We start from the raw sequence: 144,179 nt of genomic DNA on the forward strand, positions 1-144,179 counted from the left end.
CTGCTGTGGTTTTACATTTGCCAATTTGGTTTTGGTGACCTGTGTGTCTTGTCCAGTGGCACTATACTCACTTCAACCAACAATGAGCTGTTTGGCTTTCCTCATTTTTTTTTTTAAAAAGACTATTCTTTACATATGTTATATCCTGACTGCAGTTTCCCCTCCCTCCACTCCTCCCACCCCCACCTCCTCTCTCTCCTCCAGTTCCACTCCTCCATTTTCCAAGAGAGAAAGAGAGAGAGATGGCATAGCAAATTACAATAAGTCTAGGAACAAATGCTCATATCAAGGCTGGTTGAGGTGACCCAGTAAAAGGAAAAGGGTCCCAAAGGCAGGCAAAAGTATAAAGGATAACCATGCTACAATCCACAGACCCAGAGAGGCTAAATAACAAGGGGAGCTCAAGTGGGGAACACATGGCTCTCCCTGGGAATAAGAAATAAAATAGATTTTACAGGTAGGCTGGGGGTGGGTGGGAATGGGAACAGGAGTGTCTCAGGCTGGTTGGAGTGGGGGTGAAGGGAGAGAGATGACTGGAACTAGGGGGCATCTGAGGCTTTCCTCAGCTTAAGTCCCAGTCCCCAGCACTATGCAGGAAAGGGAGAATCAGCCTTCTAACAAGATAGGGAAGATGGAAGGAAGAAGGACAGAGGAGATGGAAGGGAAGAAGGAAGGAGGAAGGGAGAGAGGAAGGGAAGAAATAAGGAAAGAAAAGAGGAATACTGTTGCCACATTTCAGTTTTATATTTAAATCCCATCCCACCAGCAACAACCAGACTTTACCAAGAGTCCTTTTCGTTTTTGGAGAGCCTTAGCCTGCCAGATGGTAGCAGGGTGGTCTCTGAAATGGTAGTTGTCTTTGCTGACAGAAAACAGGAAGCCTCCAGCTCCACATTGTCTGCATACAGACTTGACTGCTAGTTTGATCAACTTATAATTAGAGTGAGTCTTCAATTTTCTGCTAACATATTGAAATATGTAACGTTCTCCTTCTGAAGGGTTACATCATTACTAACATTCATAAATAGTGACATAAAAAGTATTTATTTCCCAGGAGCTTCTTTTAAAAAGCTGTAATGATTCATTATTTTAGAGGCTTTGTGCATGTGTGTTCATGACCATGTATGTGTGTGTGTGTATATGTGAAGGTCAAAAGTCAACACCTTAGGGGCTGTCTAGCTTGGTTTTCAACACACATCTCTCACTAGGAGAAAAAGAGCAGCAAGCCTCAGAAATCCACCTGTCCCCATTCTAATACAACAAGCCCTTTACCAACTAAGTTACCACGTGAGCCCTGTAACAGAGCACTGAATTTTTAAAATGTGTCATCCTAATGGAAATTTCTAAAATAAAGTATTTTCATATTAGTGTTTTTGTTAATATGCAAAACCAGAAAATAAATAGAACACCTGCCTGCCTCTTTGATGTCTTCCTGGTGTTGTCTGACAGACACATCCAGGAAGTCTTTAGTTCTTTGGGACTATACTTTTGTTGTACTTACTATCGATTAGAACACTGCTCTGAGAATGTGTTAAACTATACAGTTTTTGTTAATTAGAGATGCAAATGTTTACCTCGGGAAAAAGAGAAAATCGAGATGATGCTTCATTGTCTATGCAATATTAAACAATTCTGTCTCAAATTATGCTAAACTACTTCAATATACTTTCCAAACTGAAAATACAAACTATTGTCTATTTAGAAAGCTCTTATCGAAATCAGCTTTAACATTTTGCCAGTGTACACTTAAATGCTGTGGATCTCAACCTTCCTAATGCGGAGACCCTTTAATATAGTTCCTCGTGTCGTGGTGACTCCCAACCACAAGATTACTTTGTTGCTACTTTGTAACTGTAATTTTTCTACTGTTGTGAATCATAATGTAAATATCTGACATAAAGGATATCTGATATGTGACAACCAAAAGGGTCATGATCCCCAGATTGAGAAACACTGCATGAACGGGTTAAAATACAATTGATGTGTTCATTTCATATTTACATGAGACTCATGTTTTTCAGTTTTCAAAAATTATATTTTGGAATTTTAAAATCTTTCAGCTTTTGTGTGTGTGTGATTAATGAGATCATTCATGCAGAGGGAATCTGTGTGCATTTTAATTCTAGAAGTGCTTCTATACAATCATGTATCTCTCTATGCATATACACATGTCAAAAATATTAAAGCATATTATAAAAATGTTACACAATACCTACCATCTAAAACTTAGTTGTTTAAAAACATCAAACATAGTCAATTATAAAGCAATGTATGTTATTTCTCATTCTGAAGTAAAATGATTTATAAAAATAAGCTTTTAAAATAGCAAAGTGTTGACTCTAGATTTTGAGTTTAGATCAGAAAAAAAGTACTTTTGCTTTTTTTAATCCCTAAGATAAAGTGCATATAATGATTTTTCATCAAAATTTAATTCATTATTGAAATAGTGAGCAACAAAGAGGTAACATAAAAGGTTTTATATGAAGTCACAGTTGCCATGTAAAAAGGTGGCTTCTTATTATTTCTAGCTTTTAAGTGTTCGTGTAGTTTATTGTTATCTGATCTCAGAGAAGTTTAAAAACTTCATTAAAAGACATGTACCTCACTTAAGTATCCAAATTAAATAGAAATTACTACATTTCAAGCATCAGAGAACTATGAGGGTTCTCAGCTCCATAGCGTAGATCTTCTGAATAAGTTTTACGTGTAGTCACTAATGAGAAATATTACTTAGGGATTCTTTTAAATTAATGAAAATAAATGCTCTGAAAATGAACAGTCTATATTTATTTCATTATTTTGCTGCCACCAAATATTAAAATAAGCAAAATTCTGTTGACATGAAAACTGGTAGGAATCTATTGGTCAAGCTCACTAGCTCTTTACCAGCTCTCTCTACATAGAATAGAATTCTTCATCATTCACTTTGCTTAGAATCTTTCTAGTCTGAGGCAATATGCTAGAGGAAAGGCTAATTGAGCCATCCACATAAAACATTAACCAAACCAGTTTTAACAATGGATATTTAAATTATCAAATATTCTCATTTTATAGAAGCAAGGATTATTGGAAAACCTGAGATTTTAACTATGTGCTGTCAAATATTGTAACATTTGTTACATATATTTAAGATTAAAAATTTCAAATTTAAATAAAAATATTTCCAGTGATCACTATTCTTGTGCCATTGCCAGCTTCTGTACTGGACAGATACAGGTGATCATAACTGCAGAAAGTTCTACTGAACAGCCTACCTATAGGTTTTGTGTGCTTATTTTTTTTTTCAAAAAGAAATTAGAACTTTCATTAAAAAATACCTAATTAGTATCAGTTAATAGCAAGAGAAATACAAATTAATAATGTAAGGAAGTCCTAATTTACATCTATTATATTGGCATAAAAGTCTAAGTTAAAAATACATGTGTTGACAAAAAACATGGAGAAACAGGAACCAGGAAAAAATACTACATAATCTATCCAGCCCATATGGAGCATCCATCTTGACAGAGTAAATCCAGACTCATTATCATGATGTGCAAGGCCAGCATCTCCTGGTCTAGTTACTGTTCCAGCATCATCTCCAGCCACTATCTCTCTCTCTCTCTCTCTCTCTCTCTCTCTCTCTCTCTCTCTCTCTCTCCCTCTGGCACAGGCCACCAGCTTCCACACTGCTCCCCTAACAACAGGCCCAGAACACTTGTACCCAAAGCTCTGGCCGCTGCTGTTTTGTCTGCCTGCAACACGTACACTGTTTATCTGAATGGCGGAGTCCCTCTTTTCAATGGCATCTCTATTTGGCTGCCCCCTTTTGGAGGAGGTTTTCTCCATCACTCCAGTACTGTAGGACAGAACTTGCCCCCTCTCTCTGTTTATTTTCCCATCATATGTACAGCACTATGACCAGATTTCTACTCTGCTTGTCTAGTTGTCATCTGTGCCCCTCTACTAGAATGCATAATCAGTTATCCCAGAGAAGCTACCCTGGTGCAGCTTTGTCTTAGGAAACCCATCAGTCTAGCCAACACTTTCTTAGATCTACATGGAATGGAAGAGCCTTTCTATCTTACCTCCCTCCCTCCCTGCTTTGTTAGGGACAGAAAGAAGCACTGAAGCCTCCTTCTGATCATCTTTCCCCAGTGGTGATTGTGTACCTCCCTGTTAGCTAGTTAATCCTCACTATAACAAAATGACTAAGCAAAACAAGCTTTGGGAGGGAAGATTCATTTGGGCTTATAGTTTCAAAGAGTTAGCCCACGGTGGTGGAGAAAGCATGGAGATCATAGCAGTTCACATCATGGCTTCCAGGACACAGCATGCTTGTGTCAGCCAGATACTTCCATTGGAACCTTTTAGTTCACCCAGGCCTGATACGATAAGATGGTCAATTCTAGACATCTTACAGATTGATCATGCTTTTTCCTCTTTTCCAATTCTAGGTAAGTCTGTCTTATCTGACCCTTAGGTAGTATGAGCTTTGATAGATGTTACAGCAGATAGCAAGTACCTATACCTAGTTTATCGAGCAGGGAGTTTCAGTTGGCTTCATATTTACTAATATGATAATACGTATACTATTCTGTACTTACCCTTTAATGTATAGAATGGGCTTAATTGACATTTAAGTTTTCTTAAAAGTATTTTAATTCTGAGTGAAAGTCACTTATAATCTTAGTGAAATTTTTATAACTTTCCTATAAAAATCGAGAGATGTCTACAGACAACCAATGTTAGATTGCCATTTCATAATTCACCAAAGCAAAGTAAAACTTAGAATATGGACAATTTATATCATGATGGCTTTTTCAGGCTGCCAACATTTTTAATCACTTCCTTTAACATACTATTGGCTTTTGTTTCTTGAACTAAGTGTAGTATTCCTCACTTGAATAATAATTAAATATACTACCACCAGGAATTTAACTCAACAAAAACAAACATTTATCATTCCGTTTTAATATTTTGTGTGCATGTGTGTGCCTGTGATGGGAGGGTACATATGCCATGATGCTTGTGTGGGGGTCATAGAACTTATGGGAGTTAGTTCTCTCCTTCCAACATGTGGGTTACAAGAATGGAACTCAAATTATCATATGTGGCCACAAGTGCCTATACCCACTGAATCATCTTGCCTGCCAAAGAATGAAAGTATTATCCTACATATTTATTTCCTCTCTCCATCATAGTAATAACCAGGTGAATAATACAGTGGTACTGACATTGTCTTGAAATAATTTAATTAAAAATTTTCTGATATAAAACAAAGGAAAAGACAAATTTCTATTATCTTCTGCCTATGACCTTCACATGAAACTCATCCCTTTAATTGAATCCTACATTTTAATTCTTTTGTTGATCAAACTTAATAATAATAATTTTTGTCAAAATTAATATAATTTGATAACTCTGGAAACCATATATCTGTTTGTACCAAGAGAAGTAGCTACCACTTGACTAAGAAAATTTAGTGAAATGGAGGATGCCTTTAGTTCTCCGTCCTTCCAGGAAACAGGCAACCCAGAATTGCATGTGAATAAAAAGATAATGTGGTGCTGAGCTATAGATTCTGACCATGTAACTTCTTGTAGGAGACATGTGGCAAAACAACAATAAAGTTTATTTTAACAATTTGCTCATTTCCTGTATATATGTCTTCATGCAGTCTTTCATGAAAAGAGAGCCTAATTGAATAATTTTAAGAGAAAATATTAGCAAATGGAGGAAAATACCATGTAGCCCCAAATTAAGATTTCATTTATTAAATTATATTGATTTAAATAAAATTGTTCTATACCAAAATAACACTTTCTAGAAGAATGAAAGTTCAGTTACCTTGTCTAATTACTACAGTCAGAAGGTAGAGTCAGATATGACAAAATGATTATTCCTCATGAACAATACCTTTAATAGATATGACCTTAAGTTAGATGCAAACTAATTTTTAACAATGTATTTTTAAATAAAACAAAGTACATGGCCGAGAAAGATTTGGTACTATAATTAGCTACATGAGCAGACTGAAAACATGCTATTTTATGAGTTATAGAAAAATAATTTTACATAATATATAATAAACTGTAATTTAAAATTAAAATATTGATAAACAAAAATTGGGAGGATGTTGATCTAACCTTATAAATTTGTTTAGCAAAAGTTTGCTGTCAATGCCATAGCAAGAGATGATATTTTAAAAGTAGTGCTACCAATATCAAGAGAAGATTGCTGGAGGTCCTTGCAGTAAAATAAAATAAAGAATAAAGGCTTAAGAATCAGAACAAAAAGGTGTAAAAAATAATTTTTCTAGGCAGTGCTCTTGGATGAGAAGAAAGTACTGAAGAAATTCTAAAATAATTTTACTAAAAAGAAAGGAGAGTAAGTTTCATGGATACAAAACTAATATTCAAAAATTAATCACTTTCTAGTATACAAATATAAACCAATTAGAAAATATAATAGTAGCAACAATCAAAAGGGACCCAGAAAATATAAGTAATACTTTGTTTGAGAAAATTGCAGTCATTTTTGAAGATTATAAAATATGTGACTAAATGTCAAGATGCTCTATGTTCTCTAATGGAGTGATGAAGTTGGGACGAAGTCAGTTCTTCCCTAACTAAGATGGAAACGGTGTGCAGTTTAACTGAGACTCCCACAGGATTTAACTGAGAATTCCACAGGACTTAAATGCAACCACCGAGTTTCAGAGTTTACAACTCACAGAGAAAAATGGAATTGCAACAACTGACGTAGTAATTTTGTAGAGAATAAATGAAAATTTCTTTTGCCAAACACCAAGAAATGTAACAAAAGAGTAGTAGAGAAAACAACATCTATTAATCAATTAGAAAAGAAAGGAGCATACATAATTTATTAGTGTAAGACAGATTAATAATCTAATGAACAGAATTCACAATTTTCAATGAAGTATTCATAGCAAAAACTGGGCATATGGCCAAAATGGCTGACTATCATATAAAAGATATCCACTTCAAAAATATATTGTCAACGTTTTCTAAAGTTTAAAAAAATAACGCTTTTAAAAACCATAGCAGAATAAGGAAGAATTTCCCAAGCTAAATCCAAAGATCAAAATCAAAGCAGAAATATGGCTGCAGTTACCTACATTCAAGTTTTAGTAAATTCAAGGAACATTAAGTGGTTTCTTAAGAGGGATATTATGATCCATATGTTTAGTAAAGAATGTCGGGCAAGAATTCATACCAATTCATCTAAATTGGTGGTTAGTACCAAATGGTTGATTGGCCTATAGATACATGATCAGATACTCAGCCTCATTGAGGTTCCACATAATGTACATTAATTCAATGATGTATGGAAACACTTTAAACATTTTGGGAGAACATAGTGTAAGACTTTACAATACCAGGAATTAGTCAACTATACAAAAATAAAGGAAAATAGTCAACTTCTATCCCCTCTTGGAAATATAAATTAAGTTAAACAATATTAGTGAGCAATTTTAAAATACCTAACAAATGTGAAGACGCTCACATACTGAAATCCAACTATTCTATGACTAAACATATTTTCAGCACAAAGAAACTCACACATACAGATGAGGAAAAACATATATGGATTATCATTGGGATGTTATTTAGATATTGAAATATAGAAACTGTGTGAATGTCCAATAACAGAAAAAATAAACAAGTAAACATAAGCTTATACATGGGAATACCACTCATCAGAGAAAATAATAAACTAGAAATACTTGCCTGGAATATTTAAGTAAGGCTTCTCAATATTTCAAGCTTTCCCTAGAAGGGTTCTTGGACATATTAAAAAGAAATGAAAGAGAAAAGGAAGAGAAGGAGGGAAGGAGAGAGGAGGAACGAAGGAAGGGAGGCAGGGACAGATGGAGGATTTGCATTTCCCCCAAGAGGCGGGTAAAGTAGGCTGGTGCTCAGCAATGACTCTTTCATTTGAAGCACATCTTCGCCACTTAGATTTCCACTCCACCCCTCTCCCCAGAATGAAAGCCAGGTGTCAGTTCACTTTCCATATCATACTGGCAGTTTGTCTCGTGGTGTACAAATGTGTTTGTGTCTCCATCAAGATACATGGAGAGGCTTTTAGTATAAAGTTTCAGTCACAAAGAAATGATGCAACTTACCATTTATAAGTACTCATAGAAATTGTACTTCACAAATTATAAATCTGCAAGAACATTATAGAAAGGATGTATATCTTATAAAAGTTACTTCTTTCTGAAGAATAGAGCAAATTTGTTTAGAGTGTAATAAAACTTGCCCTGAACACTTGACTAAAGGTAAAATATCAACAAATCTAATAAATATTGACTTTATTTATATCCAAGTGCTAGAATTATAGCCCTTACTATATTATTCTTGTTTGCACATTTTGAGTTTTTGCACAATGATTTTTGAAAGCATCCTAACAGCATCCTAAACAAGCAGAAAAGCAATGAAAAAAAATCAATGAAATGAGTTGTTTTTAGTTTTTAAAGATCAATAAAATGAACAAAACTCCCATAAAGTCGAGAAAGAGAAACTAAAATTCACAGTCACTATATTCAAATAAATGTATGACCTCACTGTTAGTGGAGCTTCTGGACATAGGCCAAGCTGTGTGTTAGAACACTTGCCTGGATTAAGAGAAAATTACTCTATATAATAATATCCAAATATATATGGAAAAATTGAGGAAAGAAATTCTTTACCAGTTTTCCCTTACAGATTTACTGTTAAAATTATAGAAAAGATAAAACAGAAGTCAGGAAATATATCTATATAGACTCAGCTACGGGATCCAATTAGAGCTCCTAGGGTAGACCATTATCATTTGTAGAACGTTATTTATTTCATGCATTCTAATTCCTCAGGCTCATTGTGTTGTGACAAACACCTGATCTAGTCACAAAATAAACAGAGAGTACTACAAATAGCTCTGCATACATATTTTTGACAATTTAGACAAAATTGACTAATTCTTTGAAAACTGCAAACAGACATAGCCTACCCAATAAAAATATAGCATATAAATAATTACATAATTATTACTGATAATGAGTTTATAATTTTAAAATTGGTTCCCATACTCAAGGAAATCAAAGCAGGGCAAAAATCAAGGGAAACTAAGGACTATGGGCAGAAAGGATCCCCTTACCATGGAGTCTGATAGGAGCCTTTCTCTAGAGGATAGTTAAAAATTTCTGCACAATTACAGTTAAGAAAAGTGGCATTGAAAGGCTTTTACATAGAGACAGTATTCCTTTTATATGGAATTATTTCAAATAAGAATATTAAAATAGTAATAAGCCACACCTAGGGACTGATAAAAATGACCAAGTATGGTTTTTATTCTTGCCCAGATGTGAACCTGAAAATTTCTAGGGACTCCACAAGAAATATTATAAAGTTCATTTACAATAAAAACATATTTTAGATCCCTTATGCAGCCCTTTAACCTATGGTTTTCTCTTATTAGCTATAAACCTGTCCAATATATCCCAGTATCCACCCTACTTTCTCATTTACAGAAAACAAAGCAAAAACATAACAAAAATCTTGAGAAACCCATTGAACAAAAAACTTTGAAGCCACCAAGATCATATAGATAGCTATGGACAAGTAAGGCTCTCTTGAGAAGGTCATGCCTGCTTTTGGGTATATACTACCCTTTCCCCAAGCACCTCTCTATGTATTAAGTCTTACTTAAGACCAGCTAAAATCCCCTGATGATGAGTTGCTCTGCTTCAAAAATCTGTAACTTGCCCCCAATGTTCAGGCACCAATGGCTTCTCTGGGACATTCTATCAAACATGGAAAAAAAGTTCTAGCAATTCTACCTAATATAGAAGAGGAAAGAACATTTCTTAATTCAATTTATGAAATTTGTTTTATCTTGAAAATAAGCCAGAAAAAAAGAACAAAACAAAAAAGTACAAAAAATGAAACAAACAACATAAACAATTTAGGCCAATATACTTTATGAGTATAGATGCAAAAATACTTTAAAAAGTTTTAGCTGGTAAAATTCATAAATAACTGACAATTCTTCCAAATTACATAATCTAAATCAAGTAATCAGATTTGTTGCAAGTTACAATATTTTTATCAGTAATCAAAAATCAATCCATGTGGTCCACAATTTTAATGGGCTAAAGAAGAGAAATCTATTTCACAGTCATATCAACTGTAAGGCATGTAATTAAAAATAATCTACAAAATCCTACAGCTCTGTAGTTGAGGTTTTTTGTAGTCTCGCCCAGGCCCACAACCGCTCAGATCCAAATAAACACACAGAGGCTAATATTATTTAAAACTGCTCGGGCATTAGCTCAGGCTAACTATTGACTAGCTCTTACACTTAAATTAACTTATAATTCTTATTTATGTTTAGCCACGTGGCTTGGTACCTTTTCTCAGTTCTGCCTTCACATCTTGCTTCCTCTGTGTCTGGCTGGCAACTCCTGACTCAGCCTTCCTGTTCCCAGAATTCTCCTCTCTGCTTGTCCCACCTATACTTCCTGCCTGGCTACTGGCCAATCAGCATTTTATTTATTAACCAATTAGAGCAACACATTCACAGCACACAGAGTGATAGCCACAACACAGCTCACATTATATTTAATGGTGAAAAAAAAAAATGATTCTCCATGCAACCAGAAATGAATTTATTTTCACCACGTTTAGAAAATTGTTAGAAATTCTACCTGATTCAGAGATACAAAGAAACAAATTTCCTAAGTATAAAGATCAGAAAGAGAAAAGTAAAACTCTTTCTCTTTGCTTATTCAAACAATTCCTTAATAGAAAATCCAAAATAAAAAACCTACAAAAACATCCTCACAAAATTCAACAAGTTACAAAATATATGAAAAACATACAAGAAAAAAAGCACAATTGTACTTACATATAAACTAGCAGTGAATGAACACATAACAACAAAATTTGAACTATAATAACATTTATAGTGGCTTGACCAAGGAGAAATACTTAGCTAGACATGTAACCAAACTTGAAAAGGATGTGTGTGTGGAAATCTGTGCATGCTAATGAGATAATTAAAAATATGTAAATTAATGGGAAGACACACCGTGTTCATGGATCGAAAGACACGCAGTAGACTCAAGGTAGTAATTATGTCCATTCTTCACTAATGTCATAGAGATTTAGAAGAGATCTTATTAAAAAAGATTTATTAAATATATAAACAAGATGGTTTACAAAATTCAAATGAAAAAGCAAAAGAAGTCAGACACTAAAACATTTCTGAAAACAAGTACAAAAATGAGAAGAATCAGTCTGCCAGCTTTCAACACATTCTGTGCAGCTCCGGTAATCAATGCTGGTTGCCACTGAAGGAGGAATTGACACACAGATCAATGGACTAGAGCCCAGAATCCAGAAATAAACCCAGACAAATAAGACTGACTGAGCTTTGACAAAGGTGCAATAGAAGAAAGACTTTTCAACAAATGGCCCTGAACAATTTAGACTTTGTAAGAAAAAGAAAAAAAAAAGACATCAGCTACTACATCTCACACTTTTCACACTCCAAAAATAAATTCCAAGGCTTACATATAAAACTATAAAATGTGAAGTATGGACATCAAATTCTGATAAAAATGCAAAGATCACTTACAAACATTAGAGGTTATGTCAAACAACTTTGCCGTACAGGAAGACATTTGTTAATATTTAAAAAAAATTCATCCTACCTTGCAATTGTACCCTGAGCCTTTTACCTATGAGAAATAAAGAACCTGTATACAAAGGCTATTGAACCTTTATCCATTGTAGTTCTAGAATGACCCAGATGTCCTTAAGTGAGGAAACTGTGAAGCACATCAGTAGTGTGGTAAAATATTCAAAAACAAACAGAGCAACTGTTGATTCATGCAGCCACCCAGATGAGTGTCTTGAGAATCATACTACATGAAAAAAGACGACATCCAAAATTGTACTGATATAGTAATCCATCTATACACTTTTTGAGATAGAATTGTAGAAACAGAGAACAGATTGGGGATTTAGCGCTGACCAAATATGGAAGGGAAAGTCATGTGTCTACACAAAAAAAGCATCAGGGAGGATCTTAAGGGAGATGGAAATATGTCAAAGTTGCCATCCTGGCTGTGAAATTGCACGTTAGTTCTACAGTTTGTTTCCACAGATAAAAACTAGGCAAAGGGTAGGTAGACCAGAAAGCATTTCTCTATATTTTTTCTTAAAACTGTATATGCCACTATGATTACTGTGGTGATATATTGTATACCCTAATATAATTTGCCTGAAGATCAGAGAGATAAAGGAAAAAGCCACTGCCACCTCTTACCTCTAGGACTCCTTAGCCTGGGAAAGCTCTAGTTCCTATCTCCTCACAATGTATATTTCTCTGCCCAACCATCACTTCCTTCCTAATACTGGGATTAATAGCATGTGTGCTTCCCAAACACTGGGATTAAAGGTGTGAGATCTCAAGTGCTGGGATTAAAGATGTGTGCCACCACTGTCAGGCTCTGTTTCTCTCCTAGACTGAGTCAATCTCATGTAGTCCAAGGTGGCTTTGAACTCACAGAGATCCAGATGGATCTCTGCCTCCCAAGTACTAGGATTAAAGGCATGTGCCACCACTGCCTGGCCTCTATATTTAATCTAGTGGCTTTTTCTGTTCTGATTTTCAGGCAAATCTTATTAGAGTACACAATATAACACCACAAATTGCCTCAATTTTGTTTAATTTTAAAGACGGTGTCCCTGTACTCTTCAAGTGCACCTACTTTTCTCCCATTATTTCCTCAGCTTTCCTTTCTTAGCTGGACACAGAAGTTTCTGGGACCTTGAAAATCCAAGTGTGTTGTTCTAAAATACAGTTTCCAGACTCAACTGCCTTGGGCTCCTTCTAATTCCCTTCCAAATCCCTCTAATTGTTCTGTATATATCTCTCTGCTGAGCCTAGTACTGGCTCTTTTAATCTATATGTCAAAGGTCCATTTCAAATTACCTAAAGTTCTTGATGATACCTCCTCTAGAATAAGGTATGATGTTCCCACACCACCCTATGGTAGAACCAGGCATCAAGTAAATCAATTAATAGGGCCTAACAAGTGACCTGCCATTGATGCCCCTAATGACACAAGAACAACAAAGGAAGATTTTATCTCCATAAAAAAGAAGATTTTGTTCTTATTATTGTTAAAGTAAATATTAACAAACCCTAGATGCATTTCCAAAATGAACGATGACTTCTGCTGTTCTGTCAATTTTTTAAAACAGGCAGAAAAATGGATTTTGCTTTGTTAAGTATAACTAAAGCATATTGCCACTTACGAATAAGGATAGTTCTCATTTTCATCTCACTTACACATTCTTTTCCCATCCTTTATCTTATGCCTGGCTCCTTCCTTTTTTCTATTTCTCATTACTCATACCCCTTTCTTTCTTCTTTACTTTCTTCTTTTTTTCTTTCAATTTTTCTTCTTATTTTTGCCTACCTAAAACTATGTCTTGTGATGCATAGACTAATTAATAAAGACAAAAAATGACATAAAATCACACTTGGGTATGAAGCTTAGAAACCTGGGGATGCATTGGAATATCAACCAGATAGTATATATCAAGGTATGAGTGATTTTAAAAATATCATTCTCTCACTAACATTGGTTATCTCAGACAGCAGCGTCCAGAGTTTAAGAGAGAACACAGTTTAGATAATTCAACACGGTCAAGAAACCAGCTTCTTTTGCATTTCCTCCCCCATGTTCGTGCTGTACACACTGCCTGCAGACTGCTTCCATCTCAGTTATGGGAGGCTAAAGCCCTTACATCAATTCTATCCTGACATAATCATTCAGACTGACTGTCTCTTTTGGCATCTGCTTCAGACAATTTAGAAAAAGAATTTGAAAAGCACCCCTAGCCAAGTGCCTGCCACCTCTCATCGACTAGTATTGAATCAAAACCTTTCATTGAGGCATTCAATAAAGTATAATTAAATGAATTTGTAAACCTGATAAATTAAGTTTACAAAAAGATTATCTACCAGAACCCAAGAACAATGCTGTATGACCAGAACAGATCTGAACAAAAGGAGCGAGACAAGGAAGGGAAGTTCCAGGAAGATAGGGAGGGTCTGTCCTGCTACACACATGAGTTTCTTGGTGTTTGGGAATCTGGGAGCTATCTTTATTTCCATCTCTTTCCTCTAGTTTATGTAGGTATACAATACAAAAGCAATGAAATATGAAAATAAAGGAGAGGAACAAACACAATAAATTTGCTCTCTTCTTCAGGAGTTGTAAATAATGGCTTTAAATTATTAAAGTTGAAAAAATTATATTTGAGTATGCTTTTATACCACAATGGCAACTATAATAGGAAAATTTAAACATTAGAAATTATTAATGGAACATAAACTGTGTAGCAATGAACTCAAAAATTTAGTAAGAAACCTTAAGAAGCTAGAGAATAAAAACAGAAGGCAGATAAACAGAAGCAAGCCATATACATTAATTATGAAAAATGCATGTGGTCAAACATTAACACAGATTCTCAGATTTGGGCAAAGAATAATTTACTATGTGTGGCTCTGAATAATGTGGTTATAGTGTTTACCTGAAGTCAGTATCGTTCATCATGTTGGGGAACAAATACAAACAAGGGCACCAGGCTATCCAAAACAAGGGCATGTATGTTACTCCTCAAAGACACACTACATGAGCTTACCCACCAAAGAGAGTTGAACAAAATCAATTGATAAATATTTATCAAATAGAATTTAAAATGGAGAAAATAAGACTTTAATTCCAGACCCAAAAAAAATTAAAACAAAAAGCATGGATTGGTATCTCATGAAATTTGTATCAACAGCTGTGGAGCCTGCATGGGACTAGACTAGGCCCTCTGTATAGCAAGACATTGTGTAGCTTGATCTGCTTAAGAGGCCCCTGGCAGTAGGATCAGAATCCATCCCTGGTGCAGGAGTTAGCCTTTTGGAGCCCACTTCTATGATGGGTCACCTCACACAGCCTTGAGACAGTGGGAGGGGCTTGGACATGCCTCTACTAAATTGAACCTCCCCATGGAGGGCCTTACCTTCTTGTAGGAGGGAATGAGGGGGTTGAGTTGGGAGGGGGCAGGCTGGAGGGGCAGGAGAGGGAAGAGGGGCATATTTGGTATATAAAATGAATAAAAAATTTCCTTAATTAAAAAAAGCATGGATTGGAAAAATATTTATTAGGCATCTGCAACGTGTCAGATATCATTTCAAGGGCCAAAGTAATAGCAATAAACAGGACAGTCACTGTCCTCAGGGAGATTCTGTTTCAAATTCTAGTCAGCCACCAACCAAGGTTTAGAAACTAAAGGGCTCCACCTTAAAATTGTCAACCAAAAGAACCTCTCCTGAAACACAGTGGACATTCAAAATATTTAACAAGCAGTAACACTAGTTCCTGCCAAGAATGAAACAGGCTACAAACAACTTTGCAGTTACTGTATCACTGAGACTGTGACAGCATGGGGGGGGGGGCAGTCACAAGGCTCACTCTCATAATTTCACTCTGCTACTCAGTTTTGTAATAACAATAACAAAAAATAAAAACAAAAAACAGCTGTGTTGGGTTAGTCAAATTCTAAAAATTCTGTTTACCCTTCTGTAAAATAGGATTAAAATAATTCATAGCTAGAGCAAGGTCATAGGATACTGTATTTAGAAGGTGAGCACAGGATATAACAAGTAAGAAGCTTGGATGGATGCCAGTTGTTACTGTTACTCTTTCAAACTTGGATGTAGCTGATTACTCTTATGCAGGATGCACTGTTATATCAGGTGGGTAGATGGGACAGGGCAGGCACAGTATTAATAAACCCTTCCCTAGAAATCAGACTAGAAAGCAGGAAACTGAGGATACTGCATCTCCTGCACCTGAGGCTCAGGGATCGCTATGGAACAGTGGGCAGAAAGATTGAAGAGCCGTGAGATCGTTTCTTATAGAAAAGTCAGCGAAGCTATACCCATTAAGTCTTACCAACATGGCTGTCTAAACATGCCCTGAAGAAGGACAATACCAATAGACATACTAGCATGGAAGGAGGGAATCCTAAACAAGTAACTACCAGCACCTGAGGAATAAGAGAAGAGGAGAAATAGTCTTTCCCAGGGAAGAGCACACCAATTGGTTGGTTATCCAATACCAAATGGCCAGCCCTGAAATATGTGTGTGTGTGTTTGTGTGTGTGTGTGTGTGTGTGTGTGTGTGTGTGTGTGTGTGTATGTGTGTGTGTAATATATAGACTGAGCAGGTTGTATTTTATATTTATGAATGTGTGTGTATGTATGTGTGTGAGAGAGAGATAGGCAATGATTTGAAAGAGAACAAGGAGGGGTACAGGTGAGGATTGGAGGGAAAAGGAAGAGAGAAAATGTAATTATAACTGCAAAAAAACAAAAAAAGCAATAAAAGATAATAGTTAAGTAATAAATTTTTAACTATTATTTATTAAATCTCATGTTTCAATGATTGGGTCATGTTTATACTTATAGATCCATTCTTTATCAATAAATTGATGTCTCACTGTAAAACAAGAAAAGCTTATTCAATTCTCAATTTCTTTCCATTGTTTTTGCATTTGTGATGTTTCTGAAAGAAGCAAATACATACTTTTGGTAGTAAAAACTTCATGTTTTTGAACATCTAGCTTTGTATTGCATTGTATCATGTGGTATCACATTGTATTGCATTGTATCACATTGTATCAAGTTGTATCATGTTGTATTACATTGATACAGCTTAGAATCACCTGGGATAAGAGCCCATAAAGAAATATCTAAGTCAGGCTGGGAAAGGGCTTTGCTTATGAATTGGTACCAGAAGGCCCCTTGTAGGTGGCTTCATTTCCTGGGTCAACCCTAAACAGAACAAGAGAGGAGAAAGCTAGCAGGAAAAAGATAAATGAGTCAGCAAAGGAGAACACTCACATTAACCACTCTCTTTGCTTGTGACTATGGCTGTAGTGCTGTAAGTTCCCGCCTTCACTTATGATAAGTGTTGGATCCCCAGTTATTGGGTATCCTCTGCCGATGCAATAAGCCAATCAAGCTGAATTAATAAGTCCAAGTTTAATAAACAGAGCAAAGCAATTCCAGGTAACCCTCGGGAAGGCAAGAGAGGAATCATATGGCAGGTCTCTGGGGACCAGGTCTTAAATATCATGCAGGTGTGGTCTTGAGCAGCCCCAGGGGAGGGGCTGACCCTTGGTGGCCTTTCTGAAGGGCGGGGTCTGGAAAGGGCAGGTCCAGGACCACATTTCCTAGCATTGGAGCTACAGTATGACTCAACTCCAGAGACTATATATGAATATCTTTTTAAAATCTCTTCAAATGTTTTTGTATGAACATTAAATTTCAAAGACTATTGGTCCATAGTTTTAATTTTAAATTGGAAAACGAATAACCACTAAATATAATAGTGGGTGAATATGATTTACTACAGAATTGGGTGGTATATCCAGGCTGATTGACAAAATTATTCTCTGGCTTTATCTCTGTGCAGAGTGACTTAATGGAACTCCATCTTTTTTCCCTGGTCGTCTCTGCCCTGTGTCTAGCTGATTCATAGTTGGACAGTACCTACAAAACTCAAAGGAGAATAAGCAACTTGAGTGGTAAGCCCCTGGGTCTTTTCAGCTCTGGATTGGCTATTGGACTAATTGTGAATTTTACTTCTACTGAGTTCTTGGAGCTGACAATTTGCTTTCTTAGTTTCTTCTGCTAAAATCCTTTGGGTTCATTAAAAACTGTATGCCGGATGAGGGCATGTGTGTTGAATCTGCTGTCTGTAGCTTGAATTTTCTATGTGGCATCCACTGTCATCACTGTAATTTAAAAATGTTGTCTTTAGCTGTAGACTATCTGACACATCCTTGATTCAACGTGAGGATGGGCAGCCAGAGAGTAGTACAAAACTTTCTGAAGATAATAAAAAAAATATAGCCCTTCAATCGACAAAAGCCTAACACTTAAGACTGAAATACTGGAGGCTCAATATCAGTCTGAGTCAGAAAGGCAATAAATGCAATTCTGATCACAACCATGATTTAACAGCCTGAGAAGCACTGCCCAAACCAATGATAAAAAGTAACAGCATCATTATTGTCAATTTTTTTGTCAACTGAGAGTGCCCAGAAAATCAACTAAAATGCTATCAAAATTAAAAAGAGAAAAATTCAACTGAAGAGATAAAAATAAACTTGAAAAGCAGTATTTTATATATTAAAGCAATAATCAGAGAGAAAAATGAATAAAAAGCTTCAGAATAATTCAGAATAATTGCCAAGTGATAAAAGGTGTAGCATAGAAACTCATCAGGAAATATATGGCACTCATTAAAGAATACCATAGCTATTCAGAGATGAAAGTGGATTTAATAAATGGGAGACAGCCCATGTTATGAAACTAAAAATGAAAGCTCCAGTTATCTTCAAGTTATCAACAACTTCACTCAGTATTTGTATTGTTGTTTGTTTTATATTTTCTTTTTCGAGACAGGATCTCACTCTGTAGCCAAGGCTGGAACTGGAACTCATTATATAGCCTAGGCTGGTCTCAAATGTGCAGTCATTTCCCGTCTCAGGCCCCCTAATACTGGCCACTATGTAAAATCCAAGAGTCACTCTACCCAGCTTCATTCAATGCTCTTACAACAATGTTTTCACCTTGAGAAGCAGGAATAGCTTCAGTAACACATTAGAACAGAACACAGTTTCCATCTGCAGTTATTAACATTGCTGCTGTGAATATACCAATTGAAAGCAGACTCTAGTAAGTTTAAAAATTCCAGATTGGGAACATAGCTCAGTGGTAGAGCACTCACCTCACATGTGAGGCTCTAAGTTGAGTTCCGAGCACCACCAGAAAAAAAAAAAATCTCATGGATTCAAGGTATATGATGCACTGATGAGGCCTACAGACTGTTAAGTCTGGCAATATTGACATGAGAAATGATTCTGAGAGTCTTATCTCAAACTATATATCAAGATACAAAGGTCATATATGTTTTGAGATATCTCAATATGAAGCCATGCAAAAAATATGTAGATGAGTATGCATGTATCTTTAGCTGGGAAGTAATAACAGATTTTCATAGAACGTTGACTTTGAATACTTCAGTATTTCAAACACATGTATTTGGGCGCGCCACAAAACTTAGTGGTAAACAGCTTCATTTTAGTTACTTTTCCTGTTGCTATGGTGAAATAGTGGACATAGCAACCCAAGAAAGGGTTCACCCTCTTCCTTCCTCCTTTTGTATTTATCTCACTCCCCTCCTTAATTAGAGGGAAGAGGGTAAATATAAGTAAAGACGCCTGAAAAAGTCATAAGGAATCAAATTGTAAACTATCCACCTAAAAAGGAAAAAACCTATAATACACATCTGTGAATAAATACTTGCATAGACAGTTCAAAGAAAAATTTCTTATCTGAGTGGGTTATGCTCCTTCTAAGAGCCAAAGACCACCACCTAACAAAACCCCAACACCAAGCATGTGAAGCCTTCTTTTGAATTGTTGGTCTCCAAACATTATAAGCTATTGCTATTGCCCTTGGTTGCTCCCAAGAGGTGGAAGATAAGTCCCTATTGCTGAAGATACTATGCCCTTTGGACACAGGACCCAGAGAGCCCTGAGCTGGGCCTGAGATGAGTGCCCCCTCAGTGAGGACTAACTAGCTTTCATGGTACCAGAAGGTGCCATTCAAGCTGCCAAAGGAGTGAAGCAACCAATAGTCTTACTCAGCTGTGACACCTATGAACCACAGCAATGGCCTGTATGGCATAATAACTCTCAGAGTGCAGTAGTGGTGTGCACACCTTGGAGGTAACCAACAGCTCTCTAATTAAATTTAAGACCCACTTAACAAGAGAGAAATCATGTTCAGTACTGGAAATCTAGCTGACTACCCAGGGCTACTGAAATCATGGAACTTGGTGGAGAACTTACAGCCACCACTTTACTAAACCAGTGTAATCCCTAACTACATTCTAAATATTCGATCTTATATCCACAGATAAATGTGGCCCTCATTCCTCAACAAGAAAACTTTTTGCAACAGACAGAGACCATAACAAAAAAACACAACCAATCACAATGCAGAGTTGTAGAGCCTGCTCCAAATAAATCTGCCACGCAAATCCTGCACCTAAGGCTCCAGGAACATTGCCAGAGAAGAAAGATTATGAGAAGAGGAAGATCAGGGATCTCGCTGTGAGACTGAGTCTCCTAGTAATGTCAGAAGCTATATCCATAAAGTTCCAGCAACATGGTTGTCTAGACATGAGCTAGACAAGGATGACCTCAATAGGCATGACAAGGTTGATGGGAGTGGAGGGAGCCCATGAGTTCTCAGCCCTACACAAAGCACTACAGGCAGCTAAGGAATGCTGAGAGTGGAAAACACGAGCTTCTCCAGGGAAGAGCACACCAATTGGCCATCCAGTACCAAATGGTCAGCCCTGAAAACATACATACCAGCAACACTATATAAACTGTGAAGTTATATTTAGGAATATGTACGTAACATATATATGTGACAACAGTTAATGAACAAAGAAGCCATAAATTTGAAAGAAAGCAAAGAGAAGGTAGAAAATGGAATAATTACATTATAATCTCAAACGTAAAAGAAAAATTTAAGAAGATAGCTAAGACGAAAAAACAAAACAAGGAAAGAGTTTATTTTTGCTTACAGTTTGGGAATGATGCATTGTGGCAGAGAAGTCAGGTCAGTAGGCACTTGAAGCTCACTTGAATGCTGCTGTTGAACTTGCTTTCTCCTTTTTAGTTAGTCTAGAATCCAGCCCATGGAATGAATGGTGCCAGGCACAGGAAATGGGTCTTCCCACATCAGTTACCTAGACCAACCCTCCAAGATGTGTCTAGAGATTTACCTAACCTAAATAATCCTTCACAGGTACACACATAGGTTGTCTCCTAGGTAGTTCAAGATCCAGTCAAGTTGACAATATGAATTGTCACAAGCACATGAGTTAAGAATAAATAATTGACGAAGGTATGAAATATATGTATGGCATTCATATAGAAAATACATTTAAAAACTGAAAGGAGAAACAAGTAAATAAACAAAGAAAATAATTCCAGCTGCTCCCCTTTGAAAACACCCCACTCAGAGGCAAAAAAGTAAAAACCAAAAGCAGTGATTATATGCAGTTTTGTCTGTATTTCTATTTTCATATAAGAAGAGAGAGAGAGAGAGAGAGAGAGAGAGAGAGAGAGAGAGAGAGAGAGAGAGAGAGAGAGAGAGAGGTCACTGCCTAGGAGAAAACACACACAAACTGTACCGTTGAGTTTTAAAAACCCTAACATTCAGACTTGTTAAGGCCTTTTCAGATCTTTGCTTCCAGACTTCCCCCATCATGGGTCGCATGCATGTTACAGGGAAGAACCTGTCCCAGTTGGCTCTGCCCTACCTCCATAGTCTCCCCACGTAGCTGAAGCTGACGTCTCATGACGTGAAGGAACAGATTTACAAACTGGCCAAGAAAGGCCTAACTACCCTCCCAAATAGGTGTGATCCTGAGGGACTCACATGGTGTGGCACCAGTTCATTTTGTGACTGGTAATAAAATCCCAAGAATCCTTAAGTCCAAAGGCCTCACCCCAATCTCCCTGAGGATCTGTACCATTTGATTAAGAAAGCTGTCGCTGTCCCAAAGCATCTGGAGAGGAACAGAAAGGAAGAAGATGCAGAATTTTGCCTGATTCTGATAGAGCACAAAATTCACTGGCTGGCTCATTACTATAAGATCAAGCAGGTCCTCCCACTCAATCGGAAACGAGTCATCCACAGCCTCTGCTCTAGTGGCATAAATTCTCTTGTGTACACAAGCAATAAAATCACTTTGAATTAAAAAACAAAAGGCCTTTTCTAACTAAACTATCTTCTAATGGAAAAAAGATTTGATCATAGACTTCAATAAACCAGAATGGCAAAAGACAGGCAAATGTTCCCAATGTTATTAGCCATGAGGGAAATTCAAATTAAATTCGTGAGATACCAGTACATAGTAATTAGAATAACAAAATCCAAGGTGATCATAAATAAAAGTGGTGTTCGGAGCAAACTCTCCTGCATAGCTAGTGGAAGAGACTAGCCGTTCCTTTAAAGATAAAACACACTGCTGCCAATTAGCAACCAGTCACTGCATGCTAAGGGAAAGGGGTTGAGGGTAAGCTACAGTTTGAACTGTTTCCTATACATTTCCAGTGAAACTTAATTCCTGAGGCAGCTAGCAGGAGTGTGGCTTTCAAGACGTGGCTAGTATCTTTTCAAAGTAGCTCATGGTTGAAAAGTTTGCTCTTTTTTCCTTCCTTCATTTCTTCCATGTAAAGACAGAGTGTTTGTCCCCTCTAAATGATGGAGCCGCAAGATGCTGTACTGGAAGGGGAGTCTGGGCCCCTTATCAGATACCAAACCTGCTAGACTTTTGATCATGGATTTTCCAGCCTTCAGAGATCTGCAGAATAAATGTATCTTCTATAAAAATGACATCGTCCAACATATTATGTCATAGCACAAGTAAGCTAAAACAGCATATTTGCATAAAGACACACACACACACACACACACACACATGCATTCACAGTAGCTTCCTTTGTGATTGTCAAAATAGGAAAACAGTTTAAATGCTTTTTACAAAGTGAACGAGACCCAGATCACTCTCAGCACAGACACGGGACCAGCAAAGCAGAAGGGCTGAACTACTGATACACACAACAGGAAGGGTGGATCTCAAAATAAATGGACTGAAAGAAGTCAGACAGAAGAGTATTATTATGCCAACCTATTTATATAGAGATCTGGACTAAGGATGCTAATTGATAGAGATTTCAGATTAGTTATCTAGGGAGAGGGAGAAGCAGGAGAGATAAAGATGCAGGAAGAGGAATGAGGTTTCTGGGGCGATAGATACAATCATTGTTATAGGTAGAATGAACGTTTCACAGTTGTATACATAACAACTAATCAAATTTTACAGTTTGATCATGTGACATTTATTATTTAATAATTCCTCAATAAATAGATAAAGCCATTTTAAAAAAAACACTAGTAGATGCAAAGTCATTCTTTCAGAGTGACAGGTCTCCTTCATTCTCATACTTATGCACAGAGAGAGAGAGAGAGAGAGAGAGAGAGAGAGAGAGAGAGAGAGAGAGAGAGAGAGAAATGAAATTTAAAGCACACAGAGAAAGTATTAAAAAGTAGTCATCTAAGTGATGGAATTTCCATGAGCTCCTTAGGCTGGTCTTCAAGACTGTCAATGGCATGAACTTGGCTTATTTTCCACTGCCTCCTGGAAGACAGGTGCTTCCCAGCAAGCTCTTTCCACTGCGCCTTCCAGTGGAGCCCCCTTCACCTCAAGTCCTCAGCATCCTCTCTTCCTTGTCAAGGTTCTGCCACTTCTCTAACGCCCTACCTTGGATCCCTGCTCCCTAGCATGTTTCTCTTCTTTGTAAGCCAAGTGTTCTCATCTCTTGTACTAGTTACCTTTCCGCTGATACTGAGCTTCCAGAGTGTGAATAAGTGTGTGTGAGTGTGTGTGTGTGTGTGTGTGTGTGTGTGTAACTCATGTCTATTTTTTAGCTCTCACCAAATTGGCTAGCACACAGTGTGTGCAATAACTGTTACTAAACCAATTTTTAATTTTTAACAACTGTTTTTATGCATGGCTTCTTCAGGATCATAGTTCTCTACATAGAAATAACAGTTTCTGGGATTTACTTACAGGGCTTAAAATACTGCATTGCAAATGGTATGGAAATGATGCAGGGTAAAAATAGCTGCCCGTTCAATGTGACTGCAATGAACAGACCAAGGGGTGGTTGCACAACCTTACCACTGTGTCAGGTACTGACTTTCCATAATTGTTTTAATTAAGAAATAGTCATAGAGACTATTTATCCTAGGCAATTTTAGAAAAAATTTTCTTGTGTAGTATGAAGGACCTCTCAGAAAATCGCTAACGAGCAGGGATTGTATGTATTATGTAAAAGTGAGCAGACCGGCATGTCTATCTGCATCATCCTTGAACATCTGCCATCGTGCATGTATCTTTGCCCATTTATTTTGCTCTTCTCTGTACAGCAGACCAGTCAATACCTGGGTGTGTAATTGAAGCAATATGCTGAGCTCTGGGTGCTTTGCTTTTCATACAGCATAGGGCTAATTCAGAGTCAGCTTTGAAAGATTTACTTTTCATTAGGTAGTGCAACTACCAGTCACTCATAATATAACAACACTTCAATTTAAGGTTCTATATTATTGCCAGTAAGATAGTTAGGACAACTTTTCAGTGCCGGAAAAGTTCATTGTCTTATTTCTTTATTAGTTCAGTTCTCTGCTGACTTAAGTTGGTAGAAACATTGTAACAGTGTGGATCCCATTATTCAGGAACATTACAATATTCTATTTCTAGAAGAGTTCTTGGGGTTGCATAGAAAGCCCTAGAAGTGTGAGCATTTGAATGTTTACTAAAAATATATCCCCATCTCCAGAAGTGAAAGCCTCAGCAAACACAAAATAGCCTTAGTAGCCAGGATAATTGGCTTTACTTTAGTATTCGTTAAATGGCTTCGTTACTTTCAATGGTCTGTCTGAGTTAATGCTTGTTCTTCTGAAACTGACAGCAACTAAAGCCGACATAACATTAACTTCCTCTGCCTTATTGACTTCAGCAGAGTTAAGAGTTTTTCAGAACAATGCCGCCACAAAGAAATTTACCTTATTAGACTTGAATCCTTCTCCAATCAAACATCTTTATTCATCCCTGCAAGAGATACCTGTACCCAGTGGCTTCAAGTCACTGCTGCAACAGTGACAGAAATGCCCATATATCCAAGAATTTAGCTTTCATTGGTGAGATATATTAACAGAAAATTAAAATACAATATGGTATATGTGATTCATTAAACCATCCAAAAAGAAAATAAAAACCACTAAATATCCCAGTAAAAACGAGAAATAAGAGATAATGAGACATACACTTACAGAATTTTTTATTTAAAAGAATGATTTAAAATTGTAGCTATTGGTAATTTTCAGCAGTGGAGTGAGATGATAGAGGGACTTGATAAACATATTGACAGTTTCTTCAGGATCTTAGCACAGGTTTTGGACTTTGGGGTTCTTTATTATTTATTTATTCATTTATGTTTCACAGACACTGATAATTTACTACTGTTCTAAGCACCTTTTAATCTATTTAATTTCCAAGAACAATCCTAATCTTATGTATTCTGTCTGTGCAAATAAAAGAGCAAGGTCACAGTGCTATCGAGAGATAACCTTAGGACTCTAACCCAGGCCATCTGGTTTAAGAGTTACATTCCTAAACATTGGTCTAGGCAACCTCTCCCACATGACTGGTAGATCCGGCTGGGAAAAATGTAAAGAAACAGTGTCTCTGGCAAGAAAGGCGTCAATCTAAAGTGTGTAGAGGATGTCTTTCAGCAGGTAGCCTGCAAGGACGTAAGGGCTAAGTTTAAGAAAGAAGGCTGAGCTGACAGGAACACAGAAGTTATCAATTTACTGACACTAGTAAGAGGTTAATGATCCCCCTTCGTGGTTCCCAAACACTAATCCACAGATCATTTGGGGTCTGTGTTGAAACTTACAGCAGGCCCTTGAAAAATGAAATAATACAGATTTTCACGTGTTTGTGTCCATTTTTCTTTTCTCCTTTACATAATGACAGTGAACAGTGCACACAAAGAACCCAGCTAAGACCCCATGAATCACTCTGTGGATCTAACACTTGTAATCTACTGAAGAAATAACTCTTTGCATGAGAGTTCCAGCCTTACACACACAGTTAAAGCCAAGAACTGGCTAGTGGTGTTGCTCCCTCTTGAACAGAAGAGTGCACTAGATGTAGAGTGTGGCTGGCACACCAAAGAATGGCTTAAGGTGCAAATCAGATGTCTTTCTTACCTAACAGGCAAGCCTGCTGATTGACATTTGCATTTCTAGTAAAAGCTTGAAACTAATTAATTGACAAAGCATAGAAAATTAGAAAACAAACACTATTATTTGTCTAGAAAAAAAAAGATTTGTTGTAGCCAAAGCGGAGTGTATTATGTGACCTAGACACTACAGCCATATAATGTAAATAATGCATGTTTTATAACCAAAATTTAAATACCCATATTGCTTGGATGGCAATTGAGATAAAGGATAGTTGTGTTGAAGTGCAAAATTTTTATTTTCCAAAATAAGAAGTCAAGAGATAATGCTTGAAATTGGAAGAAGAATACTGCCACATTTTATTGTTTTGTTCATTGAGATAAACATCAAACAGACCAATAATAATTGGGAGTGCTGGTTTTCTATAATAAGAAAGGAAATGTTGGAGAATACTGCTGCTCATAATATAATCTGTGGTAAAATTAAACTGTACTCAACTGTGTGTACAGGTGATCTTTATTTGAAAGCCAAATGAAGTAAAATTTGTGGGGAGGGAATGAAATGAAAACCATAAATAGCGTTTGCATTGCAAAGCCCAAATGTGGGCTCCTAGAAGATGCCCTCAAAAGATCCCACCAGAGACAGAAAGTTGCAATAACCAGAAACAAACTGTTTCAAGAGAAAAGACAAAACCAAAACAATGGTTCTTCTTTAAGGATTGGATTATTAGCATAATAAAAATGATACATACACTCTAGCATTGCTCAATATAGTAAAAATTTAAATTATCAAAGATAAAGAAAAGTTTCTAGAAGTTTCCAAAGAGAAAGAGCAGATGTTCAAAGATGCATGATAATCAGACTGACATCTGACTTCAAAATAATGTCCTGGACATAAAAGACAATGAAGAAATACATTCGCAGTACATAAATTAAAAGGGTTCTGATTTTAGGATACCATGTCTTCTTGGGCTAACATCTACATGTAAGGGCGAAACTAAGACACCTTTTCAATTCAATAAAAGAATAAAGTAACAATATCTAGCTAGATTTCAGGTAGACACAACATGTCATTATAAAGCCAGAATAATAGGTAATAGATGCATAAATAAAACTGTTTCTTTTCATAAAATGAGAAAAAAAATTGTGGTTTGGGGATTTGGTTCAGCACTTCACCTACGAAACACACTGAAAGGCTTAAATGAGATGATAAAAAATACAATCTTTAAATCAAGGCTTAGAACTTGGTCTAACACTTGAGAGGCTGAGATAGGAGGATTGCTCTGAGTTCAGGGTCAGCCTGATTTACAGTATGTGTACATATATGTGCATAAGCGTGTATAGGGATATTTTCCATTAATAGAATAGAATGCATGAAGGCATACTCCTTAGTTCAAATAGGGGATCTCAGACAAAGGTAAAATAAATTACAATTTTAAAAGAGCCCATTTTTTCACATCTAAAACTGCTGAAAGAACTGTATATGGTGGAGGTTGGAAGGAAACAACTCCATAAATAAAATAGTAAGAAAAAAGAGATCTAAAGTTGATTATGGGGCATGTAAAAAAAAAAAAAAAAAAAAAAAAAAAAAAAAAAAAAAAAAAAAAAAAAAAAAAGGAGAAGCCAGATGTTAAGTAATTATGTGGTGAAAGACGAAAATAAAGGAAATCAACATAATGAGTACCACATTAAATTCTAAAAACCTAAAACAATTAGACTTTGGCAAGGATCTGCAGAAGAGAAACTGCCGTGGTTCCCGGCGTCCTGAACAGCTGTGTCGTCTTCTCTTCTGGAGCACAAGGTGGCAACTCTTGACAACATTAAGGAAATGGACACTTGACGTCTAAGAACACTTTATCAGAATTTCATCTCCAAATAAATTTCAGGGGACACACAAAACTACCAGACACACGAGCTGAGAGTTTGCATTCAGACGCCTTCCAGGTACCCCACAGTAGGGAACTGGACAGAATAAAGGTGGAGGATGCAGACGTCAAAACATCAGTCATCCCTGGAAGAATCAGGGTAGAACGTTGCCAATATCCCTACTATAGGAAGCTGCATTCCCTATTTTACTGCAGTAGGGTTAGAGGTTTAGGGTCCTGAGGACAGAGATGTGTCTTAAAAACCATGTAGAAATGGTAAAAATTATGAGGGAATCTATGGTAACTTTTACATAACTTTAAAATAGATAGAAAACTATTATCGTGTGGTTTACATAGTAAACCATTGTGCACACAGGAGAGAGCAAATGGAAGACAGCAGTGTAAAAAAAAAAATAAACTAACCAAAGACTTTTGAAGGCACTGATGATGACACTGTGTCATGAACTCCAACAGCTGACCCCCACATCTAGCTAGGAAGGGAGGGAGGAGAAGGGGGGAGGGCGGAGGCTAGGGTGGAGGAAAGAGAAGAGAGGGAAGGTGAAGTACAAACTTAAGAGAGCAGACCTGTGGACACCTATCATTCTCTACCAGTCTGTTGTTTCCAAGGTACAACCTAACTCACGTCTATTAATTTTCCCTCTCTCAAAGCTACAGAGTTCCTCAAATGCCCAAATATCTGCCTCAATAGCATCATTTTAGACCCTCATTTGTTGGGTCAAATTCGAAGTCAAGGGCCTTAACTAGAGACTGAAGACATCCCCTAGGGCTCAAGTGTTACTGTGCTAAAGAAACGTGGGAAGCAGCTGGACGGTGGTGCACGCCTTTAATCTCAGCTCTCGGGAGGCAGAGCCAGGTGGATCTCTGTGAGTTTGAGGCCAAGTCTAGTCTACAGAGCGAGATCCAGGATAGGCACCAAAACTGGAAAAACCCTGTCTTGAAAAACCAAAAACAACAACAACAAAAAAAAAAAAAAACATGGAAAGCTTGAAGCAAATATATTAGAACAGCCCCCCAAACAACTGGCTTATTGGCTAATTTCATTGGTAGGATACCTGATCATTCAGTGAATTACCATGGCTTGATTGTGCTACTAAATTTCCAAAGTTGACTTGATTTTGTTTCGAAGTTTGATTTTTCTTGCCTTATGAATTATGAACAGCTTCTGAATTAGGGCAGCATGCTGTCTCCCTTCTTGGGGTAGTAAATTACTTTCTATAATCACTGTTGCAGGTTATGATTTGATAGTAGACATTTTAGATTCCAAAAATAAGTGAAATGACTTCATGAAAGGATTTCTAGTTTCAAGCAAGAACAAGTGAATGAAAGACATATGTAGGAGGGAGAAGAAATTGAGACAGAATTTCAGAGCAGTGGAGTTTTCTGAACAGGACCATAAGCCATCAGAGGCTGTAAAGTCAACATTTACAGAGGTGTCAAGTGCAACAGGAAAACAGGACAAGCTAAGCATTAAGAAATGATAACATAAATAGAACAGAGAAATGAAAAATTAATAGAACATTTGCTCAGGTAAATGCCATGCTCATTTCATTCAACAGTATTTATTGATTGCCCTCGCCTCTGACTGGCTCTGTGGGAACACAATGGTGAATAAAACATTGCCTTGAAATGAAGAAGCTTGTAAGGAAGACAGGCCAAAACTAATGAAGATTCAATGTGTTAAATGTGGAGATAAGGGGGTGAAAATTCTCTGGGAAGACAATGGAGAGGTTAACTAATTCTCACTAAAGAGATCCCAGAAGAATTCACAGAATGGCATTTGAACCTCCTTCTCATCAGCAATTAAAGTGTACAGATTAGCTGAGGATAATTATTGAGAAAATAATATATTCTTACAATTTATTATTAACTTATAATTACTAAAGACTACACTTTAGCATGACCTCTAGCTAGTGTTATATTAAAATTATTTTCTAAGATTACTATGAGCTAATCTCATCTTATCCAATTTTTTTTGCTGATAATCCACATTTGAGATGACTTTCCAATGAATTCTAAACAAGGTGTTTAACCAAGTATCTTCCCTAAATTTTCCTAAAACCTCCTAATTGCATATGTCTCCTCTTGAGAATTAGAAAACTTATTTCTCTCGAAATACAGGATTGGTTCCATTTGAACTGAACAACTCCTAGATCGTTATTCCGACTAGCACAGTCAACATGGCAGGTTTTAATTAGTGTAACTGGAATATCACACAAGTAACATAACAGTGTTGGCTGAGTTTAGCTATAAGAAACCACACAAAATGATAAAATATAAAGAAGATAGGTTATGCTCATGCAGTCCTTGCCAAGCCACAAATACTTCCTGATTAAATAAATAAATCATAATACACTGACAGAAAAAAGTCTGATCTCTTCAACTGGACTGACTAAATTAATTTAGAATGAGATCAGTCAAACCATTTACCAAAATGAATTGATCATTTGCCTGAGTCACTCAAACATCTATCAGATCTTATAGCTAAAACAACTTTCCAAGTGGATGGAGATGTTGTGTTCATCATTATGTAGACAACAACCTGAGATAATTAACATTAATGAGTCATCGTGCCAGACTCCAGAACTTGTGGTGAGGAGCCAATCACCTGCACACCCACACACTCCCCAGCAGCATCTGGTTCTCTGGTCTTACCCACACTTTACTGGTTTCAAAGCTATTTTAATGCATTTTCATTAGCCAACTTAAGTGTAAATAACAGTAATAGACAATGTGATGGGCTTCATCACATGCGAGCAAAGAGAGAAAAGGTCACAGAAACTCTCATAAGCAGAAAGAAAAGACAGGACAAAAAGGAACATACATGTGAAGTTGTGAGGCCATACCCTCCCTGTGGACCATCTGACGCTAGCTTCCATTACAGAAGATTCTGTGGCAAATTCCGATCTCCCTTTGAAATCAAAGCCTAAATACACCAATTCCAACTTGAAAACATATGCTCAGAGTTTCTGCTAGAGCTAGAAAATTGAGTCCTGAGCTGTCGTTTGCTTCTAAATTGTATTTCTCAGAAAAACATAATTTAAAAGGGCAAAGAGCCATTTTACAGAAACCAAACAGTTTGCATAGTTTTGTTGCACCGTCCTTTAAAATGAGAAACTGTATAAAAGCCAACTGGAGTGGACATTGCAGGAAGGACTCTAAAGGCTGAAAGTTGCCTGGAGATGGATAATTCCTTTAAAATACAGAAACCCAGCCTAGAAATAAACATGTTTGCTGACAGGGACCACAGTTCCCTCTGAATGCAAGTAGCAGAGGCTTATTTCATCACACGTTTCAAAACAGCCTCAATGCTTTGATATTTCAAAAACATATTTATGATGCTGTTTATTATTTTGTTCAACCATTGTGTTAAGGATGCAGTAGGATTGTTGTTTTTTCCTTCTGCTGAGGATGAAACAGACGACCTACCCAAGGCAAGTCAGCCAAGTTTCCACAATGACACATTAGCACTTTCCCAAAGAGGCAGTCCAAGACCATTGGCTCCCGGTGTAAACTGCAGATCCAATGGCTTCCACAGGCACTGGGAATTATTGGAAGAATAGAAAGTACAAAATACAGGGAGGGAGTCCTGGAAGGGATTTTGGAAGTAAAATAGTATGAACAACAGTAGGATGTTCGCAGCCACTATGTGTTACTCCTCCAATCAGAGCCCTATCATGAGATAGATAGATAGATAGATAGATAGATAGATAGATAGATAGATAGAGAGAGAAATTACCAAGACTGACAAGCTAAGTTTGTTTTTCAGAACCAAAATGATAGGAGAAAACTTATTTCCTCAAGTTATCCTCTGACCTTCACATATGACATTGCATGTACTCAGGTGCACACACTCATGTGCACACATTCACATATAAGCACACACACACACACACACACACACACACACACCACATACAAAAGAAAGAAAAAGACAGAAATGATGAAAATGAAATTTAAGCATCAGTTAAGTCAACTTGAATTTTAGAAAAACCTTATACATAAAATATTTACACGTGTGTAAATATTTTATGTGACAACATGACATTAAATGCTTGATAGAACTTAAAGAATCAATAAGTCAACCAAGTATACTGTTTCATGGTATCTTCATATGTAGAAAAATAAATGATGACACCTTATTTTAAAAAAGTAATTGTCGTTAAGATATATCTCTGATTCAGAGGTGAAATATCAAAGAAACAGAAACATGAAAATATTAAAGTACTGGCCAAGGAGATGAGGCCATAGCTCTGTGAGTAAGCACATTTTCTGTGCAAGAATAAGGACCTGTGTGTGACCTCCCCCCCCCAATATTCATCTAAACAGTAAGACATGTTGCATATGCCTATAACCCCATCATTAGGAGACAGAGACTGCCAGATCATAGTAGCTTGCTAGTCAGCCAGCTTGGTCAACACAGTGATCTTTCAGTTCAGTGACAGGCTTTATCTCAAGTCAATAAGGCAGAGATCGATGGAGTAAGATATCTGATATCCTCCTCTGGCCTCTGTATAGGCATTCATATTCACACACTCACATGCATGTACCACACACATATGCACACACAAAGGACTAGCCAAGTACACAATTATAAACAACATGCAACTGATTCATAAAAGGTAAAATACGGCCAACAATGGGTTACATCTAGAGTGTTTCAGATTAAACGTAAAGGAAGTAAACACTAATAAATAATTTTTATAATTAATTTATTTGGAGCAGCTGAAGATGAATCCCGAGGTCTTGCACACACTAGACAAGTGTTCTAGACTGAGCTACATCCCCAACCCTGATTTCAAACATCCCTTTTTTTAATGCCTCCTCAAGATGTCTCCAAATCCCTGAGTCTGAAAACCCCAAACTAGAATTCAATCTTTTCACCTAAAACACAATGGGGAAGTTATCGACTAATTAGGTCAAGATGAGAATTAATAAATAAGACAGTCTTTTTTCTTTTCAGCATTTGAAGTAATGCTGGTCATATTGTAAGTGACAGACAAATGAAATTATTATGTTCAAGATCAATGGACTATAAATGTACTAAAAATCAAACCATTTTCTCAAGTGTTAGAATGCAAGTCTTCTTTTTAAGTTATTTCTTTTATGTTTTCAGATTATAATGTAATTATATCATTTCCTCCTTCCCTTTCTACGTTCCAACCCTTCCTAATTATCCTTCTTTACTCTCTTTCAAATTCATGGCCTCTTTTTTTCTCTACTGATTGTTGTTACTAAGATACATACAAAAGTATGTACATTCACACATATGCACATGAATACATTTGCTCTGTTTAATGTTACATATACATATATGCGTGTATATATACATATATGTATATATGTATATATATATTCTCAGGACTGGTCATTTATTATTGGTTAACTACTTGTTGTGCTCTGCCTTGGGAAGACTTTCCTGCTCTCAGTATTCCTTAGTTTTCTGTAATTCTCTGTCTAGAGTTAAGGCCTTGTGAGCTTTCTCTGGTCCATATTTTAGCTCTTATGGTACCAGAAGTTTCCAAGAAAGCTTCCAAAGGAGGTAGACAACCAGCAGTCCTTCCCATCTATGATGCTTATGAATCACAACAACCTACATGCCACAGGAACATTGAAGGTGCAGTAATGGCATGCATACATTGAGCTAAAAACCTGCTCAACTAGAGAAACATCACTCCTGGTACTGGAAATCCAGCTAACTCCCCAGTGCTAGTGAAGTCTAGGAGAAGTCTAAGTTCTCTGAGGAGAACCTACAACTGCCACTTTTCTAAGCCAGCATAGTCTCTAACTACATTCTAATATTTGTCCTTATATCCGCAGATAAGCGTAGTCTTCATCCCTCATCAAGGAAACCTCTCTTTTCAATAATGGATGGAGACCATTGGAGAAAGTCCTAACTAATCAATGCAAAGTTATGGAGACCAGTCCAAATAGATACATTTACAAACCACTCCCACATCTAAGGGATCAATGTGGAAGAGAGATAGAAAGTTTCTAAGAGTTGGAGGATCGGGAACTTTGCTGTGAGATGGTGTCTCCTAGTACTATAAAGCCTATACCCATAAAGTCTCATCAACACAATTGCCCAACCATGAACTGAACAAGGACTGCATCAAGGTTTCTTAATACCTCTCAAGATGTCCCAATGAATAACATCATTTAGTTGATGCTAAACTGTCATTCTTACCCCATGCCAAAAAGCACTGTAAATAGAGAGCTTCATGAGTTACCTCAACATGTCTCCTGCAGGTCACTATTCTGCCCTGTTTTCAAGTTTAACACAGTTTGGTTGCATGAAATGTTGAATTCAACATTCTTAAGAAGAAATTGGACCAGATTTATACCTGGCGGTGTTGATTATCCCAAGTGTTTGAAATTTTATCCAATTTTATACCCTTGTCTGTAAAACGTGCTGGCAAGAAAGGAAAAGGAACATAAAATTATTGCTTGTTATCATAAGAAACATTTTCCCACTGTGCCCCATGGCACAGCGTCAGTTTTACCTGGGGACACAGTACTAAACTAATGATTGCATAATCATCATTATTAAATAGTTTCCAGGAAAGAAAAGAAAACCTGACAACAGCGAGGCCAATGAAAGGAAACAGACCTAAGGATGCCGTCTTGTGAGGATGCTCTGCTAAGGAAATGACATGACTCATTACCTGAGCCCCCAACAGATGATTATGGATGCCAAAGTCAAATAGCAAATAAGTCTGTGAACCCTGACACCCTCTTGAGATCTTAGCCATGAAGTTCTCTGTGGTACCCTGCTCTCAAGGGAATCTGTAGCCTTACTCTTCAGGTTCAAATCACAGTATGAAAAGGAGCTAAGAAGCGATGTGCTGATATTGTTGTCTTATCAAAGACTATAAATCAGTTCCTCTACACTGGAATACACCTGTGAGTACCTTTTACTTACATTAGGAAAAGAAAATTACACAATCATGGAGCAAAATATGCTATGGGAACATCCAACCCAGAGCTGAGAAGTTGGACAAAGTCACAAGATAACTCACCCCAATTTAAAACATCTTTTCTGTTGGGGTTGCTGGGTTTAGTCTGCCTTACTGAAACTCCTGGATCTTCCCCTATGGTACTTCACAGAATAAATCCAATCCTTTTCCTGCTCAGCACCCCATTACAGTGTGAAGAGACCAATGGCTGAATCACCCTTCATCTCCAGAATGTTTTGGTTAAATGTACACGAAAATAATGAACTTAGGAGTCAGAGGGGTCAAGGACACCAGAAGAACACAGCCCACAGAATCAGCTAAGTAGGGCTCAAAGGGGCTCACAGAGGCTGAGGCAGCAATGGGTCAAGAAGCCTGCATGGGTCTGCGCTAGGTCCTTTGCATATATGCTGAAACTGTTTAGGTTGGTGCTCTCATGGAACTCATAATGATAGGAATGGGGGTATCCCTTACTCTTTTGCCTGATCCTGGGACCCTTTTCCTCCTACTGGGTTGGCTTGGCCAGCCTTGATAGGAGGGTTTGTGCCTAGTCTTATTGCATCTTGTTAGGCCATGTTTGGTTGATATCCCTAGGAGGCCTGCTCTTTTCTGAAGGGAAATGGAAGAGTGGATCTGGGGGTGGGGAGAGAAGTGGGATGGGGTTGGGAGAAGTGGAAGGAGGGGAAACTGTGGTCAGGATGTACTGTATGATACAATAAATAAAAAATATTAATAAAACATAGTTGGGGGGAGGCAATTAGAGTCAGTCGATGACCATTTGCACTTCCACAGCTTAGAAATTTTCATCTTATTTCACTGGTGGGTGCTTCTTCAGAAAGGAGAGACTATTCTTGACCCTTAACATTAGAAATGGATGTATGAGTGCTGGGAACACACTTTAGAAGTGGAGCCCTGCCTTAACATGGACAGGTGCCAAGTTCCATCTTTAGTTCAGGAAGAAAGAAGGAAATGGAGGAGAGACAGGTGGGGAGGAAAGGAAGAAGATGGGAAGGCAAGGGGAGGGACATATGGAACTCAGTCTAATTACAAATTAGGGGATATCTGGAACCATTAAAGCTTGGAAGAAGTAAGAAAATATTTTCCAGTCAAACCTTTAGAGGACATTTGGTTCTTACATCAGCTGTCCTGAATCCACCATTTTGAGGGAATAAATGCCTGTTGTTGCAGACCACTCTACTAGTGGTCTCCAACTAACAGCAGCCTGGGAAGTCATGGAGAGTGATGCCCACCTACACTCCCAGGCCCGTGCATCCAGGCCTTGTCCTCCCTGAACCTTGGGAATGTTGTTTTTTGGTGTAAGGGACTGAACCCAGGGTCATGCCTATGACAGATAAGCAATCTACCACTGAGCTACACAGCCAGCCTGCCTCAGACAACTCCATCCTCACCCTCCCAAGGTTTTCATGTATGCATTTTTTTTAAGGTATGGGTGCTCTGTCTGCACACATTCCTGCATTCCAGAAGAAGGCACCAGATTCCATTATAGATGGCTGTGAGCCACTATGTGGTTGCTGGGAATTGAACTCAGGACCTCTGGAAGAGCAGCCAGTACTCTTCACCACTGAACCATCTCTCCAGCCCCAGGTTTTCATTTAGGACTGGTCTTAGTTACTTTTTTGCTACTTTAGCAAACACTTGACTTCATTAAGTAAGAAAGACCGACTGTGAGTCATGGTTTCCAAGATTTTGATTATGTTTCTAGCCCTGTTACCATGGATGTGTAGTACACAGTACATCAGAAAAAGAACACTTGAAAAGAAGGCCTGTGCAAATCTAAGGGGCCTGAAAGCACTGAGAAAGGAAGGGTTTGTATTCCAATATCCCCACAAATAGCATGCCCCCAACAAGACTTCTGCATAGGACAGAGTTTTTAAAGGGTCTCCCTCATCCTGACATGCAATGAGCTGAGGACCAACCTTTTAATGCATAAATCTTTGGAGGACCTTCAAGAACAAAGCATAACAGGACTGGTATATTTGTAATTGTTAGTTTTATTTTAATTCTTACTATGGGAAAAGATACTGGAATTAGCCCCAAACTTAGGGTTCCAAGTGAAGCTCGCTCTGCTGAACAGCAAAATCACCCGGTACAAGCTTTTCTATTCCTATTCCTTTCATAGGATGCTAAACACCAGCTGACATGGGCAAAGTGAAGAACAGGAGTGGACATTACAGCAGAGCCTCATTTCTCCCATCTCTCTCAATCACACTCTGGCTATTAATGTGGAAAATGTATTCCCAAAGAAGAGTATAAAATTGTGCAATGGGGAAAAAATGCAAACACACAAATGCCCACACACATACAACCTTACATTCAAGTCTACAGGTGGGTCAGCAAACACTAACGTCCGGCATAGTGTTCTTGTTTGCTGGGACTACACAGAGAAAAATGCTGCAGATTTGGGAGCATAACCAGTGAAATTTATCGTGTCTTTATGCTAAGATCAAGGTGTCAGCAAGGACAGTTCCTTCAAAGGCTCTGGGGGTTAACCAGTCTTCATCTTTTTGCTAGCTTCTGATTGTTGGTTGGCGATTTTCAGTATTCCTTAGAAACAGCAGCATTCTCCCAACCTGTGCCTTCATCTTCACATAGCATTCTCTCTGTGTCAGCATCTCTCCAAGTTCCATTTTTCAGAAGGCCTTAGTCATATTGGACTACAAGGCCACCCTACTCCAGTATAGCTTAATTTTAACTGATCTTCAATGACCCTTTTACCAAATAAGGTCATGTTTTCAATCATTGAGAGCTACAATGGGGATGGGAGGAAGCACAGTTCAATCTACAATAACTCCAAAATTATCCTTGAGGTATATACTGTGTGTTCAGAATTGTGACCATGTAATATGAAGTTTAAAAAAAAATGTGCTTTGATTTCTACTCACAAAGAATTTTCTTGGATTGACATGTGAAGCAATATTTGAAAACGTAGTACTTAATGTTCATGACACTGAATCCAGATATTACATGTAATTTTGATAAGGAGTGAACGCGGAACTGATGTGAATATGGCATGGATGGACACTACCAAACTTGCTTTAAGTGAATACTAAGGAAACATCATCCTAAAGAGCTAATTGTATCCCCAGAATTCATAGAAGTACTATTTATAATAGTTGACAAGTAGAAACAACCTGAAGTTTACCAACAGATGAATGGATAAACAAAATGTAGTGTGTAAATTCAAAGGAATATTATCCAGGCTTAAAAAGGAGGAAGTCCTGGCAAATGCTATGGCATTGATGAAACTTGAGAATATTAGGCTAACAGAAAGAACCCACTCAGGAAAAGATAAATACTGTCTGGCTCTGCTGCCACAATTTCCCTGGTGTCAAATCCATACAATGATTATGAGGAGCAGGGGGGAGTAAAACAAATATTCTTTAACACACACACAGAGTTTTGATTTTGAAAGACAAACTCATTCTGGAGGCCCACTTCCGAGAAATATTAACACACTTAACAAAACCGAACTGTATTTAATGTCTAAAATGGTAAATTCCATTATGTGTTTTTCTTACCAAAATAATAGAATAATCAAAGAACTGAATCAGTGAGATTTGAGAACAGAGATTCAACTAAAGAAAAGCTACCCAATAGAAGCATAAGACTGCTGCCCTAAGCATGAGGAAAAATAACAGAAGGCAGGAAAAACAAACAGAAGCAAAAAATAGGAAATAATTACATCTGATACATGGAATTGGGATCTCAGAAATTTCAGGGCAGTATTTGGAGATTCCAAAACAAACAAGGACAAGCCATAGTTAAAACTTAAAAACTTAGAAACCAATGAATGCTCATGAAAAAGAAAGCTATAACTGAGTCTTTAAGAAAAAATAAAATCAAAGACAAAATTTTGATAAAACAAGGGTGACAGCAAGAAAGGACTTCTCAGTAAAAACAGTGAGGCTGGAGATTAAGCACCCGATAGGAAATAGACCGCACAGCTCAGCTAGAATCCTTTTTCACTCAAGCATGAATAGGAACACGCATAATAAAAATAGAAAATTTGCATTTAACAGAGAGGAACAGGGCTGAAGAGATGGCTCAGCAGTTAAGAGCACTCACTGCTCTTCCAGAGGACCCCGAATGTGATGTGTAGTACCCACATGGGACTGTTCACAATCACCAGTTCCAGGGCCTCTGATGCCTTCTTCTGGCTTTCCATTAGAACCTGTGCTCTTATGCACATACCACACACAGAGAAACACACGTGAATTAATAAAAGTAAATTTTAAAAGAACTGTTTTCAAAAAAGAAGACAAAACTGGATGTGGTGGTGTGTGCATACCTGTTCCAAACTACTCTGACAACTGACAGATTACAGGAGATCAAGATTCTGAGGTCAGCCGACATTGTCTCAAAAAAACAAAAAACAAAAACAAAAACATAAAAACACAGTACAGTTTCATTGTATACAAATCATTAAGCAATGTAATTTTGAAATCAAAAGTTATTTTTGTGCAGAACACATGTCAATTTCATGATACTCACATATATCTAATCATTATAAAATATGTTGATAAAAATTTATTGACGCCAAATAATTTTCTCTATTTAATTGAAAAATTAAATATTATCTTTGTAATAGTGGCAAAAAAAATTATTCAACAAGGTCATAAAAAACAAAGAAAGATTGAGGAATAACAAGAGCTGGAGGTAGTTAAGAAAAAAAAAATGCTTCCAAATTCAGGATGGATCCTACACATGATTGAAAGAATAGTAAAATAATTAAAACAATGAAAAATTTAAATACGTAAAAATGTCAAGAGTCCACAATTTAGTTTTAATGTCCCCAGTCACCTCCATGTTCAGCATTCTATGGTGAGGTAAGATGTTGACAACTAATACTTTGAGTTAGTTCAGTGAACAGAAATGGTGGGGCAGGAAATAAAGGAATTCAAGCTTGCAGTAGAAAAGGAAAGCCATGAAGGACATAGTGGACAGTCTTGAAAGATGAGCCAGGACTAGAGACCACAAATGGATAATGCCTCCAGACCTAATGATACTGTGATATCTCCAGTGGTCCTTAGTAACCTGAATGCGAGAGACAAGGCCAATCAACGGAGTTTATTGATAATAATTGACTGGTAGACTGAAATCAAGGAATTGAGGGGACCAACAAGAGAGAAAGATCTAAGGATGGAGGGGAATGATGACTGAGACATTACACGTTGAAGCTTATATGTAGAAGAGCCGTATAATTCATGAAATCAGGAGTTAGACTAGAATTGGAATATTTGTCCTCTAACTTTTCTTTTTTTTAATTATTATATTTTATTTTTCTGTGTGTATGGGCATTTTACCTGCATGTGTGTCTATGCACCACAAGCAAACAGTGCCCCCAGAGACCAGAAGAGGGCAGTGGACTGCTCTAGGACTGCAGTGACAGTTGATTGTGAGCCACCAGGTGGTTGCTGGGGATCAAAGGCAGATACTCTGCAAGAGCAGCCAGGGCTCTTAACCATGGAGCCAGTGCTCCAGTTCCCCTTCACTTTCCTTGAATGATTCTTTTAAGCTCTTTGCGCAACACTCTTCTTAGCTATGAACTAGAACAACAATCCCTGCCTCATGTGAAATGTTTCAAGTTGTGGTGGTTTGAATGAGAATGGCCCCATAGGCTCATATGTTTGAATACTTGGTCCTTCCATTGGTTGAGCCATTTTGGGAAAGTACTAGGAAGTGTGGCCCTGTTGGAGGAGATGTGTTACTGGTGATTGGCTTTGAGATTTCAAAAGCCCATGCCAGCCAGTGTCTCTCTGCCTCTGCCTTTCACACAATATATAAGCTCTATTGTAGTGCCATGCCTGCCTGCCTGCTGCCTTGCTCTGTGTCATGATAGTCATGGACCCACCCACTGAAACTGCAAGCAAGGCCACAATTAAATGCTTTCCTTTATAAGTTTTCTTGGTCATGGTGTTTCTTCATAGCAATAGAACAGTAGAACAAGACACATAAAATGGGTAGGATATTACAAATGCTTAATGAATTATAATGTAATTCTTACTGAATAAGAGAGTTGAGGAAAATTCAAATGGTTGAGAAGATCAAGACCTTCAAAGTCAAAGTGTGACTAGCAGAAGTGAGGGGATTGTGAGAATCTGAGAGCAAATATTAGAGTCTATGATCATAAGGAAGAAATCGTTAAGGGTGGGGCCCACAACTTAGAGTGACTTGCATGCAAAACCATGGTGTTCTCAGCCATCAAGGGAATCCCAGAGCTATGTGACTGCTGGAGAGAGCTCAGAGGTGGCAGTTGAACATTTGTAATTCTCACTGATGTGAGCATGCATAAACAACATGTCTCTATCACAGAAACCCTTAAGTAACATTTAAATTTCTGGTGAAATAGATTAATTTGACTCTTATTGTTTCCTAAACAATGAAAACATCGGTGGAGATTGACTGGTTTCTCTGCCCCTGTAAACCCCAGTGGATCAAGCTGTGCCATTTCCCATGCACAATACATTAACCAAGGTCCATTAAACAAGAAGCTAAGAAACACTACCTGATGCAAGAGCAGTTTTCATTTGAATTGTATTATAAACAATATTCCATTTGTCTCATTTACAAAATCAAAGCATAACTATTGTACCGTAGTTCCTGAAGAACAAATTAGTTGAAATCTCTGGCAGATTTACATAAAATAGTTGCACAACATCTTATTTCATCAGATAAATGACTTAGGCTGACGTGGTGCAGTGAAGTTAATAGTGATGCATTTGAAAGTAATCCACAGGTATGCTCAATCCAAAAAAACATAAAGATGGTAAGTAGGCAGGATTTAAAATGTACTAATATTAATGTGAATAAAACTAGCACTTTCCTGCTTTAGTGACATGACAGGTTCAGAAAAAATACCTAGAGAGCAGAGTGAGGAGCCTGAGCCACAACATCTAGAAAAGACATGATGATTACAGCATTCAGATCCCATAAAACACAACCAATGCTCAGATGCAATTACAGAAATATAAAGCTCTAATCCTAAAATAATATACAGATGACACCCACGTAATCTAAGTATTAAGAGTATGTTTAGAAGAATAATGTGACATATGTAAACATATTGAAGTATTGTTATCTTGACAAATATGATTTCTTTTTAAACAGCATATTTTACAAAATACCAACCATCTTAAAACTACTAAGAAGCTGAATGTTCATGGTTCTGGTTCTTGATTTTATGGATCTTTCTAGTTTTACTTGATATGTATTTTATTTGTATATTATACTTTATTGTCCATGTGTTTCATTAAAAGTGTAAATGCATGTATGCTGTGGGATGTTCTGTATGGCAAATGTGTTGCTGATTAGTCAATAAATAAAACACTGATTGGCCATTGGCTAGGCAGGAAGTGTAGGCGGGACAAGGAGGAGAATAAAGCTGGGAAGTGGAAGGCTGAGTCAGGGAGACACTGCCAGCCGCCACGATGAGAAACAGCATGTGAAGATGCCGGTAAGCCACGAGCCATGTGGCAAGGTATAGATTTATGGAAATGGATTAATTTAAGCTGTAAGAACAGTTAGCAAGAAGCCTGCCACGGCCATACAGTTTGTAAGCAATATAAGTCTCTGTGTTTACTTGGTCGGGTCTGAGCGGCTGTGGGACTGGCAGGTGAGAGAGATTTGTCCTGACTGTGGGCCAGGCAGAAAAACTCTAGCTACACATGTATGCTTACATTATAATATAACTAAATGTTACATTTTACATTTTATATAATTTTAGCTCATCAATTTTGCCATGAAATTTCATTTCACTTATACTTTTCAAGTAGAAAAATGAATGATTTAATAGACTTAACTGCTATTATACCCCAGTACCCAAAATCAATTTTGCAGTCCTACAAGTCCTAAAAAATCAAAATTTCATCAATTTGAAAAGAGGCAGGCTCTTCTGCACTTCTTCCTTTCTTACAGGGTAGCATCCACACATAATGAGGAGAAGTCATACTGACATCTGAGAGTTTGAATAGGAAGCACCATGAAGGAGACAAGAGCAGCAGGATACAGCATTTCTGTTGGGTCCACACCTCCGAACACAGTGCTATGCCAGGCCACTGGATGTCTTTTGTGGGGAGGAGATACAACTTCCCAGCCTGATGGAATATGTAATTTTGGAGTTTCCATCACTCAGTGACAAACCCAACCCCAACTGTGTGCTTCTCATCCATACATGACATTGATTAGCTTATTTCTTATGATCCAGTTAAAGTACTATCCTTTCAAAGAAGTTGAGAGTAAGAGTGAGGGGAGTGATGAGAACGGAATGCCAATGTGGCAGGGCCCACCATGAACCTTTTGCGAGCTATGGTGAGGATTTGGGGATGCTGTTGTATATGGTTTCAGGAGAGTGTGAAGGGATGAGAGGTCAGGTGCATATGGAAAATTTTCACTGATATTAACTCCCCAGGCCTCAAGTCTCTTGGCTTTAATGTTCTGTTTACTCCTTGGAATTCATTGAAAATGACATGTCCCTGGGGATTTGAAGCCTGATACTCCAGACTGAACTCTGCATTTCTCATTTACAGTAGTAAAATTACAATTGCTAATAATATTTTAAAGGTTGTGTAAAAACAAGCTGCTTTCAAACAAAATCAATTCATATACACAATATTTTTATTAAAGTATATCATGCATTAAAAAAGTCACCTCTTGATTGTATTTTAAGTTGAGTTCAAGTTTTATGAGGATTTAACTTCTATCAAATTAATTCTTACTATAAATGAGTTTATGTTAACATATGTGGATAGACATATATAGTATAATTTTAAGTATAAGTGACTTTATAATGAGTTTAGCATTTATTTTTAGTATATTAAGTACTAAAAGTATTCTATTTTTTACTAGAGGTATTTTTTTTTACTTGAAGCTGGGAACTGAATATACACATAAGTTACTTTAATAATCTGAATCTCAAATGTTACTAAGTTAATAAAGATATTTTAAGAATAAAAACAATTTAGTGGGGTTCACTTTCCTAAAATCACAATAGTTAGCCAGACTTAGTGATGCTTATCTATAAGCCCAACACTTGGGAGGCTAAGGTGGGAGGATTGTGAGTTGGAGGCCAACCTGAGTTAAACAGCAAGAGCTCACCTTAAAAAAACAAAATCCCACCGAAAGCAGAGCAGGCCATTGACGATAAAGTCCTTTTGATTTACCTCCACTGTTATCATACTATCTTTTCTTTCAGATATTAACAGATCTGTTGTGGACAATGCATTTTTCCATACATAAGAAAAACCATCCATGTCTGCAATAACCAAGGTTGGGTAGTTAGAGAAAGCAGGGTTCTGATACCGTAGTTGTACAAAGGCAAGACTGGTGAAAATGGGAAGTGGTGAGTTACGTAAACACAAGAGGATACATCCTGAAAGGTTAGCACAGTTGGATCACTCTCATTACAGAGACATTACTGTAGATGAGGCTAATCTGCATACTAGCCAACTCCAAAATGCACAACTGCACCCTAGGGAACTGAAATAGTCCAATAGTTTCCGTAAAAATGAAGCTAAACAATTGGAGTTAGAAAACGTTGTTAACTTATTTAGGAGAACTATTTAATCTTTAACAGTGAAATATTAAATCAAACAGAGTTTTCCACACTGTTACTTATTTCTAGAGAGCAATAAAAATTTTATTCACATGTTCTGAACGAGCTTGCATCAATCACGAAAAGACATTCTACCAAATTCATCTCGCAAAGTAAAATGCCAAATGCATTGAAATTCAAGAAAGTCAATTTGGGGCAATTGACTGTAATTAATAAAGTTCGCCAGAAAGAGGCCTACTAGATTCATGAATATATGAAAAAAGTGACCTTGAAAATACTACAGATTAAATGCCAGAGTTAGGATGTGAACATCTAACTGCAAAGAGTAAGACTGGAAGGAAGGTATCAGGGGAACCATGAGTGGAAGGTGAGTGAGTAACCGTGATTGGTATGCATGAGAGTGTGCAGGTGTGTGTGCACACATCTGTGATTAAAACAATAGTCAAGTTTATCAAAAAGAGCTATAATTCTTCCTTGTTTCCTCCTTCTTGCCCTTGACGATCCTCAGAAACAATTTTTCTATCTTTACTTTTTCCACGAAAGAAGGGTGTAGTATCTTATGGGATTCTATTTCAATTACTGAAAATTTACAGAAGTCCCCAGTTAGGAAGAATAAGCCCTAGAGATACAGTGTCATGCAAATTCATTGTCTGACCTCAAATGTTTACAAAGAAGTAGACCATTCCCTGCCACTGTCTCAAGTAGATAGGGACTGAACTGAGAGTTCAGTTACCATTCCTGAGTGCCCCTGATGGTCATATAAGCAGTCCCCACCCACCATTCCCTCAAAGCTCTACGGGACGATGTTTCTTAGGAGCAATTAAATTTGACACCCTGAGATGCAACAGTTCTTCTAACACCTTCAACCAGCTCCCACCCAAGGAACACTTATTAAAACTGCTCCCGGATGCTATTGCCACTTTAATTAATGTTTTTGACTGCACAATCTTCAGAGAAGTAGTTTTTTGGGTTTTTTTTTTTTTTCTAAATTTAGCAAAAGCATGCACCATAATTCCAAAAGTTAACACACTGGGTTGCTTCCACTCTTCCAACAGGACCAGTTGAAGCTCTCAAAGAGAAGCCTCAGTAACGGCACCTATGAATAAGAATATGGCAAACTCACACTCACACACAACAAATAAACAAACAAGCAACCCCTGAAACACAAGGCAGAGGGGAGTGAATGCAAAAGTTGGATTCGGAGACTATTGGTGCTCAGGGAAGACCCAGGGTATATTTCCACTTCTCTTCCATTTCATCACTGGAGTTTACCTCCAGGGTGCTCCTCCCTTCTTCCCATATCTCAGGGCTCATCTCTTTCCTGCCCAGCCTAGTTCCAGCACAGACTTTGGTTTCTCCAAACTTTGGACCTGTTTTCGTGTTTATGTACTTGTGGTGAAGTCCCGAGGTCAGCTTCCTGAGCTATCAGTGTGTTTGTTCCTAGAAGTGTGTGTTCTTATTGCACAACCAGAGAACTATGTTGCCATCTCCGATAAGCTATCTGGCCTCCAAAAGGCCTTCAAGACAGCAGGCTAACCTTTCAGCTTTCCTCAGCAATTCTTCCTCTCTTTCCCTGTATCCACAGCCCCAGTTTCTCACTATTCTCCAGGAACCCACCCATTTGACCCTATTTCTCCATCTTGGAAGCTGCTGCCTAAAAATACGGATTGAAAATCAGGGGCTGGAAGCAAGTACAACCTGAAGACTCAGTTTTCACATTTACTTCCTTCAACTGTTTCTCTTGTACTCGTCTATCCAAGCCTGGCTTCCTCCACATGCTTACCTGCCTCCAAGATTCCTTTCCCCAGCCATTTTTAATCTCTTTGATCTTCATTTGACTTGGCAATGTGTGCATCTTTGTCCTTGTAAACAATCAATCTGGAACTACATGCCCCTCTATCCCAGTACATCACTTCACTTACATAAGTAATTATTTGTTATGATTATAGGGACTCCCTGCATAATATATGAAAAAAATGAAGACACTTACAGTTAAATAAAATTGGCTTCAGCCTTATAGTCCATAAATGATCATTCTGGCCAACCTCCTAATAAATTAGCACACTATTTTTAGAACTTCATGCCATTTATTTGAGTGTCTTGTTGCTTGATTTTGTAATTAATTTTTAACATAGTTTAAATGTTACTCTATCAAGAGTGTTGTACTGGCACCAATATTTCTCAGAATCTTTTAATGGCTGTGTATCACCACATTTATTACTGTAGTGACGTGGTTTAATGCCAAAACTGTAGTATTAAAACAAATACTTCACAGTATTTGTCAGTTTAGTGGACAAATATCAGGATTTAAATCTGAGTTATTTTGATTATTGGGAAGCTGGATATCTTTACATGTGTTTTCATGGTGTTTTATTTATCCTTTATGAAGTATCATGCATCCATATTTCATACATATTCAAAAAACTGTCTCACTGTTAAGAACCCTTTAATTTGGGTGTTATTGTACATACAATTATTTTCGATTTAGATCACCAGCATTTCATTTAGATTCATTTGGTTGCTTTCATGCATTGTAAGTGCTTCTTCCAAAATTTTTCACATGATTTTGTTCTTCAGATATGCTTTGATTGACATTTAATTGTATCTTTGTTCTGTATTTTTTCTTAGAATGTAGTATGAAGTAAAAGCCAATTTAACATCATGTTTTCATAATAGTGGTACTGAAGCTGGAAGTGATTATGAAGCCCTTCTGTCTCCTCTGGTTGGGATGTCATCTTTATCAAATTCTCTCCTGGAACATCCCGGCCCCCAGTAGCCCTGTCCCTGTCTCCAGCAGCTTGTTTCCTGTCTGACAGGTTTCCAGCAATTGCAATGGGAGGCACCAGGAGAGGAGGAGGGGGGACGGTGTTGCTCCACGCTCTTCCCCACATGGACAGGTAGACCATGCTTTCTACTCCTTAGATATCTGAGCCTTGGGATCTGGGACTCCACCTCTCTATTCACGTGTAAGCCCAGAGGCAGCTGTCTGTGGTGACTCCTCAGCCTCTTCTCAACTGGGCAGCCCATGATCTGCACTGAGTTCCCTCTGCTTTAAATATACATTTAATTTCACCTCTGTTTGAAATAAAGTAGATCCTGTCCATTCATGTATGTTCCCTCTCTCTCTCTCTCTCTCTCTCTCTCTCTCTCTCTCTCTCTCTCTGGAATACAATTTAATGATTGTTACATCTATAAAGAACTTTAATTGTATTTTCTTTTTTAAAAAAAATGCTAGAGTCTATTTGGGGGGAAAATACACTCTAAGCAAAAATTAAAATTCTGTTTCATTATTATTTTATTTTAATAACATGATTGTTTACATAAGGAAACAAATAGAGATTTAAAGTGTTTATTAATTAGTTATGGTATATCAGTAGAAGGGGAAAATAACTGAAAAGTTTAAAACCCCTGGCTGTGTGTAACGCTGCTGATGTAGTCAGTCAGATCAGGCTGAAGTTGTAAACCCAAGTTTAATCTCAGCAGAGCATTCCTGGGTATTTCCAGGAGAAGAGGCAAAGCCATTATGGGGAACCATGAGGGGAAGTCTTGGGTCTGACTTTGAATACCCTCTGTGGGTACAGTCATGTTTGTCCAGCTTTGTAAGATGAGGCAGGATTTGGAGATAGAGGGGTGGGGGAGGGGCTTGAGGTGGAGCTTCTACCAGAACATTCCAGACTCTTTGGGTATATGAGTCCCCGGGGCTGAGGTGGAGCTTCCACCAAAACAAATAACCAATATTAAATAAATTATAATCTTTTATATAAAGAATATGCTGTGTCTTTAAATGCATACAGCACACACACTACTATAGAAGCATGAATTTCTATCATCCTGCTGAAAACCTCTGTGACAATATCTACTAAAATTAAATATGTGAATTCTCTTGCTACCCAGCAATTCTACTTCTGTGTAAATACCCAACAGAAATATGTGACTAAATTCTCAAAAAGGCATGCACAAGAACGCTCCCTGCAGCTATGTTTATAATATTCTCACTCAGATGCAACTCATGTATCTCCTAAAAGCAAAAAGCACAAATTGTTTTACAGTCACGTAACAACCTAACATCACAATGGAAAAGAAAGCCAGACAAGTAAATGACACAGATAAATGCTGAGTACAAGAAACCAAGCACAGAAAAAACACTGCATGATTGAATTTACATAAAATTAAAAAATGAGTAACAGTCCTTGATGCGCAAAGAAATCACAGTGACGATTTGGGGATTATGAATAGAAAGGGGAAGGAGCAGGGGGTGGCTTCGGTGTTCTGTCTATGACAGCAAGAATAGCTGGGCAGAAAGCTCTAGGGATCCTGCTGTCCTTACCTCCTCTGCAACAGGATCACAGGTGTGCATCTTCATGGCCAGTTCTTTACTGGGGATCCAACCCAGACCTTCCCGCTTGTATGGCAGGCGCTTCACCAACTGACCCATCTCCCCAGCCCCTGGATGACAGATCTTTGGTTTTTAAATGTTTAAGGTACAGCTGTAGCCAGAAGTTTCTCCAGGTCCTGCCTGGCCACAAGGTCCCACAGCTGCTTATAAAATAATCATTCAGAGGCTTATATTAATTATCAATTGTATGGCCTAATGGCTCAGGCTTCTCGCTAGCTAGCTCTTATACCTTAAATTAAGCCATTTCTATTAATCCATGTTTTGCCACATGTTCTGTGGCTTTACCGGTCTGCTGGCATTTTGCTCGTTGGGCAGCTGGCTGGCGTCTCTCTGCCTCTCCTTTCTCTTCCTGTCTATCTCCCTTGGATTTTTCCACCTGGCTTCATTCTTCCCTGCCATAGGCTAAACGGCTTTATTTATCCACCAATCAGAGCAACAATATTCACAGTGTACAGAAAGACATCCCACAGCATACAGTCAGGTATTGTAGTACAAGCTGGGTGTCGTGGTGTACACCTTTAACCCCAGCACTCCAGAGGTAGAGGTAGGTGGATTTTTGAGTTCATGGTCAGCCTGGTCTGCAAAGTGAGTTCCAGGATAGCTGGACTACACAGAAAAACCCTGTCTGAAAAACCAAAACTGGAAAAAAAAAAAAGTTTAAGGTATTTGCATATGTAATGTTACAAAATGATGTATGAATTATACTTCTAGGTTAAACAAAATAGTTGCTTAAGAGTACATAAGAGAGAGTCCATATGTGTAAAGCAAGTTATATATGCATATATTTATAAATACATATTCATGTACAAATGTATATATGCATGTACAGCAAAGAGAAAGAAGGCTTTTGCTACCCATTTCCCCACAAATGTGAATGCTTTTACAGTAAAAATTATTAATTAAACATTCAAGGGAGCATTTATGTTAACTTTCATTAAAACTATAATTTAAAAATTAATGACTTCTTACAGTTTTGCTTCTTAGCTGGAAATATGATCTTTCCAGCCACTTGTTTAAGTATTCTTTCACACATCTTCCCCCACCCCCATCAAGCTTTTTAACTTTTATGAGAACTGTGGCTCTCAAGGTTCTGTATTACTGCTTTTGTGAATAAAATTATTTAATATTTCATTTTCTCAACAGATAAATCTAACCTTTTCTCTGCCTCCTTATTCCCTGCTCATTTCTAACCTGTTCAACCTTAATGAAGTTGTTCTGGCAAAGATTATCAGTTGCTGAGCAAAACAGATGGCTGCCTTTTATCAGCATGACACTTCCAGACAGTTATTAATTCATTAATTCCACAAATATTTGTGGCTCCCTTGATAAATGCTACACACAGTGCCGAACACTAAAGGTTCAAAGGTAAACACAAGTCCTGCCCTCCCATCATTTGTACTTAATGCAGCAAACAGTCAATCATGCTGACAGCATGCTCTGATGTGCTGAAGCTGAGAAAATTGCCCTGTTTCGTGGATGTACAGCAGAGAGGCATCTGTCCAGACTTGGACTGTCAGAAACTACTTCCCAGAACAGATGCTGTAATTGAAACAAACTCATATAAGGTCAAGGTAAGAATGAAGACCATTCTAGACATGGATAAAACTCTCTCATCATCTTTTGAAGGTCAACAAGACAATGAACAGCCTGTTTAATGGATACTAGTCATCCAATCCAGCTGAGGCACAGAAAGTGAGGTAGATGAGTACAATCATAAGCAGAAGATAGACAGGAGGGACACGTGGATCAGGAGCAAGCCACTACTAGAAGAAAACATGGGGGAAACACTGCAAAATCTGGCCGTAGACAAGAATTTTCAGATAAAATTAAATAGCTCTGGAGATAAAACAAGAATTAATAAACTGGACTCTATCAAATTAAATAGCAGAGATCCGGGAAGGAAAAGAAAGCTTCAGACCCAGCAAGAGTGAGCAGTGGCCCTGTCTACTCAAATGAGGCACACAAGAGGGTGATTTTGAAAGAATAGAGATGCAGTGATGGTGAGTTCAGTTTGAGCTGTGCAAGCTGTGAGAGGCAGTGGAGGAAGTGGGATCTACATGACCGACTTTCAAGAGACCTGTCTGTGGAGGAGCTAGACTGGGCAAAAGAGCACATGGCAAGTGACCCATGGAAGTATTAGATGTAAAGAAGCAAGGCACACAGAGCCAGAACTTTGAACCAAAGAGAGACATCTCTAGAAATGGAAGGAGGTGAGTGAAGAGGCAGACGTGGAGAAATATGCACAAGAGTGGAAGGAATGACTGTACAGATAGTTCCACTTAACATATACCTGTGAATTGCCTTTACTGAGGCAAGTGTGGGACAGACATGTCAAAGACTGAACGAGAACATAAACACAGGGAAAACCCTGTGACAACAGAATCAACAGGAGATATGGAGAACACTTGCCGTGCACAATATCAGGACCAGCTGGCCAAGGATGGTTCATTTGTCAGACTTGAAGTACATTGGTTTCTGTTCATTCTCTCCAGCCACACTTAGAAGTACAGGAAGGAGGATGGAGGTGGGCATACAAATAAGCGGAAAATTGAATTTCTCTGGTGAATTCAAGGAAATGGGGAGTGGAAAGTGTGCAGGAAGGAGTTCAAATATCAGAGCATTGATGGTGAAGGAAGTGAGGAAAGGAAAGGCCCACAGATAGAAATAAAAGAACAGGGAACTGAGGGAGACTGAAGATCAGAGCAGGTGACCTCAGAGCAGCTTGTGAACGTTTCAAAAGAGGTTGACTTTCTGGTAGGAATATGGTTGGGATGGAGGTGTAGAAGTGGAAATGTGTAATGGTGAGCAAAATCGTCATGTGGCAGGACTTTTCACGGAGAGACATAACACACCTGCCTATTCACTCCAGATAGGAAGCCTATGACAAATCAAACTGCTGATACCACTCAAGTCCAACTCAGTGAACCCATGAGTTTCACTGGGATTACTTACAGAGGGTCACTTACAGGAGCATAAATGACTCAAAGATAGCTACATTACCCCGGCTCGGGTGACCACTCATAAAAGCTTCGAACCTGGAGCTTACTACACAGCCTGCAGGCAGCTCAACAGGTTGGAGAGAGTCCTATCCAAGTGCCTCGGTTGGTCTAAACCACTTTTAGGCATCTTGGCTGGTTTCTGTTTCCTCCAGGCAACTCCACTGGTCTCAGAGTCTCTTTACATCTTGACATGTCTGAGAGTGACTGTCTCAGTCTTTATTATTTACTCTTGAGAGGGAGGGGGGCCTCGTGAATCTGGTCCATTTGAGGGACATCCTGAAGCTATTTTGAGTTGTTTACCTTCTGTCTTAAGCCCTGCAGAATGGAATGTTTCAATCTCTAGGAAACATGCCAAAGAGAAGCTAGGGTTTTTTCTGGGAGTGTGAATGATGACTGGTGTGACCTCAGATAGTCACAGGCCTAGGAACAGAAAGAGAGATGCAGGAAGTGCTAAAGTACAAATGAACGTGAACAGCGACTGGAAAGTTCATGTAAGTGGGGACACTATACATGGTGATGCTGTCAGGGAGCCACCAGCCCCAGAGGAAGAAAGGGAAGATGAGCAGTTCTGTGTCTAGATGTGGCACGGAGGCATGAGGTGTTTGACCCTCCCAACTCAATGATAAAATAGGCGTTGCCAACGTAAGACAGCTGCCAGAGAATGCAGTTTTCAGTGAAGGCTGAGACATGAGATAGACTAGACAGAGTGTGAACATATTGGGGAAGCAGCTCAAACAAAACAGGCATGGTAGAGGATGGTGGGATGTGTTCAGACATGGTGGGAAGGGATGTGGTGAGGCAGAGGGAAACGCAGCGCATGGGAGGATGAGACTGGAAATCAATGCATGTGGCCTGTATTTTAATTTTAAGGAGTCACCACAAAGATGGGGAGTGTGAAGCATGGTGGAACTCACTGATCTAATTACAAAGTGTGCCTCAAGTATAGTAACAAACTCCTGCCTGGCCACCCTGTTTCTAGTTTGCTCTTCTAAGTTTATTTTCCGTGAGATAGCCTCCACTGTATTATATAAAATGAAATTCCAATCCTGCTGTTCATCTGCCCCATTGAAACCCTCCTTTGGTTCCATCAAATCTGAAATGCTAATTGCAAGCTTCTAAAATTAGCAGAGTAAAAAACTCTCTCCAATTATCTGGCTCCCATCCACCTTCGCACCTTTTCCCTCCTGTTACACCAAACTTCATGATGCAGTCCCCAAATTCAAACCATCTAAACCAGTGGTTCTCAACCTTCCCAGTGCTGTGACACTTGCATACAGTTCCTCGTGTTGTGGTGACCCCCAACCATAAAATTATTTTGTTGCTGCTTCATAGCTGTCATTTTGGTACTGTTATGAATTGGGATATAAATATCTGTGTTTTCTGATGGTCTTAGTGACACCTGTGAAAGGATCATTTGACCACCAAAGAGGTCTCAACCCACAGGTTAGGAATCCCCGATCTAAACAGAGATAAATGGGGGAAGAACATCCCAGGTAGAACAAACCCTTTGAAGAGAGCTGGGAGGATCCAGAAATGTGAAAAATGCACTTAGCCAGACTCCATTGACAACTGCATGACAAGACAGGAAAAGATGATCTCTCAGAGTTGCATTCTTCACAAAGCAATGCCTCTTGAGCGTGTTGGAGTGTCGATGCTGTTGAATTTTCTCAAGTTTAATTTTATGCACCCTATCAAGCTAAATATTTTTATTACCATACACTTGTCTGCTTCTGCTTTTAATAATTACTGTACACATGACCTTTTCCTCATCTTTCCATGTTTTGTAGAATCACATTTTTTTGATGCTAAGAAGCAGATTGGGTAAAAGGTACCCCTCACAGCATAGAATTTGTAATAGGCACCTTGAAAAAAAAAGTGTGTGAGTTTGTATATTTTTTCAAAGATAATGAGCAGAAAGATTTAAAATCTGTTCAAATGTTTTCTGGCAAAATGTACTTGAATCGTGCCAAGAGAAATTGCATGTTGCATGCCTTCAATCTGTTTTTGAAATATTTGTAGATACAGGCAACATCTGTTCCACTGGACAGAGATCTACTGTGAGTGCTAATAACTTTGGAAAGCCTTGACTTTAAAAGTTTATACTTGGGAATTAAATATTTTTAAACAGATACATGTTCAAGTTCTCTTCTACATAAACCTTAAAAATTCTAAGTCACAGAAAATTATAAGAAAGTATTTTTCTAAGTAAAGCAAAGCTTGGAATTTTTTTTTTCTACATGGATTGAATCATGTGTTAAATATGTCTACTAGGAGCAAATTACAGTATTTTGGCTTAGTTGTGTTATGAGTACACGCAGGGATGATAGGAAAGGATGAGCAAGCTACCTGTAAGTAGATAAAGAGAGAGCCCAATTTGGGGCCAAAGCAAACACTGTATAATTTTTGTAAAAAGGTGAACATGCGTAAAAGTAAAATCCCAGAGTAAAAAAAAAACTGACAAAAAAAAAAAAAGTATCCTTGGATTGCAAATAAAAGACAGAGATTCAATAGAGATCCCCAGAGCATGTTCAGACTGCACCTGGCCCTAGATTCACTCATTGGAACTGTTTTTGCCACAGTAGTAACCAGACAAATGAGCCCAAATAATGTTATTTCAAGCAAGCATAACTCTGAATTAAACTGTATGTTGGTGATCATGATTACATAAATAGAACAAAGTCTACTTCACAGCATCTCACTGTGCCGTGGCACAGCACATGGCATGCTAGCAATTTCTCTGAGGGACAGAAGGAGTGCCTTTGTCTTGTCCTCAGTGTTACTGGGCAGTGTTTTCTAATCTCAGGAAGCTATCGATTACTGGGTCATGAAATCCACCTAAGTGGGACATAGCATTTTAAAAATAAGAAGAAAGTATGAAATTCATCACACCCAGTCAGCTAACAATTTGTTCTGATCCAATGTTGTTTCAAGATGTAAAAAAAGATATAAAATAAATTTCTTTTTTTTTTTAAGACAGGGTTTCTCTATGTAGCCCTGGAACTGTAGACCAGACTAGCCTGGAACTCAGAGATCCACCTGGTTGATTGTAGAACCCAGAGAGGTCAAGGACACCACAAGAAAATCTACAGTATTAACTAACTTGGGCTCACAGAGACTGAACTGCCAACCAGAGAGCCTGCATGAGACTGACCCAGGCCTTCTGCATATATATGACAGTTATGTAGCTTGGTCTTCTTGTGGAACTCCTAACAGTGTAAGCAGGGGCTGTCTCTGACACTGTTGCCTGCTTTGGGGACCCTTTCCTCCTGCTGGTTTGCCTTGTCCAGCCTTCATAGAAGATAAGATGCCTAGTCTCACTGCAACTTGATATGCCATGGCTGGTTGATATCCATGGGATGTCTTCCCTTTTCTCAAGAGAAATGGAAGAGGAGGAGTAGATGAGGGTGGGCAAGGAGGATGAGGAGGAGAGGAAGGAGGAGAAACCTCGGTCAGGTTGTAAAAACAAAAATTTAAATAAATAAATAAAAGATATACCTTGTTAAAAATTACAGCAAGTAAGAAATCAGCATTCCAAAGGAACACAGGTATTGATCAATGTGAAACACACTGAACAATTCTGGGAAACAACATACCTAGTGAGATGAAAGACCACTCTTGTGTAATTAAATGACAAGTACCCTGCTTATCTACCTTGATTTAAAAACGAGAGATGAAGAGTTGGAACAGGACTGCTGACCTGAGAACTAGATAGCTGAAGGACAAGCTAGCAGGGAAGCTAAATGGTCAATGCACATTCTTCTGTGGCTTTTGAATATTAAGCCATGTAATTCTTCTGCTTGGAAAAAGAAATAACTGCATTTGGGAAAACTAGTGAAGTGAAATTCTATAAATCTTGTTCAATGGCCAATAGCCTCTCCCTGGATAGTTTTTGTTAAGGATTTTGATTTTTCTCCTGGGAGTGACCTGTCTAAGCCCCAGAAGAAGAACCAAGATTAGCCGGCACCAGGCTAGTAATGCTTCAGTGAACTTCAGTGTACTGAGGTTTCCAGCAAAGAAATTGTTCACTGAATGGAAGAGGCAGCTGTGAGGAGCTCCCAGGAGAGATTTTTCTGTGTGCCACCCATCTCTCCCTTCCTGCCTTTGACTTGTGTGAGATGACTGCAGAAAGCTGAGGTAGCAGTTTACTGTTCGGAAAGATGAGACCAGAGACATGAGCAACACAGGTCCCAACACTGGAATGCAGCTAGAACAACTCGATCATAAACCGTGTGTGGAAACATCACCTATTCTTCTGGCTTACGTCTCCTAAACCTTAAACTTGCATTGATTTCAGCTAAACTCTAATGCACTGCTGACTGAAACACACAGATGATTTCAAATATTTTCATGCAACCTGTACGTCTATACTAAATTAAATAGAATACAGAGACTTTTATTTGACTCAATGATTTGCAATTGTCATTGTGAATATAAATCACTAAACTTTAGTGGATGAAAAACAACATAGATATATGCCCTATAGGATTTTAATTTTTATAGACACACACTGTACCACATTCAGCTTCAGATTCTCAATAGTACCAGCATAATAATGTTTTGTACATAGTGGTGGCTGCCTATGGATTAAATACTTATTAATGAAGCATTGCTTTGCAAGGTTGAATGTGAAATCTACTTTATTTTCAACTCAAAATTACTAGAAAGCATAAATAAAAGTAAGTATATTCATATACACGTGTACCTATATATATTTACTTCATTGTATATACACAGTATATGTGTGTGTACACCACATATGCATTTAGGATAATCTACTGACCATGCTGTTATGCTAGGGGATAAAACAGAATCAAGCTTGTACAGAACCTTCAACCTTCAAAGCAGGAAAGACAGCTACAGAGTAGGAGCTCTTCCGTGCCCAAAAGCAGGAACAGAAAGCCCTAGAGGAACCCATAACAATTATTAAGATGCAAATATTCCTTTCAGATTAGCTCCTTCCACTTCCCCCTCCTACATTAAGTAATGAAGACAATAATGCTTATTCACAGTTAACGCAACAAATGTGTTGTATCCACACAAACTCTAAATACAGGTTACGACAATCAGAATCAGCTTTCACTGATCATTCATCCCAAATACATCATAATAACACTATCAAAAATCATAAAACATTTAATGGAAAGACATTATAAAAAGAAACAAGTAACAACCTCTGGAGGCAACCTCTGGAGGCATCACGATCCCTGACTTCAAGCTGTACTATAGAGCTACAGTAATAAAAACAGCTTGGTACTGGCATAAAAACCGACATGTGGACCAATGGAATCGAATTGAAGACCCTGACATTAATCCGCACACCTATGAACAAATAATTTTTGACAAAGAAGCCAAAAGTGCACAATGGAAAAAAGAAAGCATCTTCAACAAATGGTGCTGGCAAAACTGGATATCAACATGTAGAAGGCTGCAAATAGATCCATATCTATCACCATGCACAAAACTTAAGTCCAAGTGGATCAAGGACCTCAACATAAATCCAGCTACTCTGAACCGGCTAGAAGAGAAAGTAGGAAGTAGTCTTGAATGCATTGGCATAGGAGACCACTTTCTAAATAGAACACCAGTAGCACAGACACTGAGAGAAACAATCAATCAATGGGACCTCTTGAAACTGAGAAGCTTTTGTAGGGCAAAGGATACGGTCAACAAAGCAAAGCGACAGCCTACAGAATGGGAAAAGATCTTCACCAACCCCACATCTGACAGAGGACTGATATCCAGAATATATAAGGAACTCAAAAAATTAGACATCAAAATGCCCAACAGTCCAATTAAGAAATGGGCTATAGAACTAAACAGAGAATTCTCAACAGAGGAAACTCAAATGGCTGAAAGACATTTAAGGAATTGCTCAACATCCCTAATCATCAGGGAAATGCAAATCAAAACAACTCTGAGATACCACCTTATGCCTGTCAGAATGGCTAAGATCAAAAACACTGAAGACACCTTATGCTGGAGAGGATGTGGAGCTAGGGGAACTCTCCTCCACTGCTGGTGGGAATGCAAGCTTGTACAACCACTTTGGAAATCAATATGGCGCTTTCTTAGAAAATTGGGAATCCATCTCCCCCAAGATCCAGCTATACCACTCTTGGGCATATACCCAAGGAATGCTCAACCACACCACAAGAGCACTTGTTCAGCTCTGTTCATATCAGCATTGTTTGTAATAGCCAGAACATGGAAACAACCTAGATGCCCTTCAACTGAAGAATGGATAAACAAAATGTGGTAATATACACAATGGAATACTACTCAGCAGAGAAAAACAATGACATCATGAGGTTTGCAGACAAATGGATGGATCTAGAAAAAATCATCCTGAGTGAGGTATCCCAGACTCAGAAAGACAAACATGGTATATACTCACTCATAACAGGATACTAGATGTGGAACAAGGATGACTGGACTGCTACTCACATCACCAGGCAGGCTACCTGGAAAACAGGACCCCAAGAAAGACACAGGGATCGCCCAATGACAGAGAAATGGAATGAGATCTACATGAACAGCCTGGACATGAGTGGGGGTAGTGAAGGGCGAGGGTTGAGGGAAAGAGAGCTTGGGTGAGTGGGAGATCCCAGCTGGATCAACAACAGAGAGGAAGAACAAGGAATAGGAGACCATGGTAAATGAAGACCACATGAGAATAGGAAGAAACAAAGTGCTAGAGAGGCCCACAGAAATCCACAAAGATACCCCCACAACAGACTGCTGGCAATGGTCGAGAGACAGTCCGAACTGACCTACTCTGGTGATGGGATGGTCAAACACCCTAATTGTCATGCTAGAAATCTCATCCAACTACTGAGGGATCTGGATGCAGAGATCCATGACTAGGCCCCAGGTGGATCTCTGGGAGTCCAATTAGCGAGAATGAGGAGGGTTTATATGAGTGAGAATTGTTGAGACCAAGGTCGGATAAAGCACAGAGACAAATAACCAAACAAACGGAAACACATGAAATATGAACCAATGGCTGAGGGGTCACCAACTGGATCAGGCCCTCTGAGTGGGTGAGACAGTTGATTGGCCTGATCTGTTTGGGAGGCATCCAGGCAGTGGCACCGGGTCCTGTGCTCATTGCATGAGTTGGCTGTTTGAAACCTGGGGCCTATGCAGGGTCCCTTGGCTTGGCCTGGGAGGAGGGGACTGGACCTACCTGGACTGAGTCCACCAGGTTGATCTCAGTCTGTGGGGAAGGCTTTGCCCTGGAGGAGATTGGAATGGGGGGCGGGCTGGGGGGAAGGTGAAGGGGGCGGGAGGGGGGAGAACAAGGGAATCTGTGGCTGATATGTAGAACTGAATTGTATTGCAAAATAAAAATAAAAAAATAAAAATAAAAAAAAATCCTATTGAAACATTAAAAAAAAAAAAAGAAACAAGTAAATTTTAAAAAATCAGGGTTTTCAGATGGATGTGAGAAATTGTCTCAAGCATGAAAAACAACAGGATGAACTATAAATCTTGAAAATAAAAATATGTGGTCAATAATGCTTTTAAAAAAGGCAGATGGGCCGGGCGGTGGTGGCGCATGCCTTTAATCCCAGCACTCGGGAGGCAGAGCCAGGTGGATCTCCGTGAGTTCGAGGCCAGCCTGGGCTACCAAGTGAGTTCCAGGAAAGGTGCAAAGCTACACAGAGAAACCCTGTCTCGAAAAACAAAACAAACAAACAAACAAACAAAAAAAGCCAGATGGGCTAAAATAATGACTATATTTGAGAAGTAAACTGAAGTATTAAATGTTAAAGAAATAAGACCTGCAAGTTTCTGAAACGGTTGATAGGAGGAAAGTCAAAAGAAAAGGAAGATCTTAGAGAAGGTGCTCCAAGTGGTTTCAGTCTTAAACTCACCATCCCAGCTAAGTCCAAAAGACAGCTGCCCAGGCATGCCTGGAAACAAGCAGAGGGAAAAGGCAATGTGAAAATTTCAAGTTTTAATTATGAAGGAATGAGGAGGCTAAGATGCTCGATCTCTTCAGCAAAGGTAGATGTGAGGCCGATGGAAGACCTCAGAAAAAGTCCTGAAGATAATGTCCAAAAATCAAAACTAACACCAACAAAATAATTTATATTAAAGAAATTCTAAAAAATCAAAAGGTAAAAAAAAATGCAGATGAATTTTAAAAGGTTAATAAATGTAAGCCTTCCTTCAATTATGGCAAGAAAAGCCCAGGCACATCTGTAAGACAGCAAGTGTCAGCAAATTTCCCAAACTGGGTAAAAATGAAATGAAATCTATGTCTAAATTATAACATTAACAAAAGTTGCATCTCAAAGAATACAGCACAAAAATATTTGGAATGAAAAAAATGAGGCAAATTTATCAGAAAAATGATAACAGAAGGAAAGCAAGTGTAAGACTATCATTAATAGATGAAATAGAAATTTTAAGACAGAGGAATGAAAGGAAAAGCATGTCTGTAAGGGTGGAAGGCACAATACAATGCTTTACTCAGCTCTGAACAGAAAACAGAGAGAGCAAAATCTGAAAACCACACGGGAAATGAAAAACCACATACCATAGAGTTAACTTAACTGGCTCATAATTTGCTCATAAAAATAAATAAATCTTGGAACTGAAAAACACCTACAACTATCACATAATGACACTGTAAGAAACTTGATACCTGAGGGATAATTTATTAAAAATTCTTATTATTTTATTTTATGTTTTATTTTTACTAAAATATAATCACATATTTTCTCCCTTCCCTTTTCCCTTCCAGCCTCTCCCATGGCCTCCCTCACTCTTTCATACTGATAGCTTCTTTTACTTTGACTATTATTGTTACATATATATGTATAAATATACGAATACAGCCTACTAAGTCTGTTTAACATTACCTGTGTGTGCATAATTTCAAAGCTAGCTGACCATTTGGTATCAGATAACCAGTTAGGGGTCTCATCCCTGGGAAAGAAGGCTAACTGTCTCTCAGGAGTCATTAGTTGCCTGTAGTTCTTTGTCTACGGGTAGGTATGGCCCTTTGAAATTTGCTCTTTCCACATTAGCACATCTATTGATGCTGTCATTGTTCAGGTCTTGGTTAGGCAGCCATATTGTTGAGGTATTGTGGGACAGGGAAACTACTCCCATTCATTCATTCATTCATTCATTCATTCATTCATTTATTTTAAAGAAGGCATGGAGTTTCTGAAGTACAGTATGTTGATATGTGCCAGGCTTAGCTTGTTCTCTGCTTCTGTGGCTAGATTTAGAAAACCAGAGAGTAAGACACCTGATATAATTAGTACTTAAAATAAACAGTAACTATTCCTTTTGATTGATTTTAGAAATGCTTATTTATTTCTTTTTTTAGATAAATGATTCCTGAGCATTGAAAAATTCTTTAAATTCTTTAAATCATTCAAAGATAATTCTATAACTTCAATGGCTAAGCAAGACAAGGGGCGAAAATATGAACCCCTAGGCTAGACTGCTTTTTAAGTATAGCATATTTAAGGCCAGATACTCAGAATATGAGAAAAGCTCGATACTGCATAAGAATTTTTAGGATAATTTATTGTTTAAAAAATTAATAATCATTATGTCATCTCAACAAATGTAAAAATGCCCATGAACTCTCACCAACACGACTGCCTAAATCTGACCTGAACAAGGATGAACCAACCTGGACAGGGCAAGTTCATGAGGCCTCAACTCTAAACAAAGAACTACAGACAACTAAGGAATGCAGTAGAAATAATCTTGCCCAGCAAAGTCCACACCAATTGGTTATACAATATCAAATGGTCAGCTCTGAAAACACATGTACATTATATGGTCAGTAACATAACTATATGGATTGATGATGTTGTATTTATGTTTTAGGCATACATACACACAAAAAAAAGGAAAGAAGGAAAGAAAGAAAGAAAAGACATAAACAAAGAAAGAAGACCACAAATTTGAAAGAGTGTGGGGGTTGAGGAGTACATGGTAAAATTTGGAGGGAAGAAATGAAAGGAGGAATTATGTAATTATATTATAATCTCAAATAATTAAACACTTTTTAATTTTTTAATTTTTCATATATCTGAAATGCAAGCAGAATTTTGCTGTATTTTCTTAAATAAGTGAATAAGTAAATCTAGCCAAACATCATCAATTACAATTTGAAAAGCCATAAAATGCATATCATAAAATAAAATGATAAATTTGTCATCATATTTAAGGTGCATAACATGAAAAAAACATTCCTGTGTACAAGACCATTGTGGTTCAAATGTGAAATGTCCAGGACAAGCTCATGGATCCCAGCCCATGAGGCTGGAAGGTTGTGGAGTCTTTAGGAGGTGGAGTCTCGCGAAAGGAAGTGATTCCTTGAAGGGAGACCTTAAGGTTGGAAAGCACAGTCTCATTTCCTGTCTGCTGTGTGTTTCCTGACTGCAGATACAATGTGAGAGACAGCCTTCTCTGTTTAGACAGAACCCTCTCAACCGAAAACTAGAGTAAACCCTTCTCTCAAGCTCATTATTATCAGGTATCGGGTCCCCACAACTAGAAAAGTAACTGATAGACTGTTCAAGGGCTTAATACAGGCTGCGCCATTGTGTTTCAGAATCTTTGTTCAAAACCACAGCAAGTATGTCCCTCTCGTCATTTGCTGTAGAGACAACAACACACCTTTAAACATTTATCAAATAACCAGGTGAAGTGGGATGCAAACTAAATGCTTTTAACATCACTATCTTCCTACAAATTAGCAGAATGTAAGATGTCATAACCCCTCCTCAAATTGCAGGAGTATTAAAAGCACCAGCTTAAAAAAATTAAGCAACTGAAGATGAGTTGATTTTAAATAGAACTGGAATACACCCAAATCCAATGATGTGTGTGTGTGTGTGTGTGTGTGTGTGTGTGTGTGTGTGTGTGTGTGAAGCCAATGGACAGGAAAGAAACAGCAGGCTGTTAAAATGTTTTAACAACCCATTTAGATTCAGCCAGTCTTCCAGAGGAAACCTGCAAAATATTGTAAGATACTGAACTGAGCATGTAACAGACCAATGGAATCTATTTGCATAGTTCCAAGCCACCACTCCATGTGAACTAAGAGCACAAACACAGTGTGTGAAATTGACTAAGGCTGTCTCATGAAGCTCAGCCAATTGTCACTCCTCTGTACACTTAGATTTTAAAGGCCAGGTGCAGTCACATGTCCAGGAAGCACCTGCCCCACTGAGTAGATCTTTACCCGCAATCTTTACTAAAAGTTCTTTGAGAAAGATTTCATGTCTTTTGTGTTTCTCTGAGGTAAAAAGAATGACTTTCTTAAGGAAGATAACATCCAATTCAAGTGATCACAGGTAAAAGAAGGTATGTTTGGTGAGCTCTAGTATATTGCTTTCTCTTGACAGGACAATTCTCAATCATTTCTGTTATCATAAAGCACATTTTACAAATACTGTTACTAATTGAGAGCTGACATTCCTCAGTCTAGTAGGCTAACACCACTTCATCAAGTAAAAGTTCCTATCAGAGTCCTGCATTGACTTTTGGGCCCTGCTGAACTTTTTAAACAGTATGCTTTTGCAAAATATCAAATTAGGAGTCAAGGTGTCTCAGGTCTTGGCTCAACATTAAAGCCATAATAACAAATTTGCCTCATATTCTCAACTCCAATTTTCACATTTATGTTACTTGGTGTCTCTCAGATTTTGCTTTACTCACCTCCAATAGAATGTAGCACCTACACATCTGATCCCTGGTAAGCAATTGTGAACATTCTCCACCCAAAAATTAGACCATACAAAAAGAAAAAAATGAAATGCTAATGCCAGTATGGCACCTGTTTGTAGCTGGAGTTTTCTCTCCGAGTCCCGCCAAACCCCGGCAGTCCCTTAGCCCACTTATAAAATAAACACACAGACACTTATATTATTTAAACTGCTTGGCCATTAGCTCAGGCCTATCATTGTCTAGCTCTTACTCTTATATTTAGCCCATTTTTATTAATCTATACTTTGTCACGTGGCTTGTGGCTTACTGGTACCTTACATCTTCCTTGTCCTGGCGGCGGCTGCAGGCAGTCTCCTCCCTTTCTGTTCCCTCAATTCTCTTCTCTGTTAGTCCCGCCTATACTTCTTGTCTGGCTACTGGCCAATCAGTGTTTTATTTATTAACACATTTGCCATACAGAACATCCTACAGCACCTATTAGCACCAATATAAACATATACAATATTTATCTTAATGGGTGGTTTAAAATTTTCTTTTTAAAAATCATTTACATTGTCCACTAACGTTAACAGAATTAGACAAGCAAGTTAGGGATAAATGTCATTTTGTCCAGATGTTTCTTTGTATGAGCTGCTGTGGAGTTTTCCACTGGGGAAAATGGAAATGTTCAGCAATGTGCTTGTGTGTCTGTGAGATTGAGGTTATCTAGGATAAGGAGAAAAGAATGAGTCTAGGCTTTTCTCCTTCAGTAAAAGACCAATAACCTGGAGATTCCTCTTTCTCGTTTTTGAAAACACAGCCTAGTGCCTTAAGTGGTTTCTTTCTCAACATGTAATTGATTCCTGGGATGACTGAACGTGGACAGAGGTGCCTTTGGGACAAGCAGTTGTTTCTTTTCACTGTTGTCATTTTGTACAACAGCTACAGTAGGAGAACTGTTTTCCTCCAAAATTACCACTTGAGAGACCTAGAAAACCAAACAATGTCATTTTGTATGTTTACAAAAGGCAAAATAATCTTTCTAGTATAAACCAAGTAAAGAAAAAAAAAAGCAATTGAACTAGTGGTATTCTTATTTTGGGGGACTATACTACAAGTCACTAAAAATAGGTGCATTGTAGTGTTTTTAAGGATGCAGTTACATATGTCAAAAATTTTAAGATTCAAAACAAAGAATGATGTATGAGAGTCAGACAGAAATGTTAGAGGAAGATATTTTAAGACTATAAATACAAAACTTTCCCATCTCAATTGCTCAAAAGAGACTGTGTCATCCTAGAACATTATGTGCCTCACACGAGCAGGACAATCTAAGGAAGCTAATGTATGCATTAACTTATGTCTAAGAAAATCTTTTTTGTTTGGGCAATAACAGCTGCAATCATCCCTTAATTTTTATTGATTTTGAATTCTCATTAGCCAGATTGTTGAATCTATATACCTCCAGATAAAAATTCAAAATCATAGAACTTTGAATAAAACAAGTATGAGCTGTACAAACACCAAGGAACCAAGATTAGGTATGTGCAATTTAACTACAAAAGTAGTTAAAGGAGATACTTCAGAAGTATTTCCTTCTTTTTTTCTTCTAATGGTTATGTGTGGGTTGGGTGGTGTTCATGAATAAGATATGAACATGACCAACAGTAACTAAATGCAGTATGTATGTTTCAATGACATAGCAACAAGCAGTAAGCTGTTTCAGCTCACTGATGAGAACATATACTGCTTCAGACCAACCTTTCCATCAACGCCAAGTGTGAGGATGTTGCTTCATTAATCTACAAATGGCACTAATGTTTTATTTTATATTAATATCTTATCAAATATTTTGATAAGTTTTGAGCCTTGCCTCCAACTTAGAATTCTAATTAACATATTAAAATTAATTCTTAATTGTCCCTTAATTATTTTTCTCCACCTTCATAACAATATTTCAAATTATTTGAGGTTTTCTGAATTTTAACTTTTTAAACCTTAAATTTGTTTGCCTAAATACTTGAAACAATAACAAGAAGAAAAAGTAGATTATTGTGTTGGCCAATTAATTAATTGTTTATACAGTTTTGGAGTAGGAAATTTGCTTAGGACAATGAATTTTATAATAAAAGATAATATGCTAAACTTTTATGGATTTATTTCACATTTTCAGGGGCTTTTTACATGGCTAAATATGTGTCCTTCTAGGAAAATTATGTATTAATCCTTAATCTAAGGCTAAAAGGCATTAAGAATGATAATAGCATCCATAAAGTAATCACTATAAATTTGCCAAAAAAAATTTTTTTGTGCTTCATTTCTAATGCAGCTTGGCAAAAAGAAGTCAGTTGGCATACAATTTTAAAAGTTTCGATGTTCAACAATGTACCATGAAACTGTATTTTTCTCCTGTTATTTTCCCCAAATCAGTATGAGCCATGATATCCGCTATCTGCATAAGAGAAAACAGAAAGCCAATGAGGTCATGCCTTCGCTTCACCATTGAGATATAAAACAGATTCAATCTTCTCATTTCCCAGTTTGCTGATATTTCAGCTCACAACCATTTATGTATGACTTCCTACTTGAAATAACCCTCGTCTGTACAGAGAAATATAAATGAAAATGAAAATAACCTTGGTTTTACACTTCTGATGATGGCCAGAATCAAATAAACTATTATTTTTGTAGGGTTCATGACTATGTTACAAGCTGGAAAATATTTCTAGTTGAAAGAAACCTATTTAAAAAAAAACCTGAATCCAAAACCAGGGTGCTTTGTTTAAATTTTTTAATATTTCTAGGTTGTTGTTAGTAATAAACTTAAAATATAGCACTGGTCTTAGGTGACATTTGACACAGTAAAACTCTTGATATGTGAATCCACTAGTGATGGTTGTGTTTGTGTATCAAGCAAAAAGAAAAGACAAATTTACACCAACTTTGAGAACATGTGTGAAGATAAATGTTTGCAGTGGCCAAATGTATCCATGTGTTGGGACCTGTTCAACCCTAAGGTAGCTAGGGAGACTGGACAAGATAAAGAAAATGAATACAGATCCCATTTTAAAAGTATATAGGACCCCAAATTGTAATCTCATATTCATTCTTTGCTGCTACTGGAAACTGGATTTCTATGTCTCTCACAGTCCACATGGTAAATGTTTTTTTTTTTTTGTTTTGTTTTTTTTGTTTTTTTTTTTTTTTGTTTTTTTTTTTTTTGTTTTTCAAGACAGGGTTTCTCTGTGTAGCTTTGCGCCTTTTCCTGGGACTCACTCTGTAGCCCAGGCTGGCCTCGAACTCACAGAGATCCACCTGGCTCTGCCTCCCGAGTGCTGGGATTAAAGGCGTGCGCCACCACCGCCCGGCCCACATGGTAAATGTTTGATTCCTGGGTGCCCAAAACCTTTGAGAGGTGGGATATGCCGTTGAAGGGGATCTTGTAGCCCTGGCTTTTTTCCTCTCTGTTTCTTGCTTCACCACGTGTTCCAAATACATACAACCTTCTAACAGAGGAAGTGAAGGAGACTGTAACACTGAGAAGGTAGCTCAGCCAGTAAAGAGTTTATCTCACACACAAGAGAAAACCAGTGTGAGCCCAAGAAACCATGTGAAATCAGGCACAATGGTGCGTGCCTGTAATCTCCCTATTGGGGAGGTAGCATCATAAGGATCCCTAGGGCTCACTGGCCAATCAGGATAGCCTAATTGGTGATCTCTAAGCCAGTGAAAGACTCTGTCTCAAAGGAAGTTGATGGCATTCATGGGTCTGACCTCTGGCCTCCATACACACCCATACATATATGCACCTGCATGCAAATGCAAACACACACACACACACACACACACACACACACACACACACACACACACAAGAGTGCACAGGCATGTGAAATCATATGAGTTAAGCATAAAAAAGGAAGATTTTTTAAAAATCTGACTTATTTTCTGGTATCATTTGAATACTATCACTAAAATCCATGTTAGAATTTAAACTTGGGTCTAATGCTATGGCACAGTTGAGCATGCATGAAGCTTTGGGTTTAGTCTTCAATATGACAGAAAATCTGACACGGTGGTACATGCCTTCAATCTAAAAGGTTGAATCGGGAAGATCAGAAGTTCAAGGTCATCCTCGGCTATGTAACAAATTCAAGATCAATCTGACATACATTTGATCTTGTGTCAAAAAGAGTTTAATCATAATCTGACTATTATACTTGGAAGGCAACCTCTGGCAGGAAATCAAAGTTAAACAAAGACCCCAGAATCAGGCTCAAATCCCGTTGGACTGTAACTTTCTAAGAGAGGACAAGACCTTAATTAGGACATTATTTCTCATTGTATGGTGCCCTGTGCTGCTTGGGGCTCCACAGACAGTTCTCAACCACAAGCCAGACTATCTTGAGCTAAAAGCCAGACTAGCTTTTAGAACTATGAGCCATATAGACATGTATTCTTTAACCAACCAATTCTTATCAGTTAAAGAACCAGAGAAGAGACTATGACATTCTTTGTGCTCAGTACTTGAGTTACTCATAGTACAATTCATTGACCCCGAAGTAGACCCGAGGGCTGCAGGGGATTCTACTATAAAGGAGCTTGAAGACCAGGTTGGAGAAGTTCATGACTATGTGACTAAACTAGAACCCATTCAAGCCTATTTGCCTCATCATTGAGGCACCAGATACATGTTGTATTGATGAATCTGACTTTGACAAGCTATAGCCTGGATGATAAGTATGGCAGCCACTCAATGTTTCTACTGTACCAGATTTCATGAATGAATAGGGAATGATGATTCTTGTACGCAAAGGAACAAATGACAATAGCAACATTCACTGGTGGAAACAGACAAAAACTCCAAACTAAGGCCCTTCACATTGATCAGAATGACCCATGACTCACCACCTTATCTTTAGAAGAAGCACTGACTTCCTTGTTCATGAGCAAGCCTTAGGAATCAGTGCAACTGAACCTTGAAGGAGACTTTCCATGTCTTAGACAATGGGGATAGAGGAGGGGTCAATTTATGCCCTAAGAAATAGGAACGCTCTCATCCTCCTGTTGTTCTGGCTGGGGATATGGGTTGTTTTTGCTGTTATTCTTTTTTTGTTTGTTTGTTTTGATTTGGTTTTTTGTTTTGGTTTTTTGTTTTGTTTTGGTTTTTTGGTTTTTTTCAAAACAGGATTTCTCCTTGTAGTTTTTTTTTTTTTGTGTGTGCTTGTCCTGGTTCTCACTCTGTAGACCAGGCTGGCCTCGAACTCACAGAGATCTGCCTGGCTCTGTCTCCCGAATGCTGGGATTAAAGGCATGCACCACCACCACCCATCTGGTTATATTTTTATCATAAAACAAAGATTCATGAATACACTTATTCATGGTTGTTATGGTTTAAATGTAAAATGTTCCCAGATGACAACACTCTAGGAAGAGGCTATGTGTGGTGGTATTGTGTTCCCCAAAATATTATGTACCTTAATAAACTTATCTGGGGTCAGAGAACAGAAAAGCCACAAGATACTTAGGCTAGAAAATGTTAGCACACACCTTTAATCTTAGCATTCCAGAGACAGAAATTCCTCTGGATCTCTGTGAGTTCAAGGCCGCATTGGAAACAGCCAGGCATGGTGACTCATGCCTTTAATCCCAGAAAGCAGCCTTTAATCCCAGGGAGTGGTGGTAGAAAGCAGAAAGGTTTATAAGGCATGAGGACCAGAAACTAGAAGCATTTGGCTGGTTAAGCATTTGGCTGGTTAAGCTTTTAGGTTTCGAGCACAGTTCAGCTGAGAGCCATTGGGATGAGGACATAGAAGCTTCCAGTCTGAGGAAACAAGATCAGCTGAGAAGTTGGCCAGGTGAGGTTGGTGAGATAGCTGTGGCTTGTTCTGTCTCTCTGATCTACCAGCATTGACCCCAATAACTGGCCTCAGGTTTGATATTATTATAAGAACTTTTAAGACTCATGCTACAGCTATGGGACCTGTAAGAGGTGAGGCTGGGCTGGCATACACAGTCACTAGGGGCAGGCGTTTGGAGGACATAACCCAACTATGGTCCTGGTGTAGGCTCTGGTTCTTGATCCACCAAGATTTAACAAGCTCTACTACATGATGCTTCTGCCACACACTTGGCCACTGTGAACTCCACCATGCCTTCCCCTCCATGATGAACCAAAACTACAACCCAAAAGGGAACAATCACAAGGGTGAAGATTGAAATTCACAATCTCATTAAAACTTACAGTAATGTTTCCCTTTGTTCGGTACAGTTCAATGTAACAAAGGAATAAAAGCTGTCCATGTACAAAAAGAGATGCTCATCTTGAAAATACATTGTATTTACTAAATAAAATCTTATAATGAAGATATGGTTTTGCATTGTGCCACACTTCTATTTCTTGTGTTGTTCCATTTTCTGCCATTACTTCATATGTAGAAAACCAGCTTACAGGGTTTGGATTCATAATTTTGATCATGTTTGAACAGTATCCACAAAATAACAAAGAACCTCAAGCCAGTACTCAAACATACCTTAAATAATCTTTGGATTTATACTGTAAACACATTCATATTTCTCTCCCTGACTATGCTTGTGAATTCTCATTTCAACTTTTTTTTGAATTGTCAGAGCAAGAGAGAGAGAGAGAGAGAGAGAGAGAGAGAGAGAGAGAGAGAGAGAGAGAGAGAGAGAGGAAGATATGAAGTTAGTTTTTAAAAGAAAAATCCCTCTCATTCTCTTACCTCACCTTTCACAAAATGTGGTCTAAGAATCACAAGAGGACTTGTTACCAATGAAAAGCCCCAGGCTCCCCTCTAGACCTTGTAGCTGGGGTCTCCTGGGGTAAAGGACGGGATCTTCATATTAACAGCCTTCCAAAGTTACTTGTCTGCACATAACGAGAAGGAACCTCTGCCTGTGCCTTGTAGAGGCTGCCTCTAGCATGCTTTAGATCCTGTGGCATTAAAGTTACTTATTAACATAATTTGTTGATGAAGTCCTAATGAATAAGTCTGTGTTTAAGGTCCTGTGAATCATATATAACACACCCTTTGCATGTTTCCATTTTCTATAGATAATTTATCAAAAGTGTATTTGCTTTGGATTCAGCTTTTGACATAAATTACTTTGCTATTTAAAAATATTTCCCTTCTGTTTTCAGCTATTAATATTTCTTATGACCAGAGGAAAGTACACAGAGCATCAAAAGAGAGATCAACAGTGGAATTATGTTAAAATGATATGAAAATTGGAATATGTTTTGCCTAATCTAATTCTTTCAAAACCTGCTACTCGCTTTTAAGTCAGACACCCTGTAGTAGTAATTATATCTTACTGCTGATAGAATTCTGATTTTAAAAACTCTGGTTAAATAGGAGTATGAGACTTCAGGGAAATTTCTGGTATAGAAAAAATAGGGCTAAGAAGAGAAAAAGGAAATATGTTAGAAACTTTCTAATGTATTACTAAATATAAATGAAGCTAAGTGACTCATATACAATATCAAGTCCATTATTCTCTCTGAAAAACAACTTTTCTAATATCATTTATTTGCCAATAGCTTCATCCCCTACTGAATTCTAGTGACTTCTTTTTCATGCTCCAAACTCTCATAGATGCTTAACTGATGCCATATTATCTTAATTATTGCAAGTTCATACTAACAGGATATGCTAGGACATGGCACCTTTCTTGCTTTACTTTTTCAGAAATATTTTGTTTCTTTGGATTATGGTTCCTATATAGATTTGATAACCAATTTATCTTCTTCCATGTAAAAATACTATTAAGAATTTTATTTCAATTGTATTACATTTGGGGGTTAATATGGAGAAAAATAGATATCTCTCTAGTTTTGAGTCTCTTATCCATCACCACAGCAAATTCTCACATTTTTTATCTTCTTCAAATACATTGGGTAGATTCTTTCATAAAATTCTTATACATCTTTTTAAAGTTTATTCCATGTGTTTCCATTCCTGGTGCTATCTGCTAGCTATAAATTTCATATTTGGTTATTGCTGATGCATAGAATTATTTTCATTTTTTTGTATTCAGGAATTCTTTTATACTCTCTTATTTATCTGCCAGTTTCTTTAGCTTAATGGATATCCTATCGGCTACAAATGAAAATTACTTTGTCTTTTCTTTTCCATTCCTTATGCTATTTTGAAATGGTTCTTGATTTTGATGTACCAGCCTGGGTCTTCAGTAAAATGTTAAATAATAGTGCTGACAATATGCATTTTTTGTGTTGACTTCAATCAAAATGTCTCTACATCATTTTCCACTAAATATTCTTATAAGATTCTAAATTGTTTTCCATTAGATATTTCTATAAGATTTTGATAGCTGTCCCTTATTGAGCTCACCTGGCTTACATGGATTTGTATTGTTATATATAAACACATTAAATTATAACAACTGTTTCTTTGGAGACTAATGAGATACTGTATTGGTGTTTCCCTTTTATGATTTCTCTGATGCTCATCTGTCAAGTAGGCTCCTACATGAACACTCTTGGTTGTCAGGCGTTAATTTTTTTTATTTCTGGAAGAAATGATCTAGCAATTACTTAAGGTTTTCAGCATGACCATATTACTTTAGCCTTCTTTCTGTCCCCCCCCCCACGCCTCTTCAGTAGTTGTCTCCTTCCAAATCAGGGCACATTACTGGAGCCCAAACCTGAAGTCCCACACAGAGGCCCAGTTACCCTTCATCAGCTGCCATCCATAGATTCAGCAGATGAGTTCATCTTCTGCACCGCTTTCCTCTGCTTCCTCTTAACTAAGTCTTTGCTTCAGAACACACTGCCCAGCCACATCCTCTGCCCGGTGTGCTTTCTCCATAAATCTGTGGCTTGATCATTTCTTGTAGGGCTCTGCTTAAACATCAATTCTTGAGTGAAGCTCTCTCCAGCTACTCTACATAAAATAGCCTCCCTTATCTCGATGCTACTTGATTTTATTTTCATTCCACTTATTACATGTCTTATTTTGTGTCTATTATTTGTTTAGCTGTGATTGATCCTTAAATAATTGAAATATGAGTCCTGCTGGGGCAAGGATTTGATGAGGTGTCTCCTGCCCACGCCCTACCCAACACACTGTTTGCATCTTTATCCATAATCTAATCATGCCTGAACTATGGTAGCACAGAAACATGAGAGACAGCATTATGTTAGGTGCCAGACTACTGATCATCTCCCCATTTAGCATGTGATTATTCGATACAACATGCCTGGTTCACATGTGTCAGTGATATGCAAGACTGGTTTCCTGGGGTAGCTCTGCCTCCTCTTGTGGTCAGAGCCAACTGCTTAGTCCCACCAAGACCAAGGGGTAAAATGCTTCTGAGCACAGTGTGCAGGCTAGAGAGTCCCTTCCTAAATCTTTCTTCTGTGCTAGTATTTTATTTCTACTAGCTTAATACAAAGACTTTCCACACAGAATTCTTGGTCTTTCCCTCAATTATGAGACCAAAGGCACTCCATCCAGCCTCATACCCATTCCTAGACACTTTGTTCTGTTTTCTTCTAGCTGGCTGTTGAGCTTCAGTCCCCACTCACTTTAACTGTATGATTCCTCTTCACTTCTGGTCCCTAGAGATTTTTGTCCTAGACTCATGATTGACTGTTTACTCAATTCCCCTGTTAGCCTTTAGACAAAATGCCTTTACAGTGACAACAAGATGTAACCCCTTATATATGGTCTAAAAAATTTGTTAGCAGAATTGAAATGCCCTTAAATGTCTGGAAGACTATGGTGATAACTCTGTACATTACAGGTGGTTAATAACCATATGCATTCACTTCTGTGCCAATGTGCCCTTGGTACTCTGGTGAGAGATAAAGTCTTGGTTCACTCTACATTGATTTTTCACCTCCTTGTCCTTATGAATATTCTTTTAATGCCCCATTTCTGAATCTTGTGAAAGTATTTTATGACTGTTTTGTGAATCATTGGTATTTCATAGCGCTGTAAGTGTAAATTATTGTTCCAAAGATTTCAAAGGTGACATACTCATGCAGAAGTAGGCATAGGTTATGCTACTGCATCTCAGGGTGCCAATAAAATAATGCTCAAAAAAGCTCTCACTAAATAGTCCTTGCTAGAACCTCTTAACAGGAGCCAAGATAAAAATACCCAGAGGAAGAAGAGATGCGCAGGAGAGCCACAGCTCGGGGGGAGGATGTGTTTATAATCAGATGCCTGTTACAAAGCTCAATGGAAACTGACAGAAAGTGCTTCTGCCATTTGCCATGCGGGTCCTGCAGCGCCATGCTAAGCCTTTTCTTGGGAAATTTCAAAACAACCTTTTTCAGTAAACATTTGACTGAATGTTCAACATTTGTCAGATTAATTTAGCTATCTTTCTTTGAAAAGCAATGTTGGTTTTACTTTTTCTTTCTCTTCCCTGTATTTCTAACTTAATCAGGTTTCATTTTTGACTTGATCGCAAGAATACTAATTAGACAGGAAAAGATATCCAGGAATGTTTTTCTAAACAGTGCAGTATCTACTGAGGAAGCAGTACTTAGGCTCACACACTCAGATTCCACCCTACTGTCACAACCCATGCCTGCGTAACAAATACTAAGCATGACCCTGACTCAAAGCTGAGTCTTCTGAATAAATAAACCAAGTGAAATTAATTTTGCTGTCCTGTGCAGCCTGAAGAACTGGATAGTGTTTTAAGTCTTGCCTTAACAGAAATTCTAACGGTGGTCATTATATTTTTCATCATCCCTATGAAAGGCACTGTGCAGTATCCTCCTTGTTTCAGAAACAAAAAGATGATTGATATAGCTGTCATTCCTTTATATGCTATCACAGCCACTTAGTCAGTCAGAACAAAAGAATACAATTGTTAAAGTTTAGTAATGTGCAGCTCCCAGTACTTGGGATTAGCCCAAATCAGGCTGTGTAGGTTCTTTCTACTTCCAAGCTGGGTAACCTTGAGAAGGTCACCTCTTCTACAAAAGGTTTACTTTTAATCGTTATAATGTATATATATGTGTGTGTGTGTGTGTGTTATGGAATAATTTTATAGAGTGATTAAAGTAGGGCCTATTATATATGAGTGTTCTCAATAGTCAGCATTATATAATTCATGTATTATATAGATGTAAGGAATTATTTTCCTCTTTCTTACAGCACAGAACATCTCTCATTTTCACCTGTAGACATTTCAACTCTCTCCAGCCTGCTCTATGTCCCAGATGATCAACACAGGTGAATGTAATGCCTTCCTGTTGAACTAGGTGGGGTTAATGAAGAGCAGTGGCTAAAATCAAAAGGAAGAGAGAGAGAAAAGTCATCCTATTTACATCACAAATCTTTTGGTCCCACCATCTGAATTCATAGTTCCTAGCAGAAACCCTTTCCAACCGAGCTTCTGCATCCTGGTTTCTAGGAACTATACTTTTCTCACATTGTCTTCTCATCTGAGTAACACTCTATGCTTTCTCATATTATTACCTTTATGGATCCCTTTTTAAGTTTTTAACCATTATTTTATGGGGTTGAGTGAGTACCTTTTCTATATCACGTTTGATCTATATCTACTTATCTGCCTGGTACTGAGGAGGCCAGAATAGGGTATTAAATCCCCTGGAACTGGAGTTACAGATGGTTGTGAGCTACCATGTGGCTTCTGGGAATTAAACCCAGGTCCTCCTCTGAAAGGGCAGCCAGTGATCTTAACGACTGAACCAGCTCTCCAGCCTCAGTATTCTTTCTTGCCTTATCTGGTCACAGATGTTACTGGTACCAGAGAACTGTCTTATTTAGAATCTTTCTCTACACTTTTCCTGCAACAAATGCCCCCTTTATTTAACAATTTTCAAGTTAAGTATGCTAGCTAAGAACCTATCCAGAACCCTAACTGATTGCCCATCTCAACCACAAAGATATGCTTTATTTTATTGTAGGTAAAAGATTACAGTAAATTATATTTGGACTTTTATTGTTTTTTTTTTTTTTGTATTGCTTCTAAACATTTCACATTGCCATCTTTCTTTCCCTCAGTTCTACCAAGATACCTAATGTTCAGTCTCCCTACCTTTTGACTTAGTTGTGTTTCCTTGGGTATCTGCTTGCAGGTAAAACTATGTTAACATAACAGAGAATTATAGTAGAGTTTTGGAGAAAATGTTCCAATTCTTTTGCAAAAAAAGAAAGAAAGTAAATAATAATGCTTATGGATTAAAGGAGTGAAGTTAATCCAGAAACTAAATAAATTCAAGGCAAACCACTCCTGAAACATGGCAATCAGTATTCTAAGAAACACATAGAAGAAGAAAAGCTCAAGAGTAGCCAGAGATTAAAGGTTTGTGGGGAAAAGAAACAGTAAAAGTTTAAAGACAAAGAGCTTCCTGAGCATACCAAAAATAAAAAAAGGTTCTTAGCTCAGAAATCAGAATGACTCCCTGTCAAAATGAATAAATAAATAAACAGCAGCTACCACTGTAGATCTCAGAGGTGTTAGGGAAATGCTAGGAGAAGAGTGAAAATAATTTTGTGCCAACAAATATGAATTATTTTATGAAATTCACAAATGTCTTGGAAGAATAGCACAGAAACTGATAGAAGGATTAAATTATGAGTAGTTTTGACTCTTCTAAAGAAACTGAATCTGTAATCAAGCCTTCCCCTTAGAAGGAAAACATCAGCAAAAATATTCAGGTAACAGATTTCATAATGAAGTTTGAATCTTTTGCATAACCCTGAAGAGAAGGCAAGAGTGTCTGTTCTGAACATTTTTGTTTCATGTCATGCTGGATATTGCAACAGGTCAGTACAATAATGAAAAGCAACTTCTGCAGATTGGAAAGAAGAAAGGCTTCCTCTATTTTCAAATGATATAATCATTAAAAATAAGAAAACTATTGCTTGTCGATGAGATAATTTATCAAAGTTGCAAAATAGACTTGTGGGTTCAATCGGTAAAGTGCATGCCATGATCGCATGAAGATCTGAATGCGAGTTCCCCAGTGCCCAAGTAAAAGCCAGGCATAGAAAGACGTGTCTGTAATCCCATTACTAGTGAGCTAGAGTGGAAACAGGCTGGCTCCTGGAGCCCACTAACCAGCTGACAGAGCCAAATTGATGAGCTTCAGGTCCAGTGAAAGTCCCTATAAGAAAAGAGAGAGAGAGAGAAACTGCTGTCAATCTCTGCTCCAGATGCTCATGTGGACACTTTCTGACATCCCCATGAACATACACATGCACCACAAATGGCCTAGAAATTATCAAACTAATTTTGAAAATGCAATAAGTTAGAGAACTTACACTTACACTACCTGTTTACTTTGTACAAAAATGAACCAAACATACCACCTTTTGATGACCAGTGAATTGCCAAGTGAATTCAGTAAGGGAAGAAAAATATCACAAGGAAGACCCTTATGTATAAACAAATATTAAAAATGTATAAATCTAAATGTATAAATAAAACTGTAAATCATTTAGAGCAAAACCCTGGGGAACATGTTTACACACAGGGACTATTTCCTCAATGGAGTGTAGGGGAAAGAAAGCCAGAAAAGAAAAATTGATAAATTTGACACAATCAAAATTTAAGTCTTCTAGTTGAATGATACTATTAAAAAAAATGAAAGCTCAGTGCATCAACTAGGAGAAACTATTATATATACATATACCATGTATTGTGTATATGAGAAAAGGCTTATATCTGGAAAAAAGTGTTCTTAAGTTAAATAATAATTTGTTTCAAAAATAGGTCACAAGTCTGAGAACTTATGAATAGGCAATGAACAAGGTGCACAGATATTTAACATCATTAGTCATCAAGGAGATCACAGCACAACTCCATGCCCCATTCACCAGAGCAACCAAAATGTTAGAACAGTAACAGGATATGAAGGCAAAACTTACACATTGGTGATGAGTATATAAAGTGACACAACCCCTTCAAGGAATAATTTTGGCATCCTAAATGATGTAAATAAGATATATTGACCATAAAACTATCCATTTTGGTTTTCTCTCTTTTTAAGATTTGTTTGTTTTTACTTGATGTGTTTTTTACTTTACCTGCACGCTTGTCTGTGTGCCCTCTGTGTGCAGTGCCTGAAGAGACCAGAAAAGGGCGTTCTGTCTCCCTGGATCTGAAGTTACAGATGGTAGTTAGCTGCCATATGGGAGCTGGGAATTGAGCCTGGATCTTACGGAAGAGCAGGTAGTGCTCCTTTCTTTCCTTCTTTCTTTCTTTCTTTCTTTCTTTCTTTCTTTCTTTTCCCATACATTATATTTTGTTCATATTCTTTCCCTTTCCCCAACTCCTTCCAGATCTCCCCTCTCCCTAGCCACTCAACTTTATAATCTCTTTCTCTCTTAAAAAAAAAAGAAAGAAAGAAAGAAAGAAAGAAAGAAAAGACGAGACAAGACAAAAGCAAAAAGGCACAAACAAACCACGGAGTCTTCATGCTAGGCAGCTATTGCTGAATGTGCCCCTACCCTGGGGTGTGGTTGATAAGTGATACTCAGTTGAAGAAAACTGATGATTGCTTTCCCAGCAGCTCTCACCTTTAAAACCTTGGTTAGAGGAAGGATTCTGAGCCCACTTCCCCTTCTCTGTGCTGGGCTTGTGTCTGGTTTGAACCTGTGCAGGTCTTGCGCATGCTGTCATGATCTCTGTGACTTCCCACCTGCATCGGCCCTGCTGTATCTGGAAAATGTTTCCTTAGAGTCATCTGTCACCTCTGGCTCCTCCACTCTTCCTGCCTTCTCTTCTGCATAGCTCCCTGAGCCTTGTGGGGAGGGGGGTGATCCAGACATCCCAATGTAGTATTTTTCTAAGAAAACAGGAATACATGTTCTCAAAGACCTCATGGGAATCAGAGAAATGACTAAGTTGATAAAGTACTTGTTGAACCAGAGCTCAAGTCTAACAGTGCACAGTTGTGATCCCAGCACTGGAGAAGCAAAGACAGGCAGCTCCCTGGGGCTGGGTGCGGCTTTGAGCATTCTCTGTAGCCCTGGGCATTAATGAGAGATAACACTCTCCTCACTTCCCTCAGGCAGACAACCCTGCCCAACCATAGGCCATGCCTGCCAGAAGACCAGGTGGACTGGCCTCCTATGGACCTCCTCCACTCTCTTGGTGCCTCCAACACTATGCTCATCCCCTCCTCCCCTCCTTATCTCTATATCCCAACCCCATCTCCAATGAGACTCCCTTCCAGACCAGAAGTCACCTGCCACCAGAACTCCAGGTAGGCTGCCCACCTGCAGACGGCCTCTACTCTCTCAGTGATGCCTCCCCCCAACACTATCCCCAGATCCCTCTTCCCTCCTGGTCTCAGTGTACCAGCCTCCAACTCTGGTAGAGACTCCCTGCTGGATCAGGGACCATATAGGCCATCAGAAGTTCACCCCCCAACTCAGGTGGAGACCCTCTGCTCAAACACAGGCCAGAAGACCAGAGAGAAAAAAATAAACCAAGAAACTAAACACCCATCCAACAATGACAAACCCAGAAATTGGCACCTAGACCTATAATCACCCCAAACCTGGATGTCTAGATGTCAGCATGACAGCACAATCAACAGGACACAGGGCAATGTGTTACCACCAGAGCCCAGCTATCCTATTACAGCAAGCCCAGAATACTCCAACACAGCTGATGCACAAGAAAAACCTTAAAACCAACTTTATGAATATGATCAAGGTCCTTAAAGAAGTGACTAAATCCCTTAAAGAAATTGAAAGAAATGAGTAAATCCCTTAAAGCCAAGAAAAAACAGTTGAAGGAAATGAATAAAAGTATCCAAGCCCTAAAAAAGACTTGTATATTTATGCTTATAGCAACTAGAAATAATTCAGATACCTCTGAGCAAATTGTGGTGGACTCGTGCTTTTCCAACAATTATCAAAGGGAGGTTTAAATTACTGTCATACACAACACTTAGAATCCATCTTGAAAGAAGCCTAATAGGAGAAGGGGACCAGTTAATGGTAATAATTTTAAAATGTGTGTGTATTTATATGTGGATTATATACACATGTGTGTATACATTATATTGTGTTCATATATGTTATGTACATTTATATATGCATTATATGTGTTATACATTGTGTGTTCATGCATACATTATGTGTTTATATGTATTATATGTGTTTATATACATTATATGTGTGTTTAAATATACATTATATGTGTGTGTTTATGTGCATATTATATGTGTTTGTGTTTAGATATATATCATATATATGTGTGTATTTATATATACATTGTGTGTATATTGTAATACTCTTTCTTTTTTTTCTTTTTTTATTTTATAATTTAATTTAATTTTACATATCAGCCACGGATTCCCTTGTTCTCCCCCCTCCTGCCCCCCACCCCCGCCTTCCCCCCAGCCCACCCCCCATTCCCATCTCCTCCATGGCAAAGACTCCCCTGAGGATTGAGTTCAACTTGGTAGATTCAGTCCAGGCAGGTCCAGTCCCCTCCTCCCAGGCTGAGCCAAGTGTCCCTGTATAAGCCCCAGGTTCCAAACAGCCAGCACATGCACTAAGGACAGGTCCTGGTCCCACTGCCTGGATGCCTCCCAAACAGATCAAGTTAATCAACTATCTCACTTATCCAGAGGGCCTGATCCAGTTGGGGGCTCCTCAGCTGTTGGTTCATAGTTCATGTGTTTCCATCACAACTCCAGGGAGGCTACCTAGAAAACAGGACCCCAAGAAAGACACAGGGATCACCCAATGACAGAGAAATGGATGAGATCTACATGAACAACCTGGACGTGAGCAGGGTTAATGAAGGGCAAGGGTTGAAGGAAAGAGAGCTTAGGGGAGCGGGAGATCCCAGCTGGATCAAGAACAGAGAGGGAGAACAAGGAATAAGAGACCATGATAAATGAAGACCACATGAGAATAGGAAGAAGCAAAGTGCTAGAGAGGTCCACAGAAATCCACAAAGATACCTCCACAACAGACTACTGGCAAAGGTCGAGAGACAGCCCGAACTGACCTACTCTGGTGATAGGATGGCCAAACACCCTAACTGTTGTGCTAGAAATCTCATTCAATGACTGAGGGAACCGGTTGCAGAGATCCATGGCCAGGCCCCAGGTGGAGCTCCAGGAGTCCAATTGGCGAGAAAGAGGGGGGGTTTGTATGAGCAAGAATTGTTGAGACCAAGGTTGAAAAAAGCACAGGGACAAATAGCCAAACAAATATTGTAATACTCTTAATGGTATATTTTAAGGTGTATGCCTTTTGCTTTACATAAATGACTTTTCAGTAAAGTTGATTTTTTAAAAAAGTAGAATATTTGAATGAGAAAACAATGCATGCAAATCCATGTGTCTTAGGCAATAGCATAAGCAGGAAAAGAAATGCCTTGTGGAAACAGCTAATTCATCTATCATATTATAAAGAGAAACTGAAATTCATGCTGTTCGTTGGCACCATTATGGATCAAACACATGACGCCTTATAAACCTGAGGTAGCAGTTTACAAAAGTAAGTAATCCTTAGCTTATAGGCAATTAGCAATTAACATAAAGTATAATTGCCGTTGCTATATTTGTAGTCAAGTGAAATTGTAGTATGATTAGACTAATTGAAAAGTGTAAAAAAAAATCTGTCATGTAAATTCTATTTAAGGACAATTCTCCATTTGGAAGAAAGAGTTATTAGCAAAACTAAACAAAAACTACAAAATAGAGCCCAACAGTCTTGGAAATATGTGCTAATCACTACATTACTGTAATGGCCAAAGGTTCCACTTAGCATTCAGCTACTGTGTCTTATCTGGAAAGAAACCATAGACCAACGTTGAGATGCTAGTAGACCACACTAAGGATACTAACTAACTGGGGTCACTGGAAGCACCTGAAATATTCAGATAGGAGAGTCTGAGCTTTACTCAGAAGGATATGCAAGCTTACTTTTAGCAGACAATGTTACACAGACTGTCTTCACCTCTAAAGAATTCTTTTGGTAGTTCCCTTAATCAGCCTGGTTTCTGTACACTATCAAAGTTATCACCCTAGAACAATGGTTATCAACCTGTGGGTCAAAACCCCTGTGGTGGAATGACCCTTTCATGAGGTGTCACCTAAGATCATCAGAATGTCTTTACATTCATATTATGATTCATAACACTAGTATATTACAGTTATGAAGAAGCACAAAAATAATTTTTTGGTGGGTGGCCACCACAACCAAAGAAATTTATTAAAGGGTCACAGCATTAGGAAGGTTGGGAACCACTGCTCTAGATCACAAACGTGATTCTGATAACTTCAACTAACTTATCCACTGCACATAGCAGAGTCTCAAACTTTGTCATAACTAGTGTGGCTTTTCTTACTGCTGTGGTGGAAGCCCCATCTCTCTGCCCAGACCCTGCCCCTCAGAAAGTCCTGCCAAACATGGCTCCTCCCCCAGAGATGCTCAAGACCATTCTCACAGGGTATTTAAACTGCACCTCAGAAAGCAGATATGTGGGTTTTCAGTCTCTCTTTCCCATCTCCTCTTTCGGGGGGTGGGGAGAGGGTGGGCACAGAGAATCACCTAAGAATGCTTTGCCTATTAAACCAGGACTTTTTCTAATTCGGTCTGATTTGGTCTGATTTGGATTGCTGCATCAGCAGAGAGGTTTATTGGGGTGCAAAAACTGTTCACTTCCTTTTGCCCCAGCCATTCTGTTTCTTTTTCTCACTCCACTACTTCCAATCAATTCTCCAACCATTCTGAATTCCTGATCATTTGTCAGTCATGTCCTATTCACCCATATATCACTTACCATTCTTCAAACTCATCAAATATTTAGACATGTTTACTCATATGCCAGATCAAAGGTCACCTAAGTTAACATTTGACTTCAGGACAAGCAATCCTTCCTCTTGATTGCTACTTCAATTGGTGAGACACTCCAGTTGCATGTATACCAGCTTAATCAGATTTCACATGAACAGACATGACTAAAGTGTCAGGTTTTGATCAGCAAGGGCCAGGGATTATACCTTTCTTATCATTAACCTTTCCCCATCATTATACACAGTACTTTAAACTCAGGAGCTACTCAATAAATATTTGCTAAAGAATGAATGCCCAATCAGATAGGAATCTTTCATCTTGAGGGGCAGGAAGAATGTGCAGTCTCCCACTCTTTATATATCAAAGAATATTTTTTTCCAAAAAGTAGAAGCAACCTCCCTCTGGTTTCTGTATCTTCTGTGAATTTCTAGGGACCTTGGTCTCATACTTTGGAAAAAGCAATCAGGTCACCCCTAAGGCTATTACAATCGATGCCTATCTAAGTGATCTCATACCATAAAAATTATAAGAAGACTTATACTGCTTAACTATTATGATCAGGAAAAATAATTAAAAGGACACTTAGCTAGTATCCAAGCAGACAGTTTCTTAAGTGGCCATAGGTGCTTTGGATAATGAAGGTTGTGCAGGGAAGTTTGGGCTGCTGATAAAAGAACAGACCAAGAGGCCGTTTCTGTAAATCTCTAGTGAACTAAGAGATATGCCCGTACACAAACGCACGCACGCGCACACACACACATACACACACACACACACACACACACACACACACACACACACACACACAGAGAGAGAGAGAGAGAGAGAGAGAGAGAGAGAGAGAGAGAGAGAGAGAGAGAGAGAGAGCAGTAGCAGCAGAAGCAGAAGCAGCAAATTTGAAGCTTCTTAATTTAAAACTGAAAGCATCATCAATTTAAGCAGAGCCTGCCATTGCTCTGAAACTGGGGCTCTGCACACAACAAATGTACTGCCAAGGACAGCACATAGGCCGGTCCTGCTCAGAGAAAAGAAATAACATGGTTCTACCCATCCCTGCTTCCCTGCTGTGCCAAAGCAGCTTCAAACGTGAAGAAAAAGCTGCACCCAGGACACAGAGCTTCCTTCCCCACAGCCTGACATTGTTTCACTTCTGACTTGGGAACACATCCAAGGCCTGGAGCATCAGGATGTTCTGTACGTGAGTTAAAAATGAAACTCTTTGATTATAAAAATGGAAGAATGGCTGGAGGAGGGAAACCTATCCTCATTGGCACTTCTATAAATGCAGAAGCGACTGTACTGCACTGTACCGAGTAATTATTATTAAGCATTTATATAGAACTTTATATTTACAAAGTGCTTTGTAGTCCTTTATATTATTATTCCTCACAGTGGCCTTATGAGGTAGGTTGGTATTGTTAAATCTATTTTACCCCCCTGCAGGAGGTCTCTCTTTCAAGTGCTTTGAAATAAACCTTGAAGAATCAAAACCCTTCAGTGTCTGGAAGAACAAGGTGGAAAAAACCCCATGGTGAAAGTTTGTGCTAAAAAAGAAATCCCAAAGGGAGCCTGTGTGCTAGACAAGGAGATCAGAGCCCATAAAGGGAGCTAGAATTGCATCAATATGAGTTGAAAATAATGGGGAGCCTGACTGTAGTGAGATTCACGGAGTAGGATGAATACGGGGCCTGTCTTCCTCTTGGTTTCCTCACAGGCTGACAGACTGTCAATAAGTCCAGTGTTTTACATGGTGTACACATGGGGATGGTGAGTGCCATTTATCTTCATGTTTGGTTCTCATGGCCCCACCTGTAACCGTAATTAACACACTGAGAAAGAAAATACAGTGCCATTACTTTGGGGTTCCACTATACATCCAAGTTTTAATATTACACAGGAGGAAATTTTAAAATTATCCATAGTTTTGAGAAGATAAAATTTACCCTTTTATTTCTGCTGTAAACGTGATTTTCATAGCTGGTGTGGTAGCTCCATTTGTAACTCCAACATTCAGGAAGCTGAGGCAAGAGGATTGCTATCAGCCTGACTATACAGTGAGTACCAAGCAAGCCTGGGCTTCAGTGTAAGATCTTGTTTTTAAAAAGAACCTAACTAATTTATATTTGCATGAGAAAAAGATGGATAATAAGAAAAAGCCTGAATATTTGGAGAATTTTACCCATATTCCCCACACCTCAAGCAATCGCTATTAAAAACCTTGTGTTTCACTCACATCTTGCCAAATATAGTGACATGATTCTGAATATATGATGTAATAATTGTGCATTTCTTTGTATTTAACATTTGAACTTATACATTTCTCTATATTTTGTGTAAAATATATAACATTTATGAAGTCATAAACATTTATGACTTCAGTCTTTCTAAGTTTGGAAACTCTTACCAAGTCTTGCAAATTCTAAAGACTTTGGCCTTTGTAACTGGAGTTTTCTGCAGTCCTGCTCGGGCTCACAGCCACTCAGATCCAAGTAAACACACAGAGACTTATAATACTTATAAACTATATGGCCGTGGCAGGCATCTTACTATCTAGTTCTTATGTCTTAAATAAACCCATTTCTATTAATCTATAAGTTGCCACGAGGCTTGTGGCTTACCAGTACTTTTACATCTTGCTTCCTCTGTCTGTCTGGAGACTCCTGACTCAGCCTTCCTGTTCCCAGAATTCTCCTCTCTGCTTGTCCTGCCTATACTGTACTTCCTGCCTGGCTACTAACCAATTCGCATTTTATTTATCAACCAAATCAGAGCAACACATTCACAGCATACAGAGCAACATCCACAGCAGGCCTTAGAAGAGCAAGTCTTAAAAATAGCATTACTTTGAAAGTCCAGTAGCCTGAACTCCCCTTAGACATGACACCAAACCATCACACTCTACATGACATGCATCATCAGTCTCAAGGTTCAAGTCACATGTGTCTTGGTGGATCCCAAATTGCTTGGGCCTGTCTCCTTCTGAGCTGCAGACTTGTGCAGCCAACTTCCCTCCCAACTTCATCTGAGTGTTGACTGAGCTTATCTACCTAAAATGGCCAAAATTACACCTGCTCTTCCCAAGGAAGCACCCCAGCAGGCCCATCCCACTTAAGTGAGTAGAACCTCTCTCAGGGCTTCTCGTTGCTCAAGCCCCAAACTAACCATCATTCTCCATCTCCCTATTTTGTCACATCTAGTACACTGTAGGCATAAATTTCTCTCTCTCCTGCCTGTTCCCAAATACCCAGCAGCTGCTTCTTAAATAATTGACTCTGAGGCTTAATATTACTTATAAATGCTCAGCCAGTATCTCAGGCTTATTACTAACTAGCTCTTACACTTAAATTAACCTGTAATTCTTATCTATGTTTAGCCATGTGGCTTGGTACCTTTTCTCAGTATAGTATTCTCATCTTGCTTCCTCTGCATCTGGCTGGTGACTCTTGACTCTACCCTTCCTCTTCCTAGAATTTTCCTAGTCTGGTTGCCCACCTATACTTTCTGCCTGGCTACTGGCCAATCAGTGTTTTATTAAACCAATTAGAGTGACAAATCTTTACAGTGTACAAGAGCATTATCCCACAGCATTTCTACTTTTTTTGTCTAATTAAAAAGAAAGGTTTGCCAGGCAGTGGTGGTGCACGCCTTTAGTCCTAGCACTTGGGAGTCAGCCAGGCAGATCTCTGTGAGTTCAAGGCCAGCCTGTTCTACAAAGCGAGATCCAAGACAGGCACTAAGATGACACAGAGAAACCCTGTCATGAAAAAAAAAGGGAAGATTTTAACCTTAATATAGTAAAACAAAAGCAGTTATTAAGTAAGAATTACATTTAAAAAAATTTAATCCATTTGCATTTGGCAAAATTATTTAATTATCTATCTTATCTTGGTGAGTCTAAAGTTTTGTATCTAATTTATCTTTTATTATAACTAAAGAAAACTGTAACTATAACTATCTATTCTTAACTCCATTAAAGACTCCAGAAGGATGTAATGTTGCCTAATGACAGGGACATCAGGCTGCCTATACAGTCATTCAAAGTTCCTCTGCAATGTTGGGGCATCCAGCTTCGGCCTACAAGCCTAGCATATCTGACAGACTTATCTGTAAAGCAGGATTTTTGAAGGACTCTCCCACCTTGTCTTGGCAAAGTTCTGTAGTCACTTTTTTTTGTGTCTTCCTTGTCCAATTTGTACAGCATACTCTCAGCAGTCAAGGCAAGGGCATTTTTTTTATTTTTTATTTTTTTTGCCCACATGGCTAGCTTTTGCTATAAAGAAAACAAACTCCATATGGAGTTTATTCAATGCCCATCATCCTCCTTGAAGTAATTGGTGCTGCCAGGAGACTTGTCTCACTGTCAAGAAAAATATAAGTCCTTAAAACATTTTAAATGCCACAGTCTGTAGGTCTTTGAAGTATTTGAAGATTATCTATTTAATTGAAAAACATCCTTGTATACCTAAAAAACTTAACTAACATTACTATAAGTCTGATTATCATAGATGACTAACAATCCGTATTTCTTAAGGTATATTACAATTTTAAATGAGTTGCATAAACATAATACCTAAAACAAGAGTAGAAATATACATACAGTATAATAAAATTACCTTAAATTTGTATTAATAAACCAAAATCCATACCAATATAAAGTATTTTGAGATTAACAGTTGTTTTTTTTTTGGATTAAAGTAGATTTAATAATCTATGTTTTTCATCATTTTTATACCATATCCTCCTTTAAATAAAAAAAACCTTCATAAACAATGTTTTGTGAATTTGGGTGTAGCTTTCTGTACTACTTCCTACTGACTGAGAGCACTGGCAATCGTATGTGGATCCTGAGAAAATTTAGGATTATGGTCAAGTACTGACTGGAGTAGTCTGTAAGGCTACATCATCTCAGCCAGTTACCTTGAAGCTGTTCTGGATGCTGGATCATCTGGGCCATCACTCCCATTGGAGACCTCTCAGAGGGTCTTCCTTGATGGAACCATATAAACCTGGAAGGAATCCACAGCTTCTCATCTTCTGTAGAAACAAAAGCAGAACCTCTTTTCCAAAGCAACATATCCTTAGACCCTCTCTTTTTTCTCTCAAGCCTATGCATATTTTTTAAACAGACTGTGACCCATGAGAGGTTTCGTTTTGTTTTGGTCTGAATCTGTTTTATTGTGTATGTTTAATCCTTTTTTGACCAGGAAAGTTTTTAAACTGCTAAGCTGCATGGCTAGTACTGAAGCAGCAGCCCTGGCTGATGACTCTGCCCTGCTTGACTTTTCAACATGGCACGGGTACCAACAAGTCAATTTAACTCCCCAGTTCTGAGAAGCAGTATTAAGTAGCATGTCTGTGTTTTTAAGCCCATAGCTATGTTCCTAAGCCTGTACGCAGCAGCTGTGAGAAGCCTCTTTGTCTTGTGGCCCATGAGAGACCCTGAGAGTCCATCACATTGCCACTAAAGCCCCCCCACCCCAGGCCCAGCAATGAGCGACATAAACTAGGAAGCTGTTCTTGGCTCTGTTTTACAACCTTTCCTTCTTTAAGCTCTCAGGTTTTATGTGGAAATTCTTATCAAATGTCTGGGCACCAATTGTAGATTGGAGTTTTTTGGTCCTGCCCAGTTCTGCCTGGGTAGCAGCCATTTTTATAAAATAATCACTCAGAGGCTTAATATTAATTACAAACCCTTTGGTCTATGGCTTAGGCTTATTGCTAGCTAGTTATTACATCTTAAATTAACCAATTTCTATTAATCTATGCATCACCATGTGTCTTGTGGCTTTACCTGTGTTCTATTACATCTTGTTCTCCTGTCAGCTCACAGCATCTCCCCAGTTCTGCCTTTCTTTTCCCTGTATCTCTCTTGGTTTTCATACCTGGCTTTATCCTGTGTTGCCATAAGCCAAAACAGCGTCTTTATTAACCAATAGTAGCAACATGTATTCACAGTGTACAGAAAGACCATCCCACAGCATGCATTTATTTGCATGCAGTCTTGGCTGTCTTCAAAGGCTAACCTCAGCCCAGAATCTCCACTGATTTCACGCAGGTTCATGTCACCAGTCTCTCTCTGGATTCATTCCTTAGTCTTCTATCTATTCTCCTCCTCTGCCCTTGGTCTTTTCGTTTCATCCTCATTCTAGCAGTCAACATAATGCTTTTAAAACACATAAGACCACATCCTATGTTTCCTTAAGGCATGGTAGCAGTTTCTGTGCTCATCCAGGACACAAACTGTGGGTGGGATTTTTCTGTCCTGTCAGTCAGCTCTGTCCCACTAGCTGGTTCCCAAATAACCACACAGAGGCTTATTATTAATCATAAATGATTGGTTGTTAGCTTAGGCTTGTTACTAACTAGCTCTTTCAACTTAAATTAACTCATATTTCTTATCTATGCTCTACCACATGGAGGCACCTTTTTTAGCATGGCATATTCATCTCCTACTTCTTCTGTGTCTGGCTGGCCCCATGACTCTGCCCTTCTTCCTCCTAGCATACTCTCAGTCTGCCTTTCCTACCTAACCTTTTTCTGCTAGCTATTGGCCAGTTGGCTCTTTATTAAACCAATGAGAGTAATACATATTCACAGTGTATAAAAGAATTATTCCACAGCAACACACCTTCAATTTGTTTCCCTTTTCATTTGTATTCTTGATCCCTCAGACTTCATCTCTAACTGCTGTTCTAGTCGTCAAGTCAATGGTTTATAGCAAGATTGGACTCATCTTGTAATAATGGGTTCCTCCTGTCTTAGGGCTTTGTTTCTCTATCTGAAGTGTTCTGGTTCACACTGCCTTCCCCCAACTGTTATTTTCAAAAGAATCTCCTTTAATATCTGACAGCTACTCTCACTGCTAAATCATGTATGTTCCTTCCCTACTGTTTTATTCTTTAATATTATAACTTCAGATTAAGTCTCTGTAGATGTTTCTTAATAATTCTGTTTAATACATATCCTTCCCCAATAAAATGACAGTATATGACAAAATATAATGATAGAGAGTAACAAGAATATACAGGCTTGAGTTTGTGCCTGTTTTGTTTGTTCTAGTGTATGTTTTCAGCATCTAAAACAGTGTGCAATATATAATGTGTGCCAAATAATTGCTTGATGTATGAACAAGCCTTCTGGACAGATTATGTGAAGCTCTTTTTTGATAGACACAGCTAATTTAAAAACTAGTGGGCAATACAATGAGCTAAGCTAAAGGTGTTTAAGAGACAGAGCAAAGCAAAGCATCCTGTAGAGCAGTAACATTTTCCACAATGTCACATGGCAAGGAATATAAGAACTCTTCATCCTAGAAGTTCATGATACTCAAGGTCAAGTTTTGTGATTTACCCTTGTCCATTTCTACCTTCCAGGGAGAATTACAGCCTAGATTTTATTAACAGGGCCCATCTTGGGAAGGTGGGAAGTTGTCAACACTAAACTATACTCACACAAATATAAACTGAACTTAGGGAATGGATACATGAGGAATGAAAACATCAAATTTATGCACTACCTTATTTATTTTAAATATGCTGTTAGAATTTGTAATATGTGATCATTTTCTTTAGTTTATATTCCAGTGTGCAAAATTCAGGGGTTTTAGTAAGAAATTAAAAAACTAAAAACACATTTTTATACAATTCCATAGAGTATTGCTGAGAGTAAATAAACAAAACTTATTTAGCCAATAATAAATCAATTTAATGTCCAAAGAAGTCAACAAAAAGAAAAATCATAGCTTAATCTCTATGAAATAACTATTAAGGTGAAATTAACTTATCAAAATTAGTTGTCAAAACAAAGCCATTTAACACTCATTTACTCACCTATAGGAAAAAAAAAAGACAGTTTCTGTGTGATTATGTGTGCATGGGGGGGGGGTTGGAAGAGGGAGGGAGGAAAGAAGAGAAAAAGAGAGTACCAAACATTTTATTGAGGTCATGGCTTAAACAACAAGAAGTGGACAAAAATTGGTAGCAGAAGTCAAGGTTTCACTTTTATTTACTGATATTGCACCATCATAGGGACAATGCCTCTCTTTGTCTGAAGGCACCAGCAGAGACCTTGATGATAACTCCTGTATGCCGGACCATTTGTTGCTCAGAATATGGCATGTGTTAGGCTAACTTTGTAGGTGCAGTTTTATCATTTTTGAAGACATACACAACATATGAAAGCTATCAAGTAACAGAGTTTTTACACTGATGAGTTATCTATATGTCACTTCAAAACCCATCTTCCTAAAAATAGGCTATATATAATTTCCCAAGAGAGTAGTACAACTTACAGCTTTTAAAATGTCATCCCCTATTCATCATGTGAGACTCTTTTCTGATTTTTCATCTGCAGTTTTTAAATTGCTAATTACCAAGGGAAAATATTACAAAGGTAACTTTCTGACTTTTAGAATACTGTGATGTGAAGATAGTGTTCTGGGAGTTGATAAAATTGATGATAATTTAGTACAATATGAAAATGAAACTTGTAAACATAATGCTTTCATTATTTAATCAATAGTTTTCTTGAACATATTATATAAATGATGTACCAGTCAATGTTTAATAATCTACCAAGGTACTACCCATGTCTATGAATTCTCTCCTAAACATGAACTGCCTCTTTTTTTTTAAGTTGAGGAAAAGCAATGAAGTGTTCTGTTTCAACGTGTTCTATGTTCATTTCAGACCTACTCACATCGGAGTAGCTCTCAACGAAGCTCACCATCATATCCCTAAAGTCCCACTGTTCTAAACCTTGACAAAAAGTCCTATGATTATGAAATAACCTATGATTTGAGGTGAGTTTTAGTTAAATTACATCCATGCAAATTATATCCATGCATAATCAAAATAATTTGCTTCTCTTTGATTTAACAAATCTCTCTCTCTCTCTCTCTCTCTCTCTCTCTCTCTCTCTCTCTCTCTGTCTGTCTGTCTCTCTCTCTCTCTCTCTCTCTCTCTCTCTCTCTCTCTCTCTCTCTCGTGTGTGTGTGTGTGTGTGTGTGTGTGTGTGTGTGTGTGTGTGTCTTTGTGTCTGAATGTCTGTGTGTTTTAGGGAAAGAGTTTAGTTCAGCCTATAAGTTATTCTCCATCAGTGAGGGAAGTCAGGGAAGAGCTCAGACAGGACACTGGAGGCAGGAACTAAAGGAGAAACCATGGAGGTAAGTTGCTTACTGACTGGCTCCCTCTGGCTTCCTCATGAGCCTTTCTTACACAGCCCAAGTCTTCCTGCCCAGCAGTAAAACCACCCACATGAGATAGCAATTAAATAAATTCTACATTAATTAGCAATTTTTAAACATCTCACAGACTTGGCCACAGAAAAATCAGATCTGGGTAGTTACTCAATGGAGGTTCCCTCTTCTAAGGTGGCTGTGGGTTGTGTCAAGTTGACAGCCAAAGCTAACTATAATAGAAACTCCATTTTGTAGTGTGGTTTCTTGTTATTTTTTTCTCCTTTTCCAATGCTGCCTGGAAGTGACCAAAACTCCAGCTCAGACATTCATGCCTTTTAGTGAATAGCTTTGAAACTGAAGTTTTTTCATGGTGGAAACAGTTTGTATATATTTTAATCTAAGTAGCAATGCTACTAATTTTGGGACGTTGTATGCTTGAGCTGCTCTTAATTTTATCTCATTTACAGTTGATTATACTCAGATGATCCTGTCACAATTTACCTCCCTCTGTTCGAGGTTCCTTGATAGCATCCTATGGTGGTTTGAATAGGAATCCCCATAGACCAATGTATTTGAGTGCTTGGCCCATATGGAGTGGCACTCTTAGGAGGTGTGGCCTTTTTGGAGTAGATGCGGCATTATTGGAGGAAGTGTGTCATTTTGGAGGCAGGCTTTGAGGTCTCATATATGCTCAACTCATGCCTAGTGTGGCACATAGTCTCTTCCTGCTGCCTGCAGATCCAGATATAGAACTCTCAGCTCCTTCTCCAGTACCATGTCTGCTTGTGTGCTGCCATGTTTCCTGCCATGATGATAATGGGCTAAAATCTCTGAAACTGTAAGCCAGCCCCAGTTAAATGCTTTCCTTTATAAGAGTTGCTGTGGTAATGGTGTCTCTTCACAGCAATAGAAACCCTAACTAAGACACTATGCAAGGCTCCTTCATGTAACAGTCACTGCTCTATTACTAGAAATTCAACGTTTATCCAGGTAGATACGAACCAAGAAGACAGAATTGAACATAGCAATAGATCACTGCTCCTTCCTAAAAGGCCAAAACAATGACAATAAAAATGTGTAAACTCATGCTGAGAACAATTCATCTACAAAATAGAGTTCCCATTATCTCCTCTCATTTACAGTTGATCACACTCCAATGATCTTGCCACAATTTAACTCCATCTTTTGGAGTTCCCTAAATATCCATCCCTCTATGGTGGTTTGAATAGGAATGCCCAACTCTCCCTGCCCCATAGACTCATATGTTTGAGTGCTTGGCCCATCGTGAGTGGTACTGTTAGGAGGTATGGCCTTGTTGAGAGCCTAAGAACCTGAGTTCAAATCCACAGAACCCCCAGAAAAAGCCTGTGTGATCATGAACATAACTGTAATCCTAGGATTGGGAAGAAGAAAAGGGAGGGGGAGTGGAGACAGGAGGATCTCTGTGGTTTTCTGGCCACCAGGCTAGCTCCAGGTTTGTAGTCTCTCATTGAATAAGGTGGAGAGTGACAGAGCAGGACTCCCAAGACTCTTCTCTGGCTTCTGCATGCATGTGAGTGTTCACACTCTTCACCCTTGTTCATATTACACACACACACACACACACACACACACACACACACAATTTTAAAAATTATAGCATGTAGTATAAATTAACAAATTTGATAAAAAGGAAAAATAAGTATTGGAAACCATTTTAGGTTTTAGCCTTCTCTTACCTACTGTGTGCATGGGCAGAGAAGAGAAGCAAGTGGTGGAGACTGTGGGAATGGGTGGTTAAAAAATAAACTGATTGAGCTTTTGGAATTAATTCTACAAAAGACTGGAAGAGGAGGGACTAGCTGTCTCTGGCATCAAGTGTATAAGGCAAGACTGAAGACAGGTGGGTTGATTGAAAGGCTCCAAAGGAAAGTATCTATTGACAATTACAATAGGATTAAGAAAGACATGCCTGCATATGCACCCACCACAGTGAGGCCACTGTTGGTGGGTTCCACCATTTCACAAAGAAAACTCAGTTGTCTTTCTTTGTCTTATGTGTTTATGGAAATGGGTACCCGTAGATCACCAGACATACATAGATGGAATCTAACTTCTAGTATCAGAACAAAGCAAATGAAAGAACACTGTGGGAAGCAAGGACAAGGTGAAAAGCCAAGGAAAACTCCCAGCAAATATAATATAAAGAGAAAGAAATAGTGGCATTGGTAAGGCAAGAATAGGATGCTACCTTAAAAACAGTAGAGGGACGGCCAGAGGACAAAATAAATCATAAACATTAAAATATGATTAAACAAATCAACCAATTTAACTTGAAATACAAAGTTAAATTAATTACTTATAGAGTAAAACAAATTAATATAAAACCCTGGCAAAGTCAAAGAAAATACTAGAGCAATGAGGCTTCTCTCCTACTGGCTAGCTTTCACTGTGTTGGAAGGTGCTATGCATGCTACTAGAGGAGAAAATCATCATCAGTCATACACAGCTGTGAGGTTGGTGAGCTACACAACAATACCCAACTGGCAAGAGATGCTCACTGTGCAGCAGTGAGACAAATGTTACCAGGGTAATCAACCACTTTATGATTGGATTTAAGGCCAGACCCACAAGACAGAATCCATGCCTAGCACTATTACTGGAGCCAAGAATCTGTGGCTAAATATGTTAGAGGTTCCAGAGGAGAATCTTAACTACTATTACTCTGCTAAATGGGATAATATTAAACCAACTCCTAATGGCTCATCATTATACCCATAGATTAGTGCATTGCTTAGCCCTCATGGGAGTTGCTTCTTCTTTCAGTAGATACAACATGTAGAGAGGAAAAGACTTCAGAGTACATAGCCCTAAATGGGACATGTATATAACAAGGGTCATTACAGAAAATGGGGGACGGGGGAACACTGTAACAGCAAGAGACAATGGACGCCAGCAATGAAACAGTTAAATTGACACAACAGGACAGTCACATATGTTAACTCACAGCAATTGCCACAGCATACACAAAACTTGCATAAAATTAAGCCAGACAAAAATCCAAGCATGGGTTAGGAAGTTGGGCCTCAAGTCCCACCCTTAGCTGAGGAGCTATTGGCTATTTGTGGCTACTAGGGAGAGGACCAACTTTCTTTAGGGATGAGGACTCTGAAAGGCTACCCATGCTCAGCACATGGCCCTACACACATACTGCCGGCACTGAGTGGACTCTGGGCTTTGTTTTGTTTTGTTGAAGAAGAGGAGGGAATTTGACGAGAAGGAATGGAGAGGGTGGACTTCATCAAAATCATGAAATTCTCAAAACTGCAAATATTTTAAATGAAAGAATCATTTCAAATTATATAGGATAAATAATTACAGAATAAAAAGAAAGAAATAAGGGGGAAATCAATAAAACAGTAGCAACATTTTCAAAAATGAGCGCATAAATTTAAAGTTGAATGAATTCAGAGAGCTCCTCAAACCCCAGTAAATTAAAACTGGCCTACAACAAGGTATCTCATTATTCAAATTTAAAAGCCTCGGAATAAATAAGATTTTTCAAAAGGAGTTATGTCAGGGGAGAAAGGCACTCAAATAGGCAGAAAATGTCATTTCCAGAGATGGTAGCATGTGCCTGTAGTTACACCTACTGGACAGACTGGGGGGGAGGGGGGTCACGTGGGCTCAGAAGTTCTAGACTAGTCTAGACAACAGAGCTTCCCCTGGGAAGGAAAAGAAGGGTGAGAGAGGGGAAGCAGGAAAGGGGGAGGGAAAGTAAACAGGAAAGAGAAGTGGAAGTCAGCAGGAAAGGACAGAGTCAGCGAGTCCCAGAGGAAGGAACAATGAAGAGAGGATTCCAGATGAAAGCTGTGTGGTATGGAGAACAAATCCAACCTATTTCCATCAGAGCAGAAGGAGAGGGATCAAGACAGATGTTAGCTGTTGCCAAGGAGGGACAGGAGGTTTTGCCATACTGAGAGGTATTTAGGAATTGATCATTCAGCAATAGATTTAAAAAAAAAAAAAAAAACTAAACAAATCAATTTTGGAACATAAAATGAAATGATCAACCTCAAAGGAAAAACAGAAGTAAGGAAACCAAAGAAAAGCCCAAATGAAGTCTGCAGTTTGACAATGAAGATTATTAGGAAACTGGTGTATGTTAACGGGGATAGCCTGAACAATGACTATTCATTTCTCTGGAGCTGATGGGAGAATGATGGGAAAGAATATGGAAGAGTATGCAGAAGAAATCTAAATCATAATTCTTTGTGATAGGATGTCAATAAATAACCACAGCAGTTTAAAAATTCATGAAATTGCAATCTCAGTCCTTTGAGAGTCAAGGGACAGGACACTGCTATTTTCATTGTAAATACCGCAGCACTGTTTTGCTTTTAAAAGTATGCATACATATTGTTTGAATAAAAATTCTGCAAATGCTAATGTGATTTTCATAATAAACATGAAGACCAAGTAGACAAAGCTTGGTCAAATCAGCTACACTAGCCTGAAGTCGACCACAGCAACGTATTTTTTTTTAAATTTGTTTTATTTTTAATCTATGTTTCACATGAGATGAAAACTGTATAGAACAGATGCGCGGGGCGGGGGGGGCGGCGCAGTTTGTTTGGGGAAACAATATTCACAAGACAGTGAAGGGACCACGTATGGACCAAGATAGGAGTTCAAATGAAAAGAGATAATAGCCAATGCTTTACAGGGAGCTGGGAGCTGAGACAGCCCTTCACAGCTTCTCCAGAGGATAAAGGGAGCCAAGCCTGCAATTCTATGGACAGGTCATGGGGTGAAGACTGGGCCAGGGGAGGAAGTGTAGTATCAGCTGTGATGTTAAGTGAACAGAGAAATCCATGATGAACCCCAGGGTGCAGCTAAAGATTAATAGAGGGTCTCTAGGACAGGACCCAATGGGTGAGACACCAGAGCACCCACTGACACCTTTCTTGCAGAAGCTGCTCCCCCAAAGTCCTAAAGGAATGTTGGGAGATAAAGCCATAAAGAGGAAGGAGAGAGGGCTCCATCAACAATGCAAAGGGTATCTGCTTTTCTATCTGCCATCGTAGCCAAGAGGCAACTGTACGCCCACCACTGACATCTCTCAGATGAGCTGGCAAGTGGGGTGTGGAGACAGGACCATCCAGGCAGCCAGCTCTCACTGCGCATGCTCTGCGGCAGTAAACTGGGCAACAACAATAGAGGAAACCCCAAAGTTCTGCCAAAACAGTGAGTTCCTGACTCTCTCTAGCTGAACCTACTGTTTGTGAGGGAGAAGATCGCAGCATTTTAGAGTGTATGTCCTGAGTGCCTATGTGGCTGGCATTTTGTAAGACACTAGAAGGGTGCGGGAATAAACCTACAACATGCAGATACTTGAGCAGGTGCCGAGATATTAGTGATTTGCCTGTTTGGGGAAAATGGAACAGGATCTAACCGTGACTCAGGAATATTAAAGGACAGGACTAACCATATGTATGAGATGCTCCACCTACCATAACCTTAGGAGGATAGACATTACTTATTAAGAACAAAATCCCAGAGCCAGCCTGACAGAGTTAGGAGAGAACAAAAGGTCAGACGGAGTAATGTAAGTACTCAATATAAATACCAATGCAAACTAAATATCTGCTGACAGCTTACTAAAAGTACGCTGAGACGTAACAACTGTAGCTTTAATTCCAGAAAAACAGAGCTGGAAGTTAAAAGAGCTGTGGGCTCTAACTGGCCACCTGCATGACTCTGGGATGTTTTCTTCTCTCAACAATGAAATCACCTTCTTCTGAATGTATGAATTATTATGTTGTTTGGATCTTGATTTTTCTATTGTAAATTTATAGCTATAGCTGAACAATTAGAAAAACATACATGTACCCTGTAATTCAATGTAGGAATCACTTTTTGTAATATTTAACAAAGAAACTTAATCTTTGGGAGCAGGGACATGGCTCAGTGGGTAAAAGTACTTGCAGAACAAGTATGAGTTCCAAAGTTCGAATCCCTAGGAGCCAAGTAAGTGCCAGGCACACATTGTGAGCATCTGTAACTCCAGAGCCTCTATAGCACTGGTTCTCAACCTTCCTAAGGCTGTAACCCTTTAATACAGTTCCTCATGTTGTGGTGACTCCCAACCACAAAATTATTTCATTATTACTACATAACTGCAATTTTGCTACTGTCATGAACCATAATGTAAATGTCTGATATGCAGGTTATCTGCTATGTGTCCCTCATTATAATGCCCAGTCTGAGAACCACTGCTCTATGGGGAGATGAGAAGTAGACACAGGAAGACTCCCAGAAGCTCACAGATCAGCTAATGTGGCATATACTGGAAAAAAGCAACTAAGAAACCCTGTCTCAAAAAGGTCAAAGGTGAGAACCCACACCAAGGATGTCTTCTGATCATACACTTTCTGTGGCACACACATGCCTGGATTCACCCAGATAAATTCATACATGCATGCACACATACATACACCCATATGTGCACACACACACACACACACACACACACACACACACATGCCCATATGCACACCACACATGCACATACACAGTTTTTAACAAAGCTCATTAGAACTCTTAAAGAGTTCTCAAAGAACATTCAGAACTCTTAAGTATTATGAGTTCAATTTTTTAGCAACATACTGTTTCAAAATATTTCAAATAAAAGATAAAAACATGCTTTTGAATTATCTTCTAATAAAAACACTAATCCAATAGATTATAACACCACACCCTGAGATTACCATTTGAAGAACTAGATGCTAAAGGCAAAAATACCTAATATGTGCTTTATTTTGAGTGGCACAAGGCACTCAACATGCACAACTTTAGAATCCCTTTAGAGGTAATATTTCATGCAAGAGCTGAGTTTTCTCCTTCCAAAGTCATAGCTTCCCTTTTGCATAATCTGATTCCAGTATTTTCCCTTGTGACAGTTTTCTCTATTTCTAGACAGTTTTGTGATAGGTTTATCATTGTTATTTTATTTTGGTCACAAGTCATGAGTAATTCATTCTTCATTTGATTTATGCTATTTATAAAGTGCCACATCAACTATTACTGCAGTTTAGCATCGGAGTTCTGACAGCCCTAGTAAATAAAGCACTATCTGCCATGGTGGAATTGTGGAGTTCTGACTGAGAACATTCTATTTTGATCTAATTGTCCAAATGCAGTCAGCAGTGCCTTTAACTGCTCTTACCATGAGGCAAGATGCATGTGTTTCATACTTTGATATTTCAATATGTAAATAATGCAATTATTTTTATTTTTATCATGTTCTGTTCATGTATTTCATCACATATTGTACAAATGGTTCTGCAAAGACCATGCTCCAAAATGCCATGTCTTCTTCTTTTAAATTTTCTTTTGAAAATGTCTGCAATTGTGTACAATTGTTTGTAGAGTCATCTTTGTATCCGAAAGGAAGATGCGTGCCTTTGTTAGCACCAATTTAGTGCTGTGCTGTTTGTTATCTGCGAAGAGACAGGTGGCCCAGCAACCTCCTTGAACAACTGGTGGTTTGATTTGCATTCTGTAAAACAGCTGAGCTGTTCTGTTTTAGCTAACAGTGTATCCCCAAAATACAGTGACCACTTGGGTGACTTGTAACACAGAAGATAGCAATGGACTCTGTTCCCTGCTCTTCTGCAGCATGTAGGCAATTATCTATTTTGCTCAGGTTGAATACCAGGTAGAGGTCATGCAGTTTAAATATGCATTGTTAATGATGCCTCATATTGTCTCAAATGGATTGACTTTTATAAACATTGTTAATATGCCAATACTTAAGTTTTTATGCATTTTCACATATGACTTGGAATTATGAAACTAAATTTGAAATCAATAAACACCCAAAATGTTCACTGAGAATGAATAAACTAAAAATTATGTATTTTTTATCTAATAGGTAAATGTAATGCAATAAAATAAATAAACAATGAACAGTGACGTTCTGTGTTTATTGATGAGTCGATCCATCCTCCTTAGGATACTGTGAGATCCTTGGCCCCTGAGGAACAGCCATGTCTATGATGAGCTCACACTGACTTCTGACATCCCTTTCACTTGCCTGTGGATGATCCTCATTTGCATCCCATTTCTGCCATCTTCAATATAGTCTGATATCAAGTAAGGAATTGTCTAACTTTCCTTTCTGAATCTGTTCCAAGACCATTCTTTCAGTACAATTCCTCATCAAATGTGTTTCTGAGAAGAGAAATGTGATAATTATATATATATAATATATTATATAATGTACTACATATTATAATATGACATAACATCATAAACAAAAAGTAACACATTGGATTTAGACAAAACAAACATGAGGAAAAGAATACAAGAGAAGGCACAAGAAACAGAGACCTACTCATTCACATATTTAGGAATCCCATAAAAACACTTAACTAGAAGCCATAATTATGGAGATATTTTATTTGTGCTCTAATAAATAAAGCTTACTTGGAGATCAGAGGAAAAAGCCAGCCACTATATTAAACATAGAAGTCAGGCAATGTTAAAACACACCTTTAACCCTAGTATTCGGGAGGCAGAGATTCATCCGGATCTCTGTGAGTTCAAGGCCACACTGGGAACAGAGCCAGGTGTGGTGGCACACATCTTTAAATTCCAGCAGTAGTTAACCATAGAGGTCTGGAGGTCTGTATAGACAGACAGGAAGTGATAGAGCTGGGAAGAAAAAGGAAGTGATGTAGCTGGGTGGAAAAAGGAAGTGATGTAGCTGGATGGAAAGAGGAAATGAGATGGCAGGGTACAGAAAGGATGTAGGCAGGAGTATACAGGAAGTGGCTCTCTCTTGGGCTGAGGATTTCCTAGGGTAAGAACTTGTGGCTGTGGCTTATTCTGTTCCTCTGATCTCTCAGCTTTCACCCCAATATCTGGCTCTGGGCTTTTTATTAATAAGACCATTTAGCAGTCTCTGTTCATATGAGCTTTGATCATATTGATTTAGAAGGCCTGGTTTTCTTGGTTTCCTCCATCCCCTCTGACTTTTGCACTCTGCCTCCTCTTAACCCTGAGGAGAGTGGATTGGTGGAGAAATCCCACTTAGGGCTGAATGTACTGAGGTCTCTCACTCTCTGCTAATGTCTGGCTTTGGGTCTCTGTGTTTGTAGACCCACTGTAGAAAGAAGCTTCACTGATCATGGCTAAACAAGGCACTGATCAATGAGTATAGCAGAATGTCATTAGAAGTCATTTCATTACTACTTTTTTATTTCTTTAAAGACCAGTAGTCTTTGGTTTTACCCCAGATCCCTGAGCTATCTAGTCTCAGGTTCTTGGTCAACCCAAACAATGTCATATATGGGTCCCATCTCCTGTAGTGGGCCTTAAGTCAACTCAGATATTGGTTGGTTACTCCCAAAAACTCTGGGCTACCATTGCCCTAGCATATATTGCAGGCAAGATACCGTTGTAGATCAAAGTACTTTTGGCTGGTTTGGTGTTTATGCTTCTCTTTTGGTAGTGTGCAGAGTACCTTCCTGTACCAAAGACACTGGAACACAGGGATGAAAGCTCTATGTAGGCACTAGCTCCACTTCTCCATGTTTGATGAGTTGTGTAGGTACAACTGTGGTAATTTGTCTGGAATTGTTTTCATAAACAAATCCCTGATGTTCCAATTTAAACAAAGATAAAGAAAAGAATGCATGCACCTTCCTCTTATATTTCATTTTAAGCTTTGACCTAAAGGGATGAGTAAATTGACTACTGTGATTGCCAATTTCATAGGGCTGAGCTTCCCCCATATTTATAGTTTTGTGCAACCTCTCCTGAGGTTTAATGTGCTGAACTTTCGTACCTCCTGTTAAACTTGGCAAGATGAGAACAGAATAGCTTCCAGACCTAATGTACGTAAAGACTATGCATCCTTCCCAGTAAGTACTGGCCTTGTGACCCACCTGTTTAGACTTTCCCATCATTCCTCCCGACTCTGCCACTTGGATACCTATAGCTTTCTCCTTCTTCAGTTGGTGATCCCTTTCCTAAAGGCTGCCAGTATAAAAAAAAGAAAAAAAAAGGAGTTTAAAAATGATTAAAACTGAGTCAACAATCCAGACAATTTCCCTTAGTCTTTGAGAACCCATTAGATACGGAAGTCATGATGGCTACCACCAATATAAAAAACAAAAAACAACAAAATCCACTTACCCCAAATTTGGCCATTTCACCAAAAACTGTTACTAGACCAGAACTCAGTTCAGTTACCAATATTTGATCCTCAAACAGACAGATGAAACTATAATTTATCCCATCGTCTCCTTTTTTTCTGGTACAAACTCAACTGGCTGTCAGTCAAGACAAAGCTTAGAAACCTTCTAAGGAAAACTGAGCATTTTCAAACTAAAACGAAGCACAAATTACTTCAAGAACTTAGATTTGTGCTTTGAAAGTGTCGAGCTAAACTAATCACAGAATTAACTGATGGGCTATTCACTCTGGGTTTCAAGTTATAATTTTTTAATGTCTGTCTCATATTTTTGGCTGTCTGTCAGACATCATTACCTTGGAAATCCCACCTCTGGTGTTGGTGCACTATAACAACCTCCAGAGAATGCCAAGAAGAATAAAGCAGCCCCATGAAAGCACATGACTTATGGATGTTCCTACCTGGCTTCTTGACCATACAGAAGACTTTGAGTGCTGAGAACCAAATGGAAGCTGTTGAGGAACACAGGCCTACAAAGACAGCTTTGTATCATCCTAGCCATCCAACCTACACCTCAAATATCTAGAATGGGGTGTGGATAATGCTCACAAAGTGTGGGGAAATCCACTTCCAGCCATCTTCATCTGGAGACCTCTAACTTCACACTTAGGAAAAGGAGGGTAAGTAAAATAACAATAATCTGTTCAGATTCATTTAATGTTAGCTTAGTATTGGGTGAACTGAAACATCTTGCTTATGGTATCACAAAGTCATCTTTTGAAGCGTCCCCAGGATGGATCAGGCAAAGTGGTGGTAGTCAATGCTTTTTTTCACTAGTCTGCTTTGTCTGATTTGTGACTTAAGTTATCTAACCACTAAACAGTTTCCGTACCTGAAAATGAAAAGAAATGACCATGTTGAATTCGTAGAAAGGACAAAGAAAATGAAAATGTTGAAGGATATAATGATTTTAGAGTACCTATGCATCTCATTACTATTATTTGGTGAAACATAAATTATTACATAGTTTCTAGTATAAGTTATGTGATACCATACAATGTTGAAAGACTGTTTAACATATGAAAACTTCAAGAAGTTTCTGTATTGAATATATCCACCGTTTGTCACCTTTTCTCTTTAAATTATAGACTGTTCTATTTAAAACAGATACTCTATGAAGAAGCAGTGGTGTAGCCTACCAAGTTTCTATGGTGACATTTTAAAAGATAATGAGTTTGAAGGTAAGGAATCAGAGTTATAAATGCTTATGGCTGAATGGTAACATCCCTATCTGGTCTTCTAATCAAGGGCACATTGCTAGCACATTTTTAAGTAGAACAGTGATTGAGATATGTTGTACCAGTCTTTAATAAATATTGGAACACATCTAAATAGGCAATAGTTTATTTCATTTTATCATATATATTGAATAGGTATATAAGTTGGCCATCGGTCAATGGGTCTTCACATCCCAGGTGGAAGAGTTAGGTATAAGATACTGTTGAGCAGAGAATCCTCCCAATTCAGTCATTGGCATCAAAAGCCTCCAGTTCAATCACTTAAAGCCTGTACTTCAAGTGTACAGAGTTTGAGAAGAGTCCAAGTAATGAGACACCAACCAAGACAGCCTGTAAAAATAAAAATGCTGGTTTTTGCAACAGAAGAAAAGCCACAAAACTACCAAAGAAAACTCACTATGAGAACTAAGATCATTTACCATACTGACCACTAACTTGTAGAAAACTGAAACTGATGCTCATAACTCCACAAATATTTATTGTGCAAGATCTCCATGAAGCGAAGATCCAAGGAGACAGAACTGCCTACTCTCCAGGAACTTCTTTTGCAGAGGGGAGGAGGGGGAGGAGAGAAAGGATTACCATAAAGCCTTTAAGGTAATACATAATAAATGATATTAAATGTCAAAAAATGTGTGTGCTCTGGAAGGGACAGTGGGACTAAGAGAAGGGAGAGGGACAGTTTGTAAATAGTTGTCCCATCCAGACCTCACTGAAAGGGGAAATCTGGACACAGGTTAGACGGACAAGAAAGAATTAATCAGGCAGATGACTGAAGAAAGAACATTCTGGGAGAAGAAAATCCCATATATTAATGATGTATTACACAAAACTTTGTATGTGTCAAAGTAATATTTCATTCATTTATATAATAATTGCACACAACAAAATATATTTTGGACATGAACTATTTATTATTTTAACATAACTCTTTATTGATTCTTTGGGAAATTCATATCATGTACCCCAATCTCACTCATTTCCCAGTCCCTCTATATCTGCCCCTCACCCTCATAGTGTCTCCCCCAAAAGAAAATTTAAAAATATTAATTAAGCCGGGTGGTGGTGGTGCACGCCTTTAATCCCAGCACTCGGGAGGCAGAGCCAGGCGGATCTCTGTGAGTTCGAGGCCAACCTGGTCTCCAAAGCGAGTTCCAGGAAAGGCGCAAAGCTACACAGAGAAACCCTGTCTCGAAAAACCAAAAAAAAAAAAAAAAAAATTAATTAAAAACAAAACAAACAAACCGATTCGCTCCTCTATCTTTCTTGACTGTCCAACACCTCTTCATTCCTCCTAGTGGCATTGGGAGCCACGGTATGTCATGCAGTAGACCCTTTTGTCCACTCTGCTTTAGTTGCTGATGTTCATTGCAATGAGTTGTTGGTCTGGTACAAGGCCTATGACTTCTGCTACACCATCAATACTGGACCCTTACAAAAACTTCTCTTGGATATCCTGAATCATGGAGAGCCTGTGGCTATGGCTCCACAGGACCAGTCCCTTCAGGCACATTGGCAGGTCATAGATGGGGTAGATTTTAAGGTGGGCGAACTCAAAGCCTTGGATGTGTATCTGGGTGGTAGCTGACTAGGTCAGTTCTGGCCCCTGGGACTGGCCCCTTAGGCAAGGGGTGGAGCCAGCTCTTCTATACCTATGCCATGGGGCCAGCTCTGCCATGGCCATGGTGAGTGGTGGGGCCATCTCTCCCAAGAGGGGTGGGACAAGCTCTTCTGCTATAGTGGCCATCAAGAGGCAAGGCTAGCTCTCCCAGGGCTAGTGAAGGATGGTGCTCAGCATGGCCTTTGGATTTCAACACTCATGGTTCCTATAGTCCCCTGTGGTAACATGGACCATGAAAATCAACATAGATCCCAGCTACAGCAGGACCAAAGACCCAAATATGGACCCTGGCAGCAGCTCCCCAAGGTCAGTATGGTCCTAGAGGCAGTATGGCCTTCTGGACACCAACATGGTCTCAAGTGGCTGACCCGCCCCCCTGGTATCCACATGGCCCTTGGTGGTAACAGGAGCCATAAAGATATGAATTATCTTTAAGGGAGTCACTTTCTTGTCTTCAGAACTACAAGTTCAAGTGTCATCATAGATCCTATGGCTTCCTGGACATGTCTGTCTATCAATTTCAATTAGGACTCTGAAGTTTAGACCAGGCAAAGTAAGGGAAACAGCACTTGTAAACAATTAATTCTTTCCTGGCATGGTTCATATTATATCAGGCAATATGAAGGGGATAAATATATCAATCTTTCCTGAAGAATAATTTAAAATTACTTCAACTTAACATCCAGCTTTCACTTTGGTCTTCATAGTCAGAGGTGAACTGTGTCTTCTCTGATTCCAAGGCCAATGTTGGAACTTAAGAGGCTTGGAAGAATCAGGGAAATAGTCCATTCCTACTACCTGCCCCTCACCCTCTGAAGGGCTGTCTGAGGGGAAGAGGGGAGGGTTTTAGCACAGAATTCTATGCTTGGTACACATGCTGTAACGTTTCCTAGATCAAAGCAATTCAAAAAATTGATACTTTAAAAAAGAAAGAGCCTTATTTTTTGTTTGTTTGTACGTTTATATGTTTATATTTTTTTAACACCAGGGTATTATGAGGGCAGCCAAGGCAAAAAAAAGAATGCAATCATGGAAAAAGCCAATCACATGTTAAAGCAGAATTCATGAGTGATATCCAGGCCCTACAGTAATATGCCAGCACGCTTTGCCTAAAGCCCACCTGACTGACAAAGTTGCTCTAGGTTTTTTGTTTTTTGTTTTTTTGCTCATTTGTTTTGTTATTTATATTTATTTATTTAGGTTGGTTGGTTTTTCATTTGTTTGCTTGTATTAGTTTTTCTGTTGTTGTTGTTTTGTTCTCTTTTTTTAAGATGGTAAAAAGAAAAGAGAAGTTGTAGGAGCATGTCCTCAATGAGCTCTGAGTACAGAAACTTTGCCCTGTAAGTGTTGCTTAATGGAAACAGGTTAAACAAGTTTCAAATACTTAGTGAGTGTCATTAGTGCTTCACACAGTTTCAGTACAGAGTGAGGACCAACAACAAATAAAACTACTTGTTTTGTTTTGATTTTTAAATTGTATAAAAGTTTTTAAATTAGCATATGAGGTATTAGATATCATTATGGCTTTTTTTTCCCTTTTAATTTTTTGAGACAGGGTTTCTCCATGTAGTCGTGGCTGTTCTAAACTCACTTTGTAGACCATGCTGGCCTGGAACTCACAGATCCATCTGCCTCTGCTCCCCAGGTGCTGGGATTAAAGGTGTGTGCTACCACTGTCCAGCATCATTATGGCATCTTTTGACAAAGTGTATTTTAGTAGCTTCTCCTCTCTCATCTCCACAAACCTCCCTGCCAGCCCTGACCACCCTTGTACCCTCCCTTTCATGTCTCAGACCAGCATCTTCTTCAATGCTCATCTTTACCTTCTCTTGCTCTCCTTTCCAGTGTTTAGGCTTTACTCACATTTACACACACTAACACAAAGACACACACACACAGGCACACACATACATTACACACTAATGTCCACATATGAGAAAGAAAATGCAGTTTTCTGTCCTTCTGAATTTGACTTAGTATTACATTTTCCAGATAGATCTATTTTCTTGCAAATTTCACTTTTCCTTTTAGCTGAATAAGATTCCATTGAGTATAAGTACCATATTTTATTATCCATTCATCTGTTGATGGGCATCTAGGCTGGTTCCATTAGGATTTTTTTTTAAAGATGTTGGCACAGGGTAAGAAGAAACAGTGTAGAGTTTGAACTTTGTAGGTCAGAAAGTGGCTCATCAGTAGTAACCAACCCCAGGCGTTATTCTAGGAGAACATAAATACTAAACTACAGCCAGAATCCCTGTAGACAGTTGACACAACACTGTCCACTGTAGACACTGTAAGCCAAGACATGGTGATGTCTGAAGAACTGCCCTGTGCTCACATTATTTGATTCTATGATGAATACAAACAGCATCTAGGGTTTTTTTTTTAATATCCCTCTTCAAAATCATTCATAACATCTAAAACTTGACACACATTTGGGAAACCTGATTTATGAGTTTGTTGTTTTGTGGGATATTGTGCCTGAAAGGAGATAACACAGTGTCTTAAATGACGGATAAACAGGTTTGTGCTGGCTCTTATTTATTGACCCTCATCTCCACACATTCTTTCTGTTCTGCCTTGTGGTACCAGGCTGGGCTTCGCTGACCATATCTCTCATTCGGCCTTTGAGTCACTCCCAGGTCTGGCAATTAGGGACACTGGAGAGAGACTACTGGGGTGAAAAGAAGCCATTTTCGCTCTCGGGTGTTTAGTTTTGTTTTGTTTCGTTTTTTGGTTGGTTGGTTGGTTTTTTGCGGTGCCAAGGAAATATGAGAGCAGAGTTCAGGGATCTCTGAGGCCTTCCATACAGTGACGACAGCTCTGCCAGGCCACAGTAGAGCCTTCCTTCTCCCAGCAGCAGGCCGCAGGTTTGTCCCTGTGTGGGTGGAATGTCTTCCCCTCTGACCTAGGGCTGGCTTCTTCCTACAGTTTCTACCTCTGGTTTCTTTACCTTGTCAAGTAGTTAAGGCATCTACACCTACCTTACCTGATATACTTCCTGTTCGGATTTCTAAAGTGACTCCCACTCCACAGTTGACTAGTGCTAAGCTTGACCAAACTTTTAGTTTGTTACTAAAACCAAGTAACAAAGAACAATGTAAAGTCTCTTACTTTTGTTTTGTCCTGAAATGCATTAGGCAAATTAGAATGTTATTGTCATTTTCCTGGTTTCTTGACTATTTCTGGGATGGTAGGTGCATGAAATCAGGTTTTAAACATCTTCCGCTGGACACAGTCTCATCCTAGCAGAAGAGAGTGACCATACATTCATATTCTTACTGAATGGCCCACATCAGATGCTCCAAGGACTGCTTAGACATATTGGAAGACTTTATTTGTGGTAAGGCAGAAGTTTGACATGATCATTAGTCATGTAAAAATCTCATGAGGAAAACAGGAAATCAGCTGTCATACTAGCTTCTTTGATGTCAGATTTAACTACTTCCAAAGATTATGAAAAGAACGGTAGGAACCCAGGATCTAATTGAAGTCTACATATACAACACCACATTGTGGCTCCTGCACAAAAATATCATATACTCACGTTTGTTTGCTTGTAATAACATATGAACTATTAGTGTCCAGATACCTTCACAGAGCTCAGTGGACTCAGGGTATTGAGACCTCCTCCAAATTATATCAAATATGATATAATAACCACCAGAATGAAAAGATGAATTAGAAAAGTTCACAATATGGAGTCACATGTCCACTGCTGTCCTCTTCTGCCTGTGGAAGAAATCTGGTCAATCAACTACATTTTCTCTCTCATATGTGAATATTAGTCAGGTGTGTGTGTGTGTGTGTGTGTGTGTGTGTGTGTGTGTGTGTGTGTATAAAGCTTAAGCCACTAGAAAAGAGGACAAGAAAGGGTAGTGATGAAGTAGGATGGTGGGGTGGGCAAAGGAAACATGGGACATGACAGAGGGAAGGAGACAGAGAGGACAGAAGGGGCATCAGAATTAGCAGGGAGGTTTATAGAGATGAGGAAACATGGGACATGAAAGAAGGAAGGAGACAGGGAGGATGCAAGTGGCCTCAGAGTTAGCAGGGAGGATTGCAGAGGTGAGGGAAATCTAGTAAAACACACTTTGCTCAAAAATGCCACAATGATATCTAATACCTTACATGCTAATTTTGAAAATTGAAAAAAAATTAAAATTCCAAACAAAACAGGGAGTTTCAGTTGTTGTTTCTAACTCTGTATTGAAAGCTGTGCTAAGCACTAATGACAGCCACCAGGTGTTTGGAATCTCTTTGTCTCTGTTAAGCAACCCTCATCTGGCAGAGTCTCTGTACCCAGAATCCACTGGGGATATACTTTTATAACCTCATTCCTTTTTACACATATGATATCATTTAAAATGACTATTCAAAAACATGCACACATGTAATATACACATATTGCTTATTAGTGGAGACACTGCTGTCGTGGAGAAGCCCTTCAGTGTTACCACATGAGTGTCCTCTTAAGCACCTATCACCCATCATGCAAAGTTTTAATGCTTCACAAAGAATTATAAAATTTATTTGAGTGCCTTCTAAAATCACCTTATTCATTGCTAGGTGTTTATATAATGTAGATTTAAAGAAAGATAGAAGATGAGGGGAACTGTGGGGAGAAAAGCACAGACTTTATGATGAATTTTTTTCCTGGTACATAAGATGATGCTGTCTGAGAACAAGACAGCTTAGCAGATGCACAAATCCATTATCTTTTCACGTGGCAATATGCTCTTCCTTTCAGAAAAATCCAAGCAAACTTGGAACATAAAATAATATAAACAGGTTGAAATGCAAAGCAAAAGAATAGAAACAATTGGTATAAGCTGGTAGAATAATAACAAGACACACTACATAGGTGAGCCTAGATCAGACACTTCCATTTATGTTCACCACTCAACAAAGAACTCAATACACAGTCACCCCATTAAGCAGCTGGAGCATCAGATCTCTACCATGGGCACCCACACATCCACATGCACACTCCACAGTGAAGCACAGGGGTGATGGCTTTCACACAATTGTCATTTCAGTTTTATTTTGCAAAAGCTCATGGGAGCTATTCCATGACTCACACAACCAATGTGTCCAGAAACAGGTGTTTTTAAATGTACATCTGGTGATAAATATTAAAGATGAAAGTTCTGACAGAGTCTGCTTATTTTGTTCCCACTTGGCTTTGTAGCTGCTACTTACACAGTTGCAGATGGAGTTCCACAGACGACTCCCAATTCTCCTATCTTGAACTCCAAATGCCATTTTCCTCAAGAATTTTGGATATCTATAAAATTATTAGCAAATCAAAAGATTATAAACCAAGATTCACAGCTGAACATTTCTGAGAGGGAATTTTGTCTCGTTCTATATAAAATAGCAGTTGTCTCTTGGCTCCTATTATACCCTCATCTCATGAGTTATGCTAAGAAACTTTGGAAGTATAGCTAAAGCAGTACTGCAATATAGTTACAAAGTTCAGGTTCTAACATCTGTAAAACCAAAGTAACCAAAGCCAGTCTCCTACTTGCTCAGAGACAAATTTCTTCATCAGCAAAAGAAGAGGAAGAGTGTTCTTTTTTCTTTTTTTATTAAGAAATTTTTTATTCATTTTACATATCAATCACAGACCCCCTGTCTTCCCTCCTCCCACTCACCCCCAGCCTTACCCCTCCCAACCCACCCCCTATTTCCTCCTCTGAAAAGGTAAGGCCTCCCATGGGGAGTCAGCAGAGGCTGGTACATTCAGTTGAGGCAGGAAGAGTGTTCTTAGTGAAGAAGTTCTGCCGTGAATTTTCAATATCATAGAACATGGAATATACCAAAAATCTGTCAGCACTATTACACACATAAGTAAATTTTATTTCCCAAAACCACAGGGAGATTTGGACATTGGTCCTATGTACATTATAATGAAATGGCATGTAAAGATTAAATTTGGGATTGCTTTTAGGAAGATAAAGTAATACATGTGCTTTACCCTTCAGTCAAATCTTCTTTAGTATAACCAAAATCCTGGGCAAAGACTCTGAGAGGCAGAAACAAGAAAGATAACAAACTAAAAAACTCAAATCTAAAGGATTTGCATGGCAATTGGTTCACTGGATTTTCCTCTTGTCCTATATATCCCACATTGGATAAAAAAAAAAGAAACCAGAAATTTGAAAATATTAATGGAAAGATATGGTAAAGAAGAAGGGAAAGGAGGAGGAGGGAGAGGAAAGGGGGAGCAGGAGGAGAAGGATGATGAGAAGAAGGAGGAGGAGGAAGAAAGGAGGAAGGAGGAGAAGGAGAAGGAGGAGGAGGAAGAGGAGGAGGAGGAGGAGGAGGAGGAGGAGGAAGAAAAAGAAGAAGAAGAAGGACCCAAAGGAAGCCTGCCTTCTCATGCCAAAGGATTGTGAAACATAGCAAGATGGAAAATGTTGATAACAACCACTTTACCCTAGTTAAACAACACCTAAAATGGTATACTATTGCCCTGACAAGCAGAAGTGGGTGTAGAGTCTAGTCATGAGACCTTGACAGGCTGTAAAACTAATATGCATCCTTCCCCTCCAGATTGATAAAGGAAAAGGCAAAATGGGGAGCTGAGACTTGCATCCCTGTCAGCTGGGAGGAGCCCTTTGATGATATCAAGTGAGAACATAGAGGGGAAATAGGGCCCTGAACTTCTACTCAGAGAGTAACAAAGCTCACCTGCTCTCTGATCCCTTTGAGGGGGATCCAGAGGACATATTGTAGAGTTGGGCTTTTAAAATGTGGCTTGGGTGACAAGGCTAATTCCAGCAGGACCCGCAGAGGCCACTAGGTAAACAGTGAGATGATGTCACTGCCTCCCAGTCAGGCACCAGAAGGCTAACAAGTATTCAGATTTTGACCAATGAGGTAGTAGTTCAATGGACTATGAACTCAATAGTTAGAAGCAAACGAAATCCATAGACAAAAACATAAAGCCTTGACCTAAGTTGCATTTACCCAAATTAACTGAAAATGAACCAGAGGTTTAAATACAAAACTATAAAACCTGTTTAGAAGATAGTCCTGGGGAATATTTTCATGATATAGAATTTGATGAACATTTTGTAGACTTAATCCAAAAAGCAAAATCCAGGGAATTAAACTAATTAATTAATTGTACCTTATTAAACACTTTCACTCTGTGAATGAAAATGTTAAGAGAATGAAAAGACATGATACATGAGGAAATATTTGCAAACAGACAAATGTTCATCAAGCTTCCTTAAAACTAAATAGTAAAAATAATCCAGTTAGAAAATGGGGGTGTGGTGGTGGGGAAACAGGAAAGCATGATTTCCTCAAGAGGGCACACATACAGCAAGTGTGGAGGTGAGAAAGAAGCCTCCATTGAGAGACTCCAAATGAAGACTACAATGAGATAAACCTCTTGAAACTTAAACTGGTAAGTATAACGTGACCATACTGAAGGCTAGCAAGGAGAACGAGAAACTTCATCTTTCGTGTGGTACTGAGGGGAACATGCCCAACACTATTTCTTAAGATAATTGAACAGATATTGGACAGTGCAGCAGTTGCACTCCTGGGCACTTGTCCCAGAGAAACAAAACCTTATTATTATTTATTTGTAATAGCCTAAAGCTGGAACGCTCAGCAGTAATAGAGAATGAGCTATTGACAGATATGAATTAGATGGATTTCAGGGACATTGAAACAAGTCAAATAATCTCAAGAAAGACTTACAATGTGAGTCCATTTATGCAACATTCTTTGAATGATCAGTTTGTAGAGACGGAAAACAAATTAATTGCCAGGAGTTGGGGCATTGTGGGATAGGGAGTTGAGTGTAGCTGTAGAGTTTGGGGGAGATATCTTTTGTCTCGATTATACTGATGGTTATATAGTCCTACACATGTTTCAAAACAGTAGAAATTCATACAGAACACTGAGTCCTGCCTTTCACATTTTATTATAGTTATGTAAGACAATCCGATGGAAGAAACTAAAGCCAGAGTCTGGTACAGTGCTTGTCTGCAATTTTCATGGCTCTATAATTACTTTAAAATAAGAATTATGTGTGATTTCAAATTTTTCATCTTGAGGGCATTTCTGGAGAACAAGAGGTTTGTATGCATGTCAATCAAAGAAAGCAAAATGCAACTCAAAAAAGTAACTGCATTGAAAACATGTCACAGACTATTGTGGCTTAGAAAACAAACAGTTCCTTTAAATTTGAGACCCAAGTAGATTGATGGTTTTCAGCCTCCAGCTACATATTAATAATAAGAGGGGAGCTTCCATAGTGTCCAGTGTCCAGCCCTACCTTCATCATTTCTGGTCTGGGATAATTTGCATTATCCAGGATGATTGTAAACCTGTCCTGGAATGAGAAAAATCAGAATTCATCAAAGAAATGAAACATCAGCTCCATATATAAAATTTGACAGTCTTGTTGAGTACTTCTTTAAGACAAGTAAGCCTGAAAGTTGTTGTTATTCTAACAGTAGGGCAACATGAGGTCAGTTACTAAGCCCATTGCACCTTCTAAACCTTTGAGCAATATTTATTATCCATGCACCTTAAAAATGAAGTTGGTAGTTTGCAATGGGGTTGTGCTTAAAAAAGAATTCTATGTGTGGTCCTTTGGATATGGATGATTCTCTTGAATGATATTTTTCTTTTGAACTGTTATTAATAAAATCAAGGGTAAATACCCTACATACATTCAATGGTTTGTGAGTAGCTCCTTCTTCAATGAGGAGACCACAGTGAAGCACAGCAGGAGTGCAGGTTAGAATAGCAGATGTGTTCTATATAGGACACATGATGCAATGCATGAATTATGACATCGTGTCAAAACTCTACATGGATGTATATAGTTTCCATTATGCAACAAACTTTATTTAGTAACAGTTTACTGATGCTCCTGATCAATGCTGGATATTACAGCAAATATGTGATAGAGATTCAGAGCAGAAGCCAGAAGCCAGAGGGGCCTCTGTTCACGCCCCTGCTACTCTAATGACAGGTTATCTGCCTTTGGATGAGTTCTTTACCGATTCCTTTAGATCTAAATTAGAAATAATAACATTCTGAGAAGTGAATGAAATAACATTAGCAAGTACTTCAAGCTGCAAAGTGCTCAACACTATTATTTCTAATGTTATTTCATTCACCTCTCAGGATGTTATTATTTCAAATTTAAACATGAATCGTGTAAAGCCAAGTACAGGGGTATATATCTTAATACCAGAGCTCCTGCAAAAGGATGGAAGGCAGATATGGGAGAATCCTGGAGGTTCATGTATCAACAAGCCTAGTATATGCAGTGGCAAAGATGGACTCTGTCTTAAGCATGATAGAAGGCAAGGACAGATAACCAATAATTGTCCTATGATCTTCACACGTGTGTTTGTTGCATATGCAAGGCTACAGCACTCTGCATTACACGCAAACACATGCAAATAGCCAAATACACACATACAAATTGCAATCTATATAAATAAAGTAGGTATCCTATCATCAAAACTACTATGTGGTGAATTGAAGGGTGATTGTTTCCACATAGTAAATAACTTGAGCTCACTTTTTGCACAGATGCAGCCATTAGACAACCCAGTGCAAGTGGTCCCTTCCTTTCTCTGTAAAGCCATGTGGGTATACATATCTTATGTCATTTACAGTTTTCCTTTAGGAAGCTAGCAGATTATTTCTCTGTCTGGATTTTCTATTAAAAGCTGCTTCAGCTGTAGTGTTGCTAACATGTAAAGATGTAGATTTAGGAGAAGAATCCTAGTTGCACACATATGGCTGTAAATATTCCACACCCAGAAGCAATGCAGGAGGCCACAAAGATATCTGGATGAATTTCAAACTCTCTGCAGCATGCAATATTAATTAGGAAATATGTGCATGATGCTGAACAGTGTGAAAATAAATGGAATTTATGAATTTTTAAATTTCACAAATAAAAAAATTATACAGTGTTCCTAAATAATAAATTTCAGATAAACCTACGTGAATGATTTATAAGAATAATTGAATAATAAGTTTGAAAACTACCTATGACTTAAGTATCAAAAGACCAAAAATAATACATATTTTAATATGAAGTGGACTTGCTTTTAATTTGGTTTTTTTTTTTTTTTTTTTTTTTTTTTGCTTTTACAGTGTTAGGGATACAAACCAGGGCCTTGATAATAAATGATCTACCACTGAGGTATATCCCTAGCCTAATTTTTTTTTTTTTTTTTTTTTTGGTTTTTTGAGACAGGGTTTCTCTATGTAGCTTTGCGCCTTTCCTGGGACTCACTTGGTAGTCCAGGCTGGCCTCGAACTCACAGAGATCCGCCTGGCTCTGCCTCCCGAGTGCTGGGATTAAAGGCGTGTGCCACCACCGCCCGGCGTAATTTTTATTGGGATAATTTTAGTACTGCATATGAAAATTTCACTCCATAATTATTCAAGCTATTTTAACATACAAGTCTAAGGGCCTGTATTGTTTTTTATATTTAAATGTATAAATACTTGAATATTTCCTTTCCAAACATGTTAACTCTATACATAAGAACATTGCTATTAAAACACAACTATGTGGAAATAGAATACAGCGTAAAGGATAAGAAGGAAACTAGACCAAGAAGGTTGAAGGGGGGGGTTGGAGGGAAGGACAAAGTAGGGAGTAGGGGAAGGACAACTAACTCTAAGGGTCTTGTGAAAAGCCATATGGAAACCCTCTACTGTAGAATCTCCCTAAAATACATAAATTGAATGGAGTTACCAGATAACAAGGGAAGAGAATGCCCTAAGCAGACAGCATATGTTACCAAGTTAAAAAAAAAAAATGGATTACATCTTGTTGAGTAGTTGGTCAAAGGGGTCCCTTAGAATCCCAACCCCTAAACATTTTAGACTGTTCCCAATGTTGTTGGTTACCCTCCACAACCTGAAAGTAAGGCCCCATTGCTGAAGACACCACTTACTTGTATAATCAAATATAAATTGAGCTGGTATCAAACTAGATGCTTCACCTCTGCTGACTACAATTCCTGGTGCTGGAAAGTACTATACACACTATCAGAAAAAAAATAATCATCAGTATCACCTATTTCTGAACCCTGCAATCTATAACAGTGACCTGTCTGCAAGATATACTGATGCAATATTGGCACAAACATTATAGGAATAACCAACCAGCTTTTTTTAAATTAGATTTAAGGCCCATTCCAGGAGATGAAACCCATATCTGACACTGTTTAAATAGACAAGAACCTGAGACTAGATAGGTCATGGACCTAGGAAAAAAAAACCTGACACTGTTTTTCTTCTAAATGAACATAGCACTAAAATGACTCCCAATGACATACTGATATACCTGTAGATCAGTGCCTGGCTCAACCCTCATCAGAGAACTTCTTGAAATAAATAAGAATCAACACACAAACCCACAAATGAACAACGTGATGAGAGTGAGAGACTTTGGGGCACACAGGCTTAAATAAAATGTCTTTATTAAACCCTTGCTCCTCAAGGCTCGGGGATCTATGTGGAAGAGGAGGTAGAAAGATTGTAAGAGCCATAAGTGGTAAATGACTCCAAGGAAACAGCATGCAGACACAGCAGGAATGATACACATATGAACTCATAGAGACCATGACAACACACATAAAACCTATACAAATTCAAACTTCAACATAGACAAATCCCAGCATGGAAGTTAGGAGGCAGACACAAAGTTCTACTACTAACCAAGAAGTATTGCCAATTGATATCTGTAGTAGGAAGGTTTCTCTGGTCGTACTAGTCCCCCACAGTCCCGTGGCCCGCTTATAAAATAATCACTCAGAAGCTTATATTAATTATAACTGCTTGGCCATTAGCTCAAGCTTATTACTGACTAGCTCTGACTAGCTCTTACACTTAAATTAAACCATAATTTTTATCTATGTTTAGCCACATGGCTTGTTACCTTTTCTCAGTTCTGCTTTGACATCTTGCTTCCTCTGTGTCTGGCTGGTGACTCCTGACTCAGTCCTTCCTATTCCCAGAATTCTCCTCGTCTCCTTACCCTGCCTATACTTCCTGCCTGGCTACTGGACAATCAGCATTTTATTTATCAACCAATCAGAGCAACACATATTCACAGCATACACAACAACATCCCACAGCAGATATTTGCTGGGAGAGGGAAAATTAGTTTTCTACAATGGAATGACACTGAATATGTCAACCATACTCCAGGGCAGGTCTCATGCTCAGGAATAGTTAATTAAAACAAGGACTCCACGATTGTGTGTGTGTGTGTGTGTGTGTGTGTGTGTGTGTGTGTGTGTGTATTGTTATGGCTTGTTTCCCTGTTTGTTTGTTTTGTGTTTTTGTTTATTGAGGGAGAAAAGTGCAAGTGTGAAATTTGATGGGTAGAGAGGCGGGGAGGATCTGGGAGAACTTACGGGAGGGGAAAGAATATGCTTGAAATATATTGTATGGAAAATTCAAAAATAATAAAAATTTAATAAAAAGAAAAAAGAAAGAAGAAGCACAGCTATAATCTTAGTGATTCTTCAGTGCTCAGTCATCATTTCTAGTAACTATGAGGGGTACCTTGCAGGTGTCCATGCAGGGAAGCAAACCTCAAAGAGGTAAGAATGAAAACTTGGTTCAGATTAACTTCATCAGCCTGGATCAGACTTGGGAAGTCTGATGACAGGTGGTTCTTTTCCAGCATATTTAAAACATAGTACAATTTGGAAAAAAGTCTACTGGTGTGATACAATCCCCGGTGCACAAGGAAGTATAATGACATCAAAACTGAACGCAGGGTACATGTCAGTTCTTCCAAGAAGATGGTGTCTAGAGATAGGCTAGGATCTGGCCTAGGGAAGGATCTGGCCTGATTTCAGTCATACAGATGGTGTAGAGGTCATTTGGGCTATTAGCTACCTCTGGTCCTGGTTGTGGGAGCTTGGAGGAGCCTCTGGCTATATAGATAATGTAAGGGTCATTTAGACTATTAGGTATCTCTGGTCCTGGTTGAGGGAGTCGGAGGGAGCCCCTGGCTGTAAGGGTCATTTAGATTACTAGCCACCTCCAGTCCTGATGTGTGAGCTTGATATGGCCTGGCCCAACAGATAACGCAGATCAGCAGGATATTAATCATCTTCAATTCCCAGCCATCTGGGAAGAACAGGTATTTCCTCCTTTGAGGAGACATCCCTGAGTGATTAACATTCCTGGTTTCCTGGATGTCTGTGAGTGCAAGCATCTTCATGCTGTGCTCCCAACAACAGTGCAGTTTGGGAGTTTCCTTATATGCACAAGTAACAGACCAAGTGATCTTATTGTCTTATTTATTTTTAATGTTCTCTCTACCTCCCAAATAGAATCACAGTATCTTATAAATAAGTATGCCATAGCATAAAAATTTGATCAAGTAAATTGAGGCAAAGAGAAAAGATATTGCAGAAAAATAGGATAACCTATAAAGTAAGGTTGGAATGTATATGGCTCAGTGCAACTACCGAAAATGGGGGGAAAATGATTGTCATATGATACACTGTATGGCTTGTTCATGGGGCTAATACCATTTGTGGTTTGGAAATCTATAGGGCATCTCTCCTGTGAATAATCGTAAAGCAGACCTTTCTCTGATATAATATGCAGCATGATTGGTGCCATCTCCACGCTGGTGATGTAACACGGGCCTTATGACAACTCTAAGATCCCAGAGCAACAAAGGTCAGTATTAGTCCGCTTTATACATGTCTGCTTTAGTCAGAGCTCTCCAAGTAATAGAAATGGTGAAAATGTGCTTGGGGGATTCTATCAGGTGGATCGCGTGATCAGAGGCTAGAAAACTAAGCTGGGTGATATCAGTTGCTATTCAGTCCATGAAGCTGGAGAAACCTCAAAACCAAGAGAGTCAATGGTGTAGTCATAGTGCAGACCTGAAGGTTGAAAGTTCCTTAAAGAAAGGCTACGCAAGTCCACAGAGGCTGAGGTCCAAAGCTGAAGATTACAGCTCATCAGCCTCAGAGGCAAGTGCCTTTACTGACTGAGACATCTCACCAGCCCTCACGTTACTTTTAAAACTAGACTTTCAATCATACAAGGGCAGATTACCTAAAACATCAGGAATGAGTGGATCAGTACTGAAATATCCATGAGCACTTTGCCCCTGATCCCCTTAACTACTTCCTTGCCTTACTAGAAACTAGAGCTGATTCAAAAGTGAAGAGAAGGCTTGAATCAATTTGCACAATCTACTTGTCAAGTCGTGTGAATGTACTCTGGAAGAACTTTCTGTATTACACTCATAACCAAGCATTTCCTTTCAGGCACTGACTGCCAGGAAAACCAAGACTTGAACCCTAGCCAAAAAGAATTACAGGTAAATCCCAAGATTAATTCTTGTCAAACCAATTAAATCAGATGCCAATAGTATCAGAAAATTTAGTGAGGCATATAATGGACTTGATTCAAAATTCAAGGAGTAAAAATGGGAAAATTACAGACCATAGTGTCTGACTGAAAGAAAGAGGAAGGAAGTTGAAGAATGATAAACTAGAAGACAAAGGGGTTGGGAAGAGGGAAGCAAGGCAGGATAAAGTGTGTATGGTTTCCTGTATCCGTTGCATGAGATGTTAGTTCCCAATCCAATGGGTCTCACTCAGTGCAGGTGTTTGTGCACAACCTGATGACACACAAAAAAATCACAGGGCTGAGAAGAGAATTTAGCATGATGCACAAAGAACTACTGCCTGTAGACGAATTTCTAAAAGGTCTTATTAAATAAAAAACACAGAGCCAAATACAGTAGTGAAAGCCTTAGATCAGGGAAATAGGGAAAGCCACCAACCAACCTTACCTCACCAACTCTGCAGCTTCCCAACGTGAGTTACTTCCTGTCTACCCATGCTTTTATTATTGCCTTGCTGTTCTGCCCTCTCATTGGCTCTCTTAGCCCAGCTACATCACTTCTTCTTCCTACACAGCTCTGTCACTTTCTGTATGTCTGTACAGACCTCCAGGCCTCTATGGCTGGTACTGGGATTAAAGGCGTGTGACTTTTTGTTTGTTTGTTTGTTTGTTTTGTTTTTTTTGAGACAGGGTTTCTCTGTGTAGCTTTGCGCCTTTCCTGGAACTCACTCTGTAGCCCAAGCTGGCCTCAAACTCACAGAGATCCGCCTGCCTCTGCCTCCCGAGTGCTGGGATTAAAGGCATGCGCCACCACCGCCCGGCATGTGTGACTTTTTAAAGACGTTTGACTCTATTCCCTACTGTGGCCTTGAACACACAAAGATCCTGCCTGCTAAGGTATTAAGGGCTTGTGCTGCCTTACTTCTCTGTTTGCTTAAAATGGCTGGCTTTTCCTCCTGATCTCCAGGCAAGCTTTATTTATTAATGTACAAATAAAAAATCACCACAATTCAACACAAATAAAATATCACAATTGCCAGGATCAATTAAAGATAAAGATGCAAAGTGTGTAGAAACAAATACTCCCACACTTAAAAATACCCAAAACAGTGAATAAAAACAGACATTAGGAAGAGGCAATTTTTAAACAGAAAGAGGGACATCAACATCAGGAGAGGAAAAGAGTTCAGAAAAAAAGACAATGCTGTAGAGGTTGGAGAGGAAGTATTGTTATAAGTAGAAACTGGGTAGGAATTTCCCACACTGAAGTCTGGCACTGTGGGGTTGACTGTGTAACATACCAAACCCCGAGTGGTGCTCCCTTTTTATTATGAGCCTTTAGCTAAGCGGGGGTAGAGCAGTAACCTGCAAATCAAATTTAAATACTGCAAGAGGGACAAGGGGCTCAGTGGGTTATGTAGTGTTGCTATAATAGTATTGATTTGGGAATAAATCTTATTATAGGGAGGAATCATTTTGGACACTATCCCAGAGAATTTACTTAATGAAATACCAAAATTCCCCATTACATAACATTCTCATTTATAAAGCAATCCCATAAGTGGATCCTGAACACATCATCATAATTAAGTTCTAGGGTATATAAAAATTCAGTCATGGCAAGCAGGACTCTTATCATAAAAGAAGTTTTCTGTAGATAAATTCCAAGATATTACTGAACACTTCCTATATATGGGAGTGAATAAAAGAGGGTGAGACTATTAACTATAGAAGTCCTTTACCTTGCAGATCAATTGGAAAACAAAGGACAGGTAGAAATGTACACCTGATTCTGTGAATAGCAAAGGCTAAAAACATGTTTAAAGAGTAAAGTAGCTTATAGGGGAAAGGTGAACCATTAAAGGGCATTGAACTTAAGCTTAATTTCAACCATATGTCTCTTGGAAAAGTGGCCCACCAATACTAAACTACAAAGGGACTCCATGAGCAAAGGAGCAAAGGGAAAAATATACAAGATGCATATGATGCGTCCTTATATATTTGTTGTTAGTCTAGAAAGACTACTTGTTTTACAGTTTGATTTTGTTTCTTGCCACTTTTCTGAAATTGTTGATCATTGCTAGAAGTTTTCTGATGGGGTTTTGGGATCTCCTGTGTATAATATAATACATCTGCAAACAGGGATAGTTTAACATCTTTTCCTACTGGTCTCAGTTTTATCTCCTGTTTTTGTCGGACTGCTCCAGCTAGTGTTTCAAGCATGTCACCCAAAAGGAGCAGAGACAGTGAACAGTATTATTCCTGAGCTTAATGTATTCTCTTTTAGTTTTTCTCCACTTAGGGTATGTTGGCTGTGGGTTTGTCATACATAGTCATTATTATGTTGAGGAATGTTTCTTCCAGTCCAACTCTCTCTAAGACTTTTATCATATATCCACATCAGATTTGTCAAAGACCTTTTCTGCATCTATTGAGAGATAATTTGAGTCTTGTCTTTAAGTCTATGGATTTAATTTATTATATTTAGTGACTTGCATGTGTCATCCTTGCATCTCCAAAATAAAGCCATCTTGACTGTGGTGGGTGATCTTCTTGATATGTGCCTGTATTCGGTTTGCTAGTATTTTACTGAGGATTTTTACGTCCAATGTCATCATGGCAATAGGTCTGTGCTTTGGTTTGGTGCTTGTTGTGCCTGTACCTGTAATAGAGAGCTGCTGTCTTTGTAGAAAGATTTTGGAAATGTTTCATTGGTTTCTTTTTTTTTTTCAAATAATTTAAGAAATATTCATTGTAGATTTCCCTTGAATGTCTGGTAGAATTCTGCAGTGAATCCATCTGGGCCTGGGCTTTTTTAGATAGGAGGATTTTTATTGCCATTTCAAAGTCCTTATTTGTTATGGGTCAATTTAGGTTGTTAAACTCTTCTTGCCTTAACTTTAGTGGTTCTGATGAGTCTGAATAATGTCATGAGATTTGCAGGTAAATGGACTGAACCAGAAAATATTACACTGAGTGATATAACCCAGGTTCAACAAGACAAATGCTGCATGTTCTCTTGTGTTTATGCGACCTAGCTCTGACTCTTTAGATGTGAGTATGTAACCCAGAGTAACCAAAGAAACCTGAATAGTAAAAAGAAATGGGGCAAGAGGGCATTCAAGTGACAGGGCTAACAGGACACAGGTGTAATAATGAGGAAAAATGGGGAAAATGGGATGGGGGACTCTACCTAAATAAGACAGAAGGAAGAAGGAAGGATAAACAATGCTAAGGATATTTGGGGAAAAAAACCATAGGGAAATACTATTTTATGATTACTTAAAAATACATATATGACTTAGTTAGTGCTTTATTGCTGTGATGAGATACCATGACCATGGCAACTCTTATGAAGGAAAATATTTAATTGGTGCTGGCCTCAGAGGTTTAGTCCATTATCATCATGATCAGAAACATGGTGGCACGAAGGCAGACACTGTGCTGGAGAGGTAACTGAAAGTTCTACATCTGGACCTACATCTGTAGGCAGCAGGAAGAGCAAGTGAGCCACTGGGGCAGGCTTAAGCTTCTGAGATCTCAAAGCCCACCCCCCAGTGACACACTTCCTCCAACAAAGCCACACCTCCTAAGAATGCCTCTCCCTGTGGACCTATAAGGGCCATTTTCATTCAAACCACTATAATATGTAACGTGTATAAGCATCAAATCACCACAATATGTAACATGTATAAGCATAAGCATAGACACACATATTTTTAATGTAGCTATACCAGTTGGAGTGATAATGCTACCCACAAGAGCCATAGACTATCTGACACAAAACCCCACTGCCAGGCATAGGAAACTTCCCTTCAAATTGTTGGTTCTAGGAGTCCAAGAGATCCCAAAACAACATAGACCATTTGATCTCCTTAGATTCCTCCCAGAACTTGGCACTAAGACCCTATTACTGAAGATACCATATGCTCACTTCAGACACAGGGTTTGGAGTAATAGAACTGGAATGAACCTGGAAGCCTCCTACCTAAGGAGTAGCTTTCATAGCATCTGAAGGTGCTATAAAAGCTACCAAGAGTGAAAAGTAATGATCGTCCTACCCAGTTGTAAAACCTATGGACTACAATAAGGACCAGCCAACAAGATATCCCTAGAGGTGTAATAGTAGTACTTATATCTAGGGGGTAACCAACAGATATCAAATTGGCCTATTCCAATAAGGGAAGTCATACCTGGTACTATGACTATCCTGGTAAGCCTAACCAACTATCTGCGTCTAGTAAGGACCATAGAGGAGGACCTACTTCTGCCTCTTTCTGAAACTGGTATAATTTCCAACTGCATTCTAAATACTTATACTCACAGATAAAAAGTGTAGCTCTCATCCCTCAACAAAGAAGCTCCTTTCTGCAGCAGATAGAGATGATTACAGAAATCCACACCTGGTCAACATTCAGAGAACAACAGCTTATGGGGTGCTCAACATCAACTGATACGTCCACAACAAAACACCCACACCCGGGGCTTAGGGACGATTGCAGAAGAGGGGACAGAGAGTTTGTAAGAGCTGCAGGACTGGGACATCTGCTTCAAGATAATGTCTCCTGTCTATGAGAGGGAAACTGTACTTAGGAAATCTCAACAATATTGTTGCTTATATAACACCTGCATAATGACAACATGTGTTGACATTCTAACACACAGGGGAAATCTCACAAAGCTCTGTGATGCTGAGAGAAGAAGAATCAGTCTTCTCCAGGAAAGAGAACATAATCGGTTATCCTATGATAAGAAGTCATACACATATGAGCAACACCAAATGGATTTCAGGTTTTATTCATATGTACATAAGTGTGTATACCTATATCTGTCAATGTGTATGTGTGGATAAGAGAGAGAGAGAGAGAGAGAGAGAGAGAGAGAGAGAGAGAGAGAGAGAGAGAGAGAGAGAGACAGACAGAGAAAGAGAGAGACAGAGAGTGTGTAACAATAACTAAAGAAGAATAGGTCATGAATTTGAAAGGGAAGTGACAGAAACATGGGAGGAGTTGTATGGGGACAAGGAGTCGTGGAAATAATGTAAACACAGGACTTTCAGGAGCTGAGGAAAATACGATGAAAGCTTCTTTCCTTTCCTGTGGCTTTTCACAGATTAAAGAGATACCAGGATTACTGGAGACAGATGTTAGCTGCCAAATAGACAAGTAGCATTCAGGAGTCACTTTAGGCTCTTATATTTGAGTTTGTGCTAAATAAATAGTAGTTAATACACTCACAATATTTTACATAAGAGTGTGTTAGGGAGATCATTGCAGTTTGGAAGAGTTCTGCACTCAGTTGGTTACCTCTGGGGAAACAGGTTATCACTTTCATCGCAGTAAACATAGCATAGGCTGTTTATTCATGACATTCCATTGAGTCCTTTGTTTCATATGGAAAAAGATGAATTTGAATCCTGGGATGTTGTTAAAATATTATCTTGTATCCTTAGGGAAACACTGTAGGATTGCTGAACTACCTCCAACTACTAACTGGTTTTGTTACATCACAAATGTAAATTTAAAAAAAAAAAGAAACAGAAGAAATGCAGTTGAGATGGTTATATTGAAGTTAAAACACAGTGAAAATACTCTTGTCATTAAATTATGAAATATTCTATAAAAAGATGAACTTAGAATTCCATTCTTACTATCATCTTATCAAAGTAATAACTATATAACAGTGTGAGGAGTACTGAGTAACATTCTTTAAAAAGGAGAAAATGTGCCCAGTCCCAGCTGATACATCTACAACACAACTCCTGCACCTGAGGCTCAGAGAAAATTGTGGAAGAGGGGGGTGGAAACATCATAAGAGCTGGAGGAAGTGGAAGTTTGCTGTAAGATGGGGTCTCCTAGAAGTGTAAGAAGCTACATCCATGAAGTCTTCACAATGTCATTGCCTAAACATGAGCTGGTCAAGGGCAACATCAATAGACAAGCTGAAACAAAGGAGGCTTCAACCTCCCACAAAGATTCACAGGCAACTAACACATGTTGAACAGGTATAAACTTCCCCAGGGAAGAGTGCACTAATTGTTTGTTCAATACTAAGCATACAAGTAACACTATATGTACCAATCAGGAGATATACATATACAAATGTGTGTGTGTGTGTGTGTGTGTGTGTGTGTGTGTAAAGAAAGGCCATGAATTTGAAAGAGAGCAAGGTGAGTTATATAAGAAGCCTTGGAGAGAGGCTAGGAAAGAGGGAAAAATGATGTAATTATAAAATTATTTTAAAAAGTAGATAATGATGCTCTCCTTTGATTCAGAAATCTTTGGAAATGCTATGCACATATATGAGGTTAGAAGTTGGTTTGAAATGTTTAAAAAAAGGAACACGATATTTAAATGAGACAAACGGCTCTGAGAGTTAATGGAAACAGATGGATGGCAATTAGAGAACACGAAGCATGAAACATTGCTGCAAATAGTTCCCGCCTGGAGAAGGGCAGGATGATCCGAGCCTGGGAATGGGAAGACTGAGAAAGGCCAAGACAAAATCCCTGTTCCAGCTCCTGTTGAGCCTTTACTTCCAAGTGGAAAAGGCAAATGAGCTTTAAATGAAACAAAGTAACGTAAGAGATGTGACCTCGGTGACTCAAAGTATCCATATAATTACTCTCCCTCTCTGCTTCCGCCCTCCCTCCTGCTCCTCCTCATTGGATCTAGTCACATCTGCCCCCAAAGCTGGGATTTGCTTTCTAGCTTTGTCATTCTCTTCTTTACTTATTTATTTTTAAGGAGTGTCCCAATTTTATCTCACATCTGCAAATTTAACAGATTAGAGGGAAATAAACAAGGAGGAAAGAATTAGGAGGGGCACTGGCTTCTGAGATGCAACATCCCCTTGCCTGAGAAATTTAGAAAAGCTAAATAAAACAGAAGGACAAACTTTAATATGGCTTACAGACGTACGAACTATTTTGTAAGTGTGAAACAGTCAGGTGAGAGTCTGCAGTTTGGGAAAGCACACTTAACTGGATGACTGGGTGTGTTGAAAAGAATAGTTTTGTTAATAGTATCATTTGATATATCATGGCTGTTTTTATTTTCTTGTTTTGTATTAATTTTCTGAGAAAAGCATATGAAGTAATAGGCTTCATCGTGGTATCTTCATATATCTGTCATGATATTTTATTCCCATTCATCACCCGCCCCCCCTCAAGCTCATGATTTTCACCCAGTGTGTCCCTTCAGAGACTATCATTTCATGGTAACTAGTGTTGGGTAGGCGGTGCTACACATGCTTCAGATCCATAAAATGTGTATGCTGACCACTAGAAATCTAACTGAAATCATGTTATATCAAATAAGATAAATGCTACAAGAAACCATACACACAAAGAATGGAAAAAAAAAAAAAGGAAATAGACTTTGCTAACTATGCTACCGGGCACTGAATATTCTTGGAGCATTTAGCACAACAAATTCATAAGTTTCCTTCAGAGTGTAAATATTCAAAAACGCACAAAAAACAAACAATGCTAATTCTTAAAGAAGTTTTGCCTTCCTGGATAGAAACTTAGGTGATTTGTTTAAGTATTGTGATGGTATAAAGAGGGCAAAAAGCAATGTTATTTTAGACTATTGTGGACAAATACCACAGGTCTGTATGGCACATAGGGAAACTCTACAGTGCTACCAGCTTGCACGAAGTCAGCCGTAGACAAAAGCACCACCTGTGATGAGGCTTTCATGCTGCCCTGTCCTGTCTGAGACCTGAAGAGTCCTACCTTCTTCATGCTTCCTTCTTCTTCTCTGGCTCTTGTTGAGTCCTGGACAGTGAACTGCTGCTGCCTTTAGAGATCCCTTTGTCCCCAAAAGTAGTCTTAGAAATTAGAAATTCCGTCTAACATTTGCAATAGTTAAGCCTTCTAGGCAAACATCTCTCTTTCTCAGGCCGGTTGTGCTCCTGCACACACTTCAGACAACTTCCTCATCAGCACCAGCATTCTTGAATCATCAGTCTGTTCCACTTGAATTTCCCCTAATCGGTATGTTAGAGATTACTGTATAATCACTGTTGTACCTTTTTCCAATCTGATAGTATACACTTTCCTGTAGTTTTATTATTGTTGTTGTTATATTTGTTGTGGCTACCTGCAGCCTATTACCAATCAATATAAGAAGAGATGTATTTACAAGCAACACAGTAATCATTACAAAAAGGGTGTTTGTTGGTCCATGTGGTATTGAAGAGATGTATCAATTGTATTAGAAAAAATGTATGAAATAGTATATCATATTCATAATATTTAATAATTTTGAATATTGGAGAATAGTACATAAGAAATAGCACTGGCCTATTAATCTGTGGAAATGAGTTTTAGCCACTGTTCTCTTATTCATTTCAGCAGTGGTATTTCATTTTTATGCAACTAAATTACATTCATCATGCTCACGCTAAGCCTGTGTCATGACAGTTTCCAACCAACAGAAATAACCTCTATTTTCACCTATAGTTTTTAAGGCATGTTAAGCTAAGTCATTTTTTTTTAATCTTACAAATGCGAGGTTCTTTTTGCAGACATGAAGTCAAACTAAATGTTATCTCTGCCCTCAGGGAAATTTCAATCCAGCTGAGGAAATGAAACAAATTATAATAATCCAAATTTGATTATTGGCTGAACATGATCTAAGTTTCCCATTCCCTTTGGTTGTACAATTAAACTACAAAGAGCATTTGAGTATGAAGATTACCTGACTACAACAGCCCAGACCCCATTAATCATCAGCATTGAGTCAGCATGGCACATGTTCCTGTCTTCTCTCATCACTTAGCCAGCCTAAGGCATGTGCCATGAAATGTCCTAAGAGCTTTCTCTTCAGTGATTATTTATGGACATTATCATGTACTTTTACAAGTAGAAAAAGTAGGAGTCAGTGCAGTTAAATTCCTTAACCAAGTACCAAAACTAGATCCACTGGAGTTTTATGACCCCCTAATCTTTTCAATAAAACATAGTTGTACTCCTCTGTGGTGTCAGTGATGACAAAATCATTGTACCTTCAAGTCTAGTAAGTAGTATAAACAACCTCTTAGATGTTTCCCTAGCAACAGTGGAAGCTCATCAGTGCAGTGTGTACAAATTATTGCATTCAATAAATTAGAAAAGAATTGAATTCCACTAATAGTGACTGTTTACAACAGTGTTTTGAGAAGAAGTCTGAAAATTTATTTAAAATCAGTGAAAAAAATGCCATTTTTATTATGGTCATAGGAAACACAAGTCATTGCATGTCTTCACTTCCCCTCCAATCCACAGAGTGCCACAGCAAATGTAACAGACCTACAACATAGTGTTTATGATTTACTGTCTCTTCATGTTTTGCTACAATACATGTTATAATCTACTATGCCTCTTTGCCTCTCTCATAAGATACTAATTCTTCTACTTTTGCTTATATTGACTACTTCAAACAGCTGTTCTGATAGTCACTAAGGGACACATTTTTAATCTATTTGATTTATTATCTTTACAGACACGACTGCAGTGGTGCTTTTGAATAGTTAGATATTATACAGACATAAAGAATCTAACTTAACATATAGGAATAAAAAGTAATTTATAGTCCCAAAGAATTGAGTTGCAGTTACCATAGTAACCTTAACAGTGAACGTTAAGCTTTATAAGGTAGAAAGCTCACCCATAATAGTGCAGAAACATGGCTTTTTCACGCTTAATAAGCCAGATATATTATATATCATAATTGTGTGCAATAAATTACTTCTGTGGAGTAAAGAAACCTCTAAGATGGTAAATCAGCAATTTTTAAGGGTTGACTAGCTTCTTCAAAATGTCCTGTGGGCAGAAAAATTATACTTCCGCAGCAAACTGTCTATTGATATCTATGTAATAAGAGAAGTGAACATAAACATTTAAGTATATAATATACTTGAAAATAAAGACAAATTTCTAATGTTTTCATAAACCTTGAGAGTTGTTAAGGACCCTAGAGACCCGTCAAATCAAAAGTATGTTGAGTGAATCACCTAATAGATTGCAGCCAGTCTTAGCTGAAATCTCCAATATAGATCATGCTTTCTCACCACACAGCCCTTCTTAAAGATTGAGGTGTTGTTACAAGATTGTTTCTTTGAGCCTACAATATGCCCTCTCTTTGCTCCTTGGAATAACACAGAGTGAAATTAATCCCATAACATCACTTGACAGTTCTTTCAGTATTTAAAGACAGCTCTTAAGGTGTTTTTCCACTACCCCGATTCCTCAGGTTAATTTTGTCTGTGGCCCTTCGACATTTTCAGTAGATCAAAGTTCTCTGACACCCCAGCATCCACTGGCCATGTAAGAGATTGTAAATGTCTCTTTTGAGTTAAGGGGGGAATGGGTGCCAAACTGAGCAAAGTAACGGTTTGACGTGTCCATTACATTCCACAAATTGGACCAATGGGCCCTTATGACTGTCTCTGAGAAAGGGATGCACATTTTCTATAACAGTCTTATTAACCATGTGGTCAACTAACCACTCCAGATATGTTTCACATGACCTGTTTGCTGGTTGCTTTTCGTGCTCATGTATTTGTAATTCTGAGTCTAGGTGCAGAGTTTTACTTCTGTTAAATTTCTTCTTGCAGTATGACATTCAGCCTTGAATTTAGAATTGCAAAATAAAGTTCTGAAATGTGAGTCCTCTTTTGCCAAGTTTTAACAATCCAGTCATTTGAGGCTAGAGATACAATTTAGTGGTGGAGTACTTGCCTAGCATGTGTGAGGCCCTGGGCTTGGCTCACGGTGTAATTTAAAACAAAATCAAATAAAGGTTATTTTTTATTGTCTTAGGGTTACCATTACTATGATGAAATACCATAGCCAAAAGAAACTTGGAGAGAAAGAGTTTATTTTAATTACACTTCCAGGTAACAGTCCATCACTGTGGGAATTCAGGGCAGGAATTCAAACAAGACAGGAACCTGGAGGCAGGAACTGATGTCAAGACCATGGAGGGGTGCTGCTTATTGACTTGTTCTTTGTGGCTTGCTCAGCTTTTTTTCTTATAGAACCCAGGATCATCAGCCCAGGGATGGTATCATGCACAATCGGCTGGGCCCTCTGCCATTATTTGCCCTCTATCATTCACTAATTAAGAAAATGCCTTCTTGCTGGATCTTATGGAGACATTTCTCATTTAAGGTTCCCTCCTTTTAGATAACTCTGGCCTGTGTAGAGTTGCTATAGCTAGTACTTCTCGGAATATAGTTCAGCTGGTACAGTGCCTGCCTAGCATGCATGAAGTTCTGAGTTCATTTCACACTATCACATAAAACTGGATATGATGGTGGCCAGCAGCATCTGGGAGGCAAAAGGATCAAAAGTTGAAGGTCATACTTGATGACAAGCTAATTGAGGCCTGCCCCCAACCCCAAATCTAATAATGCATCTTTTATTTTCATTTATGTAACTGTTGACCCAAATAGATTTAGGGAGGGAACTCTCTACTTTTCTATGGTTGCTTGCATTCTAGATTGAAGCAGAGATCCAGCTGACATCCTTATCTTTAATTTTATGCCTAAATACCCTTTAGGACTATCAAGTAACAATCTTACATAAACTTCAAAACTACCTATAAGACTGACTTATAGTAACTATTACCTTTGTTTTATAGATGATGATAATTGAAAGATCATATAGATTTCAAATGGTTCAGCTAAGCCTAAAATATAGTCCCAGTTTTCCCCTTGTATATTATCATACCTTCCAGTTAGGACTACACACATTTAGAAGGAAAAGATCACAGAACACACTCATTCCCTAATTCAATATGCCATTGAGAGTCACATAGTATCAAGATCCTCGAGGTCTTCCAACTGATGGATTGATTTAAATCAATGCCTCTATGCTTTCTTATTATTTGAGTCATTTCATTTATTCAAGAATCATTTTTATAAATCTCTACCCTAATTTTTTGAAAAGAATAGAAATCTCTCATCAACTACATGCCATATCCCACTTTAGAGTCTCTCAGAAGAAGTATGTCTAGCTTTTCACCAAAACTTTTGAGATCTGCTTTCCTATTTTTTTTTTTACATTTTTCTAATGGTCTCTGATTTTCTATCAAGAACAGGCTAGCCAAGAATATGGACATGAGTACCCCATGCTACAGAAAAATCCACTGTGATTAAAGAGGTTGACCAGATGTTTTCCCTCTGATGTAAGCAGGAAAAGTAGAGAAATATTTCCCTAGTCCACATATTTTCTATAGATAAAGCATTGGAAATTTCAACTATTAGTGAAGTGCAGTTACTGCTATTCCTGACATATATGTTAGGGTGAAGTGTAGTTACTACTATTCCTGATATGTATGTTAAAGTGATTATTCCACATGGTAAAAATTTTGATAATGTATACACAAATCATAAAATTCTCATATCTTTAGGGCAATGTGTCTTGTCTCTATCAAGGTTTATGTGACATGGCTTATAAAAAATGTGAACTCTTACATGTCAAAAGAAGCCCTTATTAGGTCTCCAGTTACAGTGATTACTAACAGATGAAAAAGTGACTACATCTAAAGCCACTACTACAAAGGACAGTGGCAGGTAAAGGCACTTGATTCTTGGAGAGAGAAATTTCCTTTATTGAGTCAGATCTTTGATGTACACAGTGTGATGAAGTCACATGAACATGTTAGAAGATTTAGATTTTTTCATTTGTTTCATTGCTTACTCTCTTTCCAAAATGGAATATTGCCTCACAAGAAAGTAGGCAAGAAAACATCATATTGGCGCTTCATAATACCTCCTATCATTTCTCATTTTCTGGAATCAATATCAAGTGGGAAATGTGTGTTTCTAACACGTCCTGGGGTGACAGCAGCAACATCAAATACCATGTTTCCTCCTGTTGGTTTTATGAAGCACCTTACATGTGTTATCTAGTTCAAGTCTCTCACAGCAGCTGTGTGAGGCCATTGATAAGAAAGATGAGAAAATTGGGGTTCTTGGAGAGTCAATTACTACCTTAAGTGAAAAAAAAAAAAACTAGATAGGGACATCAGTGTTCTGAGACATAGCAAAACAGATTTCCTTCAACTTAAAATATTGTATTCTTTTTACTGTATTACAACCATGAGGAAAATTATAGTATCTCTAAAATTTCCATCAGAAGGATACAAAAGAGAGTTAGAGTCAGAGGTTAACGATAGTATATGTCTGAATAAGTGATGGTAGATAGACCTAAATAGCAAGGTCTTCCACAGGAAAAAATAGCTTAAAGGAATGTTGTATAGAAGGCTTGGATGATAAGAACTCTCCAATAACAAGAATGCCAGTGACTCAGCCTCCAAAAATTGCCCTCGATTGATATGGAGCCTATGATGAATTTCAGAGCTGGAGAGGGCCTTTAGTTTCTAAGAAACATTTCAATGACCACTGTAAATAAAGTGGGGAAAGGCCTTGGATGATCAGAAAAAGGTATTGCCCAATCTTATTTCTTAAAGTCTGAAGAAAACTACATTTGTGTTTGCCAAATCTTCTGCCTCCTACCTTTGGAAAGGTTATACGCTCTCTTCCTACTGTACGTGAAAATCGTGAGGCCTACTTTGACCAATGAACAGAAGTGATTGCATCAGCACTGTGAGTGTGTACTTTGTCTTGTCTCTCTCTCTGCCTAAAGAACAGAACATGCTGAATGGGTACCATTTCTTCAACCTGTTTTCTGGAAATAAGAAAACATGGAGGAGTGTTATAACAAACCTGTAGTAAGCATATACCATGTGTGGGAAAAAAAATGTGTGTAGTTTAACTAACATCTTGGGTTGTTTGTGACTACAAAATAACATAACTCTTCCTTTTTCTCTGTGCTTACCCTTAAGGACAAGATAGACACACAAATCAAATCTTATAGTATTTCTTCGTAAAACCAGATAAAGAAAGGGCAGGGAAGACTGGGGAGATGGCTCCATGGGCAAAGCACTCGCTGTGCAAGGATGGTGACCTGAGTTTGAATCCCCAGAACATCTGTAAAGCAGAGTAGCCTACGTCTGAGCTCCTACAGCATCTTCATTTCTTTTCCCTTTTCTGTGATAAAACACTAGCAGAATCAACTCGAGGGGGCAGGGCTTATTCTGTCTTACAATTCAAGGATACATTGCATCATGGCCCAGAAGGCAAGGCAAGAGGAGCCTATGGTAACACACATCACAGCCACAATCAGAAAGTAAAGAGAAGTGAATGGAGATAGATTCTCAGTCCACGGTCTCAGCCGGAGGAGGTTGATGGCTTGGTGTTTTGTGGGACTCCCGAGAGTGAGAGTAGGGGTGTCTCTGACCCCTTTGTCTGCTCTTGGCATTCTTTTTCTCCTGCTGGGTTGCCTCGCTCAGTCTTGATGTGGGGGTTTGTGCCTGATATTACTGAATCTTGTGCCACATTTGGTTGATGTCCCTGGGAGGCTTGCTCTTTTCTCAAAGGAGACTGGAAGGGGAATAGCAGCTCTGAAGGAGAGAGGAAGTGGGGGAGAAGTGAGAGGAGTGGAAAGAGGGGAAGCTATGTCAGCATGTATTATATGAGGGGAAGAAAATGAATGGTGCCACTCACAGTGGATGCGTCTTCCTACCGCTATTGACATGATCAAGATAATCTCCACAGCCAGGCCCAGAAAACAGTCTCCTTTCTTCTGGGTGATTCTAGATTCTGTGAAGTTGACAAAGGACGTGGGTCATCACATACAGCAAGATGGAAGACAGAGATAAACTATTTAGAAGCTCACAGGCCAGGTAACCTGACCTAAGCACTTGCAAACAGCATGATAGTCTGTCTTAAGGTGTAAGGCAAAAACAGACACCAAAGTTGTCCACTGATTATTGAATCTACTTTTAAAAAGGAACTACTTGTTTTAAATATTTTACATTGGATTGGATTTTTGTATATTGTATACAGTTTTGGAATGGACTCACCAAAATAGGATAAATAATGAAATTTTTTGTCTGAATTTGTCAAATGTTAATGGACTAGATATTGTTAATATAATTCTTGACTATACACATTATATATACTTATTGGATATAGTTTATCTTAGTTATAAGCTTCTTTTATTATTTAGACAAAATAGGGGAAATGTGGTGATATTGTGTTCCCCAATGTATTTTGTACCCTAATAAACTTATCTGGGGTTAGAGAACAAAACAGCCACTACATAAACATAGAGGCCAGAAAATGATGGCACACACACCTCTAATCCTAGCATTCTGGAGGCAGAGATCCATCCATGAGTTCAAGGCCACACTAGAAATAGAGCCAGGCGTGGTGGCACACACCTTTAATCCCAGCACATGAGATCTCCTGTCTTGTTTGGGAAAGACACATTCCTTTAATCACAGGAAGTGATAGCAGGAAGCATAAAGGTATATAAGGCATAAGGATCAGGAACTAGAGGCTTTTAAACTTTTAGGCTTTTAGCAGCGGTTCAGCTGAGATCCATTCGGGTGAGGATGCAGAAGCTTTCAGTCTGAGGAAACAAGATCAGCTGAAGAGTTGTCGAGAGGTTGGCTGTGACTTGTTCTATCTCTCTGATCTTTCAGAATTTACCCCAATAGCTGGCACTGAGTTTTTTTGTTTTTGTTTTTTTTTTTAATTTTTATTAATAAGACCTTTTAAGATTCGTGTTACAAGCATTCCATAGCATGGACATACCCATATTTGTACACAAACATGCACACACATTGTATAAGGATAAAGACTATAAAGGATATTATAATATTTTTAATATTATAGAGCAATACCTTAGACACCAAGAATTTGAATGTTTAAATGGATTAAAATAGTTGCATACATATAATACAAATAACCATAAAATGTAATAGAAACTTTTTACACCATTGATGCCCAATAGTTACTGCCAGATACAGCAATAATGGTATTTTCTAAGAGCAAAGCATGCCATAAAACAAGCACACACATGTACACACATACATACACTCATAAATGCACTAACACATACACACACATCCACACACACACACAAATATGTTTTAAGTGAAACTGAATGTTTTTCTTCCAATTTCCCTTAGTTCTAAAAATCTATAAATACTTCGATTACATTGGAGAGCAGTTCAAGAATGACAAAGCTGTAGGCTTCCTGAGAGCTAATGAGCCTATTTCCCTTAAAATTTAATCTGCAATTTTTTTTTTTTTTTGCAGAAAAATTTTCTTGTATCCCTAAGCGAATGCCTTTGCTAATGGTCATTAACTATAGCTCTGTGTGCGTAGGCATGCACATCTGTGTTTTCTATTTAAAGAATAGCTTTTGGTATTTTAATCTTATTACTGCAATTGAAAACTTTCATTTCTTTATTTAAGACTATGAGATGAGGGCCTAGAGAGTTGGCTCAGTGGTTTAGAGCACTTGCTGCTCTTCCAGAGGACTGCAGTTGGGTTCCAAACATGCACACTGGGTAGCTGACAAGCAATTTGTAACTCCAACTCCAGAGGACCCTCTTCTGACCTCTACAAGCACCCACATATATGTGGCACACACACACACACACACACACACACACACACACACACACACTGCAGAATCCCAAGAACCCCCCTTTCACAAGATCATCTTCTTATAGAGCTAGTTGTAGATCATCTCTGGGACAATCCTAGACACTTCTCTTCTACAGATGTGCTACAGATATAACATATCTATATCTATGTATAAGTGTGTGTGTGTGTGTGTGTGTGTGTGTGTGTGTGTGTGTGTTGAGCCACATCTATAGATGACTTCTTAGGTTAAATTATTTCATCTCAGGCTTTAAATACTGATTGCAGATGAGCAGTTCCTAAATATTTCTCTCCAGCCCCATTTCTTCTCTGAACTCCAGGCTCATATCCTCAGCTTAAATCTAACACAAAGGTTCCATCACATGAATTTCCTCTCAAATGCTCTCTTCCCATCTCTTTTCTGTGTCAGGAAATATCAATTTCCTTTCTTTCAATGTTCAGAATAAAACCTCAAAACTATCCATGCTGTGTCCCTGCCTCTCATCTATTCTGCAAGTAAATCCTACCAACTCTGTAGACATCACCTCCATCTTTGTTACCATCCCAGACCATCCCCATCTCTCGTCTCCATTGCTGTAATGGTGTCCTATTGAAATCCCTCCCCTTCCCGGCCTCCCCACAGTTGTCTTTTGGGGATATGGGAGTAAAATGGGATTTAAAAGTAGAAACCAAACCATCTCATTCTGCTGCGGGATGTCCTGTATGCTGTAAATATATGTTGCTATGATTGATTGACAAATAAAGTGATTTATTGGCCAGTAGCCAGGCAGGAAGGATAGGGTAGGCGGGACAAGGAGGAGGAGACTTCTGGGATGTGCAAGGCTAAGGCAGAGAGACGCTGCCAGCCGCCGCCACGAGGAGAAGCATGATGTGAGATACCGGTAAGCCATGAGCCAAGTGGCAAGGTATAGATTTATAGAAATGGGTTAATTTAAGATGTAAGAAAAGATAGCAAGAAGATAGCAATGTAAGTCTCTGTGTGTTTACTTGGGGGATGCAAGTGGGAGAGATTTGTCCTGACTGCCGGCAGGCCGGGACACAGGAAAACTTCAGCTACATCATTCATCTTCTTAGTAAAATCCTTGTTTTTTATCTTGCCCTCACACAAATGATCTTGTTCCCTTCACAGATTATCCCTCTAAGTTCTTGTTGCTCACTCTTATTGCCCTCAGTCACTGCTCCCCACACAGGCCTCCACCTGATCTTCAGTTAGTGGGCACACTGCTATCTCAGGACATTCACTGTGGCTTTTCTGCCTGAAAGAGTCTGCTTCACAACAATCTTCAAGTTTAAATCAAATTCCACTTAATATTCATGTCATATGAAATAGTATCCAGCCCTCCAGGATAAGCATAGAAACTAGCTCCATGTGACCTAGGCTGGCCAATGTCACTATACTGCCATAACTGTCCTTGCAGCTCCTGCAGAAATCAAGAATGGATGCATAGATGGGAAATATATCCCAGAGGTATCTACTCATCCTGCTTGGTCATAGTTTAAGTTCTTTGCAGTTAAAGTAAAATTAATCCACAAGAAAGCATTTAATTGATAATAAATAAAACTTGAATAAAATTGACACCATTTGAGACAATTATCAAACTGATTAGTGAGTTATAATCCTAGAATTTGATGTACAATGTAGTCCAGTTTCCTAACTGTTGCTGAAAGTTTTCCTGTGTCCCACCTGGCCCGTGGTCAGGACAAATCTCTCTCACCCACCAGTCCTGCAGCTGCTTGGACCCAAGTAAGCACACAGAGGCTTATATTAATTAAAACTGCTCAGCCATTAGCTCAGGCCTACCACTGACTAGCTCTTACATTTAAACTCAGCCCATTTCTGTTCATCATATTCCATGGCTTTATCTGTGTGCCATTACATGCTGCTCTCTGGATGGTGGACTGGCATCTCCTGACTCTGCCCTTCCTCTTCCCAGAATTCTCCTTGTCTGCTCACTCCACCTGTACTTCCTGCCTGGCTACTGGCCAACCAGTGTACAAGGGCATTATCCTACAGCATCTAACCTTCTTATACATTATTTTATCTTCTTGAAAGCAACTGATGTTCAAATTATTTTGGTTATTTTTTACTTAGTATTCATTGATTTCAAATTCATATTTAGATTTAAAATTAAATAAAATTCATTTAAAACCACAAGTACATAAAATTTTCACTTTCTTATTCCATCCTCAAATTGAAAATGGATTTATAATAAATGGATTTACAATTACCTGAAGATACCTCTTGGAGACATAACTGAGGAGGAAAAACACACCCTGAATGTGAGCAGAGCATGTCCATGAACAGGGCTCTGTACTAAACAGGGAGAAGAGAGGAAAACATGAGCATCAGTGTTATTCTGTCTACTTCCTGGCAGTATATGAAATGTGACCTCCATTGCTACCATGCCATTGTGGACTATATCCCCTTAAATGATAAACCAAAAGAAACACTTCTTTAAGTTATTTTTGCCAGGTTTTTTTTGGTCATAGCCACAGTAGGCATATCTTATAAAGTATGCAAACTTCCAGAGTTTTACATTTTTTTTTTTTTTTGGTTTTTTCGAGACAGGGTTTCTTTGTGTAGCTTTGCGCCTTTCCTGGATCTCGCTCTGTAGACCAGGCTGGCCTTGAACTCACAGAGATCCGCCTGCCTCTGCCTCCCGAGTGCTGGGATTAAAGGCATGCGCCACCACTGCCCGGCCGAGTTTTACATTTTTTTGCTTGAATATATAACTACATATATACTGCTTACAATAAATGACACTGAACGGCCATGAACTTGTTTACATTTTTTAAAAAAAATACACTTATCTATTAGACTCTCTAATTAATAGACCCTCCATTGTTTTCAAAGCTTATCTAGAATTCCATGGCATGATTCTCTAAGTACTACACATTAGAATCTTTCATTTGTTCTTGAAAATATGTTGATATTGTTTCTATTTTTTCCACTATTGAAGGCAATGTGCCAAAATCTCCAAAATGATTTTTTAAAAAGTGCCCAGATCCTTGTCTATGAATATTATTCTCCACTAAATGGAAATAAGACCTCCCAGGAAATTGAAGGCACAGAGATGGACAAAGAGCAAGGCAATTCCTTGATTTCAGGGCTAGGAAAAGTAGAGTGAGATGGAGTGCTTCTGTAGAAAATGTCTCTCATGAACATTATGCTGGACAAGAAACTAGGAATGTGTTCTAAAAATGATTGGGATGAACCCAAAGGACATAGTTGTTAGCTTGCAGAAGGCATCATTTACTAGTCCTTGTAAGTACAGTTAGAACACCCACACATGGAGAGTATTTCTTAATATAAATTGGTATTGTCAATATTGGATGTTAATAAATATTTATACATATTATTTTATTGAGTAAAATTATATTCTGTTATTACAGTCTGCTATAAAAAAATAAATGAATGAATAAGTAAAAGTTAAATCTCTTCCTGACAGTAAAAAGGAGATGTGAAGAGATAATGAAATCAGAAAAATCCATCATTTGTTAAGCAACATTAAAATTGATTTAGGGATGAATTATTGTGGTGGGTGAAAGTTAAGGAGTATCTAAACATTCCTGTAATCCCAAAAATATATATTCATAAAATTATAATTATATTTTTCAAATTATAAAGAGATAAATGGCATCTTTTGAAAAAATTGGCGAATGGTGCTTTAACTAACTGGTCAGATATGATGTTACTATTCAGGGGTCAGAATTGAAATAAGTAATTCATGACACAATGGACCCAAGAAGAGCTCACAGGACTTCTGAGGGTGTTTCTGTAAACAGTGTCTGTCATGAACATAATTGTGAGACAACACCAGGTTAACACAAATGGAGAGAATTCTGCCTTGCTACTTTCAAAAGTGTCAATGCCATAGCATCTACAGAAAGACAGAAGCTATTTCCAGATTGACCTAGAAGGACAAGATAATGAATATAACCATATACTTTCTTGCTGTAAAGCACATTATTGATAAAATTGACAAAATATAAATAGTTCTCTAGACCATACGATTATCAATTTTACTCTCTTAATAGTGGCAAATATGTAGAAATTATACAATCCAATAAAATTCTAGATTTTTAGTAAATACAAAACAATAAATTCCAGGATAAAGAAATGTCTTGTTGACAGGTACAACTCACACCAGTTGGAAGAACAGGCTATATCACCACTGCCACCACTCACTGGATTCTGTTCCACCAAGACCCACTCCAATGCCCAACCCCACCCACCTCATCATCCTCTCCATGGCAAGCCTTTTCCCACAACTCAAGCAGACTCCATAGGCACAGCACAACCCACACCAGTTGGAAAAACAGGTCAATACTGACCTCCCAGATGAACTGCCCCAGAGCATATCCCATGCCCCTCGCTCTTCCATTTCAGCACCAGCAAGGCAGCTGGGCCCTGCCCCCAACTCTCATGGAACTCCACTGCTCCAATGCAATTACCAGCAGCTGGACAGCAGGTGAAAGACCAGCCTGCAGGCTGCACCACCACTTCTGTCACTCACTGGATTGTGTTCCTCCAAAACCCACTCTGCCACTCAATCCCACCTATCTCATCAGCCACTATGTGGACAGCTCTTCCTGCAACAAGAGCAGATTCCATGGGCACAGGTACAGCCCACACCATTGGAATAACAGGAGGATATGCTGGACCTAGGCACTCAAACTCCCACAAACCTCAGCTGAGATGCCCTGCTGGACCTGAAGACCTGCCAATCACCAGAAACCTTGGTCATTCAGGACAGAAGAAAACAAAGGAAACAAATAATAAAGGAACAAAACACCCATCCAACAAAGACAACACAAGAATCTTCACCTAGACCTATAATCATCCCAAACCCAAATGCACAAATGCCAGTGTAAAAATACACTCAACAACAGAAAGGACAATATGGCAACATAAGAAACCAGTGATTCTACAACAGCTAGACTGGAACATTCCAACACAGCTTAAGCACAAGAAAACAACCTTAAACATAACTTTATGAAGATGGTAGAGGCCCTTAAAGGGGAAATGAAAAATTCCCTTAAAGAAATTGAAGAAAAGACAAATAAAAATTGGAAGAAATCAATAAATACCTTAAGGAAAACCAAGCAAACCAAGACAAAAATCCAACAGGTGAAGGAAACAATTCAATATTTGAAAATTGAAATAGAAGCAATAAAGAAAAAACAGAAGGAAGGAATTCTGGAAATGGAAAATCTAGGTAAGCAAACAGGAACTACAGATCCAAGTATCACCAACAGAATAGAAGAGATGGAAGAGAGAATCTCAGGCATTGAAAATACCTGATAGAGGAAACAGATTCATCAATTAAAGAAAATGTTAGATCCAAAAAATTCCTAACACAAACCATCCAGGAAATCTGGGACACCATAAAAGACCAAACCTAAGAACAACAGGGATAGAAGGAGAAGAACTCTAGCTCAAAGGCACATAAAACATATTCAATAAAGTCATAGAAGAAAACTTCCTCAACCTAAAGAAGGACATGCCTATAAAAGTACAAGAAGCTTACGGAACACCAAATAGACAGGACCAAAAAAAAAAAAAAAAAGTCCCCTCACCACATAATAATCAAAACATTAAGCATAAAGAATAAAGAAAGAATATTAAGAGCTGCAAAGGATAGAGGACAAGTAACATATAGAGATAGACATATCAGAATGACACCTGACTTCTCAATGGAAACTCTAGAAGCCAGAAGGTCCTGCACAGACATTTTGCAGACACTAAGAGAAGACAGATGCCCGTCCAGACTACTACACCCAGCAGTCACCATAAAATTTCAATCACTACAGACAGAGAAAACAAGGTATTTCATGACAAAACAAGATTTAGCAATCCCTATCCACAAACCCAGCCCTACAGAAAGTACTAGAAGGAAAAATCCAACCCAAGGAAGTTAGTCGCACCCATAAAAACACAGGCAATAGATAATCTCACACTTTTAAAACCCAAAGAACACACACACACACACACACACACACACACACTACCACCACCAAAACAAAAAAATAACAGGAATGAACGATCACTGGTCATTAATATCTCTTAATATCAATGGACTCAATTTGCCAAAAAAAAAAAAAAAAAAAAGACATAGACTAACAGAACTGATATGAAATCAGGATCCATCCTTCTGTTGCATATGAGAAACATACTTCAACATCAAAAACAGACATTAGCTCAGAGTAGAGGGTTGGGAAAAAATTTTCCAAGCAAGTGATGTAGCTAAGAAGCAAGCTGGTGTAGCTAGCCTAATATTTAACAAAATAGACTTCAAACTAAAATTAGTCAAAAGAGATGAAGAATATTTTATATTCATCAAAGGACATTTCCACAAAGATGATGTCTCAATTATGAACATCTGTTCCCCAAATACAAGGGCACACACATTTGTAAAAGAAACATTACTAAAGCTTAAATCACACATCAAACTCCACACATTAATAATGGGAGACTTCAATACCCCACTCTCACCACTAGACATGTCTGTCAGACAGAAACCAAACATAGAAACAAGGGAACTAACAGATCTTATGACTCAAATGGACTTAACAGACATCTACAGAATATTTCACCTAAACACAAAAGAATATATTTTCTTCTGAGTACCCCATGGGACCTTCTCTAAAATCGATCACATACTTGTTCACAAAGCAAATCTCAATAGATACAAAAAAAATTTGGAATAACCCACTGTATCTTATTGGACCACTATGGGCTAGAGTTCAAGAACAACAAAAACTACAGAAAGCCTACAACCTAATAGAAACTGAACAGCTCTCAACTGAATCACCACTGGATCAAGGAAGAAATAAGAAAGAAATTGAAGACTTCCTAGAATTCAATGAAAATGAATGCACAACATACCCAAACTTATGGAACACACACACACACACACACACACACACACACACACACACACAAAGCCTAAAGGTCGAGGAGAGATCAGGGATACAAGGAACATATGTAAACATAATAAAAGCAATATACAGCAAGCTGACAGCGAACATCAAATTAAATGGAGAGAAACTCAAATAAATTTCACTAAAATCAGGAACAAGACAAGTCCACTCTCTCCATATCTATTCAATATAGTACTAGAAGCTCTAGCTAGAGCAATAAGACAATAAAAGGAGATCAAGGGGATCCAAATTGGAAACAAAGAAGTAAAACTTTTGCTATTTGCAAATGATATGATAGTATACATAAGTGACCCCAAAAATTCTACCAGGGAGCTCCTATAGCTGATAAACACCTTCAGTGATATGGCTGGATACAAGATTAACTCAAAAAAAAAATCAGTAGCCCCCTATATACAAGTGATAAACAGGCAGAGAAGGAAATCAGAGAAACATCACCCTTTACAATAGCCACAAATAATATAAACTATCTTGGGGTAACTCTAACCAAACAAGTGAAAGACTTGTATGACAAGAACTTTAAGTCTTTGAAGAAATAAACTGGAGAAGATATCAGAAGACAGAAAGATCTCTCATGCTCATGAATCAGTAGGATTAACACAGTAAAAATGGACATCTTACCAAAAGCAATCTACAGATTCAATGCAATCCTCATCAAAATTCCAACACAATTCTTCACAAATCTCGAAAGAATAGTCAACCTCATATGGAAAAAAAAGAAAGCCCAGAATAGCTAAAACAATTCTGTACAATAAAGGAACTTTCAGAGGTATCACCTTCCCTGACTTCAAGCTCTACTATAGAACTATCATTAAAAAAAAATAGCATAGTATTGGCATAAAAACAGACAGGCTGGTCAATAGGATCATATCAAAGACCTGACATAAATCCATACACTTTTAAACACCTGATTTTTAACAAAGAAGCAAAATTATACAAAGGAAAAAAGAAAGCATCTTCAGTAAATTGTGTTGGCATAACTGGATGTCTGAATGTATCAGAATGCAAACAGATCCTTATCTATAACCCTGCACAAAACTCAAGTCCAAGTGGGTTAAAGACTTCATCATAAATCCAGTTACACTAGATCTGATAGAAAAGAAAGTGGGAAGTAGCCTTGAACGCATTGGCACAAGAGACAACTTCCTTAATATAACACCAATAGCACAGACACTGAGATTGACAATTAATAAATGGGACCTTATGAAACTGAAAAGCTTCTGAAAATGCAAAGAACACTGTCAGTAAGACAAAACAGTGGACTACAGAATGGGAAAAGATCTTTACCAACCTCACATCTGACAGAGGGCTGATCTCCAAAATATGTAAAGAATTTATGAAACTAGACATTAAAATATTAAATAATCCAATTAAAATGGGATACAGATCTAAACAGAGAATTATCATCAGAAGATTCTCAAATGCCCGAGATACACTGAAAAAGAATCGTTCCATATCCTTAGCCATCAGGGAAATGCAAATAAAAATGACTCTGAGATACCATCTTACACCTGTCAGAATGGCTAAGATCAAAAACACTAATGACACCTTATGTTGGAGAGAATGTAGAGTAAGGTGAACACTCCTCCACTGCTGGGTGAGAGTGCAAACTTGTACAGTAACTTTGGAAATCAATATGGCAGTTTCTCAGAAAATTGTGATTCAATCTACCTCAAGATCCAGTTATGCCAATCTTGGGCATATACCCAAAGGATGCTCAATCATACCACAAGTTCACTTGCTCATCTATGTTCATAGCAGGGTTATTTGTAATAGCCAGAACCTGGAAACAACCTAGATGCCCCTCAA

At 38.4% G+C, this 144,179-nt stretch overlaps 1 pseudogene; it reads left to right on the top strand.

The window, feature by feature from the left end:
* The first annotated feature begins 21,415 nt into the window (after window positions 1-21,415).
* LOC131908140 (small ribosomal subunit protein uS15-like) lies at window positions 21,416-21,869 on the top strand (annotated as a pseudogene).
* Window positions 21,870-144,179: the final 122,310 nt, after the last annotated feature.

This window comes from Peromyscus eremicus, chromosome 4 (assembly GCF_949786415.1).
Source record: "Peromyscus eremicus chromosome 4, PerEre_H2_v1, whole genome shotgun sequence".
Taxonomy (NCBI): Eukaryota; Metazoa; Chordata; class Mammalia; order Rodentia; family Cricetidae; genus Peromyscus; species Peromyscus eremicus.